The following is a 108,559-nucleotide window of genomic DNA, read 5'->3' as shown; positions in this document are numbered from 1 at the left end:
GCCATTTTATTATAAAGTTTATAAGTATCATTAAAAGGTTTTTATAAACAAAGTTTAATGATTGAGCCGATATAATCAGACTATGAACGTTGAATGAAGACAGATCATCCTCTAAGGGTAGCATGTCACACATTAGGAGTGTTATTGGCTAAAATACCCCAGTGAGCCATATCCTCTGAACAAATCATATAAAAAGTGACTCATTTAAAATAGAAATACCACAAAGTGGCTTGCAGGAAATTGTTCAAAATTGGACATGAAACAAAATAACATTTATTAACATTAACACAGTGTATAAGATAACAGTACAGTATAATGTAACAACAATTGGACATTTTCACGAATTTGCTTTTTGGAACTCTTTCATAAAGTCTGCCAAGGTTTGTGCCTCTTCGACAGTAACTGCGTTGTAAAGCGACGCCCGGATCCCTCCAACCAGCCTGAAACAATGTTTATATGTATAAATTGCCCTGTAACACAACGTTGTAAACATTAAATATTGCTATTTGTTTGCTTTTCAAGCGCCTACAAAATATGTTAATTAACCAAGTATTTGAAATATTTGATGCTTCAGCAAGTGCACATTGTGTGAAACAAATATCAATTTTTATTTTGTAACACAACAAAAATTATCATTTTTCCTCAAAGGTTTAATTGCCTGAGAATTAAGGATACAAAGGAAAGGATGAGGAGGCTTACCTTAAAAATTGTAGGCATCCTACTTCACTAATCTAACACAAAAAACACACAAAGGAAATACTGAATATTTTGAGGACACTGGCCCCTTTTTTAAGCCATTAATTTTTTTCCTCACAGATTTGCTTCACAAAAAAATAAGTATTTCAGAACTAATTCAATGAATCATGATTTGTTTATCCTCTGCCTAGCTCTAGACAATTTTATCAATGAACAATGTATGGGTTAGTTTTAGCTTGGAACAGGCGTTGTATTTATTGGCTTAAAACTCCTCATGGCAAAAATAAAAGAACCTGTCATACCTATGGCCTTTCAGCTGTATCATGTTCCTTTTTTTGGCCTCACTCAAAAACTTAGCCTCGAGCTCTGCTCCGGCAGCGATGCGGAACGGAATGTTGACTCTGGACCTGGCGCGAGGCTTGACGGGACACAGGTAGAAGTCTGCGGACTGTTGAATGGCGTTGTAGATCAGAGAGCTCTTCTTGGCCGAGCGAGCAGCCATCTCTTGTACTCCTCCTTGTCTCTTGATCCACTCAAACACTCTCAGCATCACAAACACCCTGAATGTTGAAAGTAATCAGAGACAGACAATAACGTAAACAAAACAAGTATTAAACTGGGATTTCTTAGGAGTGGTATGGTGAGTGTGGAGAAGCTAAGCGAGTTTTTGCTTGTCCAATGGCGGTCCATTCTGCCTCTAGGAAAACAGTACCATTGAATTACCTAAGACAAGTGGAGAGTAGACTCCGCGCTTAGTAAAACCCAGCTTAAGCTTAAGTGATTATTCTTTGGAGCCTATCAAGAACAGGTTTACCCATATGTAAACAAAAATTGTTTCCACTAATTTAGCTATTGTAAACTTAGTGAGACTACCGAATACAAGCCAGCGTTGCCCTATTGCTAGTATCATACATCTTTATATTTTAATGCAAATGAGTACTGGCAATCTTTGGAAACGCCCTTTCCTTGTCCCCAATGTGCAATGAATCATAGTTACCAATTACTCATATGAGCAATTACCAGGTGTGGTGTAGCTTGACCCTACAATTCATATATGAAGCAGCACTAACATGAATTAGAGAACTAGATTTGGCTTGATTGAAAATGTTTCTTCTAATCAATTTTAAATTTAATTCACACAGAGTCAATTCAAGCCACTTGGCAAGGATATTTTTGAATTGCATTATAGTGTGTGGCTAGTTCTTCTATCCTCTTAACATAAATTGATGATCATTACCTGGGTCTTAAAATCGTTCATGGTTGTAATGTAATTTGAAAACTTTTTTGCAAACTCCTTTAAGTGGGGAATAAGTGATTGTAAGTGGTATGTCTCATTGGTAAGACCTGGACCCAGGACCAATTCACTTTTTTTTGTTTTGATGTCTACAGAGGCCAACAATACCATCCATTCAAATTCATGTTTGGGTATGGCTTTTCCACTCTGTTTTTTTTTTTTTTTTTTTTTTCAATAATCCTAAATATTAATCCTATGTTAGTCAGTTCTCAGATGATGGAGAGTGTTCCCACACTGAGAAATGTTAGGACTGCTTACCCGAAGGTGGGAGGAGTATTGTGTAGGGAGTTGTCCTTAGTCATGACTGTGAAGTCCCATACGAGGGGAGTGATGGGGAGTGGGCTGCCGAGAAGATCTCGTCTAACTATCACCAGTACTGTGCCTGACGGACCAATGTTCTTCTGAGCCCCAGCAAACACCACACCAAACTAGGAACAAACTTGCTGGTCACATATCCACCTTCATCCAGAATGTATTAAGGTAAATTAAAGAAACAAATTAACATACTCTTGTTGTGGAAAACCCCGTCTTATCCTTGACGATTGCAAAAAATAAAAATATTCTTAAGAATAAGTGGGTGACAAAAATATATACTGTAGATGGATAGAAGACTCACAGAAAGCAATGTTCGACAAAAAATATTTTGGTGATGTATAATTTCTTTCTAATTTTTCAGGAAATAAAAACACATATCTATGTATTTATCAAACTTTTAACCTAAATGAATCTCCTTTTCAATACCTTCAAAGGTATCAGGTTGATTGCCACAGTTTGGTCATTATTTATTTTTATAGTTATCCTGCTAAAAATTTAGCTGAATAGGTAAAAAAATATTCATAGCCTTTTTAACTTTAGATCCACATTTTGTTTATGTTGCCGATACTTACCCATAATCAACGGATGAGTACCTCGGATAGTTTTTAGATATTATCTTAGATATTTATTGTTCGGTATTCAGTTTTGAAAGTTTACCTTGGTGATGTCAAAAGGCCTTGTGAGTATGTTAGATGACATGTCTGCCACGAGAGGAACTCCCTTGGTGTCTGGGATATCAGGAAACTCCAAGCCTGTTGAAAATGAATACGTTAAAAATATTAATGTTAAGGCTAATTTAATTTATCATAATGGCAGTAACAATACTGAAGAATCCGAAGCCTAAGCAGTAGTAGTTACAAGCTTTCCTCCTAAGTTGCAGCATGTGGCAAGTATAGCTTTTATCAATTTTTGTAGACTTATGCTTAAATAAATGATAGTAAGTGAATGGTTTTGTTAAGTAAATGTTTGATTGTTAATCCAGCTAGTAGGCTGAAGACATCCCATCTATATGGATCAGCTGTCGCCAATTTTTTACTAGAATGTAGTTGTGTAAGCCAGTCATAGATTGCGTTACTGTCTAAAACTCTATTTTGTACCTTATTTTTTGTTACTGACATATTTGCTGGGTCACAACAGTTGCTATAGCTCATAATAAGTCATTCCATCAGTTTGACTCGGTAAAAACCATCATGTAATCGGCAGAAATCAGTATTTTAGATCAGCGCAATCTCTAGGTGGCTCACATCAACTAAGACAAATTTTAAAACCTGCCTACAACTTTAACATGGGGGACCGTCTAGTTGTTGTATTAATAGTCAAAGCTACTACGTAGTACGTAGTGATCATCATAATCTCATTCCAATAACATTTTCAATGTGTTTTAATGCCTAATGTTAAAACCAAGAATCAGGCGACACAAAACTATTCTAACCCAACTTACCATGAACAGTTTCATTGTCGCAATAGTAGACATATGAAGCCTCTGGGTCTAAGTTCCACGATGACTGAGGAGGAACGTCAACGTAGGAGTCAGTCTTGGGCAAGACGAGGTTAACCGAGCCATACTTTGCTGCTTCTTTGGCGGCCTTGGCAGACCACGAACCTGGTAGGGAATTACGATCCATCAAAACAATAAGTTTGGTTTCAATAACTTATCTAAATGTACAATAGAAGAATCACACTTTTATCTTAAAAAACATTACCTTTTTCAAAATTTCAAATTTGTATTTGTTGACACGTAATCCACAAGTTTTCTACATGACGAATCAGTTTTGACTTCATTTTGAAGCTGAAAGATATAAATTCTATCACTAACAATAGATTAGAGGATTTAACAAAATTTGAATTTTAAGGGTTGGTCTTGAGTCTTAAAAGTTTCACACACAAAACCGATCGCCATATAGACAACTTTTGGATTATTTGGATAGAAAAGGTGACTTAACATCTTGTGAACAGCTTATTGTACAATAATTCACCTCTTCCAAATTACCTGTAACGATGTAGTCAGCCTTTCCGCTACGTGACATGAGGTTCATTGCCACTGCACAGAACAACCCAGTACCTCCTCCTTGCATGAACATTACACTGTATGTGTCGGGGATGTCTCTGTAACCCATAGGAAATCAGATTTTATTATCATAATATACCAACAAATTAAAAAAATCACAATAAAAAATCACAACACATTGTTCTTATTATTAACATCATGCTGGTTTGCAAAATCATTCAAGTTTATCCAGTCCTGCAGCACACTTCATCAAAATCAGACCAAACCTATTTGAGTTATCGACATAGGACATAACAAATAGCTAATTCGCTATAGGGGAAATTCGCTAGCTTGGAGATACGGTGTCCGAAATGGCATAAATATTGGACCACTAAAGTTTGGCCTCAAGCACAGAGGAAGTAAAAAGTAATACAAAAATATAAGAACCTAGACACATTAAAGGTGAGTTATCAATTAATTGTTGAATAAATATTTGTGTTCTTTTATTTTACTAGTTTTAACCAAATAATATGAAACAAAATCAAAATCAAAAAGTGATTGCTTGGAGGGAAAATTACTTTAAGGCCACAGTTGTATAACAGACTATACAAAGGAATAATTCATTGAAGCTTGAAATCTTTGTGATGATAATTTTGGTCATGAATGAACCATAACAGAGTCAAAGTTCATTTTGTAATCAGTTAAATGAGCTTACTACTCTCTAGTTTTAGTGGACTATGTACATACATTCAGATCTGAAAACACCGCCTACACTAATAACATTATGTTGTAAGCTTCCAAGAAACTTAATTAAATATTCTTTCATTTAGGGTTTAACAAATAACATTAACCTTATGCTACTCTCCCTTTGGATAATCAAGTCCCAAAAAGCCGCATACTATTTCTGTGCGGTATAACTCTACATCTTGGCAGATATTTTGATGCAAACTTTTTTGCCGCCTCTGCCTGTTCTCAGAAGATCTAATGTGCTTTGGCCATCGCATTCGAATGTACTGTCTTATAGCGTGCTGCGTACCACAGAGTTTATCGACTCCTTCCTACATACATCTATATATGCTAACCCTCTGTCTCAGTTGTATTACCAAACCAGTGACTGATTGAACAAGTCTCACTTTTCACATCTTCAGTAGATTTTGGCGTTTTAACTTTTGTTGGTTAAGTATTTTTTATATTTGTGATGATAGTTTAAAAACGGGGGGAAAATTGTGTTTTTGCTAGAACTAATCAGGATTGAAGAGGTTTTACAACTTTAAGAAGTTACGAAGAATTTACAAAACTTTTATTTTCGTTTGTAACCAATGTTATTTATTACTCACAGCAATTCTCGTACGAGTCTCTGAGCAGAGTTGTTGATGGCTTCGTATTCCTGGGATCGATGACTCATCTCAACCACGCTAATTCCCGAGTCGCCATACTCCACAAACTCTCTCTGGACCTCCAACATTACCTGTTTACAAATAAAGCTCAGTATGGTCACTTTTAGCGAATTTCCCACATAGGGAAATAAGCTATTACCGTAGTACTCATGGTAAGACCTGGACCCGGGACCGATTTTTTTTTCGTTTTGAGGTCCCTAGAGGCCAAAAACACCATCTGTTCAAATTCATATATATATATGTGTCCGTTAGCGCGATAACTCGAGCAAAAATGATCCGATTTTGATGAAATTTGGTACAAACGTGTAAACCTACGTTTATTCGAACGAGTTCGCGAACCAGCATGATCGGACCATGGGAACGGGGGTTTATGGGGGCTATTATGGGGTAAAAATGGGTTTTTCCCATTTTTGACCCAAAAAACATAAAATTTTGCAATTTCTTTCTAAACTATTTTGTAGAGCTTAAAAAAAACAAATAATTTAGTATATTGAAGCGTTATAATGCGCCTAATAGTTACGAAGAAAATTCTAAAAAATTGTAAATTTAAAATTTCCATGTTATTCTTATGGAGAATAAGTAAACTGTTGTAGTTTGCTTGTTTATTAACATATTTTGCCCAAATTTGGAAAATTTTTTTATTTCTTACCAACTATTAACATTTTACATAAAAAACACTTTTACCCTCCCTGTTGCAGCAAACCTAAGTATGTTTTAAACTGATTCTTTTTAAATAGGGAATAAATGTGATATTTTTAAGGAGACATTTTAGTGTAAATCCATTCAGGGAAATGGAAATTCGCTTAGTCTGCAGGTTTGCTGCGGCGGGGGTATTTATTTGGTTGGTTGCCTTGTGTTCTTGAAGTCCAATTGACCCAATTTAATCTATACACATTTTGTGACATCTTCAGAGTTTCTCTAAAATATAAAACTTTCTACTACTTACAAGTGTTTGTGAGTCACTGTTGTTTTTCACATCACTAGGATTACACAGTAGCGCAGTGGCACATGGGGGGTGCACGGTGGTACCGCAGTGGCACGTGGGGGGTCCACGGTGGTAGCGCAAGCACGGGTTGAGAGTTCCGTCACGAAAGCAATGAGCTTGATGGAAGTTAACCTCATATGATAATTCCCAGAACTCAACCCCATTACATGTTATTGAAAAAAAAGCATAGTAAATATGAATATTAGTTTTAAGGTAAATACGAGGCAACCCATGCGCAAATTGCACAATTTAAGGTCCAAAACTTGTTTCCGAGGCAAAGTGAAGCCAGTGCAAAATCCTCATTTACCTTTTCAAGATTATGTTTGTTTAGAACAGTTATTAGGTGAATAGAACTACATTTAACAATATTTTTTTTTATTTTATATCTACACTATAAAGAGTGAAATCTGAAAGCCCTAAAGGAAATTCCCTTTTTAACTACCATTCGCAGGTGCACTAGATCGTAAGCATTAAAATTACACTTCAATAAATTGTAAAACTCTGTTAAGTTGGACGGCTGGAAAAGGAATGTTACAGGGAAAACCTCTTTGTGTTATGTATATTGTAGAAGATAATTATGTAAAGCTATTTACACAATGAACGATTATTTCTGAATTATAACATTCTTTTGTCTGTGCTGTATCAAAATTGATATGTACTGTAGGCAGCCTGGGCTGTAGTCAGCCCGGTTGGGTAAATTTAATTTATAGTTGCATTTAATTTAATTTGTTGTTTTGCCAAAATAGCAAGTCACTACTAAGAAGTCATTAGATGCAACTAAAGTCACATAAACTTGACATCATAAAACTAATTAGACTGAGATATGTCTTGTGGTTGAATGGTCAGTTGTTGAGATAAGCTATCACCAATCTGAGCTGACATAATGTGTTTTTCAAGGGCTGTGACTGATACTACCGAAATTTAAGATTGTTTGTTCAGTATTAAGTTTTACTAATTAATGTCATTAAATTATACAATCTCATTATTATTTGTAGGTTCAGTAGAAATCATCCATATAAAAATCTTAGCATACAAATTTACACTAACTTTTAATAAATCATCAAATTACTGTACATAATTTTACAGATCAATAAAAGAATTCTGCTAAAATAAATAAGTTTACATGTCTATCTATATTGGTTTCTATATTTAATTTACATAATAATAATAAATCTTTAATTTATTGTCATTTGGTAATATAAATCATTACAATAGACAAGGTCAACATGTTTTGTTATGTTATATAAAATATTAAATAGGCTACAGAAAATGTTAAAATAAAGTTAAAAGAATCTTAAAAGGAATAAGCATCAGTAATAATAAAAAACTTTGAAATTAACAGGGAAAAGGAAAAGACCATAACAAGAACAAAGAATCATCATACATGAAAAATAAAGGCTTAAAATTACACTACCCTATACATTAAGGTAATTATTATAGCTTGTTTGTGTGTAGCTATTTCCACTAAATGTGTTAAATTAAATAAAAATGTTGATTTAATTTAAATTGCAAAATGTGGTATAAAATGAAATATACCAAAGCAAGGTAAATAAATAGTACAGATTGTTATGTCATTATTGGATTATAATTGATAATTTATAAATAAAACATTTACCATATTTATATTTTGTAATTTTTAAAATATATACCGGTACTTGGTGTACAATATGTTTAGGGTTTTATTTTCTTCATAACTCATTTTTACAGTTTTTAATTGAGGCTTGTACATTATTGGTGGGTCATGATTATTACAAATTTAATTAAAAGGACACAGAGCTTCAAATTAAAAGTTGAGTTATATAAAAAAATAATTTACTATTAAAGTCGGTAAAAACAACAAAAAGTGTTTACCATCCTTTCCCTAACAGAAAAAATGTTACTGCATCCCAAGTATATGTGGGTACAATTTAAAACAATGAAGAATGGTAATTCAAACAATACTTACTTCTTCAGGTAGTTTTCCAGGCCCGGCTCCGAAATTTATAACTTTCTTGGACGACATGGCCAATGTGATAGTCGTCGTCTGGTCTGCAGTCGACTTAGATTGTCTCCCGTCTCCCAAATCAAGTTGAGGCCCGGTCTTGGTCACTTCCACTTCCCTCACAGTCCGAGTCAAGGTCAGCTGATCATGAAAGCCGAAAGCGTCTGCCTGTTTGCAGTTCAAGCAGTGGATTTCGATTTGATCCGGTTTGAGTTTGAGTTTCACTTTCAATTATACAGTACTTTGCTCTACATGCTACAAACGCCGGTCTATCATTATTAATCATGTCTCAATCTTTTCATATTTTGTATTCTTTGCAGGCAGAGTATACATTATTTTAATCGTGAGAACAATATGGGCTAGAATATTAGGTGATTTTTAATGTAAACAAGTTTTTAATGTAAAGTTTATTAAAACTTTTAGATTTTCCTTCTTTTTTATATTTCCATTCTTTGTAAATAAGATTTATAAATAATATGGTGCTATAGGTAAAAATATCAATGTGCATAAAAAATGTCACTAAAATTTATTTACATATAAGAGGAAAATATACCTAGAGGGAATTATTTGAAGGTAATTTCATCATATAATGGAAACAGTGTTACTCATTATCAATTTAGTTCTTCGGAGTAATTACGTCTTTGAGGTAAAGTTTATCACCAAACCATATTGTAGGTCGGGTACGCGTCTAATTGGCACCGCGTCAGATTGGCACCGCGACAGATTGGCACCGCTCCTAGAGGTGCCAATCAGTCGTAACAGTACACGACAGATTGGAACCTGGAGAAAGGGGTGGTGCAAATCTGTCGTGGTGCCAAGCTGACGGCTGCCGCAGAGGTGCCAATCAGTCGTAACAGTTCACGACAGATTGGAACCTCGAGAAATGAGTGGTGCCAATCTGTCGTGGTGACAAGCTGACGGCGGCCGCAGAGGTGCCAATCAGTCGTAGCAGTATACGACAGATTGGCACCGCTGCCCTCAATAGGCCCACCTGTTCGTTTTACTTACTAGTCTGATGTTTGAAAACAGAAACGTGTCAATACTTGATGCAATTAATGTCAATTAATGCATACACATTGATAATAACATTAACTTTAACAGCACAAACCGCTTCGTAAATGGTCCATCTAATCAAAGTTACAGTTCCTCAAGGCTTTTAAAATTATGCCATTAAACTCAAGTTTATAATTTGGAAAACGTCTGATACCTACTATATTTGGCACAATTGAATGAAACCTTGCAGTCATTTTTCGGAAGTTGGGTGTGCGTTAACCTGGTTAAAAAAGGGTTTTTCATTCAGAAGTTACAGCTTGTCAAAGATATGACAATTTATCATTCAGTTAACTAATATTATTTCAATGAAATGATATTTTTTATGCATTATAGAGTGATAAATTGTGATATATTTGAGATGCTGTAATTTATTACTTAATTTACCTTTTTGTAAACAAGATGCGGTTGCACGCAAGTAGGCTTGCCCTATAAAATAATTACCGGTCCTTCCTTCTTGGAAAAAAACTCTAAAATCAGGTAATGTATAACTCGATGGTTACACTGAATATGCAAATCTTCTGAAATGGGGTTATTTAGGCGTGAAATTTACGTGGATTAAGATATATATAGCTATGGAAATTGAAAGTGGTCGCTATGATGGATTTTCTGCCTCATATCAGGACTTTGAGAGAAAATACTGTATTTCTAAACACTTTCTTAGTATGCATCTAGGCTACATGCCATGATGTCGTGTTAGTTAAGCAGTTTGTAACTCGAGAGTCGAGACCGGCTGGATCTTTTTAATGATTTATGATTTGTTGGATTCGTCTTCAACCCGATTAACACAATATGTATCTTCAGTACAGTATTTAAATTTAGGGCTAAGCCCCACATATGTATGTTATGCGTATAAGGAAAAATATGATGGTTTTTGACCATATGCATAGATTAATTTAATATATTTTAGAAACAGCTGATTAAACATTTGACAGGTAATGTAATTGAAAGTCATTTTCAGCGGTTTTATGTTGTCTGTGATTGTTTTTAAAAGGCTTATAAAGGTGGCCGGTTGATTTGGTTTTTTTTTTAACTTTTATGGGGTACAAAGTTTGCCGGGTCATCTAGTTTGTAATGTACAGTTCGCTCAATGTTTCTGTAAACATAACAATAAAATACGTTTTATATTAATTGTTTTTCGTGTTAACATTAACAATTCGCATGTGTTTTCCTAGTAGGCCTACGCTTTATTTAAGGAATCTTGATCAACAGTAATAACAAAAACTAGTCGAAATCAAAATACTACTGAGCAAGGCTTGGTCCTAACAGTAGGCCTACTTTACAAATATTAGGATTGAGAAACAGATGGTGTGGTGTAGTTAACTGAACTGTCATTAATAAAAAACAACCCCTAAATGCCTCAAGGATCACAGCACTGACGCTAGTTTTTATTTATGGCCTTGTCCTATTTCAAAAAAGGATCATCTTATAAAAGGTGCTTGAAAAAATATTCGAAACCCTCCCAGCGTGGAGATTTCCGGCTTCCTCAAATTCTCTGTACGTCCGCTCGTTTGTCAATGTCAACGTTTATGTTGAAGACCAAATTGACAGTTGGAAATGCCACATAACTTGCAGACTCAAATATAGAAAACCCCGTAATTTGAATAGCGTGAGGATGCCAGCAGTCCCTGGTGGTCGCCCGTAACAAAGACACTGTTGTTTGTCAACAAGGGATTAGGATTGCCCGTCTACCTGTTATGGGGGGAGGACGCCCCGACTTTAAAGCCAGGTTATTGAACCATGAGGGAAATAATAGCTACGGTAAACCATCAGGCCAGATTTAGATTAAATGTGCTGCACACACATTATGTCAGTAGTCAATTGATATACGGGACTCGTATTAAGTGTACTGTACACTGTACTGTCAATAAAGGGGGTTTAATGATTTTAATTAACTTTAATATGGAAATAATTTTTTTTGTAAGTAACACATTGAGTTAATATGGTATGGTACGTGTTATAATGACTTTTCTAACATTAAATTTGAACATGAGGTTAGGTTTCTCCAATACAGCATATGCAGACTCACGATAATCTGAGCCCCAATTGATCAAGCCTCCGTAGATAACCGAGCTCATCGGAAAAGTATAATAACAATTAAGCTATTAAAACCGCGAAAATTAACGTGAAAAGTGAAGATTCTTTCTTTTAGTGCAGTAGTAAGTAGCAACCAGGTAGCAACATTATTCTTACTAACAGTTGTTTGCTCAAGCTGTTGATTACCACAAATAGTACGTTCGTCTTACGCAAAAATCTTTAGTAGCAATTGTTACATATTTTACTGTGGGCCCTGACTGTGATATTTTGTATATTCCACGAAGTACGAAATGAAAGAATCCTTATTCACTAATGCCACATCTGATTCAAAGTACAATGCTTAATCAGTTAAATCATTCTACAAACATGCTATCTGGTAGCAAAAGCGTAATGAAAAAATCAGTCTAAAAGGGCCAATACACATTCGGCGAGTTTCTTGCAGATGTTTGGCGGTTTTTGCACTCAAGAAGTAGTTGTGATTTCTTCCCTACGAAAAGGGATTTGTTTGAATTTTTACGAGCAGGAAATATCTATATATTAATTTAAAACTGTTTTTCTTTGTCATAGCTAAATTGAGAGAACGGCTGGGCGTAGAAACTCGGTAGAGGTGTCTAAAGAAAGGTCTTGGTCTGTAGATGAGCTATCAAAAGAGAAACGTGGTAAATTCCTTTGGGGCTCTGCCCCAGTGGCCTTTGAATTCTCATCCCATGTTATTCTTATGGAGGAAAAACTGGGTTTTTGACCCAGCTAATTTGAGAGAACGGCTGGGCGTAGAAACTTGGTAGGGGTCTCTAAAGAAAGGTCTTGGTCTGTAGATGAGCCATCAAAAGAGGAACGAGGTAAATTCCCTTGGGGCTCTGCCCCAGAAGCCTTTAAAGTTGCCTCTTCAAATTTGTTTACCTTAAGCATAATTCTACACTACTTTTTAATGAAACAGCTGTTAATATTTAAATTGTGATTTATTGAATTTTTCAAAATGAAGCCTACAGTACTTGCAATGGGTTTTTCTGATTTTAAAATCAATTTTATTCGGCATCGTGTCATGTTTTGCAATATAATGTTCTATTACCAAATCAGTGGAAAGTCCTAATATCACAGTAACTCTTAAAATTATTTCTTAAGAGGTTAACTTATATCTATTGTATGGCTTGGTTTCTGCTTTTTTTACCACTTCTTGGAGATAGTAAATACCAATTGGAGATTGTAAATCGTCTGCCACTTCTTGGTGATATTCTTTGGCGTATTGCATCTGTCGACGAAACTTGGGTTGGTGAAATTATTACAATGGAAAAAAGCAAGAAATCCTGGACAATTTGATATAGGCTAAAAATAAAACTGAATTAACACTGCTCTACATTTCTTGAGCAATCATTGAAATAACCGATTTGCAAACAATGAAAAAAGAACAAAGAAAAAGTCATAGAACACAACCAAGCAGAAGAAATAGAAATATTGTTTTTTTCATAATATAATCGTTATCATAGACAACCTAATGCAGCTATGAGAGGAAAAAAATTGTAGAAAACACTAAAAACACAAGATCAGCTTTTTGAGAAAAGATAAGACATTTACAAAAGATTTTGATTATATCTAACTGTTGTGTAGATCGTGAGTATTTCCATAATCTTGGTGAGTTGACTGTAATGCTTCGCAATTGCTCGAATTCGAGCAACAGGTACACTAGTTTCTATAGTTAATCAGGAATAAAATAGTTTTTCCTACAGTCACCTAACAATGTTCATGTTCTCTCACTGATTTGAGAAAGCAAAGTGGCCAATTCACTCATCACATTGTTGTGTGTTAACATTGTCTCACTCTAATTACTTTGTCTCACTACAGATTTGCAACGTGAAGGGACGAAATAGTGAGTGCAACATGCAGACAAGGTCGTATGTGCGCGAAATACGTTGGCAGCACTGGCTGTAAATCAGCTGGTCAGCTGTTGTAGCCTACTGTTGTATTTGTCACTTCACATTAATGTCATATTATAAAAGATCACTTCTGTGTAAAAATATGTTACGTTTGTTTGCCAATTTATTTGTTTTATGGTAACTGTAGGAAAAATATAATATGCAACTCGAGTGCAAAGTGCAATTGCTCTCGAGTGAGTCAATTGCTCACTTTTCTCACTAGTTGCACAAATAACTATTGCCACCTGTTTCAACTACACAAGTTGGTTCTATGATATTAAATAACATTAAAAAGAAGGTTTACCAACAGGGTGCAGTACTATTAATTGTTTAAATTGATGACAACAGCTAATTTTAACCAAGCAGCAACAAAAAACTGTGATACAAAATGAGAACTGTCAAAGTAGTGTAACAACAATTTGACATTTTCACGAATTTGCTTTTTGGAACTCTTTCATAAACTCTGCTAAGGTTTGTGCCTCTTCGACAGTAACTGCATTGTAAAGCGACGCCCGGATCCCTCCAACGAGTCTAAAACAATTTATAAATATAAATATAAATTGCTCACAACATTGTTTGAAAACATAAAATATTGCTATTTGTTTGCTTTTCAAGCGCCTACAAAATATGTTAATTAACCAAGTATTTGAAATATTTGATGCTTCAGCAAGTGCACATTGTGTGAAACAAATATCAATTTTTATTTTGTAACACAACCAAAATTATCATTTTTCCTCAAAGGTTTAATTGCCTGAGAATTAAGGATACAAAGGAAAGGATGAGGAGGCTTATCTTAAAAAATGTAGGCATCTTACTTCACTAATCTAACACAAAAAACACACAAAGGAAATACTGAATATTTTGAGGACACTGGCCCCTTTTTTAAGCCATTAATTTTTTTCCTCACAGATTTGCTTCACAACAAAATAAGTATTTCAGAACTAATTCAATGAATCATGATTTGTTTATCCTCTGCCTAGCTCTAGATAATTTTATCAATGAACAATGTATGGGTTAGTTTTAGCTTGGAACAGGCGTTGTATTTATTGACTTAAAACTCCTCATGGCAAAAATAAAAGAACCTGTCATACCTATGGCCTTTCAGCTGTATCATGTTCCTTTTTTTGGCCTCACTCAAAAACTTAGCCTCGAGCTCTGCTCCGGCAGCGATGCGGAACGGAATGTTGACTCTGGACCTTGCGCGAGGCTTGACGGGACACAGGTAGAAACCTGCGGACTGTTGGATGGCGTTGTAGATCAGAGAGCTCTTCTTGGCCGACCGAGCAGCCATTTCTTGTACTCCTCCTTGTCTCTTGTTCCACTCAAACACTCTCAGCATCACAAACACCCTGAATGTTGAAAGTAATCAGAGACAGACGATAACGTAGACAAAAAAGTATTAAACTGATTTCTTAGGCGTGGTATGGGGAGTGTGGAGAAGCGATTTTCTGCTTATCCAATGGCGGTGCATTCTGCCTCTAGGAAAACAGCATCATTGAATGACCTAAGACAAGAGGAGAGCAGACTCCGCGCTTAGGAAAACCCAGCTTAAGTGATAATTCATTGGAGCCTATCAAGAACAGGTTTACCCATATGCAAAAAAAATTGTTTCTCACTAATTTAGCTATTGTAAACTTAGTGAGACTACCAAATACAAGTCAGCATTGCCCCATTACTAGTGTCGTTCTTTATATTTTACTGCAATACGAGTACTGGCAATCTTTGGAAACGCCCTTTCTTTGTCCCTAATGTGCAATAAATTATAGTTACCCTTATGAGCATTAGCAGGTGTATAGTAGCTTGACCCTACAAGTCATATATGAAGCAGCACTGATATGAATTAGAGAACTACATTTGGCTTTATAACAGTTTTTTTTTTTTTTTTTTTTTTTAGCAAACTCCTTAAATAGGAAATAGGCTATTACTGTTAGTAGTATGTTTCATTGGTAAGACCTGGACCCGGGACCAATTTACTTTTTTTGTTTTGATGTCTCCAGAGGCCAATAATACCATCCATTCAAATTCATATGTTTGGGTATGGCTTTTCCACTCTGTTTTTTTTTTTTTTATAATCCTAAATATTAATCCTAATTAGTCAGTTCTCAGATGATGGTGAGCGTTTTCACAATGGGAAATGTACAATCAGTTCAACTACTGACCCGAAGGTGGGAGGAGTATTGTGTAGGGAGTTGTCCTTAGTCATGACTGTGAAGTCCCATACGAGGGGAGTGATGGGGAGTGGGCTGCCGAGAAGATCTCGTCTAACTATCACCAGAACTGTGCCTGACGGACCAATGTTCTTCTGAGCCCCAGCAAACACCACACCAAACTAGGAACAAACTTGCTGGTCACATATCCACCTTCATCCAGAATGTATTAAGGTAAATAAAAGAAACAAATTAACATACTCTTGTAGTGGAAAACCCCGTCTTATCCTTGACGATTGCAAAAAATAAAAATATTCTTAAGAATCAAAAAATATTTTGGTGATGTATAATTTCTTTCTAATTTTTCAGGAAATAAAAACCCATATCTATGTATTTATCAAACTTTTAACCTAAATGAATCTCCTTTTCAATGCCTTCAAAGGTAACAGGTTGATTGCCACAGTTTGGTCATTATTTATTTTTTTAGTTATCCTGCTAAAAATTGAGCTGAATAGGTAAAAAAATATTCATAGCCTTTTTAACTTTAGATCCACATTTTGTTTATGTAGCCGATACTTACCCATAATCAACGGATGAGTACCTCGGATAGTTTTTAGATATTATCTTAGATATTTATTGTTCGGTATTCAGTTTTGAAAGTTTACCTTGGTGATGTCAAAAGGCCTTGTGAGAATGTTGGATGACATGTCTACAACTAGAGGAACTCCCTTGGTGTCTGGGATATCAGGAAACTCCAAGCCTGTTGAAAATGAATACGTTAAAAATATTAATGTTAAGGCTAATTTAATTAATCATAATGGCAATACTGAAGAATCCGAAGCCTAAGCAGTAGTAGTTTCAAGCTTTCCTCCTAGGTTGCAAAAAGTGGCATGTATAGCTTTTAGCAATTTTTGTAGAGTTATGCTTACATAAATGATAGTAAGTGAATGGTTTTGTTAAGTGAATGTTTGATTGTTAGTCCAGCTAGTAGGCTACTAGTCTACCTAGTCTATGTAGTCTACCTAGTGATCATCATAATCTCATTCCAATAACATTTCAAATGTCTAATGTTAAAACTAAGAATCATGTGACACAAAACTATTCTAACCCAACTTATCTTACCATGAACAGTTTCATTGTCGCAATAGTAGACATATGAAGCCTCTGGGTCTAAATTCCATGATGACTGTGGAGGAACGTCAACATAGGAGTCAGTCTTGGGCAAGACGAGGTTAACCGAGCCATACTTCGCAGCTTCTTTGGCGGCCTTAGCAGACCATGAACCTGGTAGGAAATTAGGATCCGTCAAAACAATAAGTTTGGTTTAAATAACTTATCTAAATGTACAATAGAAGAATCAAACTTTTATCATAAAGAAACATTACCTTTTTCAAAATTTCCAACTTTTATTTGTTCACATGTAATCCACAAGTTTTGTACATGACGAATCAGTTTTGACTTCATTTTGAAGCTGAAAGATATAAATTCTATCACTAGCAATAGATTAGAGGATTTAACAAAATTTGAATTTTAAAGGTTGTCTTGAGTCTTAAAAAAACGTTTCACACACAAAACCGATCGCCATATAGACAGCTTTTGGATTATTTGGATAGAAAAGGTGACTTAACATCTTGTGAACAGCTTATTGTACAATAATTCACCTGTTTCAAATTACCTGTAACGATGTAGTCAGCCTTTCCGCTACGTGACATGAGGTTCATTGCCACTGCACAGAACAACCCAGTACCTCCTCCTTGCATGAACATTACACTGTATGTGTCGGGGATGTCTCTGTAACCCATAGGAAATCAGATTTTATATCATAATATACCAAATTTTGTTAAATAAACGGTATCAGCATTCTGACACATACTTTCTCCCATAAGTTTGTCAACAACCTCATATCCAGAAATGGGATTTGTACAATTTTGTTCAGAATTTAAGGATTATAACATACTAAATTTTTATCAAAATTGTTCATGCCATTTTTGGGAAAATCCGATTTTCCGTTATTTTATGGGGGTTTTATGGGGAAAATAACATAATTTACAATAACTTTTGAACCGTAATTTTTACAGGAATGGGATTTGTGCCGTTTTGTTCAGAATATAAAGGACTATAACATACTACATTTTTATCAAAGTCGTTCGGGCCATTTTTGGGTAAATCCTAATTTGCCGTTATTTTATGGGGTTTTATGGGAAAATCCCCATTAAAAATAAAAATTTCTAAAAAATTAAAAAAACTCAATATTGTAAGGACCATAACATACTATGTTAAATCAAAACCGGATTTTTTTCTAAAATCCTATTTTTTGTTGTTTTATGGGATTTTTTATGGAAAAATAACATAATTTACCATAACTTTTGAACCGTAATTTTTACAGAACTGGGATTTGTATCATTTTGTTCAGAATTTAAAGGGCTACAACATACTAAATTTTTATCAAAATCGTTCGGTCCATTTTTGAGAAAATTCGATTTTTCCGGTTTTTTATGGGGTTTTATGGGGAAATTCCCATTAAAAATCAAAATTTCAAAAAAATGAAAAAAACACCTGGAGATACCATGGATTAGAACCTACATACCAAATTTCATCGAAATCGGATCACAGGTGTAGTCTCTAGCTCTGTACACATCCAGACACACAGACACACAGACACACACACACACACAGACATCACTTCGAAAACCACTTTTTTGGGTCCAGGGGGACCCAAAACGAATATATCCACTCAAAACTCAAACTCGAAAATTTTGACGAAAACAATACTTTCTCCATATACTATGGTATAGGGGGAGAAAGTAAAAATTACATTAAAAAAATCATAACACTCTGTTGTTATTGTTAGATCATGCTGGTTTGCAAACTCATTCAAGTTTATCCAGTCCTACACATTTCATCAAAATCAGACCAAAACTATTTGAGTTATCGACATAGGACATAACAATAGCTAATTTGCTATAGGGGAAATTCACTAGCTTGGAGATACGGTGTCAGGGCCGCGTTAAGAGTCAGTGGAGCCCTGGACAAACCCAAATGCAGTGCTCCTATTTTTCCTAGTGCGAAGCAGGCTGTGGTTGAGGGGTCCCGGTGGGCGCCCTCAAACCTTCGGCGCCCCTGAGCATATGCCCAGTCTGCCCGTTTATAAAAGTGGGCCTGTACGGTGTCCCGAATGGCATATTGGACCACTAAAATTTGGTCTCGAGCACAGAGGTAAAAAGTAAAGTAATACAAAAATATAAGAACCTAGACACATTAAAGGTGAATTATCATTAATTGTTGAATAAATATTTGTGTTCTTTTATTTTACTAGTTTTCACCAAATAATATGAAACAAAATAAAAATCAAAAGTGATTGCTTCGAGGGAAAACTACTTTAAGGTCACAGTTGTATAACAACCATACAAAGGAGTAATTCATTGAAGCTTGAAATCTTTGTGATGATAATTTTGGTCATGAATGAACCATAACAGGGCCAAAGTTCATTTTGTAATCAGTTAAATGAGCTTACTACTCTCTAGTTTTAGTGGACTATGTACGTACATTCAGATCTGAAAACACCGCCTACACTAATAACATTATGTTGTTAGCTTCCAAGAAACTTAATTAAATATTCTTTCATTTAGGGTTTAACAAATAACATTAGATTCTTGATTACACCTCATGTTCACATATTCAACCTTATGCTACTCTCCCTTTGGATAATAAAGTACCAAAAAGCCGCATACTATTTCTGTGCGGTATAACTCTACATCTTAGCAGATATTTTGATGCAAACTCTTTTGCCGCCTATGCCTGTTCTCAGAAGATCTATGTGCTTTAGCCATAGCAATCAAACACACTTTCTTATAGCGTGCTGCGTACCACAGAGTTTATCGACTCCTTCCTACATACATCTATATATGCTACCCCTCTGTCTCAGTTGTATTACCAAACCAGTGACTGATTGAACAAGTCTCACTTTCACATCTTCGGTAGATTTTGGCGTTTTAACTTTTGTTGGTTAAGTATTTTTTATATTTGTGATGATAGTTTAAAAACGGGGGGAAAATTGTGTTTTTGCTAGAACTAATCAGGATTGAAGAGGTTTTACAACTTTAAGAAGTTACGAAGAATTTACAAAACTTTTATTTTTGTTTGTAACCAACGTTATTACTCACAGCAATTCTCGTACGAGTCTCTGAGCAGAGTTGTTGATGGCTTCGTATTCCTGGGATCGATGACTCATCTCAACCACGCTAATTCCCGAGTCGCCATACTCCACAAACTCTCTCTGGACCTCCAACATTACCTGTTTACAAATAAAGCTCAGTATTGTTACCATTTATCTTTTTGGTTGCCTTGTGTTTTTGAAGTCCAATTCATTGAAATTATTCATTGATGCATATTTTGCCTAAGGTGTAAATGTAAAACTTCCTACTACTTACAAGTGTTTGTGAGTCACTGTTGTTTTTCACATCACTAGGATAACACGGTAGCGCAGTGGCACGTGGGGGGTGCACGGTGGTAGCGCAGGGGGGTGCACGGTGGTAGCGCAGGGGGGTGCACGGTGGTAGCGCAAGTACGGGTTGAGAGTTCCGTCACAAAAGCAATGAGTTTGATGGAAGTTAACGTCATATAATAATTCCCAGAACTCAACCCCATGACACTTTGTTGAAAAAATAAAGCATAGTAAATGAATTTTAGTTTTAAGGTAAATACAAGGCAACCCATGCGCAAATTGCACAGTTTATGGTCTAAAACTTGTTTCCGAGGCAAAATGAAGCCAGTGCAAAATCCCCATTTATCTTTTCAAGATTATGTTTGTTTAGAACAGTTATTAGGTGAATAGAACTACATTTAACAATAAATTTTTTGATTTTATATCTACACTATAAAGAGTGAAATCTGAAAGCCCTAAAGGAAATAACATTTTTAACTACCATTCGCAGGTGCGCTAGATTGTAAGCGTTAAAATTACACTTCAATTATAAAAATCTGTTAAGTTGGACGGCTGGAAAAGGAATATTACAGGGAAAACCTCTTTGTGTTATGTATATTGTAGAAGATAATTATGTAAAGCTATTTACATAATGAACGATTATTTCTGAATTATATCATTCTTTTGTCTGTGCAGTATGAAAATTGTATAGTTGGGTAAATTTAATTATATGCGTAGTTCTGTTTATTTTAATTTGTTGTTTTGCCAAAATAGTAAGTCACTACTAAGAAGTCATTAGATGCAACTTAGTCACATAAACTTGACATCATAAAACTAATTAGATGGAGATATGTCTTGTGGTTGGATGGTCAGTTGTTGAGATAAGCTATCATCAATCTGAGCTGACATAATGTGTTTTTCAAGGGCTGTGACTGATACTACTGAAATTTAAGATTTGTTTGTTCAGTATAAAGTTTTACTAATTAATGTCATTAAATTATACAATCTCAATATTATTTGTAGGTTCAGTGGAAATCATCCTTATAAAAATCTTAACATACAAATTTACACTAACTTTTAATAAATCATCAAATTACATAATTTTACAGATCAATAAAAGAATTCTGCTAAAATAAATATTTCCATAAAATTGAGTTTACATGTTGTACCATGACATATTTAATTTTTTATTTCTATTTCTTGGTATGGAAAATATACAACACATGTCTTACAAAAGTTGAATTTATTTAACAAACAATTAAAGGCATTTCGACACAATCCTTTGACCAACACATCAAAAGTACAATTATTTAGGAAGTACAAGTATAATTAGGAAATCTTAAGTATATTTGGAGAGAGAAGTACCTTTCAAAATTTTAATATATAAAACAAAAACCAGAGCACACATCGCTTTAAATTTAATTTAATAGAAAAGCTAATAAAATTGTTTTTTAGGGAATTTTGCCCATGATAACGTCAACCCTCTGATTTGAGGGTGATGTGAAGACAGATGAGACTTGTTCAAGCTTTGAACTAAGAATGAAGAAATTTCCTACTGCACATGGGGCTGTGAGGAGGGGATGTTCCCACCAAAACTATTAGCCAATCAAAACGCTTGGATTGCCCTAGACTCATCCCAGCAAAACTTAACATGATTTTTAAATTTGCTTGTTCTGACAAAGATCTGGTTTTTTCCTGTAGTTTGCTCAACTGTCTTATGTAACTAATTTATATATTAAATTCTGTATGAATTTTTAAAATTAACTTGAAAAAATACTAAATATGGTACAATGTCTATCTATATTGGTTTCTTTATTTAATTTACATGAAAAATAAAGGCTTAAAATTACACTACCCTTTATTATTAAGGTAATTATTATAGCTTGTTTGTGTGTAGCTATTTCCACTAAATGTGTTAAATTAAATAAAAATGTTAATTTAATTTAAATTGCAAAATGTGGTATAAAATGAAATATAACAAAGCAAGGTAAATAAATAGTACAGATTGCTATGACATTATTGGATTACAATTGATAATTTATACATTTACCCTATTTATAATTCATATTTTTTAAAATATACTTGGTGTACAATTTGTTTAGGGGTTTATTTTCTTCATTACACATTTTTACTGTTTTTAATTGAGGCTTGGACATTATTGATGGGTCATGATTATTTCAAATTTAATAATACAGAAGTATAAAAAGTACACAGAGCTTAAAAAAAGTTGAGTTATAGTAAAAAATAATTTACTATTAAAGTCGGTAAAAACAACAAAAAGTGTTTACCATCCTTTCCCTAACAGAAAAAATGTTAATCTGCATCCCAAGTATATGTGGGTACAATTTAAAACAATGAACAATACTTACTTCTTCAGGTAGTTTTCCAGGCCCGGCTCCGAAATTTATAACTTTCTTGGACGACATGGCCAATGTGATAGTCTTCGTCGTCTGGTCGCACACTGCAGTAGCCTAGACTGTCTCTTGTCTCCCAATTCCAAATCAAGAATCAAGTTGAGGCCCGGTCTTGGTCACTTCCACTTCCCTCACAGCCCAAGTCAAGGTCAGCTGATCATGAAAGCCGGCCGAAAGCGTCTGCCTGTTTGCAGTTCAAGCAGTGGATTTCGATATGATCCGGTTTGAGTTTCACTTTCCATTATACAGTACTTTGCTCTACATGCTAATCAAACGCCGGTCTATCGTTATTAATCCTGTCTCAATCTTTTTATCTTTTGTATTCTTTACAGGCAGAGTATACATAGTTTTAATCGTGAGAACAATATGCGCTTGCCCTAAAATATTAGGTGATTTTTTATGTAAACAAGTTTTTAATGTTAAGTTTATTGAAACTTTTAGATTTTCATTTTTTGTATATTTCCATTCCTTGTAAATAAGATTTAAAAATAATATAGTGCTATACGTAAAAATATCAATGTGCATTAAAAATTTCACAAAAAATGAAAATATAATCCTATAGGCAATTATTCGACGGTAATTTAATCATATCATGATAAACAGTGTTACTCATAATCAATTTAGTTCTTCGGAGGGAGTAATTACGTCTTGGGGGTAAAATTTACCACCAAACCATATTGTACACAAACTTGTGTTTAAATAAATGACATGTTGTCATATGTCACTCTCATTTAATGGTACAGTAAAATAAAATGTTTACTTAGGCTACACCACACCAGATTAATGGCCAGACTTTCAAAGATGGGCAGATATTTGGTATCCATACGTTCACAAACAATATAACGACCACACAAAGAACACAGACAATAAAAATTCAAAATCAACTTTTTGTCATTAGAGCAAATGCATACAAACTTCAAATTATTGGAATTAACGTATGATATTATTTTGGCGATTTGAAACTTGACCCATTCGTCATCGGGCTTTTATGTGACGGTTTTAATTAGTTAACTAAGACTGAAAATCACTACAGCCGACCACTAATGATATTGTCTTGACTTCACCCATTCCCTGAGCATCAGACAATTATAGTGCTCTCATACAACAATAATAGGTATACTATCATAGAATCATAGTACTGTATATTATTGTTGTATGAGAGCACTATCCAATACGACTCAATCCTAAACCATAGATTTAATATGTGCCAATACTGTCAATTCAAAATTAATAAATTTCAAAGTAAATATATAGATATATTGTATTTGGACTTTATTAATTTTGAATTGGCAGTATTGGCACATATTAATCTATGTTTAAATTTTACTTTAGCCTAATCAGCCGCGAGATCTAAAACGACACAGCTACATAGGTAAAGATTTAGGAAGCGTTTCTCTGTAAAAAGTAGTTTACTGACGTTTTTTGCGCGTGGTTGTGTCGTGTCGTCAACAGTGTTTATTAATATAACCTAAAATTTCAATTTATAAACTAAATATTGAAAATATACTACAGTTTTAAAGTAACGGTAGGTTTTTCCACATTCTCATTATTTCGTCTTATTTAATTTGATAAAACCATCAAAATATTTATATAAAAAAATGAATTCCAGAAAATGGAACCCTTGGCAAACTTTATTTGCCTATTAGACTAGGCTAGGCTTGTCATGGGCCAGGTGGGAAGGCCTTTAGTGTAGGTCAGGATAGGAAACACTTTTTCTTAAATTAGCTTATAGACAATTATTGTCTTATTTATACGTAATTGATAAGTGACATGATCAGTTTTTAAAGTCCCAACCATCGAGAATAAGTAAGCAAATTGTTTCTTCCACACTAAAAAGATTTTTCAAGAAAACCTTATCAATAAATTTTTGTAGTCCACTAAATTGTCTAAATTTGTACAGTTCCACAGAGAACCTACAATATATTATGCAAATACCCTTAGCAAAGCATAACTTAAGTTACCGGTATTACTTAACTTACCCCATCCAGGATATTTTTTATTCCGATAATACTTATTTAGGACTAGGCCTACAGGTTCGGACTTACAGGCTACCAGCAAAAGTTGCATTATTAAAAAAATATAAGTTATGCCTAGCTTAACACTGATTTTAGATTGTATCCATAAAATGTATTTTTGTGAGATAAATGAGTGATGCTATGTAGCCATTGTTTTTGTCACTTCTGCAGTAAAATAAAATTTTAAATACCGGTACTATACTTCTAAGTTTGTGTTCTCACCAATATCAAAGAGGAAAGTTATTTTCACCTAAGTACTTAACTTATTAATTTTGAAAATGAAAAACACGGGAAACAAAAATTTAAACTAAATGTAGGCCTAAGTTTTAAACAACTTAAAAACTTATGTGACCTCATAATAAATCCAACATAGTAGGCTACCTATCTATTTTAATCATTTAGATTGAAATACCCTGGTAATACTGTAAAACCATTTTGGTATGTTCTGGAACATTTTTCATTGGTTACTTAATCAAGAAAAATCAATTATCTTATGGCAACTTGTAAAAAAAATCCTGAAGTAAAAACTATTAACTTATTTTCCCTCATGAAAATATACCCTTTGTCAACATACTTTAATTTTGACACTTCATTAAAACGCCCAAAGTACCATATTTTTTAAAGGACTTTAAAGCATTGTTATAAAACTTTTGGAATTCAATACTGGTACATTTAATGGAAATCAGAACTTTTATTTGTTTGTAGGATGGACAAGTACAAGAAAGGAAGAAATGAAGAGGAACCCTGGGAAAAACACTTGATACCGATCAGCAATCTTCCAGAGGACTTCCTTTGGATGCATGTGAGATCTAATTTCTTAGTATTTTATCTGTTATGAAAGCTTGTAATATTTTATAACTTTTATACGGATTAATGTTCCTGGATCAATTTCCACAGTCACCTTCATTGAATAGTAGTCGACATCAGACTCCAACTCCTCAAAACACTATTCTACACCGACGTTTTGGCCTCAATGTAAGGTACTATCCTCAGGGTGATTTGACTTCTGCAAAGATGACGGTCGTTATCAAAAGACTACGATTTTATAAGGATTTTCTACGCTCACCTTATGTACACCTTACGTTCATGTTGTACTATTTAAACAGGAGTTGGTTGTTTTGCTCTTTTAACAACTCTATTTTTGCCTATTTTTGCCTCTACAAGCCTACTTTATTCCTGAGGTTATGTAGTAGGTACTTCAGTCTTGTTTTTCATTTACATTTTGTTTCCATATTGACCTTATGACTGTAGGTCTTCACTCCAGAACTTGTCTTGAGTCGAAGCAATCCTATTGCCTCCATAGGCCTACTGATTTTTCTGATTAATTTGTCTGTAGTTTGTAAACTGAAACAGGCCATTCCTTCAAAGGTGACCATGTATATCAATTTATTCATTTTGCCCCAAAAGGCTTTTTACAAAAATGGAGAAGCCATGGACGCTTCACCACCGCTGATGCCCACTTGTCAGCGCCCTCTCTCTGGCAGTAGCCACATGGTCCTTATGCTAGCCCTGCTTTGATCAAACCTAATGGTCCACACTACAGAACTAACAACCCTAGTAAATACAAAGCGTAGTAACTTAATTCCCAGGCCTTAAAGCCTTAATGGGCATGGTTTACAGCCATTTTTGTTGAATTTAAAATCTTATAGGCTACCAGCAGTTATGAAATCAATTTTTTAAATAATATTTTGATAATGCAACTTTTGTATTTTCAGGTAAACCCAGGGACAAAGATGAGAAATGTGCTCGACTATGCCATTGCTGAAATGAAAACGAGGAGAGTTGTTGTGTGGTCGGGGTCGGGTGCCGCAGTCGGCAAGGTCATCAGCTGTGTGGAAATCATCAAGAGGCACCACACCTTCCACCAAGTCAACAGAATATGTTTTCGAAAGTAAATTGTTCTTTTTGCTATAACTAATTGAGAGGGACTACACTAAAACGTGAAATTGAAAGAAAATACTTTTTATTATCGGTCAAGAGTACTGTACAAAGGAATGTAAAGCAGGAAATTTCACTTTTTGCCATTAAAAGAGTTTAAACAATTTTTCACATCCATTGTGCGCAGTATTGAAAATAACAAAACACTGAAAATGAAATAGGGTAACAATGATAGGCCTAAACTGCATTGCAGAGACCTTGGATGTATCACAACAGACTGTGGGCTGTGTCACGTATCCAAGACTGTGGATCATGGGATACTCTTAGGGTCACTCAGACTTTTCATGATTTGAAGATATTAACATTAAAGGCTATTCCTTGTTTCGAACAGTACCATAATTTACAGCAAGTGTTAATTTGTTTTGCGTCAGATATTGTTCAATCTTGAACTGGTTTAATTTTAGAGTGAAGGAGTATTGGGACCCTTTGATAGAAGATTTGGATCCTTTGGTGGTGACTCGTGATCTTCCGACCATTCATATCCTGCTGAGTAAAGACCCAGTGGATACTTCTCAGCCTGGGTAAGCTACACAGATAATCTGCGTTTTATCTTAGTTAACAAGGGGTCGTCTCTGATGAGTGTGAAAACTAGCATATTTGTTGCCCAAATTCTGCAATGGTAGTCAGGCCCTTTTACCTGAAGTGGGGCAACTGCTAGTATTGTCAAGGTAGCAAAATCTCTTAAGATCAAGATAGGTCTTGCTATAAAAATATTCAAATTCTTAAACTCTGCCTTTTTCTTCAGTTTGACAAACCATCAAATAATAAAAAAAATATGTTAACTTATCAATCTCTTTAATTACAGTAGGAAACAACCAAATTTTTCATAAAAAAATAGTTTAGAAAACATTTATTCTTCTAAAAACATATATAAGAAATTAAACTTACTTGTAACGAATGCTAATGTTAGTTAAATTCATATTTTCACACAAGTATCAACGGTTGTACAAGCTTATAGTGTCTTGCTGTCAAACTACTATTTTGCTGGTACTCAAACATGTTCGGTTCACTACCATACTACAATAGTTATTTGTGTAACTAGTAGGCAAAGTGGCACTTTGCTGCACACGAGAGCAACGTTTACGCACTCGCCTGCGGCTCGTGCGGAATGATCTCGAGTGCAGCAAAGGCCTTTTGCACTCGTGTTACACATTATATTATCCTACAGTCACTATAAAGTATATAAATAATTACTCTTTCAAACACTATACAACACGTTTTTAGGTTCAGCTGGCAACACAATTAGGTGCCCTAAAGAAAGTAGTACCCGGTCCGTATCACTCCGCTATTTTTCCTCGGCAAGAAATGTGCTCCGCGACTTGAGAATATAGTTCCGTATGTTTTTGTAATTTGAAGTTGTTTTCTCGCCTAAAAAAATGCTTTAAAGGTATTTTCTTGTTTATTAAGATCGTAGGAATGTTTTAAAAATGTTTAAAAGAAAAGTCTAGAAAGTTCAGAAATACCGAAACTATAAACACAAAATGACAGGTTAAATCGTAGTTATAATAGTCAATCAGCTGCTCATAGTATTATTATCTTTAAGTGTTGCCAACCTATTTCCAAGTGTACACGGATTTCGTGCATAATAGAACCATGATGTGCGCAAAAGTATAAACCGTACGACAAAGTATAAATATGCAGCAATTAGCAGCTTTCTGTACTATAAACAGTACAAGAAAGCCAACTTTGTCGGGTGACTGTAGGAAAAGATCATTTAATACTTTCTTATTAAATAATACAACAAAGCTAATGGTTAAAATATATTTGTGATATGCATATCAGCAACATTGACCTAAAATATTTAATATTTTGTCTGTTTCAGCTATCAAGGGCCCTTGGCTGACTTGAACCAAAAGAGAGACACACCGAGACATCAGAACAAGCCTCAACGAAGAAGAATAGACGGTGACAAATTTGAATCATTTGGTCTTCGCTCTAATAGAACTAAAACTCAAAAGAGAAAAGATCGGGAACCAGAGAGAAAAGAAAGAGGTCCTAGGAGAGACCAGGATGTGGAGAAGAGAGACAAAAGAGTGGAGAATAAACTTAATGAACCAGAAAGTAGGAATAACCACAAAAAAGAAACAAATACTCTAACTGCAGGACCTTCTGATGTCGGTTGAATGTAAATAAAAATAGTTTTATACATCTGTGTGATTTCATTTAAATCCAAAAAATTTTTATATAAATCCTGCTACATACGCTCAATTTGGCTTGACTGTTGGAATTATCAGAACAGCTGATTTGAGGAATTAACGCTCCCACAATATCAAATTTCTTGCGTGAAGAAACTTATGCATACACGTGGGACATCGGTTTTACCGGACTACACTTTGCAGAGTGACATTTCTTGAACCAGACAATTTTTATCAGCACATTGGTTTAACCTAACTGGATCGGCAGGAAGTGATCAGTACTGAAACATACTCTTATTGTAGGAGTTACTAGTTTTGTTAAACCAGAGAAACCATTTTCTGGACTGACCTTCAGTTCCAAAGAGTCCGGAACAGGGAGTCTACTGTACTGGGACGGTGGCGTGGTCCTGTAATGCAGCTAATAGGAGGTCACGAGTTGTGGTTTATAGGCATGCACTGTGGATGCGATACTCCCTGGTGTGGATTAACGTCCACCATAGTGAGTACTATGACGATCTGCAGTACTATCCTGATATTTAGACCAGTTCGTTAATTACAAGGCAAAAATGTGGTTCGTATTGCACTATAAACTGTAGGTCCCTTAGTTGCCATTGGCTTTTTGGGCTATTAATTACCAGCTGTGTCTAAGGAGCATGTCGGCCTTAGTCACTAACAAGACTACAAGACCGCGCCACTCATCCCACACTCATCTCCATTCATACTTGGCTTAAAATACCTACATTGGTATGGCCGCTATTTCAATAAAAGTATTAAAGTATGATAAAAATAAATTAATTTTCACTTACAACCACAAAGATTTGTATTTTGGTTACGTGTTACTAAATAATTAAGGTTGCATGAATATGTAATTGTGACAAATTACTTAAAATATCAAGTGTAAAAATATTAAGTACGTTCTTGCATTTTTTAAATTTGAATTTGTTTATATCATTAGACCATTATTGTAGTTTGTTTATCTCTTATTAGCCTAAATTAATTGTAACTAACCTTTTACATTTATTTCATAAAATGATGTGATTTAATTTTTAAAATATCAATTGTTTATCATTCTTTTAAATTGTAAAAGCTTATTGTTAATAGTGTCATCTCCAATTTAAAATGTTCTAAAATTTGATATTTCATGTGATACTGCTTATTTTGTAACCTGATTTGGTTAGGATTGCTGCCATAAAATTATATGTTTATTTACCCAACAAAGTATGTTGGGTACTGTATTCAGTGACCAAAGCTATTATAAACAGCTGATAAGGAGAAAGAAGAAAGGTTGCTTAATTTTATCAGCTGACCCAGGGTCATTCTTCAAACAGGTTCAACTTTGCATGGTGTAAGTATGTTTTATCTATATAAATAAAATTAGAGTTTTGTCTGTACATTGCTTAGAATAATGAACTTTTTGGTTATTTTTACATTTCATAGGTCAGAGAAACCGAATCAAACCTTATCTCAATTTCTGTCTGTCTGTCTGTCTGTCTGTCTGTCTGTCTATCTGTCATTCTCTTGGTAACGCTAAAATACGCACTTTATTACAACTACTCCTCAATAACTATAGCACTGTCCCGCCTGAAACTTATTTTCCAAATACTATACATATATGAGATGGTTTTAGACGTATTTCATCGAATATGAGACAGTTAGATATTTAACAGTAAACCCTTGAAAATCAAGTTTTTGTCGATTTTTGACGTGGAATTTCTGGAAGCCCATGTTAACCTTATGAGAAATGAAATTATTGAATCTTAACAGCTGTTTCAATTAAACAAGTTTGTTCTGTTCTGTGATGTTCAATAGCATTAAAGTTACAAGGATTACCAACAGGGTGCAGCACTAGCACTATTATTTCTTTTACATTTATGACAACAGCTAATTTGCAACCTGGAGGCGAGTGAGCGTAGCGAACGAGCTAACCTGAAGGCAAGTGAGCGTAGCGAACGAGCTAACCTGAAGGAAAGTGAGCGCAGCGAACGAGCTCCAACATACAGGTGAGTGAGCGTAGCGAACGAACTTCAACCAGGACGTGATTGAGCCATGCAAACGAGATCAGATAGTAAAAATAAAAGTAAGCCTACCGTTATAGGATCGACCGGCAGACACAGAGGTAATTTAACCTGTTATTGATTGTCATACCGATCTGGAACAACAAAAAACAACATAAAATGAAGCTATGTATAATAGTTTGGCCAGCATATCTTAAAATATGCAAACCAACTGCTGTTCGTTATATAAGAAGGTTTCAACTGAATATTATAAGATCCCCGTGCGTAGAACGGGTACACAGCTAGTCCTAAAATAACAATCTTAAACTTAGCAATGCTTTATTCATATATTTCTTATGAGAATTGTCATTGTTTTATAGAAAAATAGCAATAAACTAGTAGCTAATTTCAAATGTTGTGAGAAAAAAAGTTAAAAGAAAGAAAAATTTAATTTTTTTACAGCAACACAATTTTAAAAGCACTGCATAGTGGAATAAAATTTAAAATATCTCAAAGAAATAAAAAATTATAATTTGTTTTATTCCAGGATTATTGGTTCTCTTTAAATGTTCAATTTAAAACTTTAACCTTAGAAACCTTCAATTTAAGGAATTAGAAAAACTTCTTACTATCATGATGGTTTAATATTGTGGGTTAGGACCTGCACATACATGTCTATTGCTTACTAAACTTTTTCCAATGAAATTCTTAACATTTTTCCAATAAAATTTTTTGAGGCAAACATCTTTATTAATATTTATTACCTCGGTAGTAATATAAGCTTCAATTGGTTGTAAACTTGTAGGCTTAGAATTCTATCAATTTGTTATATGTTACGGAAAATTCTGAGCAACAGACGTTAAGTACGGTACTATTATTTAGCCTATAAAGGAACATTTGAAATAACAAATTTCACAGACCATGAAGACAGCAGTGGCCGTTGCCTGTTTACTTGCAGTAACCTACCTTGCGGAGGGGAAAACACTGGATTTGCAGAGAGGTGTGATCGTACATCTGTTTGAGTGGTCGTACCCCGAAATAGCCAAAGAATGTGAGGAGTTTTTGTCTCCAAAAGGATTTGCTGGTGTCCAAGTAAGTAATTAATCTTTTGAGCTCCCATACGACAAAAACCATACTCCATATACTAAAGTACAAATACAGTAATTTTTTTTATAAAATTGAATCAGTGAACTTCTAATATTCTTGGCGAACCATCTACCTATTCAGCTTTACATTATTGGCTGAAATTATTAAACAAGTTCACATATTCTCACTATTCTCAGCTGGACATGTATTTATCCTAATTACAGTCTGTATAATGGAACCTGTCTCCTGACCCTTCATATCTACCTGGATCTTGCCAGGGCCTTAAACCATTGGTTAGTCCCCAGGTAGATGAATGGTCAGGAGACAGGTTCCATCATACAGACTATAGTTGGACATAGCGGAATCATAGCATGAACATAGTGTATCAACTGTGGGTAATTGTTACAGATCTCCCCTCCTACAGAGAACCTTGTGGTGGAAGGACAGTGGTGGGAGAGATACCAGGTAGTCTCGTATCAGCTGATCAGCCGTTCGGGAAATGAGGATCAGCTGAGAGATATGTTAACAAGGTGCAACCGTGTTGGTGTCAGGTCAGTCGCTGTACAATATACATTGTCTTCTTTGACCATTTAAATAACCATTTTGAAAAAAACAAACAACTTTGTATATTGAATGCGTTCGAAAGACTCAAAAAGTATATGATCATAATCATGTTGAAATATTTATAATTCAATAAAAAGTTCTAAAGCAGTTAACATTTCAATCATACTTTTTATGATTTATGCAATCGTACTTCAATTAAACGCTGTGATTAGCCTGTTAGTTTGGTTAAATAATTCACTTAAACGATTTAAAGAATACAAAATTTGATTTCTTACCTCTCTAGTTCAATTTTAATTTAGAAAATGCTGGCTAGCCTAACAGTAAGCGCAACATTATCAAATCCTGCTACACGTCAAAACATTAAAATAGTGATAATGGTGCGTTGGCAATGAAACTAGCTTTTTTTTTTTTTTTTTAAGGGAGAGGAGGGAAAATGCTTTTACGCACACAGGTAGCCAGCCTGTAGTGTGAGACTCCTGAATCTATCGCAGACTACTCACTAAAAAACCCCCTCTACTCTGTTGGACACAGACCTGGAATTGTTTGTCACATTACTTCAAGTCAGGCCAACATGTTACCTAAGCCCTCAGGGCTCTCACCGTGTGAGGTACCAAATTTTAAGGGGGGTAAAAAACGTATTGATAGTCAACAAACACCATAACTTACCCGATTTTTATCCACAACATCCTACTCCTAGGCCTATGTGTTGGCCATAGCTTGGGCTATGGGCCAAAGAACGTAGGCCTACTTTTAATAACAGTGAAGTACACAAACACACCCACAACGATATATTTATTCATTATAGCACTCCGTTTCACATAATAAAGTTAAAACGACCGATTTTACTAATATTTAACGCCGATTACAACATCACTTAACCTCAAAATGGTGTTTGTTGACCAACGACAGACGACAACTAGACCGGCTCAACAGGCGAATCCCCGATCAGCTGTTGGCTAGTTTCCGAAATCGCCACCGCAGCGCTTGAGCCGCGGCCGAGGAAATCGGGATTTGAGCCGGACAAGAATTATTCGCTGTTCGACCGTCGACTCGTTAACGAGAAGCCTCTCCGCACAACGAAATTAACTTCGCCATACGATACCGATTCAGGTTAGCTACGTTTTCAGACTTTCCTACTTTCTTTCTAACATACGCATACTCGTCTGCCATTTATTTTATCCGTTTACGTTCGATTATAATTTTCTGAATTCTATTAACTTAGTTCTCGCCGACTCGTACAAAACCCGCCAGTTCCTGCCTGCCAGTGACTAGCGGTGGATATTTTTCGGCTCTTTTAAACCAATTGGCTATTAAATTACGTTAATTCAGTTCGTTTCACGATTAAATTATTACTTAAGTTACTCCAGTCGATTCGACGTTTTAATACCTCGAGACTTGTCGTCTACGTTCTAAACCCCGTCTTTGGCGGGTGAAAGAACCAAGTCTTGGGAGCAGGCTGAGTTGAATAATCAGCTACAAAAATTAGTATTAAATTTATTTTAAACCACTCACGTTAAATTATCCGTCCAATTATATTAATTAGGCCCCGACGACTCTGTAGGAATTGCTTTTACATTATATTCGATTCTATATTATTTACCTAGACCTTTAGTTAAATATTTTAAAGTTCATTACGAGTAATTGAATCACATTGGCTTCAGATTGAATACTCGTCGGCCCTACAGAGTCATTCTAAAAGTTAGGCAAAATTCTCCAAAACACTTTTACGAAGGCTGGGATGATATAACTCCAACTGAGCGTCTGCAGGATTTCCTGAGCGCTTCTAGAGCTCTGAGCCTTCGATTAAATTTTAATAAATTGATCAGTCAAAGCCGTGACAACTTCGTATCGACCCCTGGATTTTTCTCGGCTCCTTCTGAGCGCTCCGGGGAAGAAATTTGAGTGTGTCCAGTTCTAGGGGTAGGCCTAGCCTGACTTAGGTGAATATTAGTTTATTCCCCCCCTAGAATTTCGCGTCACAACCGTTTATGGCATTTGGATACTTTATGACCTACACCGCATCCCGGTCAAGGTCGAGCTTCTTGGCGCGGAGAATGCCCTGGATGTAATGTGACACACAGGTCCAATTGTCCTCACCCTCCGTCATCATCGGTATGACCGTGTCCACCGACAGCAGTCCTACTAACTGTTGAGCCTCCAGGCGGGGCCTTTCCCAACGCTGGCAGTGGAAAAAGGTATGTTCCACGTCATCGGGAATGCCTGGGCAGTATATGCAATCGGGTGACACGGCTTTGCCCATCCTGAACAGGTACGACCGGAAAAAGCCGTGACCCGTCAGAAATTGGGTGAGGTAGAAGTCCACCTCTCCGCACCGCCGATTAACCCAAGGTTGGACTTGCTTTATCAGTCGCCTGTACCAGCGTCCCCGAGTCTCCTGTTCCCAGCTCTCTTGCCACAGCTGGTAGGTGCGGGTGCGTTCCTCTGTTCGTGCCTGGTCCTCCCCACGGCGCTGATAAATTGCTTTTCTCTCCGCCGCCAAAAGTTTTACGGGGATGACTCCAGCAACCACCAGGACGGCGGGTTCGGACACTGTTCGGTAGGCGGATGCAACTCTTAGTGCTGCCTGACGCTGCACTCGGGCAAGCCGCATCCTATATACCTCCTTATTTAGAGCGTCTGCCCACACCTCAGCACCGTACAAGAGTACGGACTGGACAGAAGACATTAACAGCCTTCTACGGCTGGACCGAGGCCCTCCGACATTGGCCATCAACCGGCTAAGAGAGGACACCACCCTAGCGGCCTTGTCCGCCGTACGGAAAATCTGATCCCGCCAGCTAAGCTTGCTGTCAACCATAATCCCAAGGTACTTGGCAGAACGAACGGTCTGGACTTCAACGGCCCCTACCCTCAACGGCACGATGGTGTCAATCCGTTTTTTTGTTAATATCACAATCTCAGTTTTGCTCAAAGCAAGCGAGAGACCGTGGTCTGTCATCCATGCGTTTATAGTACGCATAACTCGGTTCAGCTTTAGCTGAGCCAGCTCAACGCTACGTGCAGCTATCAAAACTGCAACGTCGTCCGCGTACCCAACCAAAACAGTTTCCTCAGGCATTTCAGACCTCAGGAGGCTGTCATACGCGACATTCCAGAGGTCCGGGCCGAGTATGGAACCTTGGGCAGCACCGGAAGTGACACTCATCGTCCGTGGGCCCTCTGTAGTGTCATACAAGAGGAGGCGGAACCGGAGATAATCCTCTATGATACGCATGAGGTATGCCGGGACGTGGAAGGTGTTCTCCAGAGCATCCAGCATATCGCACCACCTCGCCGAATTAAATGCGTTTCGCACATCGAGAGTGACGAGCAGCACAACCCTTCGAGAGTAGTGGTTAAAATCCTCAGCTCTCATCACGGCTTGCTTCACCTCTTCAACAGCGTCAACCGTAGATCGCCCCATCCTGAATCCATACTGCCGAGGGGACAGGTCCCCCGCAGCGACCACGGCTGAATTCAGTCGGGAACGTATCAACTTCTCGAGGACTTTTCCAGCCGTATCTAACATACACAGAGGTCTGTAAGAGGATGGCAGGTCTGGGTCTCCCTTCCCCTTCCCAACAAGCACAAGACTAGCTGTTTTCCAGCACGAAGGGAAAACTCCTTCAACTAGGCAGGCATTGTACATGCGCAAAAGGATCAAGGGGTTAATAGTCAAAACCTTTTTGAGAACTTCGCCGGGTACCCCATCGGGTCCAGGAGCCTTATTGTTCTTCAGGGATAGGACGGCCGCCTCCACCTCTCCAAGACTGAAAAGTGGTACGTCATCCACCCTTCCGAAATCCCGCAGTGGGCGCAACGTGTGAGCCGGGAAAAGGGACTCGACTATCCTCTCCATAGTGGCCCCATCCATGACGGAAGGTGGAGAGCGGGTGCCAAGTTTCTTGGTTACCAGTTTGTAACCCAAGCCCCACGGATTGGAATCGATATCGTCCCTTAATGTCTCCCAGCAACTACGTTTACTCCGGTTGATGGCTCGACGAAGAGACCTCTCTTCGGAAGAGCCACTCTGTAAGCATCCGACTTACGACGTCTGTCTACAGGTTCTCTGGCCCTGGTAGCAAGTCTTCTGGCTCTCAATGCTGACCGACGCAATTCCGCAATCTCGGCAGTCCACCAGTACACAGGTCGCTTGTTGCACCGGGATCTTCCGCGAGGCATAGACTCATCGCAAGCGGAGACGATTAGTCCCATCATGGATGTAACTAACACCTCTGCATGAGCCACGCTAGTTGCGGGGGGAACCACCGGTGCTCCTCGTAAGATGGCTTCATTGAATTTTGCCACGTCCAATTTTTTAATATTCCATCGAACGGGCACTTGACGAAACGCGGCTACTTGTCTCTGATGACTATCCAGGACATCAAAAATAATGTACTGGTGGTCACTGCCCGTGTAATCCTCCAGAACTCTCCAGGCTCTGATCCTTGGCAAAAGGGACTCAGATGCAAGGGTTATGTCTGGGATCGTTCCCCGCATCCCAGGGCGCCGGAAAGTTGGCGTGTTTCCCTCGTTGACGACAACGAGTCCGGCTCTGGCAGCAAAGTCCAGAATGTACTTGCCCCGTGAATTGGTGAGGGTCATTCCCCACTCGACAGCCCTAGCATTAAAATCCCCACCCACGACGACGTGTCCTGTGGTATTGCGCACGTTCTCTTCCAGGCGGTCTATCTTCTCACGAAATTCACGGATGGCCTCGTTGGGAGTGAGGTAGACACTAAAGTAAGTGACATCCCGGCACCGAACCCAAACGAAACCTCGGCCCTTCGCGTGACCCCGTACTTGTACTTTCGCTGCATTACGCGCCCAGAATGCAGCAGTACCAAGACTATCAGGGAACCAAAAAGATGGGTCCCTATCACGGTACTGGTACTGTTCGCTGACTAAGAGCGCGTCGACATCGTGTTCTAGGGCAAGCTGACATAGAAGTGCGTCAGCCGTCCTGGATCGCTCAAGATTGCACTGAAGGATTCTTATCTTCGTGAAAGGACTTTCGCTTGCTGTAGTGCAGATTTGAATACACTACACTGTCCAGACCCAGCTATATGCTTCAAGTGTTTGTCAGCGAGCCCATTTTCTTTGCAAAGGAAACAGGACTCGACTTGGCAGTCCTTACGGACGTGACCGACCTCCCCGTACCGAAGGCAGTTCTTGCTTCGGTCGGGTCCCTTGCAGTTTCGGGAGGAATGGCCGAAACAGAGGCATTTAAAACACCTCTTCACTTCCACTCTCCGTCTGAGCCTGCAGTTGACCCAGCCGACTCTCAGATGCTGGAGTCCCAGCACCTTCGTGGCATGTGCGTCTGCCATTTCGGCGACCGCCATCCGCTGCTGACTCCTGTTCGGTTTTGTGAGCCACACCTTAAGGAAAGCCGTTTGCCCGCCAAGCTCGGGGACAGCTTTCTTCAGGGCCTCAACAACATCAACCTCCGTCGACACACAATCAATGTCTCGAACCTCGACTGATGTCTTTGGTTCAAGAGCACGGACGGTGCCCTGGCCTTCAACAGCTGCCTTCAGTTCGGCAGTAAAGGCTGCTTTGTCTTTCGACTTACCCAGTTCAAGGAGAAGGTCCCCGTCCCGGGTTCGTCTAATCGACCGTACAACCGTATCGGTCTGCTCTGGCTTAGCCCCGGCCTTAATTGCACCCAAGACCTCGGCGAAAGATCTCCCTCCTGAGGGCTTGACCAGGATTGCCTCCGTCCTGGGCTTTTTTGGCCGGGACTTTTTCGGAGCAGAGACCGAGCCGGGCCCAGTTTGGGCCACGCCGGTCGGCTGTGCCTTCACTGCCACATTCTTTATAGAGGCGACCTCCGCCCGCCTCAACTGCCTCTTCTCCTTTCGGGAACGACGTTTTTCCCACGCAGCCCCAGGTGTCTCTACGACTGACCCCTTTCGGGAACTTTCCTGAAGGGGGGTCGTAGGTAGCTGTGGTTGTTGGCTCTTTGCAGGAGCTGCAGCTATGTCCGAAAAGGATCTGGGCACAGCAGACAATAGGTCAGTCTGAGTCGCCTTGGCCTTTACCGTGGTCCTTTTGGTTTGGACGCCTTCTTCTCTTTTTTGAGGACTGTCCGATGTGGAAGGCCTTTTACGTTTCTTAGAAGGCAGTGTTCTTTCGTCAGACAGAGACACAACCTTCTCGGCAATCTTCTCCATGGCTGCCTTACTCACCACCCGGCAGGCAAAAACGAAGCCAAGGTCATCCTCCAGTTTGGCCATGCCGTTTTTGACCACTTGATTTACGGCTTTCTGGGTCCGGAAGGTGTCCAGCATAGCCTTGATCGTAGCTTCCATGTCTTGGAGCCGGGTTTCAATGTCACTCTCTGCGTCAAGATATTCCTGACGCAGAAGTACCATCTCAGAGCCTTCCGACCTCAGCGGTGCTTTGAATGGCTCCTCCGGCATCCCTACAGCAGAACTGGCAGAGTGAGGGAGAGTTGCTGGCAACACCAGCTCGACACCTACATCTCCGACGTTTTCCGCACCATTCCCAGCTCCACTTGCCGAAAGAGCTCCTAAATGGGGGGACTCCTTAGTGCATTTGAAGGTGGCAGGTGGGGGAGATGTCCTCACGTTTTTCGGTGGTGGCGACCGCTGCACCTTGGAGCTACGGACAAAAGCGTTCCGCTCCACTTCCAACGTCTTTTCTGGCTCATTTGAGCTCTTAATCAAAAATGTGTTATGAGGGGTTTTATTTAAATCCATCGTGTTTATTCCAGCGCATCGTGCGGCAAGGAGCGGCCCGGAATCAGTCAGGAACGGGTATACCCTCGGGGACAAAAACCCCTACCCCAGTTCCCCGGGGCCTGACCTCCGTTTGCCCAGCACCAGATACCTGACGTGCCGGGGGTCGCCCGTCGCAATGCAGAGCCCGACCTCTACATCCATGCCGCACTCCCTGACCAAGGACCGAAGTGGCTGGCTTCTCACGACCCACTAAGAATACCCATCGGCAGTGCAGAGCACACATCAACCCCTGCAACACAACAGGGGCACTCCCAGGGACTCCCAGTGAGTTCGTCGGTCACCCTTTTAGTCGCCTCTTACGACAAGCCCGAGAAGGCTGTGGTGCTATTCTAACCCGGTACCGCACGGGGAATGAAACTAGCTTGACTACATTTTTACTGCAAATAATAAATAATATTTTGTATAAAAACAGTCCAGAGGCAAATTAGACTATCAAACAAAGTAACTCTAAAAATAGACACTAAGATTTATTTCTATGAAAATTGGAAAATATTAAAACAGAGTTATTACTTGCAGGGTGTTTGCCGATGTAGTGTTCAACCACATGACAGGGAACAGGGACAACTGTCGGGGTGTGGGAAATTCAACATGCAACACCAGAGATTTATCTTACCCAGCTGTTCCGTACACAAGAGAGGACTTTCATCAGCCTCAGTGCTCTATCAATAACTACAAAAGTCCAGGAGAGGTATGTAATGTATAGTGTGCATGACAAAAGAGACAATTGTTTTGCTATGGAGTTTCATCTTGTATCATTATAGAACTATCTCTCCCAATCCACAACCTTTTTTCAATGTTAATGATGAATGTGGTTTTGAGACGTAAAAGTCTAATTTCCATCTAATTTATTTAAAAAAATATATTTATTTTCTATAATATCTTCCATCTACAAAAATATTTGGTTGTACAGATCTGCTAGGGTTGTCCATGAATAAAGGTCTCCAAAAAGTTCCCGTTACAGCAGTGGTGGTCTAGGACCTTGTCAGGGGGGATAACGGGGAGAAAATATTTCTATTTTTAAAGCCATTTTTATTGTCTAGAACTGTTTCCAAAAACCTCCGTTACGTCTTCATGACAAAGTGTATTTTTAAATTTATATTTCCAAGGTCCAGTAAGGGGGGCTCTTAGGGGCTTTCTATAGTAATAGCCCCCCCTTGAAACCAATCACAGCCAATCCAGCTAGTTCAAATCTGAAACTAATATCGTGAAACAAAATTCCCCTAATTAGTCCCTGCTTCAAACGAGACCGATGAACAACAGTAGTTGGATTACACCATGGAAAACATTAGGCCTATGCAAAAGTTGAAGACCACCTCCAAATTCCCTCCACCCCAGACACTTGTTCTGCGTCAAAACACTTTATTGTCATCTGTCAACTGGTCATAGACATAGACAATACCAGTTGCTGAAAGAAACAGAAATTTAAAGACAACTCAGACACAACACAATCCATATAGGTGGTAGGAGCGTCAATTTCGCTTAACAGTCCAAAAAAAGAAGTATTTAAATATGGTTTTCAAATACTTTGCTGGGACTAATTGTTCCATAGGTGTGAGAATGGCTAAATAATGAATTAAGTAAGGAACACAACTTTGGTCTCGGATTTGTGTTAGCTTCCGTTACTCTCGATGGAGTTCTTAATTTACATACAACCTTTGTATATAGTTTTAAAACAATTTGATATGTTTATGTACAGTATAAATTACAGCAGTTTAGTTTTATTCTTCCTTTACTAGGTAAGAAACTGTGAACTGGTTGGCCTGCATGATTTGGACCAGTCTCGTGAGTCTGTCAGAGAGAAGATTGTGAAGCTTTTAAACCACTTAATAGATATCGGAGTAGCTGGTTTCAGGTATGAAATATCTTTTCAGCTTTTAGGTATAATAGATTACTTTATGCTATAGAATGAACTATTGAAAAACAATTGTCTTCAACAAGCTGATTGCCTAGTATGTGGACTTGGAAAATTGTGACGTTGCAGTATTTTTAACATGATTATTTTTATAATTTAATGATGATTGCTGAAAACAGTTAAAATCTTTGTGTATCAAAGAAAAGTTGGGTGAAAAAAGAACAGCCAAGTTGAGTTGTGATAATCAAGTTTTGTTTAGAGTAACCCAAATAATTTTTAGTACCGTATAACATATATTACTGAATTGGTTTTTTCCTCTTATAGTACCAAATATGATTCTTTTTGGCGTCAGTCATATCTATAATTTGTTTGTTTAGTTGTTAACCGCACCAGGCTGCTTGCTTGGTTTGTGTTTGTATCCGTTTTTTTTTTCATCAATGGAACATGATATAAAGCTGTAGAGACTTTTTCATTGTCTATCTCTCCCCAATAAGGCCATATTCGATCTTCACAACAACAAACACTTAAAAGAGGACGTCTGGCTAGATAGTACGGGGAGATTGAGGGGATCGTAAAGTCTATTTCCCTGCACCATCCTTGGAAGGGTGTGATGATGTTTAACATTTTATTGAGAATCACTCCTCAGACCTTTCTTAGGCAGAAGTATGAATAAAAAGGTATCTCCTGTTAAAAGTACATCTGTTTATGTGTCATTATTTGTATTTATTTTCGATTCCAGAATAGATGCTGCCAAACACATGAACCCTAACGATTTGTCAGTGATCTACCAAAGACTGAAGTATCTGAACACAGAACAAGGTTTTCCGGCAAAAACTAAACCTCTGATATACCAGGAAGTCATTGATAAAGGTTTGTAGTTTAATGAAGTTTGAAGTTTGATGAGGTCTGTAAAAATCTGTTCAAATCTCTGAACCCCCATAAGTATTCATTTATCATTGCAAATTTACTACAGGCGCAGGATACAACAAATAATGTACAAAATCCATATAAACACTAAACAGCCATTAATAATTAACTAGTGCACCTGTTGTTCGAATTCGAGCAATTGCAAAGTATTACAGGCGTTATTTCTAAACGAATAACATTCATAATTTCCGATGACTTTTAAATAATCCGAGTCAACTCAAAGATAATGTAATCAATCACCCCACACCATTTATCGAAACTGAAAACGAACTCACTCTAAAAACAAACGCTCTTGTGTGTATCATATGTTTGTTATAAAGTATAAACAGCTCTAATTAATTAATACAAATTATTCATCTGTATAAGTAAACAAAATCTTTTCTTCATAAGAATTACATTGGGATTTTGATGGCCTGTGGGGCAAAGTCCGAGGACTTTTATCATAGTAATTGGTGAAAGGGGTTGTCTACGCAAAAAATACTTAATTTTGACACATTGTTTTTCCTACTATTTGAAACAGCTGTGATTTTTACTTATTGTGTACCATGGTACCATGCACGAATACTAGAAATGACCCGCTATGGATCATAAACATAAAGGAACGATGTTTTTGGCCCGAAAATGAACATTATTTAACATTGCTAAAAATGGAACTAACAAAACCTATGTTAACGCTATTAGTATAGGATTCGCGCCAACAAAGTCATTTGTTTATGTTTATGATCCATACCGGTATTTTTCTAGGATTTGTGGTACCATGTTTATAATATTCAGTTGTAGATAGTTTCAAGTCATAGTTCAAGTAATTATTAGTTCTAATCACTTCAAGACACAATAGTTATGATTCATGCGTTGACAGGTGGAGAGGGAGTGAAGTACGAGGAGTACACTCCACTAGGATTGGTTACCGACTTCCGGTTGGGCGATGAGTTGGGGCGCTGCTTCCAGGGCAAGAATGATCTCAAATGGCTTAGGAATTTTGGTTAGTTTTGATTCTTCTGACAAATCCATTCATAAAATTGACCTTAGTCAGTCGATATAAAAAACTTAGTGAGCGTAAACTTTCACTAAATGGGATCATTAAGTTAACAAAGCAGATTTTGCTTTTTAGTTTTCACAAGAACAGATGGTTCGGATTATATCAAAGTTACTTAACTTAACACGTTCGCTAATGAGCGTCGCATATATGCGACGCCACGGTCATTGCCACAGACCGAGGTATACATTTGAATCTTACACATAGACCGGCTGTTACTTGGATAACAGTACACACAGACCACGGGCGAAAACCTGTAAACAGTTATCATTTACATTGTAATACGCTTCAATCGTGTTTGTAAATAAATTATTCTTGTTTTAGCGAATTTCCCTATAGGGAAGTAGCTATTACCGTAGGTGGCACGGTAAGACCTAGACCCGGGACCGATTTACTTTTTCATTTTGATGTCCCCAGAGGCCAAAAACACTATTCGTTCAAATTTTTATATATGTATATATATATATAGACATATATATATATATATACGTCCGTGAACGCGATAACTTGAGTAATTTTTGTCCAATTTTGATGAAATTTGGTTTAAAGGTGTAAAGCGGGATAAACTTGAATGAGTTCGCGAACCAGCACGATCGGACCATGGGAACGGGGCTTTACGGGGGGTTTTATGGGGTAAAAATTGGTTTTTCTCACTTTTGACCCTCAAAACACAAAATTTCCCAATTTCTCTTTAGGCCTTTTTAAAGAGCTTAAAAAAACAAATAATTTAGTATATAAAAGTATTTTTGTTCAATTATTAGTAACGGAGAAAATTAAAAAAAAATTAAATTTTAAATTCCCATGTTATTCTTATGGAGAATATTGTCAAATGTTGTAGTTTGCTTGTTTATGTATATATTTTGATCAAACTTGGCAAATTTATTTATTTTGTACTAAGCTATCAATATTTTACTCAAAAACACACTTTATTAGTTTCCTTGTAGCAGCAAACCTAGGTACTTGTTAAACCTAATGTTATTAAAATATATTTAACTGAAAATCAATTCAGACAAATGGAAATTCGCTTAGTCGGCAGGTTTGCTGCGGCGGGGGTATTTTTTGTATTTGTTATAACCTTTTATAATGTCGCATATTTGCGACGCCCGGTCTACAGCGAAGACAATAATGAAAATTATCATAGTTTTCTTGAAATAGACTAAACGTCGCATATATGCGACGGTTAATTTTTTTGTGTTTTAAGGTGAAAGTAAGTAAAATAATAAACAGATTATTCAAGAACAGTTTATAACTGAACAAATATAAAAGCTACATAGAATGCAGCCTACATACTGCATACATACATACAGTGATGCAGAAAAGTAAAGACCAGTTTTTCCAACTATTATATGACGTCACCAATCATCATATCCACAGACCAAGCGACGGCAGTCTATGGGTGGAAATCGGCCGTCGCATATGTGCGTCGCTGGTCTATGTGAATGGAAAATTTCGTACTATTGCAGTAGTGAACGTGTTAAGATAGGTTCTGTTAGTATAATATCTTTTACAATTTTACACTATTTTAATTAAATGTTTTTTAATGTGTTTGTAAATTAGTTAAAAATTAAAACCATAAATTATTTTATGATTTTATAGTGGTGATTGTGCTTTTAAATGCCAACTTAAATAATAATATAATTGTAATTTTAAAAAGGATTTGTGAAAAAATAAGTATTAGGTTTGGGTTCAAATCATCAATATCGGCTATTTCATCATGCTTATTGCCTTCAGTTGTAGATACACGTATTTAAAAAATTATAGTGAAAACTAGTTTAGGAGAACTTATATTACTAAAATTACTACTCAATTTTTCAACAGCCATATGAAATCACCACTACTTTGTCATTAATTTGTTTTACCGTCAAGTGAAAAGTATCTTATGTATTATATAAGTTTATCGTCATTTTTCATGTACATAATGAAATTGTGAATGCATAGCAAATAAATCTTAGATGTCACAAGCATAGCTATTGTAATCATTTTAATATTATGTTTTAGATCAAACAAAATATTCAGTTGAATTATTACAAAATAGGGTTATTTTCACAGCTTTCAGTATTGTTCATAATTTAGTTTTGAACCAGGCACAGAGTGGAATCTTCTGCCTGAACAACAAAGCATTGTGTTTATTGATAATCATGACACGGAACGGACTACAGATGACAAAAACACTCTTAACTACAAGAAATCAAGAGCGTATAAGGTAATTAATTCATATTTTTTTTTAGTTGCATAATACTAAAAATTTAATGAAAAGTTCAAAATTCTCAATAAAATTATTTGGCTATTGGCGTTATTGAAATGCAATTTTTACATAAATTGTCTTTGAGAATATTATAGGCATAGTTGCCATGAGTTGCTCAAAATAAAATTGTATTAGTAAATCCTATTAAATCTTAAATAGAAAAGAACGGGTGAAATGGGATTTTATCAATGAAGGGCAATACGTATTATGATTCCAAAGCTTCTTTTCTTATGTTTCACACATTCTGTCCCACCCTCTAAATTTTGAAGGCTAGAGCTTAACAAATAAGATTGAGAAACAATTTATCACCAAAGAGAGGCTTAAGCACCTGGCTGCTCATGAGATGATTCTGAACAAACACTTTGAAATGCCTTACCTTACATAGTGTGGGTCGTGGTAACTCAAGATGTCCGAACAATAATAAATTTAAAAAGTACTCTCTCACGGGTAGTAAAAGTTCGAATTTCAATAGGCCTTCAAGTGGTAACGGTAAGCAAAATTTTGATTCACAGACTAGGACTGAATATTTGTGTAAGAAATGTAACACCAAACATCAAGCAGCTCAGTGTCCAGCCTATGGTAAAACTTGTAACTTATGTCGTAAAATGAATCACTTCTCTGTAGGCTGTTTTAAAAATAAGAATAATAGGCCTAAACAAGTTAATGATGTACTGGTGTATGACGATGAAGAGTTTAGGATTGATTCCATATCTAACAATCAATGTAAACTTGCTTGGTTTGAAAACTTGTGTATTAATGGACAAAACATTAACTTTAAGCTGGATAGCGGAGCTGAAATCAACATTTTACCTAAACATGTTATTGAACAAATTGACTCTGAGTTATTGGACTTTGTAGTCAAATCTAATGTAAAATTGGAATCTTTTGGTGGCTTTCAACTAAACACTTGTGGTGTGCTCAGTCTAAATTGTACATATAAAAACATTACAACTAAGGAAGACTTCATAATCGTAAACAATCTCAAAAGTATCCCGATTGTTGGACTTGGGACTTGTGTTAAACTAGGTCTCATAAAAAGGGTAAATGCTGTCGAAGAGTTGACGAAGGAGAGTTTTGTTCACCAAAATGCAGATGTTTTTTCAGGATTAGGTTGTTTTAAAGGTAAGCATAGTCTTAAAGTGAATCCTGATGTACAGCCAGTTGTTAAGCCTCCTCGTAGAATTCCGTATTCTGTTATGCCGAAACTGAAAGACACTCTTAACGAACTGGAAAGATGTGAAGTTATTAAAAAAGTCAATGAACCATGTAATTGGGTGAGTAACATTGTCATAGTTGAGAAAAGTGATAAAACTTTAAGAATTTGTCTAGATCCACAATGTCTAAATGTAGCATTAGTTCCAGAGCCATTTATGATTCCCACTATATGAAATCAAAGCCAAACTGTCTGGTAAAAAGTATTTTTCAGTATTTGATTTGAAAAATGGGTTTTGGCATATCGCACTTGATGAAGAATCCAGTCACTTGTGTACTTTTAGTTCCCCGTATGGGTGCTATAGGTTCTTAAGACTTCCTTTTGGGTTAAAGGTAGCACCACAAATGTTTCAGAAACTAAATTCCCAGATTTTTTCTGACATCAATGGAGTAACTGTGTACTTTGATGACTTGCTCGTAGCAGCTGAATCCCTTGAGGAACATGATACTATTGTAAAAGAAGTACTAGGTAGGGCTAGAGCTAATAATGTTAAGTTCAACCCAAAGAAAATTCAATATAAGATGAATAAGGTGAATTTTTTAGGCCTATGCTTTGGTTCGGAGGGTGTACAAATAGATGAAAGTAATATTAAAGTTGTGTTAGAATTGCCGGAACCTACTAGCAAGAAGGAACTTCAATCCATGCTTGGCCTATTTAATTATTTTCGTGAATTCACCCCTCACATGTCTACCTTGACCAGTCCCTTGCGTGAATTGTTAAAAAAAGATATTGAATGGTCTTGGTTGCCTGTTCACTCAGAGTGTGTAAATAAGTTAAAAGAAGCAATAACGTCAGCGCCTGTTTTGGCGACTTATGATAGTTCTAAGCCGGTTGAGGTCCATTCTGATGCTAGTAAAAATGGTCTTGGATGCTGTATAATGCAATGTGGTAGGCCAATCTCGTTCGCTTCTCGCAGTATGACATATACCGAGCAGCAGTATGCTCAAGTGGAAAAGGAATTACTTAGTATCGTATTTGCTGTTACTAGGTACCACAACTTGCTGTATGGTAACAAATTTGTTGTGTATAATGACTCAAAACCCTTGGAGTCCATGATGAAAAAGCCAATTCACAAAATTTTATCACCTAGGTTACAGAGGTTAAAATTAAAATTAATTAAGTATGACCTAGTTTTGAAATACTGTCCTGGTAAACAAATATGGTTGTTCCTGACGTGTTGTCTCGCACTTGTAAGCCCAATGAGAATTGTGTTAGTGTAAATGTAATAGAAAATGTGGTACCTTATGTTTTACCAATATCAGAAAATAAAATGGTAGAATTTCGAGAAGCAACAGACAATGACACAGCTCTCAGCCTTGTAAAACAATATTTCAAAAGTGGCTGGCCTTCAGACAAAAGGTCTCTACCAGAGTGTGTAAAGGTTTACTTTGGTAAACGTGGTGATTTGTATGTTTTCGATGGCCTGGTATTTTTAAATGATAAGATTGTTGTCCCATGTAGTTTAAGAAAAGCCATGTTGGATCTGTTACATGAAAGTCATCTAGGGTGTGAAAAAACAAAGTCTCGAGCTAGGCAACTGTTGTACTGGCCTGGTATGTCTGTAGATATTGATAATCTTGTGTCTAGTTGTACTCTTTGTCAGAAATTTATGAATGCAAATGCTAAAGATAACCTAATGTGTCATGAGATACCTGATCTACCTTTCAACAAAGTAGGTGTGGATATTGCAGAATATGGAGGTAAAATATTCCTCGTTGTAATTGACTACTACAGTAAATGGCCAGAGTGCCTTGAGTTAAAATCTAAGACCACAACAGATGTGATACGTGAGCTCAAGAAAGTATTTTCAGTTCATGGTATACCAGCCAAGGTCATTGGTGATAATAATCCCTTCGGTTCATATCAGTTTAAACAATTTGCCTTGGACTGGAATTTCAAAGTTGTAAATAGTAGCCCGTTGTACCCCCGTTCTAATGGTCAGGTTGAAAAAACCGTTCAAACTATCAAAAAACTGGTTAAAAAATGTAGTGAGGATGGCAAAGATGTCGAGATTGCTCTCTTGGAGCTACGTAACACACCTGTTGTAGGCAATATGTCACCAGCTCAAATCTTAATGTCTAGGAGGTTGCGAACAAAAATCCCAATATCGGCTAGTTTGTTGAGACCTGAAGTTTGCGATAGAAATGTTGTTAATAAATTATTATATGAGAAGCAAACAAAAGCAGTATGGTATCATGATAGAAATAGTCGCCCTAGGCGAGAGTTCAAGGTCTCGGATGAGGTAAATGTGTACAACGTTCGCTCCCGTGTGTGGGAACCAGGTAGAATAATAGGCTTAGCCAAAACCCCTAGCTCATATTATGTTAGGCTGAGTCATAGCGGCTCAACTTTACAGAGGAATGCAAGTCACTTAAGATTAAGGAAAATTAAGAGACCACTTGGTAAATATTCTGGTCAAATAGTAAATCCTAGTGTTACCTATCCTATGTCGCCACTGTTACCCAAAGCTGGTTCGCCTAAAAACAGAATTCCTATGCCTACTCCCTTGCTATCAAACAACAGTAACTCAGTGCCATCTACTCGCACGAGTTCTGTTAGTCCTAGTAAGAATCTTGAACCTAATCCTACAACCACTGTTCATGAGACGCCTGTTAGGTCTGGCCCGAGTAGGCCTAATTCTAGGTTTGGTAGAGTTATCAGACAACCTGAAAGATTTAAAGATTATGAGATGTAAGCTCTTGTTGTTTATGGAAGAATATTTTTATTTTAGAATCCAAATGTTTAGTTAAGTATTTGTGGTAAATGGTCACAGATTTTTTTATTTTTTATTAATGAAAATATCTTGCTGATTTGGTTCTGCAGGTTAGAATTTTAAAGATAAATTAATTTGAGTACGGTATCAAATGTTTTTAATTTCACATGTAAGATGAATTTGAATTTTTAGTAAAATGTTAGCCTATGTTGATTTTTTAAAAATGTACTTGTCCAATTTCACATGTAAGATGAATTTGAATTGTTATTAAAATGTTAGGCTATTTTTACAAATGTAAATCTAGACTTTTAAAAATGTACTTGTTTCAATTTCACATGTTTAAGATGAATTTTTAGTAAAATTTTAGGCTATGTTGATTTTTAATAATTTCTTTTTGTAAAAAAATACAACCGACTTCAAACGCTCTAAAAAGAATGAAATAATTTCAATAAAGTAAACTTTTGTATTAGGCAAGCTCACGTATTTTAAGTCGGCGCGGCTCTATAATGATTTTTGATACAAAATTGAAAGAGGGTGTCCATATTGCAGGTGACTATCTATAACTAAAGGTGTTAATCTGCATGTGTTTTTCATAGTTATGCGTTAAGTGTTATTTTATTACCGTAATCAGAGATCGGCATTATAGTGGTATTAACGAGTATCTTTAAAAAGATTATAACGCATTTAAATGTTTCTAACTTTGAAAAGTAACGTTTTAATACTAAACTAGCTTCTTTTCCCTATCATAATATCAAACTAAATTATTTTCCTATTCATATAGAACATTTGTGTGTGTTATTTTCATAATGCATTTATTCTGAAGTAAACATAAAATACAAGAAAATATTTCCTTTAATATAAAACAAAACAGTTCAGTATGTTTTTTATATATTTATGTTATCCAGCTACAATTTATTGATTTTCAAAATACACACACAATATTTAATTTCAATCATATTTGCAGTTTGAGCCGCGCCGACTTGGAATACGTGAGCTTGCCTAATACAAAAGTTTACTTTATTGAAATTATTTCATTCTTTTTAGAGCGTTTGAAGTCGGTTGTATTTTTTTACAAAAAGAAATTATTTCATGATTTTTAGTGACTGTATAATTTTTTATATTTCAATCACTTGAGGTTTTTTGATAAGCAAAACTGTTTGAAACAATCAAAAGTTCCACAGAACAATAATTATTTTAAAACTGCTTGAGTCACCTGTTGAGGTTACATAATTATTGGTTATGAAAATAAACATTTTTAGATATTCCTTAAGAAAGAAAGAGTTGTCCATTACATTAGGCCTGATGAAAAACTAATTGTCTTTTCTAGATACACATTGAAATGTCAGACATCATCGTTTCCTGCAATCGGTGTACTTCTACATTATAAAAAGAAATACAGTAACGTCTCAAGCCTTTTGGAACAATATGAAAGTTATTCCTCAGCTACCAGCACTAAACAATCTCTCAAAAGTGGAAAATTGGTCGTTAACACGTATAGTACCTTTGGAAAATATTATATGAAAGATTGGTTCAGCTAAAAGTGGTGTAAGTCATGTAGGGGGTTTTGTTTGATCAAGAAATAGCCTAGTCGAAATTGCAAATCATCTTCCCCTAGGACTTTCCGAAGCAGGCATAATAGTACTGATATGATAATAGTAACTGGGTAGAGAATATTAATAAACATTCCACATCTGCAAATGCATGTTTAGTAATTAAAATATTTAACACTTTTAAGACAATTGGCGATTATGCACTGTCACACTTCTTAGGTCGTGTAAGGAATAATTGCATTTAATTTATATTTAGACCTGTTTTACGAATGCTTTGGTTTTCACAATACACCTTTATTTGTCGATATCATACAGCTATTCACTGAAACATATATGTTTTTGTAAGTCAGAATATTCAATACTAAAAACAGAATTACTTTATACACAAATCAGGTCAAACGTTAAAATACATTTTCTATAGTAACTGTTCTATTTCTAATCCAAGAATATTAAACACACATCTTGTTTCAACAAACTCTATTTCAAAACTAAACCAATGTTTACAAAAACATGTTTACAAAAATCATCTGTCAACAAAAGATATTTAAACACAAATAAATCATATGACTAGAAGAACAGACTTAATACAACAGTAACCAAAACAAAAAGCATTTTTCTCAATGTAATTAATTTAGGCTCCATGGCAAGAAATAGTTTATTGATCAATATGAAGCAACTGTTTCATGAAGAATTGTCTGTAGCTTCATTTAAATGGTTTCAACTAACAGCTGTAGGAATGTTATTATTATTTATTGCCTTCTCTGCACAAATGTAAACAATCTGCACAAATGTAAACAAAATAAATGTTGAATATTTAAGGTTTTCAGAATTTTTCACCGAAACTAATATTATACTTAAACATAATATATAAGGTACCAAATAGAAACTCTCCTGGTTATTTTGGTGGTGGAACCACACTGATCGGTAAAAGAATCACAGAGAAATTGGTGAACATACATAAAAAAAAAAAAACATCGCCACAGACAAATTGAGAACCTCCTCCTTTTGTTGGTAGTGGGGAAGTCGGTTAAAAATGTACTTTTAATTTCACATGTTTAAGATGAATTTGTATTAAAATGTTAGGCTAATGTTGATTTTTTAAAAATGTACTTGTCCAATTTCACATGTAAGATGAATTTGAATTGTTATTAAAATGTTAGGCTAATGTTGATTTTTTAAAAATGTACTTGTCCAATTTCACATGTAAGATGAATTTGAATTGTTATTAAAATGTTAGGTTAATGTTGATTTTTTAAAAATGTACTTGTTTCAATTTCACATGTTTAAGATGAATTTTTAGTAAAATGTTAGGCTATGTTGATTTTTAAAAATGTACTTTTAATTTCACATGTTTAAGATGAATTTGTATTAAAATGTTAGGCTAATGTTGATCTTTTAAAAATGTACTTGTCCAATTTCACATGTAAGATGAATTTGAATTTTTATTAAAATGTTAGGCTAATGTTGATTTTAAAAAAATGTACTTATTTCAATTTCACATGTAAGATGTACTGTTTGTTTCTTTTACTGTTGTTCTAAAAGTACTGTTTATTTCTTTTATAAAAAGGGGAAGTGTTATGAGTTTATATTATTCTTTATCTTTATTCTATATCTTAAGAGGCAACCAAATCTATTACGCTTTTTGAACATCGATTCAAGCATTAAAAACCACAAAATTAATTTCAAACCCCAGCAATCTACTATAAGAAATAAGATTAATTGGTTTAACCGAAACTTTTAACTTACATTTCCTCACACTCCCCACAGATGGCAGTGGTGTTCATGTTAGCCAAGGGAGATTACACTAGCAAGATTCTCTCCGGTTACCAGTTCTCCTCATTCGACCAAGGCCCTCCTAGTCAGCCCCCACGTCCAATCAACAAGAATGTCTGTTCCCATGGCTGGGTGTGTCAACATCGGTGGCGTCAGATATACAACGCGGTGGGGTTCCACAACGTCGTCAAAGGTATAGTCGGATAACACGTAATAACCAAAGGAGAAAGTTGATAAACCGTATATAATAGTATTTGATACCCAAACTCAAGTTTCATTTCACAGGAACACAAAAAAATGTGAGTTATTTTCACGTAAAAGGGGAAGCCGAGGGAGGGAATGATTGGAGTAAGTGCCAGGATTCACATTCAGAACAAGTTATGAACAATACTTTTCATCACAACGCAAAAAATACTTACAAACAGAACAACAGCCCTCAGGAAAATAAAAAATATTGAATTTCCAATCAACATAAATAAAAGCTCAAAGTTACGTTCATTGTTCAACTCACATTATAAGCTAAAACACAGGATATAATGTTGGTGCATAATATTTCTGTTCACATTTTTATTTTGAAATTGTTCAAAATCATTGGAATCATTGGAAAATAATTGGAATAATTGGAAAACAGCTGATTTCAATAATAATAGAAATACATAAATTGTAAACAAAACACTCGCTAATGTAGTGGGCAAAGGTAGAACTGATTGAGAAGGGAAAGTAAATTTACGGCAAGGGAAACCCAGCCAATCCTTTTCCCTTGCTATAAATTTAGAGCTTGTGAACAATTACGTCATTTGGATGAACCTACCAAAAGAAAACACATTTATTGAGGATCTCCTTCTTTTAAAAAAAATCCCACTTTTAATATCTATTAAAATATTCAAATACAATTTGAGTTTGATGTTTATACAGGAACTCCAGTAACAACTTGGTGGGACAATGGCAAAAATCAAATAGCTTTTTGTCGTGGGAACAAAGGATTTGTGGCTTTCAACTTAGAAGACTACGATTTGAAGCGTACACTCCAGGTATTAATATTAATATTGTTTGATCCAAATGCCTCTTAATTTTTTAACATGAGATATTTCTGTATTTTTATATTACTATTCGAGTGTTACAATTTGGCCAGCAGCCATGATCTGTACGAGTATTTAAGAACAGAGAATACACAATGTACAAGATGATGAGATAATTTATGATTTGGATAACTATTCTTACAATCTTTGGTACTGCATTTTTAGTGCACAAAATGATGAATCTTTATTTACAAGATCTTGCTAAATTTTACAATTAAATAGTAATCTAAAAAGTGGTAAGTTTTAGATAACAGTGATGTGTAAGGTAGTAACTTATTTCATAAACCCTTGTGTTAGTTAACATTTGTTTTATGCACTACCCAAACATGAAGTCCTATATGGTGTCGTTCTAGAGGTATTTGGAAAGACAAAGATACAAATAATTTTCAGAAGATTAAGCCACAAAAAATGAGGTACAAAATATAAGAAAGATCTTCCCTTACAAAGATAAATCCAAGAGGTTAAGTCATTAAGGTTCTGTCTGTATTTGAATGCATACCAGTCGATCCTGAGAAAAACGCGTAAGACAGCAATTATCGACAATTTTTTAGCCGATACAGTACAAAGGTTAAGTTTACTGATCAAAAGTAGTGGTAGGTACAAGGATCTGAACCCAAACCCACGACATCACTGCCTTGGAGCCGAAGTCTGTGGCGCTGCTGACTGAGCCATCGACTTACTTAAATTTGCATTTTCTGCGTGGTAACAGTGTATGTAACCATAGATAAAGCATACTCCCTTATAGTCCAGGCGCTAAACGGGTTGAGTATGCACTGAAAGTCTGACAAAATTTGACTTTTGATTATTGTTGGGGACATCTAGTAGATGAAAAAAATCGATGATGTCGCATTCCTAGGGTGGTCACAACTCGGGGGGGAGGGGGGAAGTTGCGCGGGTCATCGGTTTACGTTTCCGCGTCTAACTCACAAACGGTTTATGATAGAAAGGTGGTTTAAGCGTCTATCAACGCCTAAATATATTGTCTTTCAAAAAGGTTATTACAACCTTTCTTCTATCTCTTATACTTTAGGCGCTAATCAACATTTATTGAAAAAAATAAAATTTAAAAATACTTTTAAATGAAATATCGGAAATATTGCGCTTGTTTAGGGCATGTTACAAACTATTTATGGTTAGAAAAACTAACAAGTAATACAACAACACTAAGTTTACAGAAATCTGTGCAAAAACAACAGAGCTACGTTGATTTCAGTAAGAGTAAACGTGGAAAATTCGTAGTAGTACCGAGGCGCGCATGGACGGTACGTAGCCCACAGTCAATATAGGTTTGATGTTGTAAGTAACAATGGGAAAGCTGAATTTTTCTTTGCTGTTAGACCATGTTGAGATGAGTATTTTCCCAAAAGTCCCCACTCCTACCCCTTTGTGCTTTCCTCTACCCCCCCCCCCCCTTTTAGATAAATTTACAGTCTCTTAGAAATTAAGCTATAACTTTAAAACGGGTAAGGATAATAACGCAATCTTTTATTAATCATTTTGCGTTACGATATTCTACAAAAAGTGTATTTACCATGGTATCCTAACTATTCATAGTTAAAAAATATCATTAAACATAAAAAAATAATTTTTACGGATTAATTTATGCTACTTTTCTTTTTAGATTTTTTATACGAGGTCGCACAACAAAATGTTTGATACAAAATTTGGGGTGCATAGTTTACATTTTAAAATGATTCATAGTTATTAACAATTTGTTTGCATATAGTGGTTATAGATAGTACAGTATATTGATTTTACAGGACTCTGGCTTTTTTGTGCACCGCAACAATGAAAAAAATTACGTATATTATGGTTTTTGTATTTTAATTTGCCGCTTTATATAGATTATATTAACGTTATGTAGCTCATTCAGTACATATACAGACTGTAGTGGATACATATGAATGAATATCGTGCAATTGCTGCTGTACGCCAGAGCCTCATTTTATTATGTACAGGGTGTCTCACCTAAAGTGAACCAATAGATAACTTTTTTATTATGAGATATAGAGTTAACTTCTTATGGGACACTACCCTTTATTTTAAGATGTTTTTAGTGGTTTCGAATTTTAAAAATATGTTTCCCATTTTCCAATATGGCTGACAACCTTGTTAGTCCTATGGAATACCCAGTATTTTATGATTGTTTTAGAATGTAAACGCACAATTTTAAAACCTTTTTATTCTTGACATTTTTCTCTAAAGCTACTTGTTTATGAGTTATATCGAAGAAGAAATGGTTTGTGAGTACATCCTGCATCCTGTAGCTCATAAACGAGTAAGTTTAAGAGCGAAAATACAAAGAATAAACAAGTTTTCAAATCACATCTACATTTAAAAAAAAACATAAAATAAATTGTTTCAATATCAAAGTAAGCTACCATTTTGAAAATAGTGGCCATTTTTAAAACAACAAAATCAGTATTTTTCAACGTATTTTATATATTTGTTTGAACGAGGACTTATATGTGACTTATTTATTCTTTGCACTTTCTCTCTCAACTAACTCGTTTATGAGCTACAGGATGCCGAATGTACACCACAAGCCTTTCTTTTAGATATACCACGCTGTAACTCCTAAATGGGGTAGGTTTAGAGAAAAAATGTCACGAATAAAAAAATAGCTTTTAAATTCTAAAAGAATACTAAAATACAGCGTATTCCATAAGAAATAACAAAGTTGTTGGCCATATTGGAAAATGGTGGATATATTTTTTTTATTCGTAACCATCCCTAAAAACATTTTTTACAAATAAAGGGGGTTGTCTAATAAAAAGTTAACTCTATATGGAAAATAAAATTTATGTATGTTCACTATGTAATCTCAACCGGGATGAAACGTGTACCCGTTTATAGCAGAATGTCCAATTAAAAAAAAGATACGTTAATTTTGGTCTAACAAGTTATATTTAAATGAATATGAGTTTTTTTGAATTTTTAAATGGCAAAGATTGGCGGGCACTTGGAAATTCTTCCAAGGCTTAAAGAGGCGTGGAGTAAAGGGTGGGAATTGATAATGGAGTATAATTATTAAATTTAAGAATTGTGATATCAATACAAAAATGGGAAAAATCTATGTAATTTAAAAAAATTATAAAATATTGTTTATTAATTATCTATCAAAGTAAATTATAAAAGTAACAGGTTTGTTTTATGAATTATTAACTGTTTGTTGTTGGAAAAATTCAGATTCTCAGTAGGCTGCATTTAAATTGTCATTATTCATTCAATTGTTATCTGATCTTTATTAGTATGTAGTGCTATTTGTGTATATTCTGTAGTTGAAATAAGTTTATTTTATGAATAATTGTATGTGATTCATGGAATTTGTTTAAACTGTTTTAAAATATTTCAAAATCAGTGTGTCTAACACAAAACAGACGGTCTTTGACCATTGTTCCTTGCATTTAAATAAAAAACACTGTATTGATATTTTATTACAATGAACGCATTTTCTTCTCCTTCTTCTTCAGAAATCTGTAATAATTCTTTTTAAATACTTAATTATCTAATAATTCTTTTTGTAGATAATCGTAAATCAAAATGATTAATAAAAGATTGCGTTATTATCCTTGCCCGTTTTAAAGTTATAGCTTAATTGCTAAGAGGCTGTAAATTTATCTAAAAGGGGGGGGGGGGGTAGAGGAAAGCACAAAGGGGTAGGAGTGGGGACTTTTGGGAAAATACTCATCTCAACATGGTCTAACAGCAAAGAAAAATTCAGCTTTCCCATTGTTACTTACAACATCAAACCTATATTGACTGTGGGCTACGTACCGTCCATGCGCGCCTCGGTACTACTACGAATTTTCCACGTTTACTCTTATTGAAATCAACGTAGCTCTGTTGTTTTTGCACAGATTTCTGTAAACTTGGTGTTGTTGTACTACTTGTTAGTTTTTCTAACCATAAATAGTTTGTAACATGCCCTAAACAAGCGCAATATTTCCGATATTTCATTTAAAAGTATTTTTAAATTTTATTTTTTTCAATAAATGTTGATTAGCGCCTAAAGTATAAGAGATAGAAGAAAGGTTGTAATAACCTTTTTGAAAGACAATATATTTAGGCGTTGATAGACGCTTAAACCACCTTTCTATCATAAACCGTTTGTGAGTTAGACGTGGAAACGTAAACCGATGACCCGCGCAACTTCCCCCCCTCCCCCCCGAGTTGTGACCACCCTAGGAATGCGACATCATCGATTTTTTTCATCTACTAGATGTCCCCAACAATAATCAAAAGTCAAATTTTGTCAGACTTTCAGTGCATACTCAACCCGTTTAGCGCCTGGACTATTAGTAGATTTCTCATCCTTATGGAACAGCTGAAGCCAGTTTTATTGTTAGTTTTGTCCAGTGCACTTTAGAGGTAGTTTTTGTTTACAATTTGTTTTTTGTTATTTCAGTAATTTAAAACCTCATTTAACCAAATAAAATGATCTAATCAAAACAATAACTCATCCTCTAGTTATAAAGCCAAACAATAAAGCCTAAATCATGAAATTAACCCTAAAATGATAGAAACAAAATTTCATCTACACTAGCAGTCAGTGTCACTGGACATGAACTAGACACAAAAAACAAGCTTGAACATTTACAATGGGATGAGAAGTCTACTTGTGTAGGTTAGTCTATGATATAACGCAACACTTCATTTATAATGAAACACCTCTAGCATGCGTTTCTGTTAATAATGATCCCTATTTATAATGTTTCAGACATGCTTGCCAGAGGGAGAATATTGTGATATAATATCTGGAGAAGTTACAACTACAGGGTGTTCTGGCAAAACGGTTCATGTCTCGAAAGACGGACGTGCAGATATATTCATTTCAAGGTTTAATCCTGAAAGTGCTGAAGACGGAGTTTTGGCAATCCACGTCAAGTCTGTAACTCCTTCAACTCAATGAAAAACTTCACAGAAATTGCTTAGGATTAAATTGATATTAAATTAATTTTTGTATTTTAGGTCTTGAACAAATCTTTTGACACGGGTAATTATATACATTTAAATTTAGCCTTAGACCATGTAGTTTGTTCCTAAACACTGTTAAAAACTTTTATGTTAAGTATATATTGTGATTTGTGGTGATGTCTTGATTTGTGATGATAATTTTCATTAAAGTCATTTTAGTCAAAATCTGTTTCTGCTATCGTTGTTCTATTTTAACACTGAAACAAAATGATGAGTGAACATTATCACAATTAAAATGAAAAATGTAAACCAAATCCTATAGGTTGAATCCTCCAATTCTTTGATACACTATTGAAGTGTGCTCCAAGTTACGTATGAAAATGGATGAATACAGTTATACTTTTCATCAGCATTTTTATCATAGGTTCAGTTGACCACAAAGTTTTAATTTCATTAAAGCGCAATTTTGAATCAAATACATACATCTTTTTTACAAAAAGGGGTACCTCTACCTTCAGTAAGAGCCAGCAGGGCAGGACCCTTATAATTTAAATATTCGTAAACTATTTATATCTTTATGAAAATAAATTTGTTAAACACTTTTATATCTCAAACACTAAAATGGCAAATGGCTAAAACTTTTGTGAAGTATAATGTTGTAAAACTGCCTTTCATGTAGTTTTTACATTTTCAATAATAAAAAAAAATTCTGTTGGGTGAAACAAAAAAATAAGCAGTACACATTTCTTTGAGACAAGTAAAGAGGTGTAAAACAAAAACTGTACCGTTACTTAAATTAACATTTATTTATTAGCTTAAAAAGTTAGATAATTTAACATACCTTATCAAAAATAGAAAAATTACAAAAAATGGTGGGACTCAAGAGGTGGGATGGTATACCCTACTATTTTATGTTTTGATACTCCAAAACAAAACAATTAAAAGGTTTGAGTATCCATATACGTCATTCTTAATTAGACCTCTACCCAGGGTTGTAACTAATACACCTCCAGACAATTTCCATAGAGAAGTAAAAGGCTACAAAACTTGTTTACACAATTTTGTAAAAAAAATATATATTTATATCAAATTACTTATATGTTCTGGAGAGAGTTTCTTACCCTACTTATTTATTTCTTACTTTATCCTGATTTTGGAGTGAATTTTGCAGAGGTACCCAGTTAAAGTTCGTTCTGCCACTGCATTTACCTACAATAGGTAAAAAAAATTACAAATGACAAAAAACGTAAAAGTTTTAAAATTTAAACCATTGAACATTGCATAAAAAAATATGAGTTCTTAACAATAATTTCAACAATATTTGAATAGAATCAAAATGAGTACTTTCCAATTCATCACAATTTTACAACTTTTAAAGGCTAAGAATAAAACTAAGACTACGTTATAAATTTAGACGAAGATCGAATAGAGATCGGCGAATTAGAGAGATCAGGGACGAGGCGTGTAGAGTTGTCATTATCCGTAGAGTTGGAGGCTGACTGTAGAGTTGTGGGAATCTCCAACTTAACAGGCTCTAGGGAAGGCTCTGGCCTATCATAGGAGGGGGGGAGGGAGGGGCGTCGCTGCCATGAGGGGTAGGAGGGGTTGTAGCTGTAGCGGTTGTAGTTGTTGTAGTTGTTGTAATTGTTGTAGTTGTAAGGAGGCTCTACGTCTATGATAGTGAACTTTGGCGTTGAAGAAAACCTGAAAAAAGATAATTTTAATCTTTCAAAACAGTTTGAATTGTAAATACATTTATTTAGGTTCAAACACAAGAACTTTCATTCCAAGTTAATTGTGTTCCTGAATTTTTATAACATGGAATTAATTAACAATCTCACCCAATGATCATGGTTTTTGTCTTAAGTTGTCACAACAATAGTTGAGAGTGTTCTCATGTCTGTAGAACAACCAAAGGGTTTTTTATGTGTCTGATGATGCCAGCATAGCAAGGCCTTATGAAAATAAAAATTTAAAAATATTGGTGAAGTTTTTATTTTAAACATGAAACCAAATGGTTGTGACTAAAAGAGGACAATGAGAATAAAATATGATTAATACAATGTAGTACGACTAAACCAATGAGAGTGTGTTATTGAATTCAGGAAAAAAACAAACTTCTTACTGAGGTGAGAGATATTTTGAAACAAAGGTGGCTGAGATAAGATTGAAGTAATACCTTTAATTTTTGTATTCTAAATTAATTTTTCTACCTATTTCTGGGTGGAGTGACATCAATGATGTTTGACTGAACTCTGGTGACTTCGTTTTCGTTGTTGTGGTAGCCCTGATAGCCTGTGTATCCGCTGTATATGGGTTGGCGGTACTGCTGAGGACTGGAGGCTCTGGTGTCGTAGTAGTCCAGCCGCTGATCATACCATCCGGGAGGTCGAACTGAACAAGATGAAAATATTTAAGGTTTACTGTCCGTAGAACAGAATTTATCAAATAATTTTATTGTTAGTTTATATAAAATACAGTTAACTGACCAGCAGCAATAGATTAGAAACACAAAATGAAAATGTTCTTATTAATTTTCTTAGGCTCAATTTGGTAAGCTTCTGATTGAAGGGTAAGCACCACTGGGTAAATTAGTAATTTTTAATATTTTTTTTCATCAGTATCTCTCTGCGCATTCATGTAATTTTTTGTCATTATATCCCGATAGCTCACTCAATTACTAAAAATGAACATATCGACGATGTATAGCCATGTGCTACTAAAGTTATTCTTGAGTTTTGTTAACCAGTACTTGACCTATAACCAATATTTTGCTGAAGACTGGTTTGCTAAACTTTCTAGTTTATCTTCTCCTACAACTTGGATCTCTCACCTATCTCAGGCAGAGTGGCATAGTAGATGATTCTCTTGCCCTTGCGTCTGGCTGCAGAGGGGGCGGGGGCTGGGGGGTAGACCCTGATGATGGCGGGGGGAGAAACTCTGTCCTCCTTGGTGACAAACTGATGCTGTCGAGGTCTTCTCCATGAAGTGACAGTCGCTCGCTTGCCTCGGGGTCGGTCTCTATGAGGAGTCACTCTCAAAGCTGAACTCACTACCTGCACAATAAAACTACTTTAGCACAGGGCCGTACTCAGACCAGTTTTTACGGACAATTTTACCGGAGCCAGGGCCCCAAGGGGGCCCCTCCAAACATGTAATTCAAGGGGAGGGGGGCACGGCTTAATATCTTTACCAGGCCAAAGCTGGGCACGGCCCTGCTGTAGCATGAAATCTTGCTTGAACCTTTGGAATATGAATCATTCTAAATCCATTGTGTGAATTTATTGCTTCCACAAAAACGGTTTTGAACAAAAATTATTTATGAGACTTGAGACACTGACTTATTGAAGGGAACATATTTCTAAATTAACTGTTTTATTTAGTGAAAAAGTGGTGTTCGAAGTAATGGGGTGGGTTTGTGTGTGTGTGTGGATTTGTGCAGAGCTACAGACAACACCTTATGGTCAGATTTTGGTTGGACACGTTACTACTAATCCATAGTATGTCCTGTCATTTTTGTTATTTTTTTAAGTTTTAATTTTGATATCTATAAAAAAACGTAAAACAACTAAACATCTGCTTTTCACAAAAACCGCGCTAACAATTTGGTAAAAATTTAGTAGGTTAACTTTCGGCTATTTAAACTAGGCTATTAACAAAATGGTACAACATCTAATGATGTAAAAATTACGGTTAAAAACTATTACAATTCTGGTGATTTTACCCATAAACTAGCATAGTTACTCTCAGCATTATGTTGGGGGGAAGCTAGTGTATGTCTTTGGTTTACTGATACCGGTACCGTTTTTAATTGTTTTTTTTATTTTTTTTTATTATTATAATAGATTACAAAATAACCAGTAAACTAATCCAGACGATTGTCTTGATACTGCAAATTAGTTAGTAAGGTTTTACTGTTTTTATGTTTGTTTTTTTTTTTTACTTTTTTGTTAAAGAATAGTCCAAAAGGTTGAATGTTTTGTTGAAAAATATGCCATTGTATACTTGCTTGATGATTGGACAATTTATGCCTGAAACGCTCATTTTCTTTTTAAAAATAATTGCAATATTCCTTGTACATTCATTTTACAAATTGTAACTTACCCCTGTAAAATAAGTCTTTTTCTATTTTCTGTTTGTAAACTGATGTGCAATACTGACCTGTATTCTGTCCAGTCCGATGTCTGTGCCAGGCTGTAAGTCATTGGACGGAGACTCCTTGGCAGGTCTAGCGTAGGGGACTCCCACCCCAAATTGACCATTGCAGAGGCCTAGTAGTAGACACCCCACTAGAAGCACTGCTCCTATCCTACAAGTCATATGAATATCAATTACACTTTGTGTGTCATTTGAGATGGGGACACCACCTATGTGCGTATTTCAACCCAAATGAGTGAAGGATGAGTGTAGAATGGAGTTATGATCTTTGCAGCTTTGTTACTGACTAAGATCAGCTGTTTCATTAGTCAGGACCATTTATTAAAAGCCCAATGATCAAGGACAGCTTGGTCCAAAAGCTACACATTTTTCTCAGAATCGAACCAGTGACATTCAAGCACTACAATCACTCAGCTACCCATATGTATAATACACATGTACCGTTACATACACATGTATAATATGATTCCACATCTACAGGGTCCGTTTTTGGAGTGTGGCCTTTCCTTTTTCACAAAAAAATCCCCCTTAGTATAATTTCAGTTTGTACTTGTGAAGTAAAAAGCCTCTATAATATATTGATGCTCTCCCTATCCTCAACCTTTCCCTCTGAAAATGCCAGAGGAATAGAAATAGTTTGCTAATTATTCTTGTATAACTTATGTTCTTAATAATTTTAGATTCGTTTAAGCTTTTATCATTCTAACACATCGGAGTGAATATTTTAAGGCGGAAATTAGTGAACCATCAGATTGAATGAATGATACGTCAGCTCTGTCACTGACTAAGATCACTTGGTTCTTTATTCAGGATAATTTATTAAATGCCCAATGTTCAAGGGAAACTGTGCCTAGTTTCAAACCCTTGAAAAGATTTTGACTTTTATCAGGATCAAACCTACAACCATCTGATCAGACAAGCACTGTATTCACTCATCTAGCTACTGGGCAGTATCCTTTTGCTTTTGAAAGAGAATATAATTACCGGTAAGCTCTTTTTGTCATTTCCAGAGAACTATGAGAAAATCTATTAGAATGTATATTTTCCAATCTATTTTAAATTTATGCCAGTGATTTCTAAGGGTGAAATAGGGATTCCATTTCGTCACAAAGTCTTTTAGAAGTAATTCCGCTGACAAAAAGGAACAAATTCTTTTAATCTAAGAGTTATCCGATTTTGAAAATATTGCTTAAAGTTTGATATGAATCACAGTCAATTTGATGGATCATATTGCCTTGTAGACAGGTTGGTTTCTTTGGTTTGGCCATTGTGTGAAGATGACCTGACCGAGAACCGTGTCGAAAACATAATTGTAGAGAAGCACAAGAAGTGTAACGGAGGTTCACACAGCGGTTCCGCCTCGACCTACACCAATTACCATTTTACTTCATGCGCGATATAAAATATGAATCTTATACGACACAAATTGTTGCTTGCATGATTTAATTTTGACTCATAGTACAGTTGAACCTCTATAAGACGAATTTCAAGGGGTACGGGAAAAATTCGTACTATAGAGGTATTCTTAATAAAGAGGGTCGTTTTATCGAGGTTTAATGCTGCTGTTATTCTTCTTATAGAGGTTTCTCCTCGCTCCAAGGTTTTTCCAAACAATGACTGAGGAAGGAGGAGGGATGGGTGGGGGTTTCATGTTGAGACAAGCTTCTGTTTGTTTTGAAAACTACGTACTATGGAGGTTAAGATTATGATAAATTCGTCTTATAGAGGTCACGTTCGTCTTGTAGAGGTTTTGTGCTAAGAATATTCGTTGTATAGAGGTTAATCAGTCCTAGCCCATGTCACAAACAAATTCGTCTTATGGAGGTTTTTAACTTTATTACTACGTTGTATAGAGGTGTTTTTAGCATTGACCTATATGAAAGTGTCAAGGGGATTAAAAAAAATTCGTCTTATCGAGGAATTCGTTTTATCGAGGTTCGTACAAACGAGGTTCAACTGTAATAACATAAGTAAAACCTTAATCCATGTTTTATTTGGTACAGTTATGAGCAACAAAACATAATACAGTGTGTAAGGATATTATACTTTTTAGCAAATTTGATGTGTAAAGTTTTTATTTGTGTCACGGATTCTATTACTTCACATAAACAACTGCACATTAAAAACTATGAAGGGTTTTCGATGGTTTTGTAACAATTCAAGTTTCTATAAGCTTATATTGAATTCAATCTATTTTAATAAGTGTTCGGTTGCATAAATATTTAAAACGCTTGTAACAAAACCGTCAACATGATTACAACATATGCAATTTTTTCCACAAAATAAAATTATATAAAACTAATTGCCTTGAAAATACTGCAATTGGTACTGTAGTATTCGATTAAACTGTTTAATTCAAATGGGCAAGTCTCTTCGTCACTATAAACCTACTTGGTACTACGTTTAGGCCTAATTAGGGTATGTTTATGAAAGAACTAGGAACAATAGCAAAACAATTAATGCATGGAGACAGGAAGACATTATGGCAGCTCGCCTAAATGGGTAATGGTTCGTGCAAGAGATTTGTGCCATGACAATCTTTTGCATGTAATAGACAGTCACATAAAAACACCATAGTATGATACTATCTACATTTATTTACAACATGGGAAAAATTAAATTAGACTAGGTTTTTTCATAAAATTAAAATAATGGTACAGTTTTAACTGTCTGTAAAACTATTATAAGACAATTAAATATTTCATATTGGTACCCCAGCAGCTGTTAGCTCAAAAGTTTTGTTTACTTTAAGTAAACAGCTGTGTTGATTGTTGTGCTAATCTACAACCTACTTATTATTTTAAATAAACTAAGTTACAAGTTGTGTTTTCTTTATAAACATGTTTTCCGATCATGATTAGGTTAAATGTTTAATGTTATTAAGTGAACTTAAGTCAGTGACTCTTGTACAACAGCATTTAGAAGAACATTTAACAACGCTCTACATCATGAAAATGGAGTAAGCAGTTCATAAACAATTATGTCAGTTAGGACCAGTCTTGAACCAGGCAGTTGAAACCATAAGACTGGTGTAAGAAGTCCAAAGAAATCCCTCTCTTGCCATCGTTTCCTTAACTTGATAGAATGGAAAATGCAAACCGTCTTCATTTTGAGATCTTAATGCAGTGCGGTTTTATAATGAAGAAACACTACCACTCTTTCAATTGTCTATTAAGAACTGCCTATAAGGAAGCAGACTGATACTTCTGGTGAGAGAAAATCCCCAATGATGGTAAGGCTGAGGACCAATAAAGGTGCTAGAACAGTGTTTCCTGAGAAAAGTCAGTATAGGTAGCTTTTTTTATGGTTCCGAACCGAGCCGGACCCAGCTGTTTCTATGATCACTGGGCTTTAAATAAATAATCCTGAATGATGAATCAGCTGATCTTAGTCAGTAACAAAGAGACACAGATCACTGAAACTCCACCACACACCTAACACAAAGTGCATGCTGTCTAAAGTGAGGTGAGGGTTTTCAATTGCATTTAAAAAAAAAAAAAATGTACAGATTGTTTACACATTAAACTAAAACTGTGCTAACCTTATTCTGCTAATACTTTTAGCTACCACTTAATTTTAGTGTTAGTAACCACTAGAGGTTATGTAACACTCATGGCTGTTGGAAATCCCTACAAATTTACAAGATGCAAACTAAATGTTTTAATTCAACAATGAATTCTTCATGGACTCCCTGTAATGTTGTACATAGTTTAAAGATTTTAAATATCAATTTTTTTGAATCACTTAGTATTACTGTATACTCAATGTAACATGCCAAGGAGGCCCTGCAGGGCTGAAACATCACATCCTGGGACCCATTGTTTTGGCAGAGAAGATTTAGTCGAAGAGGCAGAGTGTTGCATCAACGCCAGTGGGGCGGAAAACCGGCGTTACAGAAACAACCATCCACGTGCCACTTGCCAAATAACATCCAAACATCGCAGCAATGATCCATCGTTTTAGTACCAAGAGCTGAACAACATCTGGCATTATCATTATCATTGCTTCTTGGGATATATTCTTTAAAACCAGTGGAACACTCAGATCATATTTTTTGTTGACAAATAATCAGAAGTCAATATTTTTATAGGACATAAAATTATGATAAAATATTGGTGATACAATCGTGGTTAGCTACGATTTGTGTTGTAGCTTTGAATATCGTGGGATATCAGTATGCACAAATATAAGAACAGATGCATGTCACTGGTCCGAAAGTTGTTTATTGGATATTTAAACTAGTGTACATGTTGCTCGAATTCGCAAATTATCACTTTATCAAATTAGCAATTGCAAAGTATCACAGGAGTTAGTTCAAAACGAATAACAGTCATAATTACAATGAGTTTAAAAGAGTCAACTCAAAGATTACCGGTGTGTAACTCAGACCATGTTGATCTTCGTTGTTATTGATAAACCTAAAGCATTCCGGCTGGTTTTCTCCTTCGCAAAATACCTCGCTGACAACACAGGTCATTGATAGGGCCAATTGAGAACGAAAAGTCGTTTTGGGGTAGTGTTAGGGCGCATTGTAACCTAATAGTTGAGATTAGGGTCAGGTGCTGACTGTGATGCATATTACGCGTCACTGTTCTGTATAACTACGGCCGTTATCACGGTTACGCCTCCTGTCTATGTTTCGTTGTCGTCGCGTCGGAGGCATTTAAAAGAAATAACAACAAATAAAGAAATTATAGCTACACAAAACAACGATAAATGCACAAATTTAAGTTACAATCATGCTAACACGATCCGTCATAGCGACACAAAACAACGTTACACAAATTTAAGATACAACCATACTAACACGATTCGTCTCGGAGGTTATGTTTACACAAACTCAAATAATAAATAAATGTACTCAATGCGTTTCATTGAATTGGAAAATAAATAACAGCAATAAAATTATACAGCTGATCATAATGTAAACAATTATGTTCTCCATAAGGATAACATGGGAACTTTCAACGCCACTGGGACAGAGCCAAAGGACTTTTCAAAATTGAAAGACCGTTTGCAAATCTACGCCACACGCTTTTTCCAATGATACATCAATGGATAAAATCGGTTAACAAATGGTGGAGATGGGACTGTCAAACCAACTGTCACGGCTACGTCATCTGTCTATGATGATGAGCCATGCCGTTTCTGTTCATGTGGTAGTAGGCTATGTCATTCGTATAGTTATTTTAACTCATCTCGAAAGAGGGTCTGGATACAACTTTAACTATTCGAAAGTCATTAACTACTTTTACAAACATATATTTTTAATGTTTTTTAGAACAGACACCACAGCTTTAGCAGCAATAAGGACATTGATGGAGCATGCAACAATTCATTCGACAATTTCAAAACTACAAATTGATGGATATAAATACAAGTGCAACAATATGGTGCGATGGTGTATACAAGAGCAAAGCAAAACAAACACAGCTAAGATATGACTTGACAAAGACATAGAATTAACTACCTAATTAATAGATTAGAAAGGCAGTGGTAAGCAATGTCGTGGGTCTCTGCGAAATCAGCTGCAGTTTCAACAGTCTGTCAACATCCTGTCCTGTAGCCTTTTGTCAACGACACCTTGGCCAACACACTTCTCTTAGAAAATGTATTTAGCAAAAAACATTGCAACGAAAAAGATCTTAGTTTATTCTCAGTAGAAAACCCTTAATAATTATCGCATTCTTTTATTTGATTTACATGATTTTGTCAAGAATGTATTAAATTGTCTATTGTAGCTTGCTTCGAAATTAAGCGATATTTTGTCGTCATATTTACGACGAATCAGCATTTTGCAATAACATTGGCGATTGGCCTAATTGTCAGGTACGGAAAGCAAAACAATTTTTTTCAGTGTATACAAATATTTCAACGAAGTGCAGTTGTTTTCAGCCATTATAATGAAGTGACCATTTCCATAGGTTTATAAGAATAATTGAACACTTCCAGTATGGTCTATGTGTTTAAACATGAAAGTTGCATTTTTATTTTAATGTCAAGCAATAGCGGAAATTCTAGTCATCAGTACGTGAATCAAATTCAATTCTAAACATTATCACAGTCAACAATTCAACTACAAATTCTTCAATATTATTATCCCTTTCACTAAAAGACTGTCTCATAATTTCCTTCGTCAATGACTGTTTTTGTATGCTACAACGATTTATATTTTGTAAGGAGTTATCTATAGGAGTAGGATGCTGAATTAGCGAGGCACGCCTGCAATAAGGAGCTAGTGGACCGAAGAGCCCCATTACTGTGAAGACGGAGTGTGCGACAAAAAATGGCAAAACGCAAAACGAAGCAAAAGCTAAAAAACTGCCAGCCGAGGAATAAAATCAGAACAGAACCTTTGCAATGGTGTAAATCCTGAATCTATACGGCCTCAAACGACAGTGAACTGTTGTCCCGTTAATTATTGTTTTTACAGAAGCGGTTTTTTTAACACGAAAAATATATATTTTCAACCAACTCATTTACTTTGTCCCCCTTTTAAGCACTTAACTTTCTAAATTACTCGTCATAAGAATAAACAATGGTCCAGGAACGTCTTTTTCCTTGTGTAATTAAATAATGACACCTTTAGGAGGTGCGTGAGGCGGAGAGGCTACCGGTGAGAATGGCCTTGACTTGAGGCTAGCCTGGTGAGGCCGTTGCCCGAGTATGAGGCTATGAGGCAACCCGGGATATTTACATATCCACAATGCGTCGTCACGGATCACAACTGGCCCTCGGACAAGGGATTGTTTTGGAACTAATGAAACTTGCATTGCGTAATATTGGAACATCGGAAGCTTTGGTCTGATAAAGGATAATGCTAGTGGTTTGTAAGGTTTAGGGGGGAGGGTAGTTAACATTCCTTACTATAGTCTGTAAGACGAAACCTATAGTTGGAGCTGACCGGTCAATGGTAGGCTGTCCCAGGTCGACGAAGGGCCAGAAGACAGGTTCAAACAGACTATATGCACAAATGTGTTTATGAATGGACAAGATTAAAACAAGTTAATAGGCTATAATAACACGGACTGTAAAGAATAAAACGCTAATTGTTGATTAGCGTGTAATTGATCAGCTGGTCCGGTATACTATTGTAAATTGTACAACAAATTAGTTGAATTTAAACAATAGTACGTACCTGGGGACCGAGCTATGGTTCGGTGTAGTTTACTTAGGTAGAAAAGAAATAAAGGAAACTCACGTTTAATTTACAACTATTTTTTTTCTTTTAGTATTTAAGTTTCAGTGTAATTTCAATTTATTATGAAGGAAATTTTAACCTAGCAATCCATCCATCTTCCATCTTCTATATATTAATAGGCAAGCATGTTTCTTTAAAACCTTTTTACTAAGCTTGTGTGCATCGCAGGGAAAACCTACGCACACTGTTGGACCTGTGTGAGAGCCTTCTCAGGCTTCGCCTCACACAAAAACTTGAGCGCGCGCCGGAAAATGCCACTTTCGGTCCTAGTAATGAAAGATATTTTCCTGTAGATGTGCAGAATCCCTTTAAAAATTAAAATAGGCTCAAATATAAGCGCAAAAAATGAATTTGAAATTTAAAAAAATTAACATGAGCTTGATGGGATTCCATACTGGTGACGAAATATAAACACAAAATCGAAACAAATGGAATAAATTCCAATCACATGTTTTATTTACAGCGTGGGGATGAAAATAGAAAAACCTGTACCTTTGAATTACCTTTCTATCCCCATTTTAAAGTTGTCACCAGTTTTAACTAAATTCGTCGTAGTTGATGTGAGTCACAACAGGTTGCGCTGATCTAAATGACTAATTTCTGTCTAATACATTATTTTTTACCATTTCAAACTTATGGAATGACTTATTATGAGATATAGCAAAAAAACATTCGTTTATACTGTAATAGCCCATACAATACTTGCACTTGCATAAACATCGTTTTGACTTTTTTTTAAATTAAAACAGCTGATTACTTTGGGGTAAGTTTTGGTAGGAGAGAGCCAAGTTAAATAATTAGTATTTTTGATCGAAAATTTCACATATATATTGAGTACCTTAGTGTAATTTTTGCTAATATCTCCCTTTTTACTGTATTTTGTAATTTGCTAGTATACTCTGTGGATGGCTTGTTATAACCACATGTTACAAGTCTTTTGTTTACTTTTTCCTTGTTGTTTTGTTCAACCAACATGGTTACTTGGCAACCCATGAGGCCAATGTAACAAAATTTTGAATCCAATTTCATTTTCTTACGTAGGCCTAATTAGATTATTGCCGGCAGTTTTAAAACTGCATTAAACACGTTTTTAAGCCATATATAAATTATTTACAACATTTGAAGGAATCGTCGAAGCCGTTTTCGAGATCTTTGTGCAAGCAAACATTGCTCATATAAGAGTATAGGATATGATATCAATTTTTTATCACTACGACATGATATCTATCATCGCACATAAAATAGACCAACATTTCGGATTTTAAACACGGTCCATGAGTTGATTTTAGCGAATTTCCCTATAGGGAAGTAGCTATTACCGTAGGTGGCACGGTAAGACCTAGACCCGGGACTGATTTACTTTTTCATTTTGATGTCCCCAGAGGCCAAAAACACCATTCGTTCAAATTTTTATACATGTATATATATATATATATATATATATATATATATATATATATATATAGAGAGAGAGAGAGAGAGAGAGAGAGAGACTTATATATATATATATACGTCCGTGAACGCGATAACTTGAGTAATTTTTGTCCGATTTTGATGAAATTTGGTTTAAAGGTGTAAAGCGGGATAAACTTGAATGAGTTCGCGAACCAGCACGATCGGACCATGGAAACGGGGCTTTACGGGGGGTTTTATGGGGTAAAAATTGGTTTTTCTCACTTTTGACCCTCAAAACACAAAATTTCCCGATTTTTTTTAGACCTTATTAAAGAGCTTAAAAAAAACAAATAATTTAGTATATAAAAGTATTTTTGTTCGATTATTAGTAACGGAGAAAATTAAAAAAAATTGTAAATTTAAAATTCCCATGTTATTCTTATGGAAAATATTGTCAAATGTTGTAGTTTGCTTGTTTGTGGATATATTTTGATCAAACTTGGCAAATTTATTTATTTTGTACTAAGCTATCAATATTTTACTCAAAAACACACTTTATTAGTTTCTTTGTAGCAGCAAACCTAGGTACTCGTTAAACCTAATGTTATTAAAATATATTTAACTGAAAATCAATTCAGACAAATGGAAATTCGCTTAGTCGGCAGGTTTGCTGCAGCGGGGGTATTTGAGTTTTTATATGGTTTTCTACTTTAATAGTTTTTTGTTATTTTTGTTGTTTGTTAGTTTTATGTAGTCCTTAACCTTATTTAGTCATTAGTTAAGTTCCTTAGTTATTTGCAAAACGAATTCATAATAGCTTTAGTATTGGTTTTTGACCTGTCCGAAGCATTAAATACATTAACTCAATGAGCACTCTGCTTCAAATTTACAAAACGTGCTGTCTTGATTATTTTCAAAAGCATAAAATTAGATAATAGACAATAAGAAACTATGTCCATAAAAAATCAATCTACACATAAAATGCCCTCTTCAAACCTACGTAGGCTACTCATTAAACTGATTTGATTTAAATAGAGAATTAGTCAAATCAAGGAAATTAATAAAATTCTTATCAGGCAGATTGAAATTTGCTTAGTCTGTAGGTTTGCTGTGGTGAGGGTTTTTATAGATTGGTTTATACTAAATGTATTCATTGTTTCTAGTTCTATTTGACAGGCTACTCACCTCATTGTTGAGTGCAGCGTCGGCCGTGACTGATGCGAGACAAGTCCAAGTCTTGTACAGAGTTGAAACATCGTTGGTCTATCGCCTTGGAGCACAAGCTGATCGTAGCCCCTCTCAAAACTTGCATTGTTCTACAGTACTTTACCGTACACTGTTACCTTTGCTAATTGATTGAATGAATATCTAACAAAAAATTACATTTAACAATTTTTACAAAAAACTCTCAAACTGCAGTGGTTTGTTGTGAGTTATACGGTTATACATAACTTAACTCAGAGTGATTAAATCATACAATTCTTCGTGCCGAGTAAGTTTAATCGGTTCTAGGCGTGATTAAATAGTTACCGGAGACGCAAGGGCGATTATACCTTTGATTACTAATCGCACTAACGAGTAACGAGATCAATGAGACGAGCAACAAAATAGAACATTTTCACTTAGTGGGCTGTACAATCGTCTAGTGCTCTGCGGCGTTAGACCTGGTCTGTCTGGTTACTACGCATGCGCACTCATCGGCGCGATGTCTGTAAAAAGCGTCGTTGTGCTTGCGTTCACCGACCTCCTTGTTATCATGTCTGCGCGATACTTGGGCTACCTTGGAATCCGGTGGTTGAAAAAATGCTGAGGTTAGACAATACTGGTTTTATAATGGGGTAGGCCTATGAAAATGTTTGGACGAGTGTTTCATGATGTTTTATCTCGGAAGAAATTATAGTTTTAGCGATTTTCCCATATAGGGAATATTACCGTAGGTCTCGTGTTGAGACCTAGAGCTGGGACCGATTTACTTTTTTGTTTTAATATCCCCAGAGGCTAAATCGCTAAATCACCAGCTGCATTTCTGTGTGTGTCCGATAGCACAGTTTTGTTTAAACGTGTTTAAACCTATGTTTATTCAAATTGGTTTTAAAGCTAAATTTTAGATTATAGGAACGGGGTTTTATGGTACCTATATAAAATGGGGGTTCCCATTCAATTTATTTGTACGCATCTTTTTAAAATAAAACAAGTTTAGTAGTCCTACTGTATAGTTAGTAATATGATGTAAATGTAAGGGGTTTTCGTTTTCATATTATTTGTTTGATTACAGTTAAGTACAGGGGGATCAATAACCATGGCTCGCTATAGCTTATTTCGATTGTAAAAGCAATCAAAAAATAAATATTATATTGTTAAATATTTATTTCACTGTTAAACCAGAGTTTACTAATAATTGCCTCAGTACTTCGGGCCCTTCGGGAATTAAGTTTTGGTAGGAGAGAGCCAAGTAAAATAATCGGTATTCGATCTGAACTATTGGAGGATTTGAAATTGTTTGAACCCAAGAAGGTTATGTTCTACTTCAGTTGATATTTTATTGTTATTCTGATGCTTGTTGGTTAAACAGGTAATAATTTATACACGTGTCGCCCTTTCGTTTGCTGAATTCGTGGAGTGTGAAGAAAATTGTCGGTAAAATCAACAAAATATCAACTCGCAGCATTTTTGTAATCATCCATCAAAATTTGTCATGTGATATCTGACAAGTAATGGCCAGATGGTTTAACAAATTACAGTTTATTTGTAGCAAGGCAAGTATGATGTTCACACCGCTGCAAATAGCTTTATCACAACTGACCTTGTTCTTATTATTGGTGAGTTTTAATCGATCTAGTTTCAACTTATATAACTTCATCAGATAAAATAATACCATTTTATACCTATACAGGGTGTCCTGTATACAGACTTGTTTACAGTAAACAGCCAAAATCCAGTTTTTCGGCAAATCTAGATGGTTTTATGGGTCAAAATAAACGAAGATCAAGAATAACAATTTTTGTTACATGCCTTGTTAGCGAGATATTCGCTACTGGTATTTTGTTTTTTAGTATTTAAAATGTATACCTCTAAATCTATTATAGAAATCTTTATGCAATTTGATTTAAAATATAAATTTAGCAATAGACTATTTTTGTAAAAAGGACATTTATAAAATGCCGGTATTTATGTGTTTCCAAATGACAGCTATTTTAATTACTAAACAATGGCTAGTTACGTATATAAAAAGAATTTCTAGAAAACTCTGCATTTAGCATTAAATTTCTTATCAAACACCTTCAAGTTAAATAAGATTGAACAAGAAATAGCTAAAGAATCACCACTTTCTAATTGTAAAATAAATAAAATCTGTTATATATCCTTTAATGAGGCTCAATGAGGTACAACTGGACTATCTTAGCTTCTTTTACCTCATTTTACAATTAAAATGGTGATTCTTCAGCTATTTCTCATTCAATTTTATTGAACTTGGTTTCATTTTATAGGAAATTTTATTTGCTAAATGAAGATGTTAATGGCATATTTCCATCAAACTATTATTACCATTATTCAATAATATAAGATATAAAAGTTAAAATGGTCACAATCTAGAAACCAAACAATAGGTATTTTTTAAATGGTTATTGTTTATGAAAACGTTTAAACTTATTGCTTATTTGAATCGTATGCCTAATTTCATAAAGGTACCTTTTATACTTTAACAGTACTTTTAATACTTTTCTTAATATTTTTACAGACAATGAACGGATGGTGTTTCATATTCAATAATATAAGATATAAAAGTTAAAATGGTCACAATCTAGAAACCAAACAAAAGGTATTTTTTTAATGATTATTGTTTATGAAAACGTTTAAACTTATTGCTTATTTGAATCGTGTATGCCTAATTTCATAAAGGTACCTTTTATATTTTAACGGTACTTTTAATACTTTTCTTAATATTTCTACAGACAATGAACGGATGGTGTTTTATATCTAAGGGAAGACCAAAAGAAAAAAGTAAATTGGTCCCGAGTCTAGATATTACCATCAGACCTAAGGATTTTTATAGTGTATTCCCTAAATGGGATATTCACTTATATTTCATGGTACAGTGTGTAAATTCAGTAACGAAACAAATATGTATTTTGTAAACCGAAATAGATAGAAATATTTTGTTTGTGGCATTTATTGTTAACAAAGGTTCCGCAATTTTTTACATAAATAATGTTTAACCCCCCTAAAGGGTAGGGGGTAGGGGGTGGATAACCAAGTTATAGTTCGGCCGCTTAGAAAACGACCTGCTCGCTAATGCTAAACCAATGCTGGAGGAGGTCGCTTTCTAAGCGGCCGAACTATATATACTATTTCTATCTATTTCGGTAAAAAAAAATACAGATTTGTTTCGTTACTTAATTTACACACCATATGGTAAATTCGCTAAAACCAAACATTTTACAGGCGGAGAAGATAAAATGTGAACCTGTGTATTTTGAAGAACCAGCCAATCCTCACCATCAGAAAACATTCGAACTGAAGCGTGGTGTCATCGCACATCTGTTCATGTGGCGATATTTAGATATAGCCAATGAATGTGAACAGTTTTTGTCCAAAAAAGGATTTGATGCTGTCCAAGTAAGTTTCTAATTCTAGCTCATATTCAAAACTTATATGGATCAAAATTTCTGACAGAAATATTTTTCCCTGGCCAACAAAACTTATTAGGCCTAATAAACTTTTTGTCAGACTAATCCTATCCTATAATACGAGCAATGCCTGTTTGTCTGTAATATCTCAAAATCCAACGGAAGGATTTGGGCTGAATTTTGGAATTACAGACGTATAACCCTATAAAACGTGATTGGCGAGAGCCACTACCTCAGGAAACTTCGTATTTCGCTACACAACTCATTTGAAAATCTAAAAATAAAGTGTTGGTTGAATAAAATAACGAGGAAAAGTAAGCAAAACACTTGTAGCATATGTTTATAACAAGCTATCCACAGTACTAGCGAATTACAAAATATAGTACAATGAAAAACATCAGTTGTATCTATTGAGCAAGGATTACACTAAAGATTTGATTGTTTGTGGATGCTCTAACTAAATGTATTTAACAAACTTATTGGTGGAACAGTAGGCCTATCGCAGGAACTGTGCATGGTGCTGAAAAAAAAGTAATTTGGTAAATAAAAGTCTGAGAATTGACTTATGGGGTTTTAGATCGGAAAATTAAAGGAGCAGAAATAGATTTGATCATATCATTACAACAATATTCCAAGTAAATTAATTACATTTGGGGGTTTTAATTTGCATAAAACTATTACCGTGTGCTAAAATCGCAATGAAAAAAGATACAGAATCTCAATTTCTTTAGAAGTAGTAGCACAAAAGCAAAAAATCTTTGTCACAGGCATTTGAAACTATTATGCTTTTGTTTATATCATACTTTTATCTGCTGTCATCAGTGAGCACTAAAACAATTCAACAATGGGTTTCAATGACTAGAGGGGAGACACATTTTGTGCACTTAAACTTAGTCAAGATCATAAAAGTGTATCTTATTTTTGTTTAAAATTGCACACTTTTACTGAGTACAACATTACAGAGTTGTTTCTTATTTCAGCAATTAGTATGAAATGTGTCCGTTTACGATATTGTTTTAACGATTAAGCCCAATTAACCGAGCAAGGTTCGGTCATCCGGTACTTTCATGTAAAAAGAGTAAATAATCCTCTCATTTTCTTTAATTAGTTTCTCCGCCATTGTTACAGATCTCCCCCCCTACAGACCATGTTGAGGCAGCTGGGCTAATGAATAGGTACCAAGTAGTCTCGTATCAGCTGATCAACCGGTTAGGCAGCGAGCACCAGCTGAGAGATATGGTTAATAGATGCAACAGTGTTGGTGTTAGGTCAGTATTTCTCTGGTTTACAAAAGGAAAACCCACAAAACACTAGGATATTAAAAATAACATTAAAATAAATAAATGACTCCGGCTTTAAACTAATTTATAGAGCTTCAAAATTCATCGTTTTAAAATAGTTAATACATCTACAAGTAACTAAACTCATTGAGGGTTCATTTGGAAACACAAGGACTTTGGAAATTCCGAATGCGCTAAGGGAACTTGAATCTTGTATGCAGATTGAGTCTTTGCTTTCAATCAAAGCACCATGCTTCATAATGAGATTGTTCAAACCGACGAGATAATTGCCCCAGGGTGGAGTCCTAAACTTTATAGCAGTTGACAATAAAAACTCTGAATGAAGATGCCACAAACTGTGTTTTGCCTTATGCTATATTGATGATGTGGCAATCCTTTTGGTTGGTAATTTCAACGGAGCAATCATCAAAGCAGTTGGAATTTAAAGACTTATTTAATAGTATATTACGTAACTAGTCCTGAAAATAAGTGTTTACCGGACGAGTGTGGTCGTTCCCGTGCGAGACGAAGTCGAGTACGGGATTACCATACGAGCCCGGTACACACATTTTGGACGAGTTACGTACGATAGTTTACGCCATACTACTTAATCCGTACAAATCCTTATATATTTCCACCAACTAAAGGACTAAAAATCACTAGTCATAACCTCTGAGAGAGGTTATGTTTTTGTTTATAACCACTAATTGCCACGAAAATACAGTATAATCAGCTGATTGGTGTCCGGTAAAACTCATTGCAGAACAGTGTTACGTAATGAAACCCCATTTGAATAAGCTGGTGGCAAACAGCTGTTTTCTGGACTAAATCCAGCGTGGAAAGTTCATCAAAATAATGTAGTGTGGCGTAAAGTTACGCCAAAACTCCAGATTTGTGCGATTTTTGTCACATTTCCTCCGAATGTTTGCTAGATAGGTATATGTACCGATTCGTTTAGAGATTACGTAATATTTTAAATAAGAAACCTTTGTTTGGATAAAGGTGGTTTCTTGAAACTTTCATTATTAAAAGTTGCTTACAAATAATGATATTAATGGGAAATAACTTTGATTTTCAAAAACTTAAAAACCAAGGGAGATTAATAACTTCGGTACTGCACCACATCAAGTAAAAGTTTTTTTGAACAAACCATAGTGAGTTTTAAAGCTTTACGTTGTTAACGTTACATGTTACATATTTTGTGACCTGTGTATTTATTTATTTATTTGCCAACGTATTAACACCTATAATACAGTTTGATTAGAAGGACAGTTTGAATTGGTCGTAAGTACTATATAGTTCTTTTCTTCAATGTAAACGTTGGTTTTTGGTACTGCTACTTCTCCTTAGAGCCGGTGGTAGCAGTAAGAATTATTTTTACGTACAAACACATCACTATTTACAACTATAGTTATCGTTAGTGCTTCACCTTATTTCTTATTAAATTTAATTGATGTCTTAATGTATAATTTTTGGCGTTTTCTGTCTGGTCTCTAAAATGTTGGTTTATACTATGAAAATGATAAAACATTAGTGAAAGATTTTTTTAGCAAACCATCATGAACTTTTAAAGCTTGGCGTTGTTAACGTATAAATGGTTTGTGGACTGTGTATTTATTTACTTATTTATATATTTGCCAACGGATTTACGCCAATTTTACAGTTTGATTAGGCCTAAAAATGATTATCATAACATTTTGATGACACTATCAAAACTTTCAAATAATTATTTTGTTCGTATTTTGCTTTGGTTAAAGCGTAGCAAATCCCCTAATTCAATTCTGTATTTGTGTGTGTAGTTATGTTGTTAACGCATTAATGTCCTTATTTCTCAGTGTTTCGTGGAGGAAAAGACAAGAGCACCTTTAATAATGAAAATTTCAACCCGAATAAAGTGTGCAGTAGTGAGGTTGAGGTAGTATTTTAACTACTTTTTACCGGTGTGAAAAGTAACTTTCAATTACAAGCCTACCTTAGGGCTATGCCTCATAGATCTATAAAGCAATTCCTTTTATCATTGGATATAAAATATGGACTAACACGATCGGGTGACATTTAATTGCGAAGCATTCGTTTTGGCTTTGAAACTGTCAGATATTGTATTTGCGAAGGTTTATTTGTATTCCTATACAGTAATAGTTTTGCCAGCATATCTGGAAAAATGCACACTAAATATGCAAACCAACTGCTGTTCTGAATATAAGGTTTCAACTTACTACAATATTCCCGTACGTAGAACGGGCAAACAGCTAGTAGGTAAATAAAATGAGGGTTCTTTGTAAAAACAGAAAAAAACAACAAATCTCTTTTGCTTATACAGGGTGTTTGCCAATGTTGTATTCAACCATATGACGATAATGAAGGAAAATCTAGTTGGCACGGGAGGTTCATCTGTTTACCCTAAAGAAATGTATTACCCAGGTGTACCATACACAAAAGAAGACTTCCATCCACCCTGTGATATACCAGAGGATAAACCGGTAAATGCAAAACAGGTATGTTCAGACATAGACATATTTTATGTACACAAAACGTTCTTTATAAAGTAAATTTCATACACAAGAACATGTGTTTCATCATAGTGATGTATTTTATAGTAAAATTAATAGTTAAAATAATTCAAATAAACTCAAGTAGGATATCAGAGTTTGTATCTACACTATAGGGTTCTCCAAATATTTATCCAGTGAATAGTAGGCTTTATAAATTATTTTATCTGTTATTTGATCTTTGAATTGAGAAGCATTTACATTTTATAGATACAGGGGTAACTCATTGTACAATCTTAGACCCAAGTCCCATATATTGAGGGCTGTTCCTAAATATTGTCAACTTGTTATGTGGTAATCTGAAATTATATTTATTCCTTTATGTGTAAATTTTACTTCATCTGACAAATGTTCTCTAGTGTTATATATGCAATTTAGAATTTCATTTATGTATAACCAAAAAATGGTGTGAATTCTAAGATTTTTAAACAGGTTTTTACATGATTTTCTCCTTCTTGATTTGGTTAAGATTTTAATGATTTTTCTCTGTATAATTAGTAGGGGTTTGACCTCCGTTGACACTCTCCACAGTACGATTCCATACCTCAATATGGATTCAATGTATCCATAGTAAAATGTGATACATGTATCCTGGGGTACTTACACAGTTTATCAGGCGAAAGAAAGCAAAAGAATTTATCTTAGTTTCCCTTTTATCTTATCCATGTGAATCTTCAAATTAATATGAATATCAAGTAATATACACCCAAAAATCTATAAGATTCTACTAAATTTTGAATTTTATCAAGAATTACACTGTTTTTTTAAAGAAAATTTAATTATATAAGTTTTGTCAATATTTAGCTTTAACCCATTGTCTGAAAACCAATTTTTCATACAATCCAAAGTGTTTTCCATTGATACAATTCACTAATTCAGTTATTTACTGAGTCCTTTCTTATGATATTGCTGTTGTATCATCAGCAAATAAGATTAAATCCCTGCCAATAGCTTTTGGAAGATCATTATAATAAAGATCAGGACAACGTACAGTTAAAAACCGCACAGTTATTTTTTTTAGTAGGTAGTGTAAAGAAGAGCATTGGGGCTTTCACACTGTACATTTACGGTTACAGCAGAAACGCGTCTTGCAGCCACCCACTGTCATTGAACCGGACGGTTGTCGCGGTGTGGCCGTGCATAAGTGGCGCATGTTAAATGCAAGAGCTCATACCTCACGGTTTCAAACGGAAGCCAACCGTTCAGTGCAAATAGATTAGCGGTTTCAAGGTTTATCTTTTATACGTTAACGATACGGTGGCGGAAACTGTATAGTGTGAAAGGAGCGTAATGCTCTTCTTGTCACCAATAACAAATTTACCTGTACAGTTTTTAACGTATGCTTGTATTGCTGGATCTAAAGTAACGATAATTAATATTTTTACATTAAGAATTCATATAGCCTAGTTGACTTTTATTCTTGCTTGTTTAGATGAGAGAGTGTCAAAAATTTGGTATGAATGACTTGGACCAGTCTCGTGAATCAGTAAGGGAGAAGATTGTGCATCATTTGAACCACTTGATAGAAATTGGTGTAGCTGGTTTTAGGTAAAAACTGGTTTTACTTTTAGCTTTCACACACATAACCCAAACGTAATCTTAGGTACAATTAGTGATGTGGGCCGGGTAAATACCCAGTGGGTACGGTATTTATGAACGCAGAGGATACGCGTCCGGTATTAGGCAAAACGGCAGATACTGTCATAACCTAACCTAACTCACCAATCTTGCTGATAATGAAAAAATTGAGTGAAGGTTAAATTTTGTTCACAAAATAAAATTATAAATGCATCAAATTCTAACAAAAGAGTTACAGTTAAGAAGAAATGGCATTACAAGCAATAGCAAAATATTTGACAGAAAGTCAGTGTCACCGATGGGATTCGATCTGAATACCCCTTGGACATCAGCCAAGTTCTCTATCCACTACACTACAAACACCGATGGCTGCACTTTGTATCGTTGCGGTAATGGTGTTCCGGGCCCCCATAACCCGGTGACGTCACTGCCGGACGCCTAAAACACACGACCGGTTACCGGAAACGTATCCTCTGCGATTTATAAATGGGTATTACCCCAGGACATATAAACAAGTGTAGAACGAGAGTTATTAATTTTGTATTAGTGTGATTTAAACCTTTTACAGAGTTTTAAGTAACTTATTAACTCATCAGCAATGTGTTTTGCCAGCTGGGGCTTAACCGGCTTAGAACTTCGACCACACTTTACACACTGACAGAGAACAGACGGAGGAGACCAGACAGATGGTAGACGAGTTAGCTTAGTTCCTCACCAGCACCGAGAGCGATTATTTCGAGAAGTATTCTCAAGTCCTGAGATCGTGATTGTCCATTTTTGGGGAAGCGTAATTAACTTGTGTGATACTTCATATATAAAGTCTTTGATTTAATACACACTATACACTATAGAAGGGGCGGTGACAGGGCTCCGTGCGATGATCCAAATTCCTGGTAGACCGTATCGACGAGTGTCGTCTGCAACGAGCAGTGCACACGTAAACGGCAACGACAGGTTTCACTGCAATGAGCGGGAAACCGATACAACATAGTGACAGGGGTCCGTGCAATGAGCTGGATTCCCAGACGAAAGGGATCTGTGTGAGAAACCAGATGCCCAGACGACAGCGGCAGCTGATGGGACGTACCGGTAAGACGTACTCCAGTAGCAACGGCGGGAGTTACAACAGACCCAGCCTGCAACCGGGCCAGGTGAGGCCGGATGAGCCCCAGCCGACGAGAGGAGGGATGGAATGAGCATCAGCCGGCGGCTGTGACAGGAGGGCGGCCGTCAGAACACCTAACAGACCTCAGCGAACCCAAGCACCTGGCAGAATGTCGTGTGCTGAACACGAAAACGTTTTCGGGGGTGGCGACTAGTGTCCATGGAAGGCCACCACGTCTCACTGTGGTGCAAGGGGCAGTGACAGGTCCGTGAGGATTAATCCGGATCACGCCAACATCTTTGTGATGAACCAGATGCTCGAGATCGCCGACGCGGTAAACGGTAAACCTCAGCTAATGCAACGGCCCGGTTGAGTGTGATGTGAACATTACTCGCGAATCCTGGAGTACTGATTTGAGTTTTATTAAAAGAAACAATGGGGTACATCTACACATATATGTCGGGTGCAGGAATGCAATTTGTGAGGAAGTTTCCTCCAGAACACTAGGCCGTATCAAGGGTGCTAAGGGTCAATAAGTGAGAGACTGGGTATCTTACACTTCCATTTTATTCCATGATTTAGGCCTATCCTAACACATATGTTTCTATGTACAATTGTAAATACAATCTTGATCCTGGGTCCGTAGTCCTCCTACCAGACAGTGTATTAGGTCTCTTGTTCAGGGTCTGGCAGAGGTTGGATCAGTTCTTGCGTACGTCCTTACTGGTCCCGTGGTCTACAACCCTCCTAAAATATATCCGTGTGGGTCCGCAGTCTAGATCCTTGGTACCTTCACCCCGGAATCCTCAGTCCCCTAGCTGCTACTCTCCACTGGAGACGGTTCTGGCTTTCCTGTACAGAAGTCAAGCTGGGCCAGTTTAATGTGCTACTGCTCTCCACTGGAGACGGTACTGGCGTCACTTGCTCAGAAGATAGCACTCTCTAGGCAGTCTACTCGGTCTGCAGTCCGACGTAAACTCCGTCAACAATTAACGTATACCTATGTATATGCTTTCAAGGTAGTGGGGGACTCCAAAGTCCTCCCCTCCATCTTCGACTACGGACCCCGCGAGGTAGCCCGCGGGCTCAACACGCCCGTCCAGCGGTACCCGTAGCTCAACACGCCCATCAGCTGTACCACGGGTCCAACACGCCCATGCGAGGGTGCCGGGGGCTCAACACGCCCGTCCGACAGTGCCGGGAGCTCAGCACACCCGTCCGACAGTGCCGGGGGCTCAACATGCCCGTCCGATGGTGCTGGTGGCTCAACACGCCCATTAGGTAGCCCGCGGGCTCAACACGCCCATGCGGGGGTGCCAGGGGCTCAACACGCCCGTCCGACGGTGCCGGGGGCTCAACACACCTGTCCGACGGTGCCGGGGGCTCAACATGCCCGTCCGACGGTGCTGGTGGCTCAACACGCCCATGCGGAGGTGCCGTGGGTTCAACACACCCGTCCGACGGTACCCGGGGCTCAGCACGCCCTTCAGGTGTCTCACGGGCTCAACATGCCCGTCCGACGGTGCCGGGGGCTTAACAGTCAACACGCCCGTCCGGCGGGGTCAGGCCGGAGGCCCAACTGACTTCTCAATGCCAAACACCCTTGTCTTATACCCCGATCGGTACCCAAGTGGTGGGGGGTGTGTACCTTACCCCCCCTCCCTATCGGAGCATCTTTCCCCTACTTTGGAGTCATTCTTGTGCCTCCGAGTACTTTTGTAGCTTTAACCTCAAAATTATCTAGGGAGTCAAAAACACTTCTTTACAAATTTATGATTGAAGGATTATTATTGAATTATGGCAGTTTTTTACAAAATGTAAATTCAGTTTTTTTGTCGACATGAGCATACACAGTAGTTTGTAATTTAATAATTCTAGACTTAATAATTCTTTCAATAATCAGAACTGTTCTTGAAAACGTTATAGAAGAAAAATACTATATTAATGAAGCATACGTTTAAACTGTTTACATGATGATGATATTATTTACAAATATTCCAGCATAGATTCCGCCATTAACATGCACCCTGATGATTTGTCAGTGATCTACCAGAGAGTAAATCATCTCAACACAGAACACGGCTTCCCTGCAGAAACTAGACCTATGATATACCAGGATGTCTTAATTTTGGGTTCGTAATGTTGTTTGAAATTTAATTATATTTAACTTATTCCAGGGGCGGATCCAGAACAGAGTTTTAGGGGGAGAATTTAAGATAATGTTACTCTTCCAAATAATGTCTATTAAATCAGGAGTTCCTTTTATAAAGCGTTTATAATTACCTTCCATATTAGATAAAAAAGAACCAGACTGTGGGAAATTCATACGTTAGTTACATATGAAATAGAATAATAATAATAATAATAATATCAAACATAGTAATAGTAAAAGTTTTATTGCTTTGACAATATAAAAAAATGCACGACACACATTGCCTAAAAACACTTTTAAAATACAATTCTATGACTTCCACTTTTAGCAAAACGATCATCAAGTTTCATAGGGTCAACTGATCAACATCTATATATTTGTGAATATTTTACAAATCTAACCCTACCAGTCTATTCTCTCTCATTGTTGACCTTGATAGGTTTTTATGAGCCGCAGCATAGAAAAAGACCCTTCTGAGCTAACAGAACCACTGTAGGCAAAACCTTGTAGGTAATTGATGGTCGTCTAGCATCTAGCAGTCAGGAGGCGCAGGAATGTACGAGAAGCAGCGCAGTGCTCAGTGTTACTCACCAAACGAGAAACTACACATTTCACAAAAAAATGCAGACAGTATTTTTAAAACTGCAACACTACAATCCCAGCCAAATCTTTCATTCTTAAAAAAGAAAATAATTTACTTCTATCCTGTCGAACTATATTTTAAATCTATGACTAGTTCAAATTTATAATCAGCTCTTGGCCTGGAGTCATTTTGTAGAATTTTTTATAATTTATTTTTATTTGGGGGGGGGGGGGGTTAAATTTCACTCCCAGCTTGGATCCGCCCCTGACTTATACAATTGTCGATCTCTGATATATGTAGCATACAAAGTCAATTGTTTCTAAATTATCAAAGCACATAAACCAGGTGTAGCGGTACTGGGCTCATCGATTTGAGGCTCAATTAAATTCAGAGATTTCTTGTGCGTGCTACCATTCTAAGTCAGAATATTTTATTCAACTTAACTAAATATCTGAGCCAAGCCACATCTATATCACAGCCATTTTGATGATCTAAATTTATTAATGCATTCAACCAATCTATATAAATAAAATTAGAGTTTTGTCTGTACATTGCTCAGAATTATATATTTTTATGTTATTTTTACGTCTTATACATTAAATAAGCAGAAACGAGTCTTATCTCAATTTCTGTCTGTCTGTCTGTCTGTCTGTCTGTCTGTCTTTCCCTTTGTCTGTAACACTCAAGATGGCATTTTACGCAATCTTCTCCTGGAAAATGAGAGTACCTATCAAGATCCAAGTCATTTTAATGTATTCACTGGATTGGCGAGATTGTCTTTAGCCATTAAAATATGGCCTTACTACTTTGTAAATAATATTACCAACGTTCAAAAATGCAGTTTTGTGAGATTTATGTCAAGTTTTCGTCCAATTTTTATTGCATAATCATCTATGAAATAACGAACAGCTGTTCGGATCAAGATTATTTTTCCTAGCTGTCACTGATATGTTTACAAATGTTGTTTACAAATACCGCAACCTTTTTCAATCACGTTTTGAATGCAAATCCCAACCAAGTGAGATTAAAAACGTTTTTCTTACATAACGGATTTAATTAATCGAAAGTGCAATAATATAGTGTAATAGTGTAACCGTAAATGAAATTAAATAACTATGCATCATCCAGTTCAGGAACCAGAGATTCTTTGTGTATAAATTGTTCTTGAGTTTTGATAACCAGAAAGAAGACCTTGAATCAGTGTTGTATACGGCTGGGAAACTTCAATTTAATAATGATCGTCGCCAATAGCTTAGAAACATGGTTTCCACTCATTGACGGCGCTTCAATGGCGGTTGTGTAAAGTGTAAAGTAAAAAATCACAACTGCAGTGGGTGATTGTAACAGAGGTTTACGGATGATGCTAAGCTCGCTTTTCTAATGTGTTATTTTCTGTTCCTACCATTGACTATATATATACAGGGTGAATAAAAAGTCAAGACCCCCCCCTCTAATATTTTCCCAAGTAAATATACAGAGATATCCTTTTGGTGGTCGAGCAATCTTAGCAGGAAGTTTCATTTTATCATTTTGAAATTTTTGAGTGTCCCCCCAAAAGGGGGGATTTGGGGGGCAACTCAAATATTTTAAATGTAAACCCCCTTCAAGTGACACCTCATTTTGAAGTGTTTACGAAAACTTAAAGAATGGTGAAAACTAGAGGTCGCTATCTCTTCTCTATCCAAAATGGTAGCCCGTCAAATGTTGTGGAAAATCAATGGTAAAATTGTTAATATTGGCTGTCATTTTGGATAGAGAAGAGATAGCGAGCTCTGGTTTTCACCATTCTTTAAGTTTGTTTAAACACTTCAAAATGAGGTGTCACTTGATAGGGGTTTCTATTGAAACATTTTTAGTTGTCCCCCGAATCCCCCCTTTTGGGGGACACTCAAAAATTTTAAATGTAAACTCCCTTCAAGTGACACCTCATTTTGAAGTGTTTACAAAAACTTAAAGAATGGTGAAAACCAGAGCTCGCTATCTCTTCTCTATCCAAAATGGCAGCCAATATTGACAATTTTACCGTTGATTTTCCACAACATTTGACGGGCTGCCATTTTGGATAGGGAAGAGATAGCGACCTCTAGTTTTCACCGTTCTTTAAGTTTTTGCAAACACTTCAAAATGAGGTGTCACTTGGAGGGGGTTTTACGTTTAAAATATTTGAGTTGCCCCCCAAATCCCCCCTTTTGGGGGGACACTCAAAAATTTCAAAATGATAAAATGAAACTTCCTGCTAAGATTGCTCGACCACCAAAAGGATATCTCCGTATATTTACTTGGAAAAATATTAGATGGGGGGGTCTTGACTTTTTATTCACCCTGTATATAGTCAATAGTACCTACTCACCGTGTGATGCAATCGCTGGACCATACAGCCAATAGGCCCATAGCCCATCTCTTGGGTATACGTACGCCTACCCAATTATTCATAACAACCTTTTCCACGACGATCCTTGATACCGGTACTTTTCCCTAGAATACACGACCTACCTACTTAAGAAATACAATTACAAACGTCCAAAAACCCAACGTTGTGTGATTTTTGTCACATTTCCTTCTAATGTTAATAGATAGCCTTTACCAATCATTGTTTAGAGGATGCGTAATCTATTAAATAACAAAAAGTTGTTTGGGTAAGGTTGTTTTTTTTTTCAAACTGACACCGATAAATTACATTAAAAGTTGTTTACAAATAAAGCAATTAATGGGAAATAACTTTGATTGCCGTTTTAAAACATTTTACGAGACAATCCAAAACCAAGAGATCAATAACCTCGGGACTTGATTAAGTCATATAATTGGTCGGCTGTAGGCCTACTATAGTTCTCAACTGTGAACTTTGGTTTTTGGTACCGGTTCTATTCCTTAGAACCGTTGGTATTGTTGGTAGCAGCAAGAATCATTTTTAAGTTTCAACACATCACTGTACTTTACAAAAATTAGTTATCGTTGGTGTTGCACCTTATTTATTATTACAGGCGTATTCAATTTAATTGATGTCTTAACTGTACAATTTTTGCTTTTTCTTTCTTGATTCCAAAATGTTAGTTTATGCTAAGAAAACGATAAAACTTAACGCATTTTAGTAAAACATTCATTCAGAAAACCAACATGAACTATTTAAACGCTTTACGTTGTTTATGTATCAATAGTTCGTGGCCTATTTTGGTAATTTGTATTATAAATCACCAATCTAAATCGTCTATAGTACTTCATTTCATATAGTAAGCCGTCATTTCGGGTCATCATCGGTCCAAGCAAATATAAATTGTTATGATGAAATTTGATGACATTATCAAAGATTTCAGATACTAATTGTATAAGTACTTTGCTATGCTTAAAACGTAGCAAATTCCCCCTAATTAAGTTCTGTATTTTTGTGTGTATGTCTGTTGGTAACGCATTAATGTCCTTATTTCTCAGTGTTTCACGGAAAGGACAAAAGCACCTTTATAATAAAAATGTCAACCCGAATAAAGTGTTAAATTGTGAGGTTGAAGTAAATAAACCTTAAATACTTTTGATAATTGTGGAAAGTAACTTTGAAAATATGCAAACCCAACTTCTGTTCTTAATAATAAGGTTTCAACTGACTACACTAAGATCCCCGTGCGTAGAACGGGCACACAGCTAGTTATACTAATAAATGAGAATAAGCTAAAAAACTCCCTTCGCGCCTTATGGGCCCGAATGGTACGGTTATCTCAGTTTTCATAATATAAATATTTAATTAATGATAGAATCCCTAGCCCCTTAGTCCCCTCCCTTTACTGAAAAGAATTAGAACATGATTAACATAAATGTAATAATTAAACTTAACACTATAACTTATAGGTCTCATTCCCATTCCTCGACGACGTAATCTCTCCAGTGGTTCCAGGCGACGACTGCCCTTCTTCTACCCCTTCCCTACTCCCTCCAGTGTACGCGACTAAAGCGGATTGAACCGGTTGATAGCAGCGCGGCAACCTCCCCGGCTTGAAAAAATTTTTTTAGGTCAGACTAATCCTCATTTTATAATTTGTGACTTACAATCAAACCACAATCTTATGTACCAAATGGCAAATTTTTTAGAAGCACGGTTTAGTAACCCTACCAATAATTTGGAGAATGTGATATTAATGTTTATTTGGTTTTAGCGAATTTCCCATATAGGGAATAAGCTATTACCGTAGTACTCATGGTAAGACCTGGACCGATTTACTTTTTCTTTTTGAGGTCCCTAGAGGCCAAAAACACCATCCGTTCAAATTCATATATATATATATGTGAGGCGAAAAAGAAAAAGGGGCCTCTTCGCGGCAATTTACGATTTACTTTACACCTACTTTATATGATTTATGCATAACGAAAGTCTGTAAAAGTATAAAAATGTATGTAAACACTAGCTATTAATATACCCCAGAGAACCATTCTTAACACCCAACTTGCCTTTACAGTTGATTTTTCAAAAATCATTACAATTTACTTCACAATCTAGGTAGGTTGAACTTTACTTGTCATGGATTCATCGCAATTGCCCAGAACCAAGTGTTGTATATTCACCACTTCAATACCTATTGTCAAACTGATATGAAATGTTTGTGCTATGTTAGGGGATAATGTATTTGTTTATATACTTAAATATCACTTCGGTCCTATTAGTGGTTATACCGTAATTGTTGTCACAATCTTTTTCGGTCCTTTTCATAAGTGCCGTTTTACATATGAAAACGGCACTTACTCGAGTTTCGTATAGTCCTTTTTTCTGGAACTTACTACATATTCCGAATACAGAACTAAATGTAGGTTCCGTTTCATATACAGAAGTGGCACTTACCTCTTTTCTGTATACCATATAATTTAATACTTATTCATTATAGCCATCGTTTAAACCTAAAAAAAAAAAACAATATTGTATACTATAGCATTTTTGTACAATCAAAGGTTTCAGATAAAATTAAAAAATAACTGTACATTTAAAATCCCCATGTTATTTTAATGGAGAAAAAGAAAGCTGTGGAAGTTTGATTGTTTATGGATATTATATTTTGATCAGAATTTGGCAAATTTATTTATTTTATCCTATACTATTAACATTTGATGAAAAGAAATTTAAGTACACCTAAGTAGGTCTACTTGTTAAATCTAATTTTATTTAAAGAGGAATAAATATGACTTGTCTATATAAAATTATTTTTGTTAAAATCCAATCAGACAAATTGAAATTCGCTTGCTAAGCAGGTTTGTTGTGGCAGTGGTATCTTTGACCATATTTGTAACTTTGTAAGCCTTAACGGTAAAAAGATTGTACAGGGTGGCCCAATAAATAGGTACTCATCATTTCACGGCAATTATTGATTGTTTATTGGCTGTACAATCTTATTCCATCTTAAAACGAAGTGCTCTACATGTTTTCCACAATTGTTTATTACATATTCCATTCCTCTGCATGTTTTCAACCATTCCTGAACATTGTTGTGGAGTAATGTAATCTATCGCTAATATAGGGGTTAATAAAAATATTACATATGGTTTCCCCAAGTAAGCCTAGAACAAGCCTTCAAACACAACTTCAAATGTTAATTTAGTTGGATGGTCTCAAAGCAAACATGTTTGTTTTATTATTCAAAATGGGTCAATAAAGGTCCAAACGAGATGTTAAGGCTTTTAGTATACGATTCAGGCTAGTGTCGTCATTGGATTATATTATTCGATCTATACCGTTTCTGTTCTAATATCCGTGGAATAATGCTATCAGCTGTATCTTGATCTACTTCATTCAAAAGTCACCAGCTGATCTTATGCCTTTGTTTATGAGTCAAATACTGCTTCCATAAGGATTACATTGAAACTTTAAGGGCCCGTGGGGCGGATTCCTAAGAGATATGTTTGACGCCATATCGATGTTGGCACTCACCGATGTGGTCTTTATCACCATGCAAAATTTGAAAACGATTGCTTCAGCCGTCTAGGAGGAGTTTGCGTATTACGAAATGCATAAGAGTCGACGTATAAGAGCTTCGCTCAATTATAAAATTATAAGCAGCAGTTTAGATGAGTACCTTTTTTGGGCTACGCTGTATAATACCATAGATAATACTAAGGTAATACTATGATAGATAATACTAAAGTAATACTATGATAGATAATACTAAAGTAATACTATGATAGATAATACTAAATTAATACTATGATACTTAATACTAAAGTAATAAATTGATGAATGCCACCTTCAACGAGAGCAGATGTGAAAATCAAACTGATATTATGATGATGTTTATCAATGATGTGTTCACAGATGGCACCGAGCCAGTAAAGTATGAGGAGTACACCCCACTAGGATTAGTCATGGACTACAAGTTTGGCCGTCAGTTGGGAAAGTTTTTCCTAAGCGAAAAAAATCTCAACTATCTCGAGAACTTTGGTTTGTTTAGTTTAGTTTAAACAGTAGTATGTTAATATACTGGCTGAGTAGTCAAAAAATGCTTGCCTAACAATCAAAATGTCGCCTGTTCAATCCTGAGAGCTTTTTTATAACTCGTAACTGGACCCGATCATTATGGGTTTATCTATCATTTATCCCGATCATTCTTTAACTGTCTTCGATTGGGCTTTAAATAAATGATCCTGACTGATGAAACAGCCGTTCTTAGTCAGTAACATCCTTCATCCTTCACTCATATTTTGGTTTAAAATACACACCTAGGTGACGTCCACAGATAATGATAGTATGTTAAAATTTAAAAAAATACCAATAGCTGTTAGAAGATAAGGCCTGTTGACTCTGCCGTGGACATGCAGACGTCTGCAGACTTATTCAGTGTTAAGGCCCCAGGCACGATACGAGCGGTGAGCGTTGAGCGGCATGCGAGCGTCACCAGAGCGTCGAGGGTGGTCACGATACAAGCTGCATTAAGAGCGCCTGTTTGAGCTACTTGTACTTTTTGCTTGAAAACTGTCCCTAAAAATACCATATTTTGATGGATATTATTTTATTAATTTAGCTGACATGTCAAACGCTGCTCCCGCTTCATCTCACAGCTTCCTTGTTAACTTAGTGTTCATGAAGTTGTTGTCTTTATCATTCCATAATTATGAACAACACAGAACCTCACATATCAATTTTCAATTTGACTATCACTAAGCTTTTTTCAAAGCAATAATGTATTTTTTCTTAAGTTTGGCCAGAGGCCCACTTGGTCCTATCTCCTCTGACATCTTAAACTAGACTGAAAACCATGGGAAGAAGCATGACTCATCTGAGCGTTGTACAAAAAGTAATCTGCAGGACTGCTTTCGACGCTTAACAGCACCGCTGACTGCCGCTCGCCGCTCAGGTCTATCGTAACACCCCTCTTCAAATTTGCACGGCAACATATGGGGCACAATTGCAGATGCTGGTTTTGTGCCCGGGGCATAATACGTTGCCCGTGCACTGTTCACACCTCCGCTACGTCTGGCGGCTACGTAGCCGATGTGTTACAGACACTTTTTCCCCTGCCCCGTCCCACCAGTGCCATATACTCCATCCTTTTCATATAGACGAAAAGGGTTTTTTTTTGTATAAGAAGTGTATAAATTGTTTTTAAGAAATAAAATTCATTTGAGAAACTTCTTCTTCAATATTAATTGAATGTTTCCATTTTTTAGGTTTTTGGGATACTGAACACAACATGCTAAGTATATGGAGTATATGGCGCTGGTGGGACGGGGCAGGTGAAAAGAGAAAAGCGAAGGGAGTTTATAGATTTTAAATAGTTTTTGTAACTTTTTGGATCCTTCCTTATTACTTATTACAAATAGATGGATTTGAATTCGCAACAACTGCTCACGTCTGCCACATAACTTTTCTTTTATTTATTTGATTTAACGGTTTTTACGTAACAATAAACGATCAGTCATCATAGAGCTTAAACCAGCACCAAAAGCAAACAATTGTTAACTATTTATCCATTTTGACACAATAACAATGTGATCAAATTAATATGACAGTGTGAATGGCAAAACATGTTTGTAATATTTTACACAATATTATGTTTTTCATCATCTATGTATTATAATTAACTAGCGTTGCCCGCAGGCTTTGCCCTGTTTGACTTCTGGTATTAATAAAATTATTAATTACCATACCGGGTTGGGTGGCATTTTGAGTGACTTTTCATGGTTACTTCGAAGAACAACATTGGACTTACAGTAATAAGCTGTCAGAGAGTATTTGGGCCCAAGGAGAGTATTCAAATTAAAATGACTATCTCCTGGTTTTGGATCTATTCATGAAAAAAATCAGCTCAATTGGTCAAGTAGTTTTCACGTTATTGACATACAGTAGACTCCCTCTTATCCAGACTCCTCGGGACCGAGGCCAGTCCGGATAACGGTTTTTCCCGTTAAACCGACGTCCCCAAAACCTCGTTAAAACGGACCATTTAAATGCATACTCTATACAGTATTTGACTTAAAATTAGGAGAGCATTGTATTTAGACATGTAATCACTGGTCTCAAATCTTTCCCACAAGAACAGTCGTTTCAGTACCGCCCACTTTCTGCCGATCTAGTCCGGTTAAACCGATGTGCTGATAACAATTATCCGGATAAAGAGATGTGACTTCTACCGATTGTAGTCCGGTCAAACCGATGTCCGGTTAAAAGGTGTCCGTGAAATAAAATCAAGAACTAAGTTAAACTCATTTAATCATAGAACAAAACATAACATTATTTGTTTACATGTTCATAATAAACATAAAACCAAATTATCAGCTGATTCCAATATATTACACTTTTCCCTCCTCATCGTCTACCGCACCTTCTCTTCTTCGCAGTTGATCCGAATGTTTTCTTTTTATCACTCCACCACACATGACTTCATACGAGTATAAGCCATTGCGTTTGACTATGGTTCCTGCTATCCAACCAGGGTTATTCTCTTTTTTAATCCATACTTCTTCCCCTTCACTGAATGCTCTTAAGGTTTTCTTTTGAGTTGGATTTTGTTGTTCCTTCCAAATTTTCAGATCTAATTGTTGTCTAAGGTTTGGTTTCATGTTGTCCAACATAGTTGGCATTCTTCGACCAAGAAACAACTCTGCAGGGGCTCGTCCTGTTGTTTTTTGTGGGGCATTTCTGTAACTGAACAACACATTTTGCAATGCCAATGAAGAATCATTAATTTCTTGTTTTGTTGTTCTGTAACGCCTTTTCAAAGTCCCTATTAGACGTTCAACTAAGCCATTACTTCTAGGATGATAAGGAGTAGTTCTTATATGTCGAATTGAATGTCTCTTGAAAAATGCTTCCATTTCAGTAGAGACAAACTGTGGCCCGTTGTCAGTTACTACTTGTGATGGTATCCCATACCTGCTCATCCACGATCTTAATCTTTGAATTATGGCAGTTGAAGTCGTTGTTCTTAAACATTCAACTTCTGCCCACTTAGATAGCGCGTCAATCCCTACTAACCACATTACTCCATCAACTGGTCCAGCTAAATCCAAATGAACTCTTTCCCACACTTTTTCAGGAATGTTCCATGGATAGACCGGGACTTCTTCAATGTTTCCTCTGTTTTCTTGACATGCTTCACAAGTCTTAACATGCATTTCAACGTCTTTGTCAATGTCAGGCCACCATACATAGTATCTGGTAATTGATCTCATAGCTGAAATTCCAGGATGGCCACAGTGCAAAATTCTCAAGATTTTCTTTCTCATATTTGTTGGCACAACAACTCTACCAAACCACATCAAAACACCATTTTCAACTGATAATTCTTCTTTCATTTGTTTAAATGTTTTAATGTTATCTGGTACCTTCTCTGGCCATGCATTTAGCACATAACTTTGTACTAATTTTATCTCCTTGTCCAAACTGCTGTTATGTTTGAGTTCCTTATAGGACACCAATGTCTCAACTTTATCCATGTTTAAAAACTTTATGTCCCTTACATCGGTAGCTTCTTCTCTGATTCTGATGGGAAGACGGGATAGTGCATCAGCACAAACGTTTTCATCTCCTTTCCTGTACTTGATTTGAAAATTGTACTGATTAAGTTCTAGGGCCCATCTCACCAACCTATTGTTCATTACCTTTGGAAGATTCCGGTTTTCTCCAAATATTCTTTGAAGGGGTTTATGATCGGTGACAAGTGTGAAGCTTCGTCCATATACATATTGGTGAAACTTTCTTACAGCAAATAAAATTGCAAGTGCTTCTCGATCAATATTCGAGTATCTTTTCTCAGCATCTGAAAGAGTTCTGCTAGCATACGCGATTGGTTTTTCCAGACCATCTTCACACTTGTGCATTAGGACACTCCCAAGACCGTCTTCTGACGCATCACACACCAACACTAGAGGTTTGGATTCATCATATGGAACAACTGTGTCTTCTTCCGAAAGAATCATTTTGACCTTTGCAAATACTTCATCTTCTTTCTCTGTCCAGATCCATTTCGATCTGTTGCTGGTAAGTCGATGTAACCTTGAGCACAGCGCATGCAACCTAGGGATAAACCTTTCATAATAGTTTATGGATCCTAAAAAAGACCTAAGCTGTTTGACATTTGTAGGTTTAGGTGCCTTTTGTATTGCTTCAATCTTCTCTTTTGTTGGATGGATACCCCGTTCATCGATAATGTGTCCAAGATAGGTGACTGAATTCTGCATGAATCTACATTTTTCTTTCTTCGCTTTTAGCCCTGCGTCACTCATTCGTTTTAATACTTCCTTTAAGTTCATGAGGTGTTCTTCTTTGTTTCGGCCCGTAATGATTACATCATCTAGAAGTACCCCCACTTGTGGTATGCCTTCAAGGAGCTTCTCCATGTATTCCTGAAAGATACCTGGGCTGGAGGTTATACCAAATGGTAGTCTCTTGTATCTATAGTATCCAACGTGCGTGGATATTACCAGATATTTTCTGTCTTCCTCCGATACTTCCATTTGGAGATATGCATCTCTCAAGTCGACAACTGAATACTGCTTCCCTCGAGATACTTTATTTGTCAGTTCCTCAAAAGTTGGCAAAAGTGTTGTATGGGTAACGATGTTTGGGTTTAAGGTTACCCGAAAATCTCCACATATTCTAATTGTGCCATTTTCCTTCTCAACATTTACTGTTGGTGTTGCCCATTCGATAGGAGTTTTGGAAGGATCTACCTTTTCTATAACACCATCACTTACCAGTCTGTTTAGTTCTTGCTCAACTCTACTTCTTAGTGGAAAAGGCACTCTGCGAGCAGGAAAACACCTAGGCTCTGAGTCACTCTTAACATGTATCTTCGCCTGATAGCCTTTAATTGTTCCCAATTCTTTCTTAAATACGTCACTAAACTCTGAAATAACTTGGTTAATTTCCTCTTCGGTTACTGTAGAAGCATTTTCATCTTTATTGGTGTTATCCAACTTACGAATCGTAACACTAGGTGGTAATTTCATGTTGAAGGCAAGCATCCATGGTAATCCAAACAAAGGAGATTCGTTTCCATTTACCACAGCCGCCTTAAGTTTCCTAATCTGTCCATCAACTTTAACATTAACTTCACACTCTCCTAAAACATCCAGGGTATTGTTTCCATAAGCGACAAATTTTGTTTTACATGCCCTCAAATTTGGTGATCCAATTTGTTTCCACAGGGGTGCATCAATCATCGATGCTCTAGCTCCTGAATCAAACTCCATGGTTGTTGGTACTTCATTTAGGGTAACATTAATTTGTGCTCTTGGGATCTTCCTATTAGGTTTAAGTTCAGAAATTCCTAACTGTACCTCTTCTTCCTCAGATTTTATGTCTGTGTCGTTGATTTGGTTCAAATAGGCCTTTTTTGAACGACAATGTCGCGGAAAATGACCCATCTTTCCACAGAAGTGACATTGTTTTGTCTTTTTGGTTCCACATTGTCGTGAGAAATGACCTTGCTTTCCACATGAAAAACACTTAGACTTTTGAGCTGGACAAAATTCTTCACTGTGTACTAGTCCACACTGATTACAATCTTCTGTAGAATGGCTGTATGTTTCTTTTGCCAAAGATCTATTTTTCTTATCATAGTTATGTACCTTGTTAATTACAGGCATAGCTTCTTCTAAAATATTCATTTCCCGCTTAGCTCTATCCATCGCTTCAGCTAAATCTACCAACTCATTTAAAGTTAAATGTGAACCATCTTTATTTATGCCTTCTGGCCACCTTTGCCTGATTTCAACTTCAAACTGTGGAAAGTTAACGCCACCAGCAAATCTATCCCTTACTCTTTCCTCAAAATACCTGTCGTATTTACAGTAGGAGGCTAACTCTTTTAAACGCAAGACGAAATTTGAAAAACTCTCATCATTTCCTCTCACACATTTTTCAAAGTCTAGTCTCGCTGCAAAGATTGTTTTACTAGGTTTATAAACACACCGAAATGTATCAATCAGTTCAGTCATTGGTATGTCATAAATTTGCCTAGGTAAAACGAAGTTAGATACCTTTTTGAGGGGTACAGGTCCAACATATGCTAGAAGAAGATCCCTTCTTGCCTCCTCAGTTTCATTACTGTCATCACCCAATCCCTTTACCTTGCACATCAATTGGAAGTGAGCTTCATAATCCTCCCAGTTCAATTTTTCATCATAGGGTTCTATTAAAAACTTTTCCATTCTCTTTCGCACCTCTTCTTTATTGTTCCAACCAATATCTTCACATCTTTGGGTTCGTTTTTTATTCATCGTCGCCAGTGAAATAAAATCAAGAACTAAGTTAAACTCATTTAATCATAGAACAAAACATAACATTATTTGTTTACATGTTCATAATAAACATAAAACCAAATTATCAGCTGATTCCAATATATTACAGTCCGGATAAGAGGGAGTCTTCTGTACTTCAAACATTCATATCTATAATATTAGTTTCTTCCATCGAAATCATTGACTAACAAGACTACAAGATCGCGCCACTCATCCTACACTCATCTCGATTCATACTTGGCTTAAAATACCTACTCTGTATGGTCGCCATTTAGTATTAAAAGTATTAAAGACTTGATCAGCAATGCACTAAAATTATTAACAGGCTACTCCGTTTCCTAGAGATTATTTTTGGAGAAAACAAACACAATACTTTTTTATACAAAATTGAAAAAATAAAGTTAATAAGTTTATGAATTATGCACTTAAAAATAAAATTACCCTATTCACACAACACCACAGCACAGCAATTTAGTATATCATTGTGTATCACAGTTTTTTGTTGCTGCTTTGTTCAAATGAGCTGTTATCATAAATTTAAACAAAAAGTTAATAAGTCACCCGCGGGGAAATGTTCTCGTCGATATCCGCAATCGCAGCAAAAGCGTAGGCCTAATCTTTCAATTTAGTGAGCGTGATCCCTCCAGACATAAAAGCTTTTACTTTTAATTGGACATTATTGTATTGAGTACTGAGAAAATCGGCTCGAGTTTGATTTTCTGACTTTGTGATTGATCTCTCAAGCTTGTAGGCCAGAGTGCCTATCTATTTAGAGCACACTTTATGTACCGTTCACTGATATCATAGCACACGTTGTAGCATACTAAGCTATTCAAAACAGTTTTCACTATTGTTGTTTGTTTTAAAACCAGGCTCAGAAGCAAGTGTCCTGTCCAAAAAACAAAGAGTTGTGTTTGTTGAAGATTATATAACGGAACGTATCGGAGACGTCGCCTATTTGAACTACCAGAATCCAAAACGGTACAAGGTTAGAATTTGTGTTTTGATTTATTCCGCTATTTAATAAAATTCATCATTTTGTAGTTATATTTTATATGTCTTTTTTTTAAGTAATAGTTTTTACTATTTATCTGGGGATGCTAACCATTATCCAAAAACTTATTAACATAAATTAAAACATAGGATTCTTGGATAATATAAAGCCGAGTTTGATTACACCACATTCTCACCCCCCGCCACTTATGTAGCACTTGACTAGTTAAATTGTAACACAGAAATTCTGTATTTTTCATGTAAAAATTGTGTATCCGTTTATAAATAAAAATACCCCCACCACAGCAAACCTGCTGACTAAGCAAATTTCCATTTGCCTCATTGGATTTTCACGTAAATACTCCCATATTTTTTTATTTATTTATTAAGTTACATGTCAGTACATCATAATAACAGGACATATTGTCAATGGTTAAATAAAGAATTAAAACTAATAGATAAAACCATAGACAAACATAATTAAATACAGACCGCCAGCCGTGCAGTGGCACAGAAAACATACTACTATAACCCAGAATGCCAACCGCATGGTAAAAAGCAATAAGTGTTTTGAGAGAGCTTTGCCTGTCAATTCGTAGGCAGCGCCACCAGCGTTGCTATGCTGAGTGCATTGCAACGCTGGTGGCGCTGCCTATGGATTGACAGGCAAAGCTCTCTCAAAACACTTATTGCTTTTTACCATGCGGTTGGCATTCTGGGTTATAGTAGTATGTTTTCTGTGGCAGTGGTTACCATAGGTTGTGGCGCACACCGTTGGGAGTGCATGCCCCAGTCACGTAGCGCGTAGGCCGCAACCACATGGCGCTCCCAGCGGCACACGCCAGAACCCATTGGCAAGCCTGGCTTGTATTGTGTGGCAGAGTTCTTTACTTGTGGATTTTGAACTTTACAATTTTTAAGTTCATAGAGTGTTACTCAAATCTTATTGGTTATGTTAGTTTTCTATGAAGATTGCCGTTTACATTGATGTATGGATGACGTTGTAAGTAGCTTGCAGGTGATTGAATAACTTTAATCTAGTGACCTCCTGATTTGATTGAACTACCTTTAATCTTACATATGGGACATCAAATTTGTGAATTTGAACGAATGGTGTTTTTGGCCTCTGGGGACCTTAACAAGAAAAAAGTAAATCGTTCCCGGGTCTAGGTCTTACCATGAGATCTGCGGTAATAGCATATTCCCTATATGGGAAATTTGCTAAAAGGGCGCCATAAAATAGTATAAAATGGTATATGCACATAAAACAACAGCTAGGTTTCAGATACAAAAGGATACACACGTTATGTTATGTCTATTGTATTTTTAATTTATTCATAATAATTTTAAGGCAAGAGAAACTGGATTTTACCAAATGTTCAGTCACTGAAACACCATTGTAATCCAAGCAATTGCAGTATCTTGAAACTTAATTTAAGAATTAGTAGGAGCTTTATTCTTTTTCCTATTCACAGATGGCAGTGATGTTCATGTTGGCTCATGGAGATTACACTTCCAAGATATTTTCGAGTTTCCAGTTCTCAAAATATCGTCAAGAACCTTCTGATCTACCTCCACGTCCTATCAAGAAAAACATTTGTTCCAACGGTTGGGAGTGTCAACATCGGTGGCATCAGATATACAGCGCGGTGGAATTCCACAACGTCGTCCAAGGTAAAATGCAAAAAAGAAGTAACTGATGTGAATGTTATCTTATAGGAAGTGTTTTTACTTTATCCCCTTGTACATATTCTTGTACATATTGTACATATTGTGTATGCAATATATGGAGAAAGTCTTGTTGTTCTGTAAAAATACATTTAGGTTTGAGTTTCGGGTGGAAATATCCGTTTTGGAACCCCCTGAACCCAAAAAAGTGGTTTTAGAAGTGATGTCTATGTGTGCATGATTACAGAGTGTATATTTACAGACTACACCTGTCGTCCTGGTGACACTGTTATCCTGATTGGTTAGTGCGCTGATGGCTGGACAGTTTAATTAATTTTTTTTAGTTATAAAAATTAATTTAATGAGTTTAAAGAATTGGTGGAAATTTGAAATGAAAAACCCTGAGTTAACTGGTTATGCTGATTTAATAAGAGATGATAAAAGTTGAGAATACACAATGAATTTAATTAAATCGAGAAACGCGTAACTTTTAGTGGACTGTATAAATGAATAATTTACTAGAAAAATGCTAACGGAGGATGCTGTATGAACACTGACTGTTACCCTCATAAAACATCCCCAAGCCCTGACGGGGCAAGGGAAGGGGTTTTTAGAAAGTTACAAATTTGGCAGGAGCTCTATAACACTGATATTTTTAGAATTTGAAGACTTACATACTCTTAGCATTTCCTCTCCAATCTTGCTTGTTTAGGAGCTATAGGATGCAGAATGTACACAACAAGCCACTTTTGCCAAGATGTAACACACTGTAACTCTTAACGAGTACCTAGCTTTAACAAAACATGTGAACAATAACAAGTTTTAAAATTGCATTTACATTCCAATACAATCATAAAATACAAGATGTTCGTAAAAAATTTTAAAGTTAGTCGCCATTTTAGAAAAGTGTAATTTATATTTTGTTATGTTATAAGAAATTAGTTGAAGTTTTCAATTATTTGATGTTTTGTTTAAACCTATCTATATATATTTCATTAAGTAAGGTGATTCTTTGCGTCAAAATTGTGAGTGACTGGAAAGTCAAAGAACATTTGGATTACTTATTAACCAGTCAATTTTGCAATGTACCGTACCATATAATATATAAACCATGGATAACGTTATATACAGGGTGTTTCAGTAAAGCGTAGCGGGCTGTGCAGATTCAGATTCTACATGCATATAGTTTACATGCATATAGTATATGCATATAGCTTAGTTAAGCCGTAATCCGCCATTTTGTATTTTTTTGAAAATAATAATTAACACGATATATGCGACGCCGCGGTCATTGCCACAGACCGAGGTATACATTTGAATCTTACACATGGACCGGCTGTCACTTGGTTAACATTACTCACAGACCACGGGCGAAAACCTGTAAAACAGCGATAATTTACATTGTAATACGCTACAATCGTGTTTGTAAATAATTTATTCTTGTTTTTTTTATTTTGTATAACCTTTTGTAATGTTGCATATTTGCGACGCCCGGTCTACAGCGAAGACAATAGTGAAAATTATCATAGTTTTATTGAAATAGACCAAACGTCACATATATGCGACAGTCCATTTTTGTTTGTGTTTTGAGGTGAAAGTAAGTAAACAAAACAGATTATTCAAGAACAGTTTATAACTGAACAAATATAAAAGCTACATAGGATAATGCAGCATACATACATACAGTAATGCAGAAAAGTAAAGACCAGTTTTTTCAACTATCATTATGACGTCACCAATCATCATAATCACAGACCGAGCGACGCAGTTGTAATCAGACATCTCTGTAGACCACTGATACAAAGATATAAGCATTTTAATAAAATTAGAACCCCGACGCAAATATGCGACGGCAGTCTATTTTAATGTGACTAGCCATCGCATATATGCGACGACAGTCTATGAGTGGAAACCGGCCGTCGCATATGTGCGTCGCTGGTCCATGTGAATGGAAAATTTCATACTATTGCAGTAGCGAACGTGTTAATAACTCAAAAACCCTTGGAGATATTTTTATGAAACTTTGTATACACTTTAAGTCTATAGATAACATTCTCCAAAAATATCTTTGATCAGGCTCATCAAATTTCAAAATGGGGGCTGGGGGCTTTTTAAAATTTTGTTTTAATGGCTGGTTTTCATGGAATTTTACTTGACAAATTTTAAATGGCCGCCATTTTGAAATTTGATGAGCCTAATCAAAGATATTTTTGGAGAATGTTTATACCTATAGACTTAAAGTTTATACTTAGTTTTATTAAAATATCTTCAAAGGGCTTTTAAGATATTAATTATTTTCAAAAAAAAAAATACAAAATGGCGGATTACGGCTAAACTAAGCCGAAATAAAAAAAAGTTATTCTACATTTTCGACTTATTTTTGCATGTAGAATCTGAATCTGCATAGCACGCTTTACTGAAACACCCTGTATAATTAAGTCTTTTCGGTCTTAGAATGTTGAAATAGTATACGTTACTAGCCCGGTAAGTGGTGTTTTACCGTACGAGCACAAAGCCGAGTGCGGGATTTTCGTGCGAGTACGTTAAAGCCCCACGAAGTAAAAGTGGAGTGGCTACGTAAAAGTATCTTACGAAATATCGAAAGTAACGTACGATACTTAACATCATAATACAACGAATAATTAGTACATTTTAAAAGCATAGTGACTATTATTGGAGTGGCATTATTGCTGTAGACGAGGGGAGAGATTACAGTCTCATTATTGACCCAACAATTCGTCTCGAGACAAATGAAAGTCAGCCAAAGGAAGTTCATGAAGAAAAAGTGAATTTAAATAAGAAAACTATCCCCTATTATTAAAAAAAATATAAAATATCAAAATTTTAAGTTTATGGATTACTTATTAGTTCAAGAGGAACACTACCAGTCCAGCAATTTTTGAAGAAATTCAATTTGGAAAATCAAGTGTTATATCTATTATGTTTGACAGCCCTAAAATGTTCTATTAACATTATAAGAAACCATCTTCATAACAATAATCATAATTAGGTTTTAACAAAGGTTTTAACACACATGTAAAATTGTTATGTCATTTTAGCGAATTTCCCATATAGGGAATTAGCTATTACTGTAGTACTCATGGTAAGACCTGGACCCGGGACCGATTTTTTTTTTTCGTTTTGAGGTCCCTAGAGGCCAAAAACACCATCTGTTCAAATTCATATATATATATATATATATATATTTATATATATATGTGTGTACGTTAGCGCGATAACTCAAGCAAAAATGATCCGATTTTGATGAAATTTGGTACAAACGTGTAAACCTACGTTTATTCGAACGAGTTCGCGAACCAGCATGATCGGACCATGGGAACGGGGGTTTATGGGGGCTTTTATGGGGTAAAAATGGGTTTTTCCTATTTTTGACCCAAAAAACATAAAATTTAGCAATTTCTTTCCAAACCATTTTGTAGAGCTTCAAAAAACAAATAATTTAGTATATTGAAGCGTTATAATGCGCCTAATGGTTACGGAGAAAATTCAAAAAAATTGTTAATTTAAAATTCCCATGGTATTCTTATGGAGAATAAGTAAACCGTTGTAGTGTGCTTGTTTATGAACATATTTTGATCAAATTTGGAAAATGTTTTTATTTCTTACTAACTATTAACATTTTACATAAAAAAACACTTTTACCCTCCCTGTTGCAGCAAACCTAAGTATGTGTTAAACTGATTCTATTTAAATAGGGAATAAATGTGATATTTTTAAGGAGACATTTTAGTCTAAATCCAATCAGGCAAATGGAAGATAGTCTGCAGGTTTGCTGCGGCGGGGGTATTTTATACTTTGTTCTACAGCAGACTACAATGTGTAGGAAGATGTTAATTTTTAAAATAAATTTTACCAGTGGTTTGTAACATCCCTTACAATCTGTTTCTGCATTGGTACTCTCAGACCACAAATATCTGAACACCTTTTTCTATCACTACGTAGAAGCTATCACTAAGATAATTTTTTTCATGAGTTCAATTTTTTCCTAGGTACACCAGTGACGGATTGGTGGAGCAATGGCGTAAATCAAATTGCTTTTTGTCGGGGAAACAAAGGATTTGTGGCTTTCAACTTGGACTCTGTCGAATTAAACAAGAATCTCCAGGTATTAACACCGGAAAAATGTTATTCCGATCCAAATATTTATCTCAAATGACTGTAAAAGACTGTTTTACATTTGTATTTTTACTTTAATGAAATCTGCTTTATTGTATAATTTAGAAAATATGTTTATTTTGTATTCATAAATACTTAAAACTATGTTCGGTCGATACTAGAGATATTAAAATCAATGAAAGATTATAAAATTTGCTCTTAAATTATCAAGATGCTCTTAAATTATCAAGATGCTCTTAAATTATCAATTGACCGAGGCAGTGCAATGGTTTTAAAATTATTGAAAAACACAACTTTAATTAAAAAATTCAATTCTGTAACGACCTCCTACCTATATCCAAGCGCTTCCCAGATAACAAGCTAAAACTCACCAATTCCTCCCATTTATAAATTGGTGGTGTTATATTTTATAAAAAAAATCTTCCCAGTCAGAAATGTCTTGTGTTAAAAATTTGACACATAGCAATAAAAGGATGGGCTGTTTCATTTTCATTTATGTAGTTTGCTTCTATGCAGCACAGAGGCTCCTCCCACACTGACATCATTTGTGAACAGAATGACACAAATTGCAGCTCTGTAACTGTTTTGTAGGCGGTGTGTTAAAAGAAAATTGTAAACCATTGAATTTCCCACCACCATGTCCAAGGTAAGGTCAGTGATACGTTTATTTATGAAAGATACGGATCCGATGCCAATATCCATCGCCAGATGAGAGTTTACGACCCTGATGCAATGATAGTGTAAAAAGTGCATAAATAGTTTGGAAAGTTTAAAAATTGCCGTGAAAATGTTCATTTCGGATGGAATTGTGTTTTTGGTGGGTACCCAGACTTCTTACATAAGACCACAAAGGAACAAGGTTTTCACTTGAACAAATGAATAATGTGGTACTGTAATTGTTGTTAGATAACCACGAATGAAGGGTACAATCTAACTTCATAGTATTGCCAATGTATTAAAATCTAAAAATAATGGTTTCAATATACAATCATGAGAAGAAAACAAAAAAAAATTGATAGATGTACTGATATTTACCGAGAACCAAGTACAAAAAATTGTACCATCCCGACCTTAAATTTTACACCTTATTTTTAAATTACTGCAGACCCCTATCACGGATATTTTTACACTTCACAGACCATTTTTCCTCACTTTACCTTCACTCATTGCATTAGGGCTATAGGCTATAGCCTGAAGTCATGCCATTCAGTCCCGACCAAAGTCATCTGAATGAATGCAGGCAATGAATGTCAGCAACACTGACCTTACCTCGGATGGGGCGAGAGATTTTATGGAAAAATTTTTTTAAACACACAGCGAAGCGTAAATGTCAGCTATAGAGCTGCATTTAAATTCAGTCTGTTCACAAATGATGCCAGTAAGTGGTGAAATGTTATCTTTTTGGTCGAAAAAAACAAATGTTCATCCCATAAAACCCCTGCTCCCACAGTACGGTTATGCTGGATCGCTAACTCATTTGAACAATTGTAGTTTCACCCGTTTGTACCAAATTTCATTAAAATCAGATGAATTTTATTCAAGTTATCTTGCTAACAGACACACACAGTATATGTATGAACGGATGGTGTTCTTAGCCTCTGGGGTTATCAGAACGAAAAATTAAATCGTTCCATGCACAGAGGTAAATCCGAGCCCAGCCATTGAAGAGTACCGTAATGCAGACCCGTTAATTCTAAGAAAAGCTGTAAGACAGCATCGTCAATTGTGTTCCAATGTTTGAGTTTATTGAACATTATTATACATGCAATGCAATACTATATATTTATGTTAACAACCCATATTGTTATTGTTTCAGACACGCCTGCCAGAGGGAGAATATTGTGATATAATATCTGGAGAAGTTACAAGTACAGGGTGTTCTGGCAAAACAATAAAAGTCGGAAAAGACGGAAAAGCAAGGATACTTATACCAAAGTTTGACCCTGCAAGTGTTGATGATGGTTTTGTGGCAATCCACATTCAATCTGGAATTGTATATGAATAAGGGAATTGGAGGAAATCTGAGATGTAATTTATACAAATGAAAATATATGAAATAAATTACATGGAATTTTTCATTGTTGAATTATATCTTAGCAATCAATACACAGCTCAATACAGTAGAACCTCAATTACTCGAACCTCAATATCTCGAATTCCTCAATATCTCGATTTTTTTTAAATCCCCTTGAAATCCACATTAATCATAATGTTAAAAGTACCTTTATAAGTCGAAGTTTCTAAATATTTAACCTCAATAAGTCGAATTTGAACAACTTTTGAACAATAACATTCTACCTCTATAACTCGAATTTTCCCGTCATCGAGCCTCAGTAACTCGAAGTTTACCTTTATAAGTCGAAGTTCGCATGAATGTGCCTCAATAATTCGAAGTTTTGCCTCAACAGTGCAAGTCAGTTGTGTCTTGATTCCTGTCGAGACGTGAAAATCGATCTTCCTGTGTTTGCTTCCCGTGTCTGTTTGGCTAGGCACTGATGTAGTCACTAGTCAGTGTAGTTTGCCCGTTTTGCCAAAGTAGATTCAGTAAATAACTACATTACGATGCATTTTGTTTAGTATTCCAATCACACTAGAATTTTCCCTTTAAATATTACTCTCTACAGTCTAAATACTTTTGTATGTACAGTATTGTACCTATTCAGTATTTTTGTTGTTACAGTAGCTTGTTTTTACAGTACATATAAAGAGTTTGACTAACGTTTTCTCTAAAGAAACATTATACACAGTAAATGTAGTTCCGTGTATGGATGATATATACTGTATTATTGTTTTGTACAATATTTAAACTATTTTTTTTTGTCATTTAACATGTTTTTTTATGTACTTTATCAAACTTATTGCCAACTAATAAATACAGTACCTTATGTGTATTCAAATAGTTTTATTTTGCTTCCAAAGTTACTCCTCAGTACGTATAAAAACAGTTAGAGTTCGATTATAAAGGTTTAACACGTATAAGTCGAGTTATAAAGGCCGTGACGTAACATCACTGTCAGACCCCAACACCTCAGTATCTCGAACTTTTTCAAATGGAACCTTCATAACTCGAACCTCACTAACTTGAAAAAACTCGAATTTTTATCATAACCCCTTCAGATTCGAGATATTGAGGTCCTACTGTATTACACTAGAAACTTTCCTATCACTATTAATTATTAATTAATTAGGTCAAATGAAATCCCTTACATCAAAGAATATTTAATGGCTAGACTGAACTGCAAGCGTTAATCAGAACTGGAGATGTAATAAAAATTATTTTAAATAATCTACGAAAGTACGAAATGTCCATAAGAAATGTATGGGGGAGAGTTTTTGTTTGAATATTTTCAAATGGTAAACAGATATTTAAAAACAGATTTCGGCATTGAAATCAGCATGAAAATCTAGTTTATAATGATGTGTTACAACGTTATCATTACATTTACATTTTTTATTTATATCCAATATGGATCCAATATAGCGGGTCCAATATGGCGGATCCAAGTCGGCGGCTAAAAAAGAGTTCCCTATCGAAATGAAGTACTAACCACCCTATAAACATCGGGGCTGGTTGTCCCAAATCAATATCTCAATGCATGTGGTATCTTTTTTTCAAATTTGTCCATACATGGGAAAAGCCGCCATTTTTAATTGTAATTTTAGGTAGTTTCCTATGGACCAATTTTTGGCAACTTTTAGTATGTCACTCTGCAGACCCAAGACTACAAAACAAAACCATAAAACGTTTTCTTGCAATTTTTTTAAGGTCATATCCTATATTTCTCTGACTATTAGGTGAATTATGCAACTCGCTTCCGCACATTGCACAACATTCACCTGCGTGATGTAAAAACGCTTTTACTACACTTGTAAGGCAAATAGCTATTACCCAACCCGCCATGTTAAACTTCCCTATCCCAAGCGTGATGTATACAACTTCTTTACTTCATGAGTGAAGTAAAGTTTTAAAACCTCACTCGG

The 108,559-nt window shown here is 35.9% G+C and overlaps 6 protein-coding genes across 7 annotated transcripts; 3 read left to right on the top strand and 3 right to left on the bottom strand.

The window, feature by feature from the left end:
- Window positions 1–255: 255 nt before the first annotated feature.
- On the bottom strand, window positions 256–8,748 carry LOC129004006 (probable phosphoserine aminotransferase). Its single transcript, XM_054432375.1, has 8 exons — window positions 8,620–8,748; window positions 5,630–5,760; window positions 4,296–4,411; window positions 3,747–3,908; window positions 2,963–3,057; window positions 2,249–2,418; window positions 999–1,256; window positions 256–440 (listed from the first exon to the last, which is right to left on the bottom strand). The coding sequence occupies exons 1-8, from the start codon at window positions 8,674–8,676 to the stop codon at window positions 338–340; spliced, it is 1,092 nt and encodes a 363-aa protein (XP_054288350.1). The 5' UTR covers window positions 8,677–8,748; the 3' UTR covers window positions 256–337.
- Window positions 8,749–14,065: 5,317 nt separating this feature from the next.
- On the bottom strand, window positions 14,066–22,730 carry LOC129004005 (probable phosphoserine aminotransferase). The gene is made up of 8 exons (XM_054432374.1): window positions 22,592–22,730; window positions 19,963–20,093; window positions 17,475–17,590; window positions 16,922–17,083; window positions 16,465–16,559; window positions 15,812–15,981; window positions 14,744–15,001; window positions 14,066–14,183 (listed from the first exon to the last, which is right to left on the bottom strand). Exons 1-8 carry the CDS (start codon window positions 22,646–22,648, stop codon window positions 14,081–14,083), a joined length of 1,092 nt encoding a protein of 363 aa, XP_054288349.1. The 5' UTR covers window positions 22,649–22,730; the 3' UTR covers window positions 14,066–14,080.
- A 1,588-nt stretch (window positions 22,731–24,318) lies between these two features.
- On the top strand, window positions 24,319–28,712 carry LOC129003451 (ribonuclease P protein subunit p25-like protein). Its single transcript, XM_054431746.1, has 5 exons — window positions 24,319–24,442; window positions 25,357–25,453; window positions 26,367–26,542; window positions 26,994–27,110; window positions 28,412–28,712. Exons 2-5 carry the CDS (start codon window positions 25,358–25,360, stop codon window positions 28,710–28,712), a joined length of 690 nt encoding a protein of 229 aa, XP_054287721.1. The 5' UTR covers window positions 24,319–24,442; window position 25,357.
- Window positions 28,713–30,047: 1,335 nt separating this feature from the next.
- Window positions 30,048–58,591, top strand: LOC129002417 (alpha-amylase 4N-like). The gene is made up of 11 exons (XM_054430200.1): window positions 30,048–30,069; window positions 31,637–31,810; window positions 32,213–32,355; window positions 39,652–39,823; window positions 40,872–40,987; window positions 41,727–41,857; window positions 42,774–42,896; window positions 45,035–45,153; window positions 52,439–52,637; window positions 53,360–53,475; window positions 58,244–58,591. Exons 2-11 carry the CDS (start codon window positions 31,640–31,642, stop codon window positions 58,433–58,435), a joined length of 1,482 nt encoding a protein of 493 aa, XP_054286175.1. The 5' UTR covers window positions 30,048–30,069; window positions 31,637–31,639; the 3' UTR covers window positions 58,436–58,591.
- A 1,124-nt stretch (window positions 58,592–59,715) lies between these two features.
- Window positions 59,716–72,406, bottom strand: LOC129002418 (uncharacterized). Its single transcript, XM_054430201.1, has 5 exons — window positions 72,380–72,406; window positions 62,602–62,749; window positions 61,274–61,496; window positions 60,654–60,834; window positions 59,716–60,144 (listed from the first exon to the last, which is right to left on the bottom strand). Exons 1-5 carry the CDS (start codon window positions 72,382–72,384, stop codon window positions 59,838–59,840), a joined length of 864 nt encoding a protein of 287 aa, XP_054286176.1. The 5' UTR covers window positions 72,385–72,406; the 3' UTR covers window positions 59,716–59,837.
- Window positions 72,407–73,952: 1,546 nt separating this feature from the next.
- On the top strand, window positions 73,953–106,588 carry LOC129002416 (alpha-amylase-like). 2 transcript variants are annotated; one of them, XM_054430197.1, is made up of 11 exons: window positions 73,953–74,013; window positions 75,638–75,811; window positions 76,951–77,090; window positions 79,423–79,597; window positions 81,084–81,199; window positions 84,336–84,466; window positions 91,353–91,478; window positions 98,653–98,768; window positions 100,249–100,447; window positions 104,452–104,567; window positions 106,395–106,588. In XM_054430197.1, exons 1-11 carry the CDS (start codon window positions 73,957–73,959, stop codon window positions 106,581–106,583), a joined length of 1,539 nt encoding a protein of 512 aa, XP_054286172.1. In that variant the 5' UTR covers window positions 73,953–73,956; the 3' UTR covers window positions 106,584–106,588. The 2 variants fall into 2 exon arrangements, with proteins under 2 accessions (XP_054286172.1, XP_054286173.1); XM_054430198.1 differs by lacking the exon at window positions 104,452–104,567 and having other exon boundaries at window positions 106,395–106,504.
- The last annotated feature ends 1,971 nt before the right edge of the window (window positions 106,589–108,559 follow it).

This window comes from Macrosteles quadrilineatus, unplaced genomic scaffold, assembly GCF_028750875.1.
Source record: "Macrosteles quadrilineatus isolate MER2022 unplaced genomic scaffold, UCM_ALF_1.0 Scaffold_9__3_contigs__length_116548681, whole genome shotgun sequence".
Lineage (NCBI taxonomy): Eukaryota > Metazoa > Arthropoda > Insecta > Hemiptera > Cicadellidae > Macrosteles > Macrosteles quadrilineatus.
This window is presented reverse-complemented; position numbering and strand designations above follow the sequence as displayed.

Coding starts and splice junctions, on each gene's coding strand:
- LOC129004005 (XM_054432374.1), bottom strand. CDS start 22,648: ATGTCGTCCAAGAAAGTTATAAATTTCGGAGCCGGGCCTGGAAAACTA. Junction 17,591..19,962: donor AGACTCGTACGAGAATTGCT/GTGAGTAATAAC, acceptor TATGGGTTACAG/AGACATCCCCGACACATACA. Junction 14,184..14,743: donor ATACAGCTGAAAGGCCATAG/GTATGACAGGTT, acceptor AAATTGTTTTAG/ACTCGTTGGAGGGATCCGGG.
- LOC129002417 (XM_054430200.1), top strand. CDS start 31,640: ATGAAGACAGCAGTGGCCGTTGCCTGTTTACTTGCAGTAACCTACCTT. Junction 52,638..53,359: donor GTTCCACAACGTCGTCAAAG/GTATAGTCGGAT, acceptor ATGTTTATACAG/GAACTCCAGTAACAACTTGG. Junction 53,476..58,243: donor ATTTGAAGCGTACACTCCAG/GTATTAATATTA, acceptor ATAATGTTTCAG/ACATGCTTGCCAGAGGGAGA.
- LOC129003451 (XM_054431746.1), top strand. CDS start 25,358: ATGGACAAGTACAAGAAAGGAAGAAATGAAGAGGAACCCTGGGAAAAA. Junction 26,543..26,993: donor AACAGAATATGTTTTCGAAA/GTAAATTGTTCT, acceptor GTTTAATTTTAG/AGTGAAGGAGTATTGGGACC. Junction 27,111..28,411: donor GTGGATACTTCTCAGCCTGG/GTAAGCTACACA, acceptor TGTCTGTTTCAG/CTATCAAGGGCCCTTGGCTG.
- LOC129004006 (XM_054432375.1), bottom strand. CDS start 8,676: ATGTCGTCCAAGAAAGTTATAAATTTCGGAGCCGGGCCTGGAAAACTA. Junction 3,909..4,295: donor GGCTGACTACATCGTTACAG/GTAATTTGGAAG, acceptor ATTCCCTACCAG/GTTCGTGGTCTGCCAAGGCC. Junction 441..998: donor ATACAGCTGAAAGGCCATAG/GTATGACAGGTT, acceptor ACATTGTTTCAG/GCTGGTTGGAGGGATCCGGG.
- LOC129002418 (XM_054430201.1), bottom strand. Junction 60,835..61,273: donor TGCCACTCTGCCTGAGATAG/GTGAGAGATCCA, acceptor CATCTTGTTCAG/TTCGACCTCCCGGATGGTAT. Junction 60,145..60,653: donor GTCACTCCACCCAGAAATAG/GTAGAAAAATTA, acceptor ATCTTTTTTCAG/GTTTTCTTCAACGCCAAAGT.
- LOC129002416 (XM_054430197.1), top strand. CDS start 73,957: ATGATGTTCACACCGCTGCAAATAGCTTTATCACAACTGACCTTGTTC. Junction 74,014..75,637: donor TGACCTTGTTCTTATTATTG/GTGAGTTTTAAT, acceptor AACATTTTACAG/GCGGAGAAGATAAAATGTGA. Junction 91,479..98,652: donor CAACTATCTCGAGAACTTTG/GTTTGTTTAGTT, acceptor TTTTAAAACCAG/GCTCAGAAGCAAGTGTCCTG.